The sequence below is a fragment of the Ostrinia furnacalis genome, unplaced genomic scaffold (assembly GCF_004193835.3).
Source record: "Ostrinia furnacalis isolate ACB-3 unplaced genomic scaffold, ASM419383v2 OfSCF4519, whole genome shotgun sequence".
Classification (NCBI taxonomy): domain Eukaryota; kingdom Metazoa; phylum Arthropoda; class Insecta; order Lepidoptera; family Crambidae; genus Ostrinia; species Ostrinia furnacalis.
Window position 1 is genome coordinate 404,403 of NW_021134758.1, and position 125,290 is coordinate 529,692.

General features: G+C 37.6%; 2 protein-coding genes across 2 annotated transcripts; both read right to left on the reverse strand.

The window, feature by feature from the left end:
• Positions 1–20,750: 20,750 nt before the first annotated feature.
• Positions 20,751–60,750, reverse strand: LOC114359625 (uncharacterized). The gene is made up of 2 exons (XM_028314091.1): positions 60,171–60,750; positions 20,751–20,941 (listed from the first exon to the last, which is right to left on the reverse strand). Exons 1-2 carry the CDS (start codon positions 60,451–60,453, stop codon positions 20,751–20,753), a joined length of 474 nt encoding a protein of 157 aa, XP_028169892.1. The 5' UTR covers positions 60,454–60,750.
• Positions 60,751–61,109: 359 nt separating this feature from the next.
• mop (tyrosine-protein phosphatase non-receptor type protein myopic) lies at positions 61,110–81,258 on the reverse strand. Its single transcript, XM_028314095.1, has 24 exons — positions 81,074–81,258; positions 80,792–80,994; positions 80,328–80,650; positions 79,840–80,013; positions 79,390–79,676; positions 79,049–79,239; positions 78,634–78,778; positions 77,892–78,123; positions 77,325–77,524; positions 75,570–75,702; positions 75,171–75,344; positions 73,357–73,500; positions 73,163–73,249; positions 70,864–72,873; positions 70,102–70,595; positions 69,750–69,893; positions 69,310–69,438; positions 68,787–68,968; positions 67,306–67,493; positions 65,774–65,896; positions 64,577–65,609; positions 63,980–64,529; positions 63,140–63,217; positions 61,110–61,266 (listed from the first exon to the last, which is right to left on the reverse strand). Exons 1-21 carry the CDS (start codon positions 81,158–81,160, stop codon positions 65,368–65,370), a joined length of 5,892 nt encoding a protein of 1,963 aa, XP_028169896.1. The 5' UTR covers positions 81,161–81,258; the 3' UTR covers positions 61,110–61,266; positions 63,140–63,217; positions 63,980–64,529; positions 64,577–65,367.
• Positions 81,259–125,290: the final 44,032 nt, after the last annotated feature.

The window sequence follows — 125,290 nt, forward strand, 5'->3', positions numbered from 1 at the left end:
GCCATGTGGTTTTTGCCGTGACAACAAACACGTGTGTTTTATTTTGAAAAGTATTTTTTCATCGTTTTCAAGTAACTTTTGACAATACATGTTTAGTTTGTAATTTTGTTAAATTTAATCACAGGGTGTTTCTAATATATTATTTAGAAGCGTAAATTAGTGTGGATTACAATTATTTGAAACATTTTTCGGTAATTATCAGCTATATTGTTTACCGATTTTTTAAAAGCACTATCACCTAGTCGGCTAAATTGTACCACATCAAGTTGTATGGAACTTTACCAAAGGATTTTGAATTTTTTTTTAGTAAATCATATTTTGAAGTTATAATAGCGTAGTTATGTTTGACTAACAATAAATGAAAGCAAACGACTGGCAAAGTAGATTAGGTACAAGTGTGCGTTACGATAATTGGAATTACAAAACTTGTACTCAAAATCGTGATAACGTGTAAAACAATATCGATTGTCTATGTTATTAACTACTGTTCCTTTTCGTTTCCTAATTTGTTAAGAATGTATCGTATAATATTTTGCCATAGTTTTTTTATAGGCTTGAAATTTATTGAAATCCAATTTAGTAACCCTGTGGTACAAATTATCGAACCGGTTGGCTAAATTGGACCGAAGCTCTGAACTCGTACTTTGTTGATTTGTGCTAAATATACAACAATCATGTTAATTACTACTTATGAAATGGACAATGAAATGGATATACCATGGACATTAGCAAAAACAAAAGAAAACTATGTGTAAAATGGGATTGAAAAAAACTGGTCCAAATTAGCGGACTCTCCCTTATATCGTTCAAGTTCACATATCTCTGTAAACTGAGAAATACGTTTATATTACGAACAATTTTGTATGCCACGGGGCGAATGCAGTGGCACGCAGAGCTGACGTTTTAGGCTCGGAAAATGTAATCTCTTTTTATATATTTTGTCCCAATTTAGCATGGTAATGCACATCCGTGTAGGGTTGGCATTACATTTTTAATTAATTATTTGTTAACCGGCTTATAACTTGCATTCGTGCAATTATGTTACTACTATAAATATCAGGTCGTTTAGTCTCCACTGCAGAAGACACAGAATTTGTCTGCACTCCCTACCCTAGCTAGAGGAGTTAGGAAAACCTGATGTCTGTTTACATTTTGTATTTTAGTCGCTTCTTAAAATATCTTCTGAAACTGTGCTATGGTTTTAGTTCAATCTGCCGGAGCGAGACGTCCTGTCCATTGGTAATCAATAAAGTTACCATTCACTGGAATGGTAACTCAATTGATTTTGAAATGAATATGAGAGTGAAAAGTACTGACTTTTATCAATTTTAATTGCAGAGTATCAAATTTAACCTGAATCACTATAATAAACAGTGACACTTTAATTTATTTATTCTCAGCTGAAAAAGATATTTTTTTGGGACAAAATTACTATTATTATATTTTATGTGACAACCCTACCAAAGCGTCGGGCCATAAGAGCCATTCGGGCACTTAACGTGTGTCTAACGTGCGCAGTCGTGAATTCGTTACGCGAATACATAATTTACGTGCAAAATTGGCAAGATTTACACAAAAATGTTACGCGTAACCTTCCAAAAGATGTGCCAAATTTTGAATAAAGTCGGGATAAAATCTCATGTCAACAATATGTATGTTTAAAATATTTATAAGTCACGACTTGAGCACGCTCAAGATTTTTTGATTTAGTGCCAGAAGCAGTTATGTTGTTTGTCAAACTTATCTGCTATTCTAGTTTAGCAGATGTTCTGGGACAACTATATTCTAGTAGTTTTCTTCTTCCTGTCGTGTCGACAACAAACCTACACAGTGTCAGCCCAAAACTCCGCTACAAGAATGGCGTTATCAGTAGCATTACCAAAAAATGTTGTGAACGAAATGTGGACTGTATTTGTGCGTTTGAATAAAAGATAGAGAGATGCGAGATTGAAAAGAAATATACTATCACGAGCTTATGTTTACTAAACAACAAGACAAAAAGTACCAAGATGACAATCATCATCATCATTTCAGCCGCAGGACGTCCACTGCTGAACATAGGCCTCCCCCAATGACTTCCACATCGCACGGTTGGTAGCGGCCTGCATCCAGCGCATTTCCACTGAGAATTTGGTTTTTACAAATGTATAGACCGAAAGAGTATAAAGGTGGAAGGAGGATCGTTCGCAACATCTACCTGCGTGCAGTTAATTTTATTTTAGGCTTACTGTCTAATATTACCCTCGCCTAAAGCGTTCTTCAAGTTGTAATCGTTTTTGTTGCAAAATCTTACTTGTAACAACGACGAATATGCCTCAGTACTTAGACTGAGTTGTACTACAAGTAATATTATGATAAACTTACCAATGGTTTTACTATGCAGTTTGACATTTGACGTTCTTTGTAGTCAAAGTAATATTATGCAACCCAGTATACGCCCGTATTCCCAAACATTACTATGAAGTCTCACAGAGCGCGTCGACGCACAGGGTGACACACGAACCAATCACAGAGCTCTATTCAACGTTGTGCGTTCGATTTGCTGCTTTGTGCCATCGATTATAACGAAACGAAGAAAAACTGTGCATTTAGACTAAGCAATTATTTAATTTGAAAACAGTTTAAGTACAAAAAAAGAAAACTTTTTAACCAATACTGTTTTTTTAATAGAAAACATGCTTCCTAAAAGACCGTCCATCGTCACTTGACGGTTAATGTACCCCACTTTTAATATTTATGAGCAATAAGCCGGGAACATTAGTAAGGCATTCTGAGGGAGAGTGGAGATATTAATTTAGTAACAGTGAGTAAACATGACAGTATGTCGGTAAATAGACTAAAATATCACATCTATTCGATAGATAAATTAACGTGAATATTAAAAACTAAGTTGACGAATTTTTGACGTTTGTTAAAGTCAAAAAAAGATGGTGCAACTCAGCCCTAGTATAATATTTCTATACTACTTGATAGTTTGTCCTAAATTAAGATGTTTCTCACTTATGTTGTGATTGCTATCTTTAGTTGTTTGCGATTGCTATCATGTTGCACTGTGAGGCCTGCAAAAGTTGTTAGCTAATAAACTAATATTCATTTGCCATTTCAATGCAAGTTTTCTATGGGAATTTATTATGTAAGTACCTAGTCTAAAAAAAAATATTTAACGATCCCTATAAACACACATAAAATATTTGGAAGAGAAACAAAAGACACAGGTATGTAGAAAAGAAGGAAGAAAATGAGAAATACACATGACTCACAGGAACTGATGAATAAGCTCCGTCGGACGCCAGAATCATTGATACACCAAGAGCTGATGGCGCAATCTGTAATAAAAAAAATCTGATTAAATAATGATCTATCAATACACAACTCAAAAACTCCTCAAAACTACTATATGGATACCACTGAAAGATACACAGATAGTTATTTTAACATGAGCATTCACAACGTAATATTTTTTCCAAGAGGATGATCGAGGGTTCACAGTGTGTACGGAAAAACGAATAAAACGCAAGCGAAACTGAGGTAGGAAGACCAAACAAAAAATAATATTATTATACTCTTACGCCCTTATTCAAAAACCTTACTATGAGGTCTCACAGTGCGCGTGGACACACAGGGTGACACACGAACCAATCGCAGAGCTCTATTCAACGCTGTGCGTTCGATTTGCTGCTTAACTTAAGCAAGCATCGTTTGAGAATACGGGCGTTAGTAAACTTGATTACCTATACACAACACTGTAACGTAGTTCCACACACTCAAAAAAATGCACTGTATCCAACTACACACTCGCGAATAACGACACAAACAATAAAAAATAAAATAAAAACAATAGAAGCGCGGCGCGAGCGCAGTCAACCAGCGCAATTTCCAAACTGGTTTCAAATCAATGCGTGTCAATGCACTCCAGTACATTTCACCCAAGAAAGGAATGTGGGCTTTTTTATATCTACCGGCAAAAATAATAATAAATTAAAAGTAGGTGCGTTTGGCGGAAAAAAGCGCTTGGAAGCGCTTTTAAGCAAAATGACAATGAGCGCTGTCACTGCTAAATATTCAATGAAACACGTCCTCGCTGACAACTGTATAGTTTGTTTCTCAGCACTAGCAAGCGCTTCCAAGCGCTTCCAATATTCGCAGTACACAATACTTTGCAAAACATTCCCCTTGCAAAATTTAATTACGACAGAACATAACAAATCCAAAACAAAGGCATCAAGTATAAAATCTTACTATAACCGGAGGGCGCCACCGGGCGACGTAAACATTGGCTCCGTAAAAATAAATTTGTTAAAAATACATTTTCACACCTTTTACCGTAATTGTAGTTTAAATCGTGAAGTTTATATTTGACTATCATGTGTGAGTGTTATCTAGTGTATTGCTGCCAGTAATAAAGTGTTATAACAATACAAACTAAATTTGGACAGAGTGACACCAAGTGACACTAATTAAACTGATAATTGGTTATAGAGAACATTTTTAGTTGCAAGAGCATCAGTGATCTGCGTAATCAGTGTCGTAATAACATCAAGCACCGATATCGCCAAACATTTTCAAGGATTTTGATACATAATTTAAAAACCGTTATTTTGAATGTGTAAACAAACAGTGCTGCAATGATGTTCCATCAAACTGTATTTCGTCACTAAAAGACTAGTAGCGCCATCTGTTAGTGAGTAGTGAAAGTGAAAAGCAACTATCACCGCCATCTAGCGTACAGAAGAATAGGCATTTAAAAGCTATTAAGAATTACCACTAGGCATCGATAGAGGGCGTTACGTACACCAACAACAGAAAAATGGCTTCGACTAAAACGGAAAATTACGGTCCTTGNAATTTGCAATCGACTGTGACGGGTTTATTTGCAATAAGTATTCTCGTTTTAAGAAATCGTGTATCCGTTCTATTAAAATACTAGGATACACGATTTCTTAAAACGAGAATACTTATTGCAAATAAACCCGTCACAGTCGATTGCAAATTGTATTTACTACACTTACTATTTTTATAATCGTTTGTAATTCTGTTTACTCAAATGCTGTAGGAAGTTTATATATTATATCGTTAAAAACATCGATTACGATTCGCCAAAGCGAGAATCGATCGTGAACTAGAGTTAGAAGCGTGGAATCAGTGTCAAGTTCAGGCGAGGCGCGCCCCAGGCGCCGGCGCAACAACGGACGACCGTACGCAATTGCGATATCTTCGTCCAATCGTAAATGCATAGCCGCTAAATTATCCGGGATCACGTGGCCCAACAACAAACAGTGACCCAAATTTGCAACGCGACAGGTTTTGGTGATTAACGGTCACTGATAATAAATTACCCACTTGAATTTATCATTAAACTCACCTACTCGATCAATATAAAGCGATTTGGAGTTCTAACCATAAAGTGTCGTTTAAAGAAAGGGATATTTCACAAGTATTTTCACTTCTCGCTGGTTTAACAACGATAACTACGCGTGACGTGACGCTACGGCTGTAGACGGTAGCCGAGTATCGCTACGACTACGACCGAAGGCGCGCGCGCACGGTCAAGGCTAGCCGCTCGCTTTTTATCACGCGAAAGTTCACCGCTCTCTATGAAAAAGACGCGAGCTTTTTGCTATCGACATCATGCTGCGCTCAATAAAAAATAACCACGTTTTCGGAACATAATTTTAGCTGTAGTTACAGTAGAAATTCATCACCAAGTAGATACTAGCAATACATAACAAACATAAAACGTCGATTAGAAATCATAAAATCTTCTACCAATACAAAGTGTTTAAGCAAATTAATCAAACTGTAATAAAACATTGACTGCTGATGACGCCAAAGATATATTGGTTATAACCATAAAACGAAAGATTCATATTCAATAAACGCGAATAAATGAGAAATTTACTGTTTCTAACGTTAATACTTTGGCTACATGAGAAGCGCGAGATAAATCTAATCTTGTAGTTTCTAAAGCAAAAGCTGGCGGTAAGGAGAAATCTTCAGAAGCCATCAGCGAGGTAGCCGATAATGAGGTGCCTGTTGGGCTCGAAGACGACGTACAATACAGCTGACAGTACATTAATTACGTCCCAGCTAATAAGCCCAGGGTTCCGGGAATTTTATTGGCTACCCAGGACGCAATTAGACTTGTACAGGGACTAAGGGCTGATTTAAAACGCGAAGACAACAGTCTTTCATTAATAAAATCTCCATAACGTTGATTTAAAACATTTAGCACTTTCCTAATTACAAGTAAACATGTTATACGTAAATGGGCACATGCAATTTAAATTGTAAAATGCTGAGAACCATCATGATTTACCATAGAAAACAAATCAAGAGAGTCACGCACAAAACTACTGTGATATTATCAATAACAAACGAACTCAAAAAAAAATCATCAAGATGCCTATCAAAAACCACAAATAATGACAGAAAAATTTGGAACAAGGTCAAGAATTGTCTCAGGGGGCTTTGAAATGGACAATAGAGTACCATTTATAGTCAGAATCGTGGGAGGGATCTTTGAGAATCTTAGACAAAACTTCCAACAATGGGGTACTAAACCACCTCATAGCATTCTTTATTTATAGCTCGTAAAAGATATCCATAAGCTCGAGGCGACTTGTTTAGAAAACTGGAGCAGACACCGCAGTGACAAAGAAAGGCCGAGGCAGTAAATATAAAGCTGCCAGTTTGAAATTAGAAGATGCTAAAAAAGGCGATAGAGTTATTAGCGATCCGTGACAAATGTAACAATCGGATGCTCGCGAACTAAATATTGGTTTTCAATAAGTCGTGCTCTAACAAGACTTACTTTCGTCGCGTTTGAAATGGTTGAAAGTAATTTGAACTTTTCAAATCACTCATAAGTGCACAAAGAAAAATCTTAATTAGGATAATGTAGAAAAGACCCCCCAACAAGTCCTCAGGTCAAACCAGTCTTTACTGCAGTTAGTCTCCGCTGCAGTTCGCTCATTTAGAGTCAACAAAAACAGTGTAACTGTTCGCGTGATTACAAAACATTCCCTAGTGCTGATTAGAAATTTCCTATCAAAGGCTAACGGTCTTACCACTATTACGTTATACTATAGGTAAGCTTATCACAGACCGTACCATTGATACGATTTATGTTTTAGTTTATTTTTTGGATCTTTCTAATAAACATGATGATGTCATCGCGTTACTACGTCTTTCATCAATTCAGCACTCTGCAACAGAGTATAATTTTATTTCGAGAAAATACGATAATTTCGAATCTCATCGCTAATTTAACCTGAATTCTTGTAAGTGAGACTCATTGAATTTAATTGATATAACACAAAATTTCACGGCAATCATCTGACAACAGTCGGCATGTTGCTTCAGATTTTGTTCGGTTTGAAGTCAAATGTCAATCCCACAGACAAGCAATCAACAATTATGTAATCAATTTCTGTCTTTGGTTGACAAATCGCAAGTCTATTAATCAAACACTTATCACTGAACTTATCAAACGATCGCTTTGATCCACTGTTGACAAATCTGAATTGAAAGTACGTACTACTTTGTCTGACCTGACGATCACATGAATTCCTCTATCAGAAGGTGTCAATGTCAGTCTACACTTTTGGGTTCAACTTAGGTCAAAAACACAAAAGGAAAATGAAAGGGATAAATGGAAGGCACTAGATGTCAAAGATTCCTGCATACTACAGGTTTTGTACCTTACTTGACCCATGTGCTAGTAATGAGACATTTCAATTGTCAATTTGATTTCACGCATTTCAATATGTGATTATGATTTCCTTCAAAAACGACGTGTGGTTGAACGAATGCCGCGCCACTGACACAGTGAACTACGACCGAGGGCGTGCGGGCCGCGTACATTTTAGGACTGGCCCTAGAGGTGGCCGGTTCTAGAGTTAATCTCCTACATACCTTGCTACTTGCTCGTGTATGTTATGTAAAGGGTAATTTCCTCACTGCATGCGTATTCCGCGTATGTCAGTAAATTTTGGCGTCGTGGTATGTTGCTTTTAACGTTATCTTAATTTCAGTCTGAAGACAACCACCAATCAGCAAGGATTGTAATTCTGTTTTGACTTAACACTTTCAGAAAATTAAAATAAGACAACAGCTTATCTAACAATCTAAAAAAAGTTTATTGAAGTGGCGGTACAAGCTGCTAGATGATTAAGTTTAAGTGCTACTCGTAAATAAAACTCGCGAGATAAGATAGCGGGAATCTTTTCAACCTGGCTTCAATATAATTACTGGTGGACCTGTTCGGCCGTGGGCATTAAGTTTTAGTTTTATTTGTGCAGTAAATAAAGTGTAAATAAATAGTGCATAAAGGCCGGATAGAGCGCAGGCGCAGGGCGCGGACCGTTAGGGATCTTCGCCTCCGACGCGTGGCCCCGATTCGCGCAGCTCGAGGGCTCGCGATATTCTGAATTATTTACGATTCGATACAAGATTCAATAGTGCCAATGCCTTGTTATTCGTGTTTCATTTAATACAACTTTTTAAACTTTTATAATTAAACCCTAGGATACAGTTTTATGATGCCCATCGGCAGCCCCGTTTTTGTTTTCTTTTTCGTTTGGCATCTTTACTTTCGTTTGTTTATCGACTCTCAAAATAACAAACATCCATCGTTTCAAGGATATTATTTGCAAACATCTTAGTGAAATCGATAATGAATCTTCCGCACTCACAGCTGTGGCTTGATCTGTACAAGAAGATAACCGCAATGTTTCAATATCATGTCACACTTTGACCACATTTCTTGATTCCTTCTCGATTTCCTCATCTACCCAGAAAGTATATAATTTCAATTTTACACCTATTTATTTTGAATGCAGACTTGTTTGATTTGCTACGGTTTTGGACCAACGATTGTGCACTTATCTGTGTTAAGTATCAAATCATGTAGCACAGTTCCACTAGAGCAGCTGCTTTCTTTTTGTTCACGCGTTTCTTAGTAATGTGCTCTAGGAGCTGCATCTTTAATTCGCATACGAACTACATTATTATTCTTAAAACCTACGCGAAGCCGCAATTACTGTGCAAAAAGTCTAAAAAGATTATACGTATTGCGCACCTTTATTACGAGTTACTCGTTTGTAACCACTCATCATTTTAACAACTCTTATTTCCTATCATGTGAGCCATAGATTTGTTTAAAGATACACTTGTATTTAAAGATTTGTTTCGTATGATACAGGATATAAATTAATGTTTAAATATGTTTACAGTAATAGTTTGTATTTTAAACATTAAAAAACTTGACCAGAAAATTCTTATTCGCCATGTTTAGGTTGTGTCCGCGCTAGAGAACTGTATATCACAATTTGCTACTGTTCAGATTTGGAAGAAGAAATATCATAATGATGATTATGATGTTATTATTCCAACTCAATGTGTGTCACACTTGGCATATTAACATTAGCTGTAACAAATATCTTAACATTCTAACCGACTTTTTCTGTATCATCTCTACGCATGACCAATTTAAAATTCTAACTTGTTCCACTTTGGACCCTAACCAGTTCTATCGGATTGAACTTAATAAAGATCGTTAATGCCGCCAAACGTGTTACACCGATGATTTGTGTACGCAATTTTAAAAATCTTTTATCGTTAAAATCGAACGCTCGGACTTGTTAGGGTAAATGATATATTGTGTGATAGTCATATGATTTTGATTTGATCAAAACCGGTTTGACCATTGACCGTTAGCGTATATTTTTGTCGGTGTTAACGTGTACACGATAATTTCGAGTGTATGATCGGTTTTCGCGCGTGTTCGGTAATCAGCAAATATTAGTATTGAGTCATTGTCATTGAGCTCGTTCGTTAGGAGTGCTTTATGATATTACTAGCGGCCGCCCGCGACTTCGTACGCGTGAATCCCGTTTTTCCCGCTTATTCCCGTTCCCGTGGGAATTTCGGTAATTCCTTTCTTAGTGCACCTCTACGGTACCTAAGCTACGTCCCTTCCAAATTTCAAGTGCTTACGTTTAGCCGTTTAGGCTGTGCGTTGATCTGTCAGTCAGTCAGTCAGTTTCTCCTTTTATATATTTAGATTTACATGGTAATTTGATACACTATTGACGTTTACATTGATAACTGTATTGTGCAGGTTCGTTGTCATATTAACGCGGTAAAGTGTTATATTAGTATAATATTATGTAGGTATAGCCTNGTAAAGCGATTTGGAGTTCTAACCATAAAGTGTCGTTTAAAGAAAGGGATATTTCACAAGTATTTTCACTTCTCGCTGGTTTAACAACGATAACGTGGCCGCAGACCGCAAGCTCGTTGAAAGTAAATAAAAGCGACTGAATATCTTCAATCAAATAAGCCGCCATGTTTGGGACGCGGGCGCATCTTTTGCTTTGTAGTGGGAATGTTCAAACGAATTTCAGATGTTATCAAAGACACCCTACGCACAAGCGGTACAACGATACGTGATGTTAATACAAACAGACTATTTCTACCTTATGAAAAAGAAAAACCACGTATGAATGAAAAAGTAGTGTGAAGTAGAGATAGCTTCAATAATCTTGGATTTAGCGCACGAGTGCGCGCGCGCTAACCATTCCTACAAATCAATGTGCTGTTAGTTGGAATGCTGAGAACGTTGTATTGTGATGAGCTCTCGGGGAAGTCATGTTTAATCAACTGCGTGGATCTTTGGAACTTCGCACAGCCAACACACAAATATCTATGCAATCATCTGTGAAAGGCAAACACAAGTTAATAGGTGAATACACAATCATATTCAAATTAACAACAAAACTGTTTTCGTTTGAAGCATGTTTTTTTAATTGAACCAAAATAGGAATTTCCTGATCATAACATGGTCTGCTGTCATAATCTATGATAAGAGTTAATAGAATTGCAGTAATAATTGATGCAATATTAATTCCAATTTATTCAGTCATTCATTAACAATCGTGATTGATTCATCCATTGCAGATGTATGTAACTGAATACGTCTATTAGTTCATAAAATATAACCAGCAATTTATCTAACGATAAAGCATGTATTCATGCTCGCGCATTTCGCTAAGCATATGCACGGAGCATGCGAGAGGCAAATTAACGGGACCATCCCTAAGACGTTGTTCAGTTGTTTGTGTTTCGGCACAATCGGACCGTGGGATGGGACGAAGATGGCAATTATACACTCACGCGGCCTCTTGTCTTCAAGTGAATAATTCTTATTCTCACCAAACTCGGACAGTTGTAACTAAACTATTCACGACCTGATGAACGTAAACTTCGCGAACAGAACAGAACAGCGAGATTATGAATGAAGACTATTGATATGAAAACTCATTCTCTACGCCACTTACTATGAAGATAACGCTGAGCGATATCAATGAGTCAAATAACAGCTATAACGAAAAAATACTATTGTTCAGTAACAATAATGTCAATTTTAACTCTACATCAGGACCGTTCGTCACACAACAATCGCATTTGCAAAAACACAACAAAATTTTCAAAATGACTGCACACATTGTCTGGCAGGAAGCGATTCGAATGAGGAAACAGCCACCGGAACGAGCGTTGATAATGTTACCTCATCTGCCGTCAATCACGACGATTTTCAAAATAAAACAATCAACGCGGCTAATGCGGTCATTATGGCTGGAGCAGTTGAAGGCCAAGTTCGAAATTTGCAATATTATTTTTCGTGCCTGAAACATCTATTATAATTAAACTTCACAGTCCTCATTATTACGAGCATTTGTATTCTTTTGTGTAATAAACATGAAGCTTTTGACGCGCCTGAGCCGAAGGTGCAAACGTAATTGCAAGATGGTAGATACTGAAAGGAAAAGATGAGAACACCCCAACCGGTTCCCAAGCAATTATATCCTTGCACACTTTACAATTGGCAGAACTTGTCGTCTTATCTATGCAAATGGTTGTAGCCAGATTATCTGAAATGCAATTTAATAATATGCAAAGTGGTGGCATGTCCGTGCCAGGGCACATTTACAACGGCGAGGGTGGTCCCTCGCATGGCGCGCGCGCACCGCGCTCATAACTTACACTATCCGAACAGATAAAGTATCGGGAGGACTCGGCTAGAGGCTAAACAAGGAAAGGCATAGCTAAAAAAACAAAGACATACATTTCTAAGATACGTGAACCGTATTTGGTCCCAGCACCATGTAAAGAAACCATTTTCAAATTTATGATTTACGATAAAGTTTGATATGATCAATATAACTCAAGCTGCCAATTAATGGGAACAGTTCATTCGGTTTTTGTTAAAAATAAAAACAAAAGCGAAAAACTACATAAAGATACAAATTACGCTGGAGATACTTCTGCAAATAAATCGTAATCAATGTTGCATTAATAAGCTGCAATCAGCGGCGCTTGACGCGAGTTTAATGAACCGATTAGTTTAGCTCATAAGCTCCTCGTACGCGCCGATAATGATTTGTACCGCGTGGGCACCGGCTAATAAGGCTTCTGTGTCAAACCTAATGCAGAAACCAGTTGCCGACAGTAATCGGCGCGGTAATACACTCACCAAAACCCACTTGATGAATAATAACGGAATAACGCTAGCTATGCATGCTGACTGCTGAGCTTTTAATATTAATTGTGTGAATTCTCAAACCGTAGTACCTCCAGGAAAGTTACAAGACTAATTGCTTCTTTAACGTCGTCACGGAAAGGCTGCCCTAGAAAGAAAATTTCAAAATAATTTAATGACAGCTTTTTCCTCGTCGCGATGGTCTTGTTAGAGAAATTTACGTGGTTTACTATCTAATTATGGGTACATGAGACCGCAATTATAAATGTTAGTCCAAATCAATGCTTCCTAGTTCTTTCTCTCATGAATACTACATGGCTCGTTAAAGAAGTCAGACGTAAAGTCCTATTAGGGTTTGGCGTGCGCCCTATCGAACAGCTTTGCATCAGGCACCGACAAGCAAACAAGTTTAACATGATTTGTGGCATCGGACCCGTTTCTACTGAGGTATTAATTAAGTCAATTGCCTTTGATTATACCGGTGCGATCAATTAAAGATCAAAGATGCTCCTAGTATAGTGAGTCGCAACGCAACTGAGACTACGGTCAAGTTTTTTGATCGTTTTGCAATAAAACTGTGAATCACTCGTGCTATCCACACCATGTCTGATCGCCCTTCTCCGTAACCAATTATGAATTAATTGCGGCTCTGTTATTTTCGTACTAAAACCTACATTCACAGGCTAAACAGATGTAGCATCTGTCATTACATTACAAATAAATAGTTCACGGCCATTTCATTACGAGCGATCTTTCATCTGTTAATATCGCATTAATAAATCTATTCGTCGTTGACGGTGATTAATTCGATATTGATTACAGTTGATGCTTCTCAAATGTTACAAAAACTAGTACTGAAACCCGCTAGCTTGGGAACTCGGTATCGGACGCCCGATAAAGTCATCAATAGAAACTTACGAGCCTGAATTAGCCAGCGATGCGGACATGCGAGTGAAATCTAAATCTCGCTACGACTTTACAGAAGCAGCGAAACTTTTTTTGATATTGCCTTTTGAAGTCTTTATCATTAATCTTGGTGTACGTGAACGATGGCAACAATCGATTCACTTTCGCCCGATTGATTGTTATCGCAAAAAGTAGCCTAGCGACTCGCTTGGACTCCGCTCCTGCTCTTTGATACGCTTGCGGATTCCGGAGCACCCATAGCGCCCAGGACTATATGTGAGAACACGCCTCCCCTGTTTGACTGGATTGTGTTTCATTCACCGAGTGCGATGTGATTGAACCCAGATTGCATGTATCCTTGAGAACTGGTTGCGATTGAATAGTGTTATATAAAGCGATGTGAATTCTTTGCGACGATCGCGGTAACACTTTATTCGCAGAAACGAACGCGGAATGCAATTGCTTTATTGATCCGATTTGATACTCTTGAGCGAGTTTCCGAGTGGGAAGATTCGTTAAGACACCTTCAATTTGAAGAGTCTCAGCCCGGTGTTCGGGTCCTATTTCCAAACTGGGACACACATGATGATATAAAACACTTTGTTCTTCCATCATTGTGATACCCCAGAACTCATCCTGATAGTCCGAATACAGAATCTGAAACTGAGCGATACAAGGAGAGAGAATAATAACCTGTTTAATCCGATACCCGTATTTCTGAAAGGCCTATGCTTCCTCCAAGATAATAAAAACGTTAGAGGATCATCCAAAGCCGTTGCCTCAACCTGTTTTATTTTAATGCGCAGAAGCCAGGCTGAGGAATACGAAGCGGCCATAAATCAGCGCGCGGACATCTCGTATGATCGCCTGCGTCGATCACCGTGATGGATCGGCGCAGGAGACGGTACCGTTGCGAGGTTGTTTTGCAAACAGACCGGGCAACTAGGGAATGGTCCTTTAAAGAACGTAAACACCGCCTTTTCTATTTTTGTCAGATATTTTTTTCTTTTTCTTCAAGGACTAATTATGACCGCAGTCTGGGAAGGAACACGATATGTGGTCGCGATCCTCATCAGTGAGGGACCGAGGAAGAAGACTAATTATTTTAAGACAGCGCGGTTGTGTATTGTTATTATATAACTATGAGCAATAATGAGCATGTGTGTAGTAATAACAACTTACAGTACCACTGATATCATATTAAGTGGCATGGGAAAGCATGTTGTATTATTTATGGCAAGGAAAACAATCATTTATTTTTGCATTGCACCTGCATGAGTCGAAGATCGAGAAACACGTAAAAACTAATGAGACCGATGCTGATCATCTTGGCTGTGACTCGCAACTTCGTATCTAATATAATCTTATATTTTCTAGAACTAGAACATTTCTAGACACTACACATCAAGATGAGCAACCATTTGGAATAATAACACACTCGATAAATACGATATGTAATCAGGAAAGCTAATTTGTTATCTAGCATATAATAAAACTCTATAAGTACACTTTTATTATGACACACATTGTAGGAAAAACATAATAAAAATACAACTTCTGTACACAAAACTTATGTTCTAAATAGAGTAAATTAATTGTTTCATTTAGGACGGTGGATTCTTTCAAAATATGTTTGTATAATACCTATTTGCAGACTGGAAAATCTATTCGGAATTTATAGATTAACCCACTAATCTTGACGCAGTCACAAATCAAATAACAAATCTAGTTTGACTAGTCCACTGTGTAGAAAACAAACTAAGCATACACGCTAACATGTTGATTGTTGATATTTGATCCCATAATACAATCATTGATTTCCCAACAGGTCACCTTTAACGCACCAGCACCGCTGAAACGGAATCGTGTCACGAACACACAAGTCGATATCTTAGCGATTGTGAGAAACGAGATACGCGAACTATACGCGTACGCTTCGTCACTGGTTATTATCTAATTAAATAATTAACGAGCGCTCTTGCAGATCATACGCGGCGTCTATCAGCCATCGGCAGCCATGCTAACCATAGGGTGGGCCGACTATGATTAACTACATGTGTAGCTGGTACTTGCCCTTAGCTAAAGCATGAAGAGACAAATAACATTCGTCATTTTTTTTTAAATGCAGAACAAAGTATTTTAATACGTCGGCCGTTTGGTGTAGTGGTTCAGAGCGGACTACTATGCCGAGAGGTCCCGGGTTCGATACCCGGCCGGGCAGAAATTGAAATGATGAATTTTAATTTCTGTGACGGGTCTGGGTGTTACTATGTATAATATGTATGTATTAAAAAAAAGTATATAAGTAGTATATCCGTTAAGCTAGCACCCATAACACAAGCATTAAGTTGCTTACTTTGGGGCTAGCTGGCGCTGTGTGAAATTGTCCAAAGATTATTTATTTATTATTTACTAGCTTTCCGCCCGCGGCTTCGCCCGCGTGGAATTTAGTCTGTCACAGAAAAACTTTATCGCGCGCGTCCCTGTTTCAAAAACCGGGATAAAAACTATCCTATGTTCTTTCCCGGGACTCAAACTATCTCTATGCCAAATTTCATCAAAATCGGTTGCGAGGTTTAAGCGGGAAAGCGTAACAGACAGACAGACAGACAGACAGACAGACAGAGTTACTTTCGCATTTATAATATTAGTTGGGATTATTTACTGCAATAGCCTATGATGTTATGTGAGATGCAGTCTAGGATAGTAGATACCTGCTAATCTAAGTTATTATAATGGTATTACAATTAGTTGCAAAAATATTGCATAATGTGGCTATTCCCCCTGTAAATTTTTCTTTAATTAAGATTAATGATTACTTTAGAAGACGATAAAATGCATGAACTCTACCAAATTATAATTAAGTCCATTAGTGCAGCTTAGTAAAAATAGTAAACAATGTCAAATACTATTATTATGTCAATTACCTACGCATAGTTTACTTTATGATCCGACAAGATTTGCAATTATCTAATTCAGTGTTTCTTTAACAATCGTAAATAAATGTCACCAAAAGTGTCGTAATCTAAATTTATTGCTGCTTAATTATTAAGGGGGTCCTTAAAATTGTGCTTGATTTTCTAAGGGGTCCGTGGGCAAAAAAGGTCAAGAAACGCTGATCTAATTTATTTTATTCATTTATTCTTTAATGCCTTATAAATCGGTAGCTACATAAGGCGAACTTAATTATTTATGAATAAAAATAGCTAAATACGGAAGAGTTAGTTGAGGTGGCGCCAAAAGTGAAACTAATCGTATCAACGTAGAATACAAATGCAATCCAGCTTTTGTACAGTCAACAGGCTCTACATTTTTATTGAAAAATAGTTTTTAATTTTGAGACGCAGAATGTTAGAAGATTTTGTAGAGCTATAAGAAGAAGAAGATAGTGTGTAAGTAGAAGATTTTAATAATCGTATAGTTCTTGCAACTCACGAAGGCGAGTAAGCTTTACTTGTGTGTGTACGTGTACATGCACATAGCGATAGTGTAATGTCTGTCAAAACTTTTGAAAAAAGAACACATGTAAAGTTCACTCGCCTTCGTGAATTGCAACAACTATTTCCTGAATAAGATACAAAGTGTAGTTTTCTGAATAAAGTAAAATAAAATAAAGCAGTAGTGAAATCACATCATAAATTGTATTATCATAAACACGCAGCGGTATTAATTTTGAACATAGCCTAGCTGATAACTGCTTGTAGACAATGAGACATTAAACCGTCATAGCAAATTACGAGCTATGCGAATGCTAACACAAGTAACCAGGTAAACTCTACCAGGGCTGGCACGTACAAAATCAAAATCAAAAATATTTATTCAGTTTATTTAGACCATAAGTGGCACTTATGAACGTCAAAATATAGTAAATAATAAAAAAAAGACACTATAGTTGTTGCAATTCACGAAGGCGAGTGAGCTTTACATGTGACTCGCTACTGTTCGTTTTTTCAAAAGTTTTGATAGACATTACACTATATCGTTATGTGCATGTACAACGTACACACACAAGTAAAGCTCACTCGCCTTCGTGAGTTGCAAGAACTGTAATTAATTTACATGTTTACTAATTTTCCTGAAGCTAACTTTAAACTGTTTGCGGAATCTGTAGGACTTCGTATGTGAGAAATTGTAATTTATGTTGAAACGCTCGTAGGAAGCCCCTCGTAAAACTATGAAGTGAGGAAACGTGAAGGTAAGCAATAAATATTAATTTACGTAAGTCATTTAATATCTGTGATATTTCACAAAATTATAGGGTGCTAAGTTTAATGCTTGGATATCCAAGGGTGTAGAAGAGAATACGAGTATAATTCCTTAAAAACCCGTATTATGAATGACATTTTTAATTATTATGTGCTTCAATCTTAAGCATAGTTTAATTAATTGGTAAATCAATACTGTTGTTTATTCTGTTTATCTGACCTCAATCAGTCAACAGAGAATTTAAGCTTGGGTTTTAATCTTTGAGATTTCAGTGTTAATTCATAAAACATGCCTTACGCTGGATTTCACCATCTTAGTTTAACTTTGACAAGCGTCAAATATCTGTCAAACTACATACAAAAATCACCGGTTATCGTTATAGTTAGGTAGTGCAACTCAGCCTCATTGTAATCGATTGAATTAAAATCGAGAGGAACCAACCCTAGACCGCCAGGTACACGGATCTTGCCAAGAATGGGTGTGTGGCCGAATCGTAAATTTGGCGCTGCGCAGACTCAAGCAGCGATGGCCGCCGCGCCCTGGTTTATATCGCAGGTGGATCAGATCGCCACTAACTTGTTCCTGCTAACTGGCTTGGACTAGAATGAGTCTACAGATAATAGCAGAGCCCAAATGATACTTCATACTTGGAAACGTTAGATTGGTGGAAGAATAATGGTCGACGGAAAAGGGATATACAAAAAATGCCAATTGCTAGAAGTACACTACGATGAGTATGAGCTTTTGCTGCATTACCTACGACCAATTTAAATTTCTAAAGACGCATAAAATCTGCCAGCTTCACTCATCGATATGCTTTACAGACAAAACTCGCTATCCAACTCCTACTATTAACCTGTAACCTAGACAGTGCACCAAGAAAACTGCAAATAACTATCATCAAGTGTCTATAGATTTTTACGCTCTTCTCATTTATTCCCATATTTTTATCAAAATTCGCTTTCATCTAATGTTCGTGGCAAAATTAAACACTACTGTTAAATATAAAATGGGCGGACTCGGAGCGATGATACGATTGCAGGTGGACGGCCCCTTACGCTCTGGTTCATATTTTATATGCCAATGCGCAGCTGAGATTGGAACTTGTCCGTGCACTTGTTACTTTAAGAGCTTTTTATAAATTTAATTGCATCACATTACGTTACATAATGTGCTCCGCAACAGGTTTTGCACGCTCTCGTTATGATTAAGGGATTGTAAAAAATATATTAACAACTTGCAACATACACCTTTATATGGTAATCCCGTGACTACCTCACAACATTGCATTGCGTTTTACGGCTTGTACCTTACGCTTATTATTACTTATTAGCTGAATATTTTCAACAGAGATTTAACGAACCGAAGCATTCCTCGGTAAGTGCTACTTTATTGCTAATAGTACCGGAAATTAATACACACCCGTTTTGTGCGATGAACATTTATTGTACATAGACCCGGCTGCATAATTAAGTAATAAATAACCGGCCAGGAGCGAGTTGGACTCGCCCACTAAGTTTTTGTACTGCCATTTTACTGTGCTAGAGATTCTGTAATATTCTCCGGGTATCGAAAAAGGGACGTCTGATTATGACATAGGAGGTGCCTTGAAATTTAGGCATTAGGTGCCATAGTAACTCATTCAGATAAATTAATTTTCAGAAAACTCAAAATCAGACGCCAACTGACGGAAACTCGGAAATACATATTAATTTTCCGAAACTTTTATTAGCAAGTATGTTGAAGAAAAACCGGAAGAAATTGTAGCGTTCACGACATTTCTAGATGAAAATTTAGCTGATCATAAATAAGTTTCGACGAAAATGTTTTACAGACTGAACTCCCCTTACAATAGATATTAAGTTTAATTAAAACATCTGGCGGTCGTACCATCCTTTTCTCGAAGCAATTCAGGCCATTTTCGACCGCCTGTAACTTCGTTGTGGATAAAACTAAAAGGCTGAATTTTCATTAGCTATGCAGGCATTGTAAAGACACGGTATATTTCAAATGTCATTCAATTTGAACCAGTAGTTTAAGAATTATAACGGGTCAAAGTTTCTTAATTTTGTCACTCACTGACTGACTGACTGACTCACCGATCATCAAAATTCTAAGGCACTTCTAGCAGACCTAGAAGCTTCAAATTTGGAATATAAGTAGTGTTTGGTGTATGAATCAAGGAAAAACTAAAATATTTGGGGGCACGGTAGTGCAACCGCCAAGTCGAGTAAAATTTTTCAATTTAGGTCCAGTTTTCTAGATACATAACTGCTGTGTACAAAATACAAAAAGAAATGAGATCCCATCAAAAACAATACTTGTCAAAAAAACCAAGTCTCGCAACTGAGTTGCGAGACTTGGTTTTTTTGACAAGTATTGTTTTTGATGGGATATACCTTTTATGGAAGACCCAGCAAACCAAAGTACTGTTACGCATTTCACAGCATGTTACGGAGACTCTACAAAATGTATCGTCTGTTTGTGAATGTGCTACGTTACGCATTACGGTTTCATTCATTACGATTATTTCATATTTTTACACTAGATAATTAATATGCAGATCATCATCCATATTAATGATATAAACTTTAGTTTATTCATACGATATCGCCACCATCCCCTCACCTATTTATGGAAATTGTACTGAATACGTAATTAATAAATTAAATAGTAGCTATTTTTATCATCGTCTAAGGCCAAGGTGCCATGAACTTGACCGTACCTACTTAATGTAGGGTTAATCGTATAAAAACTAAATTAATACTTGTAATATCGCAGATTATATCTCATTAATGGTCTCTTCCATTAATTAATTAAAGGTTTTTTCATCGACCTGTTCTTCAGTTTCACTTCACTAATTGGAGTACCCAATTACGAAGGTAAACACTGCAATCTGAAGTGAGCAACTTTGTTGTTTGTAATCGATAAATCTTTATGATGTAATATCAACTATCTAATATTATGCGAGAACTTCTAGTTTTTTTTTAAAGACATTTCCACTTTTCATAAGTTTATCGGTCGCCAGATAAAAAGTATTACCTACCTACCTAGTAACTTACAATAAAACATTTTTATTGACTCTCAAAATGTATTTTTATGCGTCGAGTTCAATGTCCAATAAAATACATTTCGCATTCTGTAGGATCACGTTTCCGAAACCGATATTTTTAGTCTTTATCTTATTCTTCTTTTTCACATTGACATCTTGAACACCAGCATCAAAAACGAAGAAGTTTGCATTACGTACCTGTTGCTCCGAAGTTACTTCTTCTCTGCTGCTATCATCTGAAACAATAAAACAACATTATATCTCAGTTAAACTCAATCTACGTTACAGTTAATCTAGCAAAAGGAATCAATTACAGTTAAACCAGTCACAGAGTGGTCGGATGGGCTAACTGCATCTAAAGAGCCGAATGCACACAATGCCACAGTCTAGTTCCCAACCAGATCTGAAGATGTCGCCTTAGCGGGGGCAACGACCCCGTGCAATTTCACGCTTGCCTATGTGCTGAGTCAAATGTGACATGACAATAGGCTCCTCCACATACAAGGAAAAAGCGAAATTGGATTAACAGTTACTGGGAGATACACCCCGCTAAGCACGCTACAGTACCTGCTTAAGTTTAAGCAGGAAAAATCTTACGCCCGTATTCACAAACATTACTATGAGGTCTCACAGAGCGCGTGAAGGCACAAGGTGACATACGAACCAATCACAGAGCTTTATTCAACGCTGTGCGTTCGATTTGCTGCTTTACTTAAGCAAGCATCGTTTGTGAATACGGGCGTTAGACTAACTGATCGATCTACAAAATCACACCGATTCTTCAGATGCTACACATATTTTTTTTTAATGCATTTATGTATTTAATTATCCTGCTTTCGCCTCCGAGATTTATTTTACCATGTAGTACCCCTGTACGACAACCCAATCCGCACACAATATTCAGCGTAGTAGTATTAAAAAACAAAAGAGCGGGCAACCCCACCCCTACCACGCTGTGGGCTCGGTGTCCGAGCGGTCTCATTCCTTTGTGCGCACGCGCAACGACCGCACGCAGTATAAGAAAAATGCTTAAGTGACGTCACCAGGACGTTTTTACCGACAAAAAACGTAATTATTTTAAGTTGTGCAGTGTAGTGACGAGAATTAGACCCAACAATTGAATGATCAAACGAACTTACCAAGTGAAGTTCGATCTAAATTATCCTGTTTTCGCCGAAGAGATTTAAGGTCCCTCCCAACCCGAAGATTTCTATATCTTCTTCCCTGGAGGTAAACGTCAATGTCATCTCTTCTCTAAATATAATGAGACCGCTCGGACACCGAGCCCACAGCGTGGTAGGGGTGGGGTTGCCCGCTCTTTTGTTTTTTAATACTACTACGCTGAATATTGTGTGCGGATTGGGTTGTCGTACAGGGGTACTACATGGTAAAATAAATCTCTTCGGCGAAAACAGGATAATTTAGATCGAACTTCACTTGGTAAGTTCGTTTGATCATTCAATTAAAGACAAACCCAAATAAAAATCTTGTCATTCTGTTAGTACCTACCTCCTATTAGCTTGTAACTACATACATTAACATTATTGAACAAACATAATAGTGTTAACGAAAATAGCCTCACTTATTACTTATTAACGACTAATTACAAGGGTAATAAATATCCTGCCGTAAATCATGCTAATGCTGAGGTATATATATATTTGCCATCAGTTAACCAGAGGAGCGCTACATGTAATTTTATAAGCCATAAAATAAAATTGCCTATTACTAATCATCGCTCATCTACTTGGATTTTTGCAATTTTCCACGCTAAATACTATGTATGGCGATTGACCTCATATTTTTATTGGACGCAGTCACGCGTATGCATTTTAGTTAATTTAAACGTATGGTCAATAGCATTGCAAAAATTTGACACTAATTTCGTTCGTTTCTCCTCACCATTTCATTTTAACAGTTCAAATCAATCTGTAACAATATTCGTTAATTGTATTTTAATCCTAGCAGCTTATTTATTTATTGTATTTGACAGTAGAGTCGATCTCATCATTGTTCGTTAAATCATTATCATGGTCTATGTGTAAACGTTTACTTCAACACCAAGAGAAAGTGACAAATAAATCCTCATGTAGGTATATTAATTTATTAATATTAGTGACCTGACCTCGAATTGCAAAGCTTAATATTTTTAGGTAAAGGGTACACAAATACTCACAATACGAGTAAATAATAATATTATGTATGTCACTTGAGTCATTCATTTTACTATCATTCTAAAAATACGTGAAGGCTCAAGCTATCACCACAGCTATCACGCAGTTCATGAATGTAGAATATGTACGTCCATCAGTACAAATATAGCTTCCGATAAGTAATAAAGATACAAAGCGATATTGTTTATGAATATTACTTGTACTAATGAGTCTATTAGATACAAATAACATACTAAAACAGCATTCAATAAAGTAGTTGAGAATATAAATCAAAATTGATGAGAAAATCTTAATGAAGAGTCCTATTTCACTCGCAATGTTACGATATCGGCAGAATCTGCGAACCGTCCCACTTCTTCTGATCCTTGTGAAAACAACTGAAGTATTACCTACTCCAAAAAGATAAAGATGTAGGTAGGCGAATGGCGAGATTTGCTTTGACAGCGCCACATTTGCACAGTGCGTTCACCCCCGGCCGCGCGTGACAAACCCATCTCGGCATAACATTATAACATACATTACACTTTTCCACCTAACCGACCCGAGGAAAACCCACAAGCTCTGTGGCCACATAACAAGACACAAATTCAAACAAACAGATACTTCTGCACCGGACAATAAAAGTTGTAAATTCTTGCCGGGCCTCCAAAGAATCTTCTTCGAATGGGGCCCGTTCCACAATCTGATTTCCTTGATTGTAACAAAAAATTAGGCAAGCATGCTTTATAGCGCTTTGCAAAATGCGGATTCTGTTATCTTGCTAATTTATAGTTCACTACCTTCCTATGAATATTAAAACAACAACTTCGTTCCTTTTTATGTATGTTTCGAGTATTTAAGATTATGAGTAGCCAAACGACTAATGAGAATCATCTTACACAACGCTTTTCAACCGACTTCAAAAAAAAGGAGGAGGTTCTCAATTCGACCCGTATGTTTTTTTTTTCTATGTTTGTTACGCGATAACTCCGCCAATTATGAACCGATTTGAAACAAATCTTTTTTCGGCGTATAGGTAATACCTCAAGGGTGGTCCCATTTAAATTTAATAATAGAAAAAACAACCCCCAAGGGTGGAAAATTGGGGATGAATTTTTTTATACGCAATATCTCCGCCGATTATAAATCAATTTGAACGATTATTTTTTTGTTGAATAGGTATTATCAAAAGGGTGGTTTCATGCGAATTTGAAGAAAATATTTCACCCCCAAGGGTGGAAAATTGGGGATGAACTTTTTTATACGCAATATTTTTAATTTTTAGTTTTTTTTTGTGTTCACGCATTTGAAGTCGGTTTTATTTTTTTAAAAAGTTAATTATAGTACAAAAAGATTCCCATTCAGTGGACACAGCATTAAACTCGAAAAATATAAAGAAATTGTTGTAGATATGAGTATTTTCAAGTATTTTCGTATCTAATAAATTAATGTCACTGTTATGAGTACATCACAATCAAATACCTTAAGTCCTGTTAACACAAAATTAAACCTTAATAACGACAACGATGTAATGTTTATTAAACCATATAAAATTAAATAAAGCCATTATTAATCATGTTCCCAGTGAATATTCTGTGCAGAATGCAAGAGAAACAGTTAATAAATACTCTACGAGCGGTATATTTTCGCGGTAGAGCTAAAGGGCAAAGTTGAGGACTCTCGCCCCGGTAACTAATGTTAAGCTACCTCAACACGCTGATTAAAGATACCAAGTTCAAGGCTGTAAGGCTTTAATGATGTAATAAAAAACAAGCAACATTTTACACGATAAGATTTATGTTCGGACTCATTTGGTATTCGTTGACGACTGTTTTTCTTTTATATTAAGTACGTCAACATTGATAGTGTCGTTACTAGAGTTAAATTTGAATAAATCTTAAACTTCTGGCCATAGCAATTACATAGCAATATTGATAATGATTCTGATCAATAGCATCTGAATTTATCTATTTAGATAAAGAAATAGGGTGCAAAGTAACGTAACGTGCGTGACTAACTGTGATGGAATAGAACATCAGGACTTTAGGCAGTCAGGAAGACCTCTATCTGCCTGAATTTTGTGAAATCTATGAGTTTAGCCTTGGAATACTGCCACGAAAGAAGACTAATGTTCACCACTAAAAGCAGTCTAGGTGCCTCAATAAGAAAAGTCTTAAATATTATTTATCTGGCTAGCTGTAGCGACAAATGAGAGGGCGGCATGCGGCGACAAAAAGCTGTATCGCATCACGTGCGCGCTCGGAGGCACGTCCACGTAATGGCCCTAATCAATTTGTGATCAACCGCGAGACCTCCGAAGGACACAGCTATGTGTCTTCTTAATCGACTGAAACCTTAAGAAGGCTGTGAAGAAATTACATAGAGACTGAATCTTGGAAAGTCCAAAAATAAATAATAGGACGCGAAGTGCATTTAAATAATTTACGAGGAAATTTAAAAGTTTAGAACAGCTAGTTCCCCATTTTGAGGTTATGAGTCTTGGCCAGAAAGCTTCAAAGTTTCTTGCCATGTATTTTTTCTAATCACTAAGAACCTTCTATTCGGTTACCTATATTCGTGACTGTGTAACAATTTGTGGTAAAACAGCAAATCATCCTGAAAAACCTTGGGAACCTAAAGATATAGAGATAATAACGTTGTAAACAATCTCCTGAAATTCCTGTAAAGTTGAACTCAGTTTGGTGTAAATTCCAGATGAATGACTACAGTTTGTTTTTATCAAGTTTTTGTAATAGCTTCGTCACTTGTCCCGCTTATATTTATAAAATATTCTCAGCGAAACGCCTTTCAATCAAAACAACTAATGTTAAGTAAAACAAAATTAAGTAAGAAAAAAAGTTAAAAGCTACGACATTACTTCAACCGCAGGATAATGGATGTAACGAAAAAAGTTAATCCGGCTCTTTACAAAAACGTGATGTGAACTATAATGTTAAGGTTACTTTTTTGGGATATTAACGATGCAGACAATTTTCTAAGACAATCTACATTCCACACTCCTTATGATGATGAGAGCAAAAAAGGTACATTTCAATTTATTTTTAAAATTATGAACGCTCGCTTTACGTCAGTCAGTTAAACGGTGGACTAAAGTTGACTGACTCACAACAATCCAAATTCCAAAGTTTAAATTGTTGTTATGTACAAATGTGTAGGTAAGTAGCCATGATCTTTCCACTTTCAGAGTCAGCTAGGCTTTTGATGACATAAGCGTGTTTATGCAGATTTGCAATGCCAGAATATAAAGCTAGACCTACACTAAGGTAGGCCTGGTGTGATGCTAAAAATTTTAGTGCAACTGTTTATGCATTAACTTGAAGATACGCCGGTGAATCACTAGCACGTCTCGTTGCTTCTCCGCTTGACATAGCTATTATATCCTGCCGTGTAGCTCCAGCCTTACCAAATCCATATCGGCTTTCAATTGTTTTATCAACCGTATGTCCGATACGCGGAATTGTTTGTCTATCCAATGTCGGTTTTTTCAGCCTACGCGTGTGTACCACGCAAAAGATTGATCGTGTGGGCGGCCAATTTCGTAATGTTATTCGCAATTTCATTAAATTGAATTCAATAGCAATAGCGATTGCTATCTTTAACGATCAATGGTTATAAATTTGTTATCACTGCTAACTGTAATTTGCCTCTGTTTGGTCAAACGTTGACTCTCATAAAAAACTCATAAAACTCATTTAATTTTGCAAATAGGCTTTTAAAAAGCTCTTTTACACGTCCCAATATTAACCCTACCACTGCTTCGGGACAATAAATGGGCCAGTGCTGAGAAGAAGCAGCGCAAGAAACTCAGTGACTATTGTCAGCCTCCTTTTCAAGGGTTTACAGTCTTTAAAATATACAAATTATAGTCATAAGTATTGATGCGAGCTAGGTAGTTGAACATTCCAAACATTTTTATCTTTTATATAATCATCAACTTTACAGTAGCCCTTTTTCATTAAGGTGCTTTTGATATGTGCTTTAAATTTATGAATGGGCAATTCTACAACAGTTTGTGGTAATTTATTGAAAAGTTTAATACATTTCCCCATAAATGAATTACCAATCTTATGCAGTCTGAAATTTGGAACGGCAAGTTTATTTTTGTTTCTTGTATTGAACTTGTGTAAATCACTATTTCTAGTAAATTGCTCTATATTTTTGCGAACATATAAAAGGTTTTCATAAATGAACTGTGAAGAAGACTTTTCTAATCCAGTTCCTTGTAAATAAATGGGCTTAATTAATTTATTTAAATTAATTTGTGTTTGTGCAATTTTGTGATATAATGTAATCATCACCAATGACATCACTTTGTTATAATTCACACAATCAGTCATGTACTGGATTACGATTTCGTAATCAAATGTAAAGATATTCTTAGCAAAATTTTGTATTTTACCAGATACCTCAAATTACTTAGCAGATGACGATGCTGTGTCACAGATAAGATAGGTACAGCAATCAGTGTCATAATAGAGCAAAGATCCGATAATTATAGAGTTGAAAAGTAGAACCAAATAATTACGTGTTCCAGTTAAAAAATCCCAAATTACCGCATCTCGCCCAATTGTCTAGCGCCTTATCAGCAGCAGCTGTCTCAGTGCATTCGAATCACCTTGGAGATAAGGTATCAGCTCGAATCCACTGTTTGTTTACATGCGACCGAGTTGCAACACCGGCTTTTGTTCAATTTAATTAAATAACCATTACGGGTGATGAAAGATTAACGGTAATTTTTGATTTATGGCGTTTAATGACAATTAAGCTGTCAGATCTGTAGCATTGCTTGTGTTTACTGTGCAATCTTTGATAGTGGTAGTCTTATACTAATCTTAAAAACGCTGTCAAATATTTTAGGTAGGAATCAAATGGGAAAATAGAAATGCTACAACACTTGACATTGGTTGAATACAGTCAGCTCCATATCACCCGATGGAGTGTAAGCAAAACAAAAAACAAAAGACATAGGAATTAACTCTGTTTATTGTCTGTCCTTAGAGCTGTGTTTTTCGAAAAATATAGACTTACGAATTCGCAGACTTTCTAACAATAAAAAGTTGTCAACTTGTCTAGACGTACGCGGCCGTTTGCAAAAACAAACTTGGCGAATAAACACGGCATTGTTTGTGGTCACGTGACGAAGCCTAGGCGCAGACGCAGAACTAAGCATGTTTGAATTGTTGCCCGTTATTCTTGTTTGAAGTTTCTTTTAATTCAAATATTTGTATTTACTATCATATTTGGAAAGCTCCAAAATAAATAACTTGTGCCTTGATAGAAAGCTCCCAGTAATTTATCCCAAAAACGATAGTCTCTATCATTCTAAATGGTAATCACTTACCATCAGTGCGCTTACCATGAGTTTACGTTAGGTGTGCTCGCTAGCGACTGCGTAAAAAAATGACATTAATTGTATGACATATTGTGCAGCGCCCCTAGTGGCTACTTTCAAGAAACAAAATCTTCATAGAGATTTTTGACGTACTCGCTAGCGAGCACACCTAACGTAAACTCATGGTAGGTACACAGGTGATCCGTTTGCTCGTTTGCCTCCTGTCACATAAAAAAATCTCATCTTCATCTATGGTTGTATATTTATATTCAAATGGCACCGAAATATCATTTGAATGACTAATTGTATTGGTTGATGATACCAAAAATTAAACCGACAATGTAACCTAAAAGAGCATACCAATTAAGAACATCATTCAGGCCACGCTAATCCTGCAAATCAAAATCTAATCCTCTATGAAGAATCCATCGCAAGTAGGGCATGATTTCGTCATCTGACCCAAATGCATGTCCTGAATCACGATAAGATAGGACCAGTGTGCTTTTTTAGATAACATAGCCCAAGGCCGTAGTGGGTGACCCTGGGCAAGCAAATATAACGGAATATGTGAAAAAGGCATTGAAATTGAACTCTGATAAAAACACTCCACTCAAGGATTGAAGCACTCTTGAATTGAGCATGCCTACGGATTTGCTCAGTACCTGAATACTGGTAGAAACTTAATCCTAAATACATTTAATTTTGTGTCTATTATAGTTGCGATTAACTTGCTAATGGCTTGAGCGGTTGGTGGTACCCACATAGAATTAAGTGGCATATTTGACAACCTTGATTGAGGTTCCACTACATAACACACAAAAATTGCAAGCTATAAGCCCACCAAAAAGAACGGGATAAAATGAAGAACAAAACGGACTTTTCAAACATGTCTGGTAGAAGTCTATCAAAGTATTACATTCAGCAGTAAACAGCTGACTGCAGTATCATTTCCAAGTAACTGGTTAAATAATGGGTTGACTTAACCGCAGTGGACGGCAATTAAAAAAGATTATACCGCGCAATGGCCGCAGCAGGGCCAAAACCACACTCGAGTCGGCGACGTAACAGCCGGTACATCCGACACCGTAACCACTCTTCCTATTGTCTTAACTACATCAATGTGTAATGCCTTTACATAGCAAAATTTTTCTATTTCTTACTAGATGGTTGGCCTAATTAATTTTTATTTAACGCGTATTTCCAAATCCGTTTGGCCGCGTAGTAAGTGTAGACCAAATCCTCCATATTTTTCATCTGTTAAATTAGATAGGAAGTCTTTCCCACTTAACGTGGGGACTAATCTACCTGATGATGATGATAAAGCTGTAAAGTCAGATTCACACATAAAAACATATAAAAAGACCGCATCATCTTAAAAACTCAAGTTAATTAGCCAAGTAAAGCGTCATATCCCGATCAGGCTGATCCCGATCTACCATTCGCAGATCGAAAGGCATAAAACTGTATTCCCGCTACACCGGCACCTCGCAATCGCGCCACTTCTTATTATTCGCGACCGTTATCGACTTTACGATATCGTAACCAGGCCTTATCAGCTAATTAACGCTTACCGCTGCCAGATAATGACCCGTCTCGTATCTTTAAGTGTTATGTTAGGACGGCGCTAAAGAAATCCACGCTGAAAAAACGATTCAAACATACTCCTTAAGTCATCCAAATAATTAAACCTAAATTAATCCATCAGGGAGAGATGGCGCTTGCTCGAGCTTCTGCAAACGACGTGGATGCCTTAACGTGACCACGAACGCTATGCCAAGAGCGAAACGACTGAGAAGAAGAATTAAACTACGAGAATTAAAGAACTTATTCTGTCAAAACTAATTACCAAAACGTTATTTGTAAACGGCAATAAGAGCCGTAGAAGAAATAGATATAGCAAAAGCAAATAAGTTTTCTAAGGCTTTTAGATTCGATTGAATTTGATAAACCAGCAATCAGAAGCCGCCATAGTACTAATTTCCGACAGAACAGAAGCGTCGCAAGTTAATTTTAGTGACAGAGCGACCATCAGATATAGGGCGCCCGGGGCGAGCCTTTCTCCCGGCTGAAAGCCGCTTAGCATAAACCGCAGCGTTTGAGATCATCTCGGTTCTAGACCTCCGATAAAAATATACTTGGTGATATCGTGTTGATATAACGGTACGATTTTTTTAGTTATTTTTAAAAGGGTTTGCTCTTGATCGCAATCTCAAGCGAAACATGCTGACTCAAAATTGCCCAGAAAATTCCTTTATCATTCACCAAAATAAAGAACAAGCATCAAATAAAATATATTTTACAAAGTTGCTAAATTGACTATCAAAGTTCATAAATCGAATGATCGGATAGTGATCGAATTTATAAATAAACGTTACTTCACCGATGAAACGTAAGGTTATCAATATTTTTTTTTTATCTCCAGCTTAGCCACAAATTTTCTTATATTTATTTGTTCTTACGAACTAATGGTACACACATTGGATTGTATTGTTCACATTTATCCCCCCCGGCCCACCGAGGCGGTAAGGTATGCCTGCTCAGGGTGAGTCGGGGGGGGTTATCAATATTTACAAACAACGACAGAAGCGGCTTGGACAAATATGCGGAGAGTTACGCAAAGGCGGTAATGCAAAAGGTTGGGCTTAACACAATCGCTGCTGAGCCAACGAGATTCGAAATAAGTCACGAAAAACTAACGCCACGGGCCATCATGGACCCGCCATTTCTCAACTGACCACCGGAGCAAAACCAACAGATAAAACCACTGAAGCTATGGTCCAGCTATTTAAATACATCTTAAAGTTAAAGGTTTGATTTTATTGTTATCAGATCAAAGTGTAAGTGACAAATTAAACTTTTTCAGAAAAGCACTCTTTTGAACGGTAAGTAGCTACTCCAACTCCATTCAGAAGTTGCTGCTTCTGAATATTTCGAAATATTTGTCGCTAATTGGGAGTTGAATTGCAACAATCTTTGCCCTATTGCAAAATGACAAATATTTATGTCTTTACAGATCGTAATCACTTCAATGCGGCCTATTGAGACTTATCAAATGGCATCGCTTTTTTATTTCCAATCGTTCTCGAACTAGATCCACAGTCCTTACCTTATGCTTGCCGACATTTGCGTTAAACAATACATACCTACTTTGTTAGTATTGAGAGGTACATGAGTAAGAATATTTTCTAATTCAACTTTTACACCCATTGTTTGAATGACTTTGAAAAAGCGAACCACCAAATTGACTCGTCAGATCGAGCTGACAGCCATCATTCAAAACCAAGAATGAAAGTGAAATGGAATTCACATCGGTCCAGTTCAGAAGAAGATATAATTTAAGTTTAACGATAAGTATTTGCAGTTTCTGTTCGTTTCGTTTGCAGAAGAGAATTTTCAGACAAAATCGTAAAAGATATTGGACAGGTTATAAATCTAGATCTGGATCAGTTACTTGTACAGGTTGTACTTCTTCCGTCTCGGTCAGGTCCGAACTTGATGCCAAAAAGCGATGTCCGTCTTATCTTGTATTTGTATCATTGTTACCGTGAGAATCGAACCAAGCTGAATCCTAACCCACCCATGCCATAGTCATCGTCGTCATGAACGCCGATGATCTTCCCGCCGGCGGTCAAACGAAATCGAAACCTGAACAATATCGGACCCACTAATAAGGACATATTATCGTGAAAGTGAGTTAGCGCAAAAACCGCGCGTCACGAGCGCCCCGCATTGTAGTCCGTCCGAAAACGCGATGGTCACTCTTAATAACCGTTTAGAAAGTTGTAATTCCGTCATTAGGCGTGATAATTTCCGAACGAAGGTCAAAGGTCCCGGCGGTCTTACGCTCCCGCGCTTCACACGCAAAACAAACAATTTCGCGAATTGTACAATTAGACGATGGCAATTTCATTACGCAATGGAAGTGTTTTGTGTGAATGTGCAAAAACATTGGGAAAACCTAACATAACTTTACTGAATAAAAAATTAATTTCAGTACATTTATTTTTAAACTTGCACATTTATTTGGACTTTCAAAAGTAATTCCATCTGTAACAGCACGCGAACGAATATGACCACGAATAAATTCACTGTCATGAATATCGGTCAGAATGCAGGTGAGAGCACAAAACAATGCGAAGCCTCGGATACATTCACACGTGTTCTCTTTAGAGCATTTGTTCGAATTAAAAACGAAACTGCTGCCTGCGGTTTGTGCTATCTCAGCGGGGCATCGCATCAGCCTCCGCCGCACACCGCGCAAGCGCAATCACACAAATAACCACTTATTGTACTTGATCATAGACTATAGACAACGAGGGTGCTTCAAAAATTTCACCCATTAAGGCGAGACGCGGCTACCGAAGGTCATAATTTCCAATGTGATAAGACCAAACATTCCGTTAGCAATGCGCGAACAATAGATCGTGAATGGAAAAAAATGGGATGTAATTTCGGAGGCAAAGAGCCATTTGTGGGAGCACTCCTATGAAGATGACTTTCGATGGCCGCATGAATGCCGGTTATCGTCGGCGAAATATGAAATTGGAAAAAGAAATAAATCACGCGGCCGTGATGGAGAATGCTGTAGATAAAAATAGAAAGGCAGCAGCGTAGAATGGAAAAACGCTCGTTTATTTTTAAGAGCTACAATACAATATTCTTATCAACGATAATTCTGCTATTGTGAACTCTCGCCGCGGTATTTAATTTTAATACAGTTCGACTTCAATTCATCTTAAAATGGCTGGCTATCCGAGTACGCACTAGTTTTGTGATTACTGTAATTAAACATTTCTCGCTAAGACTGGAGTAATTTATTGTGATGGATGTGTGAAAAGCGCAATTATGGGGTACATATCAGGTATTTCAAATGAAATAGCAACACAGAAAGAGAAATTGTAACTCAAACAAGCAATCGGCTGAAGCAGCCACTGCAAATAGTCTGGTATCAGGAATGAAAGTGGCGGCGTAATGAATAAATATGTAACATAATAAATTGAAATCGACAAGTATCATGTGCGCCGGCGGAGTAAATTACGCCAACAATTTATGGCGGAGCGGTAATCGGAGTACATTTATCACTTAGCATACCGTGAGGCTGACCACTCGGACCAGTGATGTATCTGAATGAAACCTAGCTAGTGCTTATAGATATTTAGACCCCAATCTGGTCTGAATTTGTCTGAAATATTGATTTTCAACAAAACACAGGCTTGGCACTACACAATGGAGTCACTATTAAGCTTTAGTTTGCCAAACGTTGTGAATGTAATTCAGCAACTGACCTTTTTATTTAATCTATCCTCTGTTAATTAATTACAACCAAAGAACCTCATCTTCAAAGCTAACATACGTATAGCTACTGTATATGTTACAAGTGCATTGTTGGTGGCTCTGGTTGAATGGAACTCGAACAAAAAGCTTAATGAAAATTCCAACGCCTGGGAAAGCCTTGATCATTAAAACGTAGCCATTGCCGCCACGTCTGGTACGTCATCGCGAGACAAATGTGTAAAATAATTATGCTATTACAAACGTGTACCACAATAATGCTACTAAAAAACTAAAACAAGACAGGAGAAGAAACTTGAGCTAGAGAATCATCAAATTGAAACTAAAGACTTAAGGTATTGTTACCGATAACCTAAAGAATAAAAGGTGCAATTTTGCAATTAAATGTAGTCTGATGGTCTGCCGACCGTACCTTCAACGAATTTACAAAATATTTTGATGGATGATCTTATTTTGAACATAATTGCTTATATTCGTGAGCACCTTGTCTCGCAAGGGACAACCGCACACGAATTTATTACTCTAGTCTAGGCAATATTTACCAACATTTATATTCGTGCTGACTCGTTCTGAATCATGAATTCATAACAGGCAATCATGTGAAAGCAATAATTAAAATGGACTTGCCAGCATTAACATACCCCTAGAGGTCTAGCTGGTTGTTGCTTGATGTTTATTTATTCATTTATACAATTAACATACATACATTTAATTAATATAATCAAGTTAACACCTCATGATTTTAATGAGATTTACAAAACTCAAATATAGAAATGGGAATTTCATGAAAATTATGATGTTAAAAACAAGTTTGATGATCCAAAATCCAAACTGTTCCTTAATCACTTCAAAAAAGAAATAAATTTTGATACTACCAATTATTTAGGTACTTAATATCTCTGCTATTATTATCAATTGTACAAATTACAACTTTGCCATCAAGATCTTCGGCCTCGCTTTACCATCAATTAAAAAAATGCTAAGTAACCACATCAAAACGATTCGTTTTTTTTGGGCAATAAAAACCTATCAAAATGATGACAAGGAAGCGAGTGCCGCGTTGCAAAAAGTATAAAAGGCAATTTAAAAGATTACTGAAATTGGTGGAGCCGTCAATTGTGTTTCTAAATGGGAAATAATGTTGGAAGTTGGAAATATCTTTATTAACGGTTGGAATATTTGCTAGATACAAGCATGGAGTAGGTAAGTAGGCGGTAATCCGTAGATCATGCACACGAGAACTTTCCTGTCCCTTTGAAGGGAATGCTTTCTACAAACCCGCAATCAGGGCATAAACGGCTTTAACCCCTCAACAATAATACCGTAAACAGAAAACTTTAAAGCTTAAAGCTACTTTGTAGGAGCCAGGCGAAAACTTTACCGGTGGAATTAGCATTTTCACTAATTTGTTAGGCTAAGGGGAGCTAGGTTTAGCTTGTGACTAATTTACCTGGTTCATTCACAGGAAAACCTTTCGTCAATAAATAAGTTGACAGATTTGCGCATTTTTTTAAATTTAATCTACAAATCCTAAGATGAACTCTACAAAACATCATTACATCCAATAAATCAATTAAACCTTTAAAAATAAGGAGTTAGTGAGTACCTTTCAAACGTTCATTTAATAAAAATTACTAGAGGTCAACAACTAGTACACTTTTCTAAATAATTCACATACCAAATACATTTTTCGTTTACAGCCCAAAATAAAAAAAAAACAATATTTACAACGCCATCTGACCGTAAAAACGCAACAATGAGGTCGTAAATAATTCATCCGCGCACAACAATGGCACCTGCCGGGACCTGCGCGCGCGCATCCCATGGGAACGTTCGCAGGCGCGAGCGTTCCGCGCCGCGGGACTGACACTCGCACCACTCATTACCCGGGCGAGCGACCATGAAGGTAAGTTCAGACAGGAAATGAAGTTTCTAAGAATACGATAAAAACACGGGCTTGGACACAATTTTGGGACCCTTCTCGTATTGATCAGACTCTTTTTCCAATTTCACAGTAACAGTAAAAGGTAGTCAATACTGGATGCTTTTGGAAAAGCTTTGCGTCATGATGAATTTATATGCACCTTTTTGTCAGTTGACACAACTATTAGTCAGAGTAAGTATAACAACAATTTTATAGAAAGTCCCGCGAATTTGGACATGTTTCGCTTGTTACAATGCCAACAATGACCCTGAAGACTAGGTACCCGTCGAAATTGTTTCAATTTGATAAAGTAATTTTCTACTTACGTGCCAGACAAAAAAAGCCTTTTTTATAGGGCATAATTGAATAAATGGTCGCTAGTTGGTCGCGTGAGTGTCGGTCGGCCTGACACGCGATGGCATTGCCACGTAAAATTCGTCGCGAAGCGCATGCGCCTACCGAAAGTTTCCGTGATCTACGCCCATTCACTGAAGTAGCATTAGGTATGAAATTTAATTGGTATGTAGGCCGCGGGTCAACTCGCCTTAGCAACGACTTTTCGGAAACTCGTAAAATATCGACACGTTCGCTATATTCGTCGCATTTACGGTTCCTGATGCAATGAAACTACAACTATAAAATCCAAGCAAGTGGTTGTTGCAGCAGCGCTAATTTTCAATGTCGTAATAACCGAAATACAGAAGAATAGAAATGTGTCATAATCCTTAACACACGTTTAATGTATTTACGACACCGAGTACTTAAGCGTTACGCTAGTGCTTGTTCAATATGCAAAAAAATTTGAAAAGTAAATCGTTCAGAGTCAATTTCGCACTTAACAGATGCTGCTGACTAACGAGCATTCGAACGTCCAATCCATGATACGTTTGTGACTTTTCACTTAACGCGAACTGAATTCCGCAAATCTGTGTCAAGACTGCCAAAAGAGCGTGAGAGTCCATCGAACGTCAGCTGTCAGATGTGGGTGCGGACTGCGAACGCGTGAAGCCCCTGGGTGTTGGTTTAGTCGTATGGTAGCAGCACTGGAAAAATAAAGAGCAAGATCATACTCCCACGAGCCCCTGTAGGTGTGATAAAGCTACATAAGCAGTATGAGATACTAAGAGCCTTAGGCAGTTCGATTTTTTCAAGTTATTTATAACTAGCTTTCCGCCCGCGGCTTCGCCCGCGTGGATTTTTGTCTGTCACAGAAAAACTTTATCGCGCGCGTACCTGTTTCAAAAACCGGGATAAAAACTATCCTATGTTCTTTCCCGGGACTCAAACTATCTCTATGCCAAATTTCATCAAAATCGGTTGCGAGATTTAAGCGGGAAAGCGTAACAGACAGACAGACAGACAGACAGACAGACAGACAGACAGACAGACAGACAGACAGAGTTACTTTCGCATTTATAATATTAGTTGGGATTGGGATTTACAATTTAGTTTGAGATGCAACTCTTAACGCAAAAAAATTCAATAACTACGCATGAGATAAACATATTGAGTATTGAGTATTGAGTATTGAGATAATTTTGATATGCTCAATTAACTGTAAAATGTAAATCGTGCAATATGAAGGTACGAACAACTAAGAAATGCTAGAATCGTTCAAGAGAAACATAAAGTAACAAGTCCACAACATTTAATTCAACTACCGTTCGAAAGACACTCCCCAGTCATCTCAATCAAGAAGAACGATTACCCAACGACAAAAGTGTGCCGTCGACAAAAATAGTGGTTTTGCCGCGGACCGGTAAACTTATCTACGACATTGACACTGAAGCGGCTCGTTCGTAACGCCGGTTTCGTAATTATCAGCTGTCCACTACAATCGACAGAATCGATAACTAGCTAGGAAACTTCGCAAACAGATATTTTAAAAATGTATAATACTATTACTAGCCTTTATAGAGCCCAAACCTTTTAGAGCTTTAATTTCGAAAGTCTCTAGCTAGATGAAAAATTCGGAACAAATTCATAAAGGAAGTTTGCAAATTTTAATTTTAACAAAATATTTCAAACTTTATGCTAATGGTGTTCCAGATATGTTTGAAAAAGTTCCAGGTCAGGTCTGCCTGCTTAAAAGCTTTGATAAAAAGGTGCTAATAAACAAAGATAAACTTGAGTTTACACTTGATTTACAATCTGTATCTGGAGTGCGGTTTAAAGAAGTTATCTAAGCTTGCTCTTGAAAAAATAAAGTGTTAATTAAGTTAATTATCAAGCGTTTGAGTGAGAACATACCAAAGGTATCTTACAACTTTCGCGAGATATTTCAAACAGAATCAGAATAAACTTCACTCTTCGAAGCTTAATCTAACTGAATGTTCGAATTAAAGCTCTTAGTAAACTCATAAAGAACTTTTTATATTCATCAAATCGTAAATGGTCAAATCGCGACTTATTAATTTGATAATACCATCAAATGAAAAATGAGTGTACTTTTTACGAGACTTTTCCCACGGCTGCATCTCCTGCGTAGCCAGGATCTACAGATGCGTGTTCTTCTAAACAAGCGATAAAATCATTCAAAAAGTGCTTAAGTATCTGTTACCGCCAGCAAGCAAAAGTGTTAACAACACAATGTCAATCATGCTCCGTCACGGTTACAACTCAGTAATGTGGTTACGCTAAGTTTTTGTCACAGCTATTACACTAACAACTTTATTTACTTTACGCCTGATTCTTAATAGTTATTGACAATTTGTATTTAAAATTCACTTTTTGGTGTTTGATTAATAAGAGAGATTTAAACATTTTAAAACAATAAGATTTGCTTCTGAATATGAGTAATGTAAAATTACATTCGTTACGTGTAAAATTGTTCGACTCGCAAATATTACGCAGATATCACGTGTGCAAGAGATGAGATATGCATTACATTGAATCAGACCTTCTAGGCAAACGAGTTTCGCATTAGACGAAAAATCTGCTACCGCTGGGAGAAAACCTAACGGAAACCTAACAATTTTTAAATTGTAATCTGACGGCTCATCTGTATAATTTTCATCTGTCCCAATTGTCGTGGACCGCTCGTTAGTAAGGGCCGATTCAGACTCATCGCTGAGACAAAGCAGGTTACCGTTAGCCAGTCGCCGCTCGAGAGGAAAGTAACACAAGTGGAACGAGAATTATCACTGGTGTTAATTGAGGCTATCGTCCAAACCAAGATGAAATCTTAATATAAAAAAGACGAAAAGAATCCACTGGTCGATCGCAATGACATCGGTGGCTTTGATCGACGGATATGAAAGCCTTTAGAGATTGAAACACTTATTTGCATAATAAACTTAACGAATTGCCAAAATTCCGTGCCTTAAAAGGATTTTCTACCTGACACATCATTATGTTACGCTTTATCTATCGATTTAAAACCCGTATTCTCATTAACACTTGGCTCTCAACACTATCAATCACCAACACAACCAATTGTAGAAAAAACTGACGAGGCGTTGGTCCTTCTTTTTTATCCTGCCTAATAATAGAGTCAATTTAACACTTCTATTAAGTAATAAAGATCACCATAGGGAACAACATAATGCAGTTAAATAAACAAAAACAGTATTTTAATGATGATCTGAACGCAGACATTCAAACTGTCCTTACAGTAGAATAAAATTATCCACATCTCAGGAAGCTCTGCAATCTGACCTTATATGAAATCGTTACTAAAGTTTCTGCAAAGGGTACTCCTACAAAAGTTTCTTACTAAAAAGCCGCATCTTGGGCACGCTCAAATGCACCAACGCCAACCGTTCACGGCCCATTTGAGCCTGGACCAGCGGCGGCTGCGACTGATGTGGTCAGCGAGGGTTATACCCCAAAACCAAACACAATTTATTACCTTCTGCTGACAGCAACATCAATTGGTTAAGTTTCTTCGACCTTTGTTAAATTAATCAATCAAAATCTCATCTATATTTATCGCTTCATCTCATTTCCGCTCTTAATTTGCTTGATCTTTGCCATTTTAATTAACTAGCAGTCTAAGATTTATTCTCTATCTAGTCATCAAGTGTGGAAATGTCATCTGAAAGTTTATAATAATAGTCTTTAATTTTATCGTTTCTGATCCAAGAAATGCTATAATATTTCTAAAGTGAAATTTGTTCTTTTCTCTTGATTTCTAAATTTTTCTGCTAATTATTTTCTAGAGATCACCTTCGGTGACAAGACAATTTGTTATTACAATATCAGTCAATATCCGTACCATCCTTTTCTCGAAGCAATTCAGGACATTTTCGACCGCCTGTAACTTTCGGTCCAGTTTTCTAGATACATAACTGCTGTCTACAAAATACAAAAAGAAATGAGATCCCATCAAAAACAATACTTGTCAAAAAAACCAAGTCTCGCAACTCAGTTGTTCTACGGTAAAAAGTTGTGAGATCCATGTAATACCAAGTCCAGGCCAGGAAATCTTTAACGTTTTACATAAATATATTGACTTGGCCATCGCATGAAAACACGTGTAAATTAAATTATTTAGTGCGATGGCCAAGTCAATAATTTATGTAAAACGTTAAAGATTTCCTGGCCTGGACTTGGTATTACATGGATCTCACAACTTTTTACCGTAGAACAACTGAGTTGCGAGACTTGGTTTTTTTGACAAGTATTGTTTTTGATGGCATTATCCTGTCTTCTTCAAATCTAACGTGAAATTAATTATGTTTTCAGTGTTCTTCCACACAACAAAATCTCTTAACCAGCTCATTGATGTCAGCCCTATTTTAAGGGACCGAAACGTCACGCAAGAGGGCATAACGCGGGCGACGCAGGCACCACACCAGCGCGCGCGCAGCCTTCGACTCAATGACGTAACGGTCGCCGGCCGTTGGACGCGCGGGCGCAAAAACAGACCGCTCTGCCCACTGACATTGATTTTGAATTAACGAACAAAAAGGCCATTGACTGATAAATGATCATCGTGGCCGGTTAGAAGAGTTAGAAACAAATGAAGCGAGAAAACAAATGAGTCCAAAATTTTAAGATCTATCACCAAAATCTAAGCATTTTTTCTAAATTGTTTGCATGAACGATAGATTGTGTAATCAACACACTTGCTTACCTGAGGAAAGTTTATCGCGTAAACGAACAAACATTTAATTAGATAATCCGGTCGCGACATTGAAGTCATCGTCAAGGTTAAGAAATAACGAGCTCCTGTTACTCAACCCCTAAAAATCGGAGCTGTTCTTATGTCTATGAACGTAAAGTTATATTTCCAACGAAAATCTGCCTAATTTGTATGCTCCCACATAGACGTCACGCATTCATGCAGCTATCTACAAAGAGTTGACATTGACACTACCCGTGATTAGCTCGCTGACGAGATTGACGTATCGTGACGCTTTTGTTTGTGTTGTGCAACCATAATTAGGTTCAATTACTTCAAGTTAGTGATACCCACTCTTGAATCATTTACTTTATCAAAACTAACGAATAGTTTTGCGCTCTCGTAGACTCGTAGTTCTATTCCAACGCTATGAGGTTTCAAGTGCTAATACATAATCTTCGTGTGAGACTGGTGTGCATCAGGCTGTTCATTCTGCTATAGCATTTCTAATTGCGGTTGTTTATGATGACGCACGATGAGCCCTTCGCGTCCTTGCGGTCTCGCGTTGGTGTTGGGTTCCCGCGGCACGCTCGCCGCGCCTGGGAGTGCTTAGTTACCGCAGTATATTGAATCAAAAGGATAGTGTAACAACTTCCATTAATGTTAATGCTTTACAATCCGGAAAGAAATTATCAGAATTATCAGTAAATTTTAAAATAGAAGAAGAATTTTCACTATTGTTATGATACAGACCTGCGTCGTAACACTCAGGAAAAGGCTTTCTGGATGGAAAAGTGTGGAAAATTAGAATTCTCAGAAAAGAAAAACGATAGAGCTAACGATTCTAATGTTCTTTAAAATTCTCTGCGTTGATTTATTTGAGCAAGTTAGTGTCAGAAAATTATGGTCTTACGCAACCGTCTCTACTTTTTCAAGATCACATACCCGGATAAAATATTCGCAAGTGCATGCATGCGATAAGATAAAATAATGCGATAATTAGCACGTAATCCAAAACACAGCAACAACATAAGTGAGAACTTCGCAATGTCATTGCAATAAAAATACTATCGGTATTTGAACCTGAAATGAGCTCCTTTTATAATCCCAAAGTATTTGGTATTTCCACTCGCTTGCTTCTGCACCTATGCAATTAATTTAATATCTAACAAATTGATAACGTTGAGCTTAATTAGAGATTCAATTATCATATCTTCGCCGCATCTTTACGGCGCGTCTGTTAGAATGTGAGAATTCGTGTGTTTATCTATAGAGCTTTTAATTAAGCCTTAGTATGCGAGAGCATGACATTTCTTATTCGGTGCACGCGTATCTGATCGTGGGCCCATACCAGGACGGCAGCATTCGCCAGCATCTCTGGAATTTGATACTTTAGATAAGCCACGGACTCTGCTTTTAGCTGATTAATGAAATTTGTACGAGATATCAACACCTCCATTTTATTTCCTCTGCAATCTTAACCTGCATCTATCCTCAGTCAGAGCTGATTGGCATCGTAACTGTACTTCAAAAAGAACATGTACGTACAACTAGTAGTATTTCAGTAACTGGGCCATGATAACGATGGGAAATCATGTCAATATCATAGCCCGTTCCGATTGGATATGGATGAAGGCTAAATACTTTGCATTTGATCTAATTTAAGAAAATGCGATCGGAACGGATAAGTGTGTTTATGATTATTATCTAGGCCGATAAATTTCTACTTAGAGGTTATTAAAATAAGTGTAAATTCCGATACAGGAACATAAGAAATAATTATTGCAGATTGAGGCCAAGTAATTTTCTTTTTAATTACAGACTACCATACGTATACCTTTAATCAAAATATATCTTCCCAAATTAGCATTAATTGTGATAAAATGTTAAAGTTTGCAATATAAAATGAAATTAAACCAAAGCCAATCTGGAATCTAGCCAATGTCCAAAACATTTTCAAGGAATCCAGTTTCCTTCATGATAGTTTGATACACCATCGCCTATCAGGCTAACGGACTCCAGGCATTTCTCGTAGCAGTACTAGCACGGCATCTCTATTATTATCTACCCCATGGAAACGTTCTTACCCTATGGGGAAAATATTAATGTTCAGTATTACACGAGACGTACTAATCGCATCGCGTAATCTAACTTAACATAATACCGTAAAATCTAAATAATTGCGTACTATCTCCCGCTATTCCAATGAGAATATTAATCATTCGCTTTCCGTACTCGTAACAAACTGCCAAGTTTTTCCAATAAATCCTTGGGTTGCATAAAAACTGGTTTAGTCTTCCTGGGCGATTAACACGTTAAAGAGAAGCGATTGCCCAGGGCTGGGAGGAAAGTAGGGGCAAAATGCCCATGGGTGTTCGTCCGCCACACAGGGCGCAATAGAAACTGTGAAGCGATACGAATCCGATTATTATAATCACGTCAGTGATAGATTACATCTTAACTTGCTGCACTACATTTCCATCGGGACCCCAACCGGTTTGTACTGTTATTTAATAGTACGAGGAAAATGGTCAAGTTTAGAAGAATATTTTCTGTTACCTTCAGTTTTGTGTTTCTTTAATAAATCGTGATAGGTATCAAATTACAGTGTGGCGGTGGATTTATTCTTTGATAGCCGCCAACAGTTTAGAAAGGCAGTCATGGAGACTTTTGAACATGTTTGAATGAGTTGTAAATTGTAATGATTAACAGACTTTTTATTGTTTTCTTTTCTTTCCTTTAAATAATTAGCAAACATTAAATATTATGTAAGCGATGTTTACCTTAATATAGCTATACATTTACATTATTGAATTGTCAAAGTGTCTGTGCAAATATTGATGTAATAGTTGATGGTGAACCTAAATAAATAAATAAATAAATTATGCTGGTGTGATAAAAATCCCAATAAAACTGTATTTATAATATAATTGCAGACAAACAACATCAATCGCTGATTAACAAAGTAACTTTTGTCTTTTTTTAATTAGTTCTTGAAATATTGTACCTAATTCGATGAAAATTTTCGAAACTACACGCGAGTATCCACACCTATTACTGTATGACTCACACTGCTAATTTATTGGTTGTTTAATGCCTAATTGAAATTGTATCATTGATAGATATTTGTTTTTTACCTTTTAGTCCAGTCATTTCGTCCGAAAAAAAGGCAAATAAAAGAAAATGAATTTGCGCTTCTAATTTTTTAATATGTTGTAGGGGATACCTAGAAAAGCTTAACTTGAGATTGTCGACCAAGCTTTCCTAGGAGCTTTCGCCGCCATCTTGGAAAACGCTTAAAATTTGTTTTTCGGCAATAACTCGGCTATCCGATGAGATTCGAAAATTTTTGTAGGACACTTTTTGTAGCTTTCTTTGTGCTCTACAATAACGCCCGAACCATTTTTAGCGTATCATGCATCGTTATCGAGATATCGATCGATAAAGTCAAACATTTTGGACACAATTTTTGTTTTTTTCTTTTTTTTTCTTTGGGTCTTAATAAATATGAAAAATTCCGAAATAATTAAATAATTAATTAAAAAGTAAAAAGTAAAATTTAATTACTTTTAATTACTTTTTAATTACTTTTTTTTAAGTAACGGCAAAGCATTTGTATTAGTTGGTTCTTGTTTTGATCCCTTGTGAGAAACTTCTCCTGGCTAACTTTTGGAGTAGTTGTCTCATCGAATGTGAACTCCGGCGATTGGTTTTTTCTCGAACGTCGTACTCTTTCCGAAGTTTTCGTTCCAGCGAGTGTCATATCAGTCGGATAACCGGCGAATATGATTGCAACCTTTCCTTCGAAGTTATGTTGTACGTATCTGACGTTAATTATTTAATTATTCCGAAATAATTTGTGTCCAAAATTTTTGACTTTATCGATCGATATCTCGATAACGATGCATGATACGCTAAAAATGGTTCGGGCGTTATTGTAGAGCACAAAGAAAGCTACAAAAAGTGTCCTACAAACATTTTCGAGTCTCATCGGATAGCCGAGTTATTGCCGAAAAACAAATTTTACCCCTTTTTTCAACATGGCGGCGAAAGCTCCTAGGAAAGCTTGGTCGACAATCTCAAGTTAAGCTTTTCTAGGTATCCCCTACAACATATTAAAAAATTAGAAGCGCAAATTCATTTTCTTTTTTGAATGTACGTAATGACTGGACTATTTTAAAACATTTCTTTCTATCTAAAGGGCTTAGAAATTGATTGTCGTATCTAATCAATTTTAGCGTTGAACGATAACAACAAGATTTGGGTTTCTTATGACGAAATAAGTCATGTGGATATCAGGAGGAAGAGATTACCGGAAAACTCCTCATTTGTCAAAATATTACAAATTCTAATATAAAGTACGAAACTTTCATTTATCCATTCATATTTCATCATACTGGTAACTTGGAATTCTAATGCATCAAAAATACGTGTCTTGATACAGATATAGCAATAAATCACATATATCAAGGCAAGTATCTAACGCAACAGGTCCACATAACCGGAAAAAATCGGGGTGTTCCTGTTCAATTAGATACTTGGACATATACATCGATCAAGTTCGAATTCGCAACGCAACGCACCAACAAATGTCAACGGAACCGCCCACGAGTGCGCCAAGGTCGCGTCTCCTCCTACGCCCCAGATCGGAGAAAGGTGGATTGAATCACTGCAGCTCATTAGCTATTATTAGCTTGTATTGTCGAATGTAATAGATGCTATGATCGTTTTCTTTCAGTTAGATTCGCCGAAATCATTTCGGGCTTTTTTCGGGAAATACCGGGACCATGTGTTTCGCTGAAGAGTCGAATGCGCATCAGGCATCTGATGATCAGACTATAGCTACATTTACTACACTTGCATTATGCAGGACTCACCACAACTATTGCCTTCTTTCCGCTCTTATACTTAATAACCTGAGTGTGTTTAATGAGACTCAATGGAAAAGTTACTTTATCGAATAAGTGTACCTAGGTACCTACTCCATCGCTCATCATCCCTGAAAAAGTAGCGAAAAATTAGCCTGAAAAAATATGCTGTCCCCAATCAAACACGACATTCAAAAGCTTCTAATGAGCTTCTATAATATTCAGTTTTTATATTAAAACAAATCGCGTGATTAGCCCTATTTTGTGGCTATACAAAATCACGAATTATACACCGCATGCGGGCAACGTGACTGCGATACAATTGCCGAAGGCCGATGCAGGGCATCTGCAGTAGGTAGTTTAATACTGCGGAGAAAATGCCTGACGGAAATTAGGAAAGGCGTTTTTGTAATAAACTTAGATTTCTTAGAAAATAGGATAATTGATTATAATCAAAAAACTCCCAACAAGGCAAATTTTTGTGGATGATTTGAATTTTACTTTTTAACTTATGATAAATTAAAGCAACAGGGAGGCGTGTAGATATACCAAAATCATAACACCAATTCTGAGTTCTGACGTCCTTGATACTTTTAATGTTTCATTTCAGAAGCGCTAAAATCAAGCCTTGGGCCAAAAATATTTACGTCACCTCAGTCTATTCAATTCTAATGCACTCCGCCTGCACCTGGGGTTAAACATGTAAATCGCAGCACCAACTAACCATGACGTAAGTGTCTAGAGTTGTTTGTACAAAATGCCTAGCCTACCTATCTATTTATCTACCATAGATAATTATTTAAAGTCAACAACATTTTTTTCGCACAATACAACCAATAGATACACTCATTATTGATGAACAATGTTGGATTCACATTAATAATAATCGCACCTTTCGTTCCTGCCGCTGCAATTGGAAGTATCAAATGTCAGGGGAAGCCAGGATCTACAGCTTGAACGCTAATAAAAACCCATTGATTATCAAAAGCTAAGTTATATCCAGATAAAATCAGAACAAAATAGAAGTAGCACAATGTAACTGTTTTAAAGTGTTTTATAATATCGATGAGTAAAGGCGTGTTAGATATCAACCGATTGTCTAACTGGTGTACTTGATTGATGCAAAATTGAGGATCATCCAAACAGCGGCACATAATCTCTAGAATATTCATGTAGTCATATTCAAATATACCAATTATAAAAGGCAATAAAGCGAGTATAGGCAATAGACATTATACCTGTCCTGAGGGCATTGCAACATGTGTTATAGCAGGCAGGTGTATCAGTCCTCCAATGCCATCAGGTGAGCCGTGTGCTCGTTCGCCTCAAATAAAAAACAAATGTACCTACCTAAGGCTATTTCCAGACGAGTATGATCCGATATAGAAAGACCCAGTTATATTACTTCCCGCTACACTAAAGAAATGAAATGGATACAGGCGGCGCAAGACCAGTCTTTGTGGAAAACCTTGGGGGAGGCCTTTGTCCAGCAGTGGACGTCTTTTGGCTGAAACGAACGAACACTAAAGAAAAGAGCTTAGGAAGGCAAGCGTGGGACCAACGCTTAATTTTTAAGTTGTCAAGCAAAGGAATAATAAATAAACGGGTTTTCCTTGTCTCTTGATCGAGTCTGATTCAAATCAATTCAGATTGTATCAATGTCGTGTTATCTACGTGACATTGAATTAGTTGCGATAAAAAATCTACGTTAGTCACTTATAATAATAACAATAATATTTTTTCATAACATCACCATAGTGACTAAATGACCGATATATAAATCCTACGTACATAAATAAACGTCCTTGACTGAAAGTAGTTTAAACACTAATGTTCATTACACTTTGTCTCACTGAAATTCGAACCCTCTACCGAAGCTGGCTTAGTAGTCCGGTACGCGAACGACGACACCAAGTGGTTGCCAATTAAATTGTTCCGTAAAATATTAATTTGGTTGTTTCATAAAATTTTCCGGAGGACACCCGTTCGAGTACAATACTCTGCAACCTTTTGTGAACATATTTAATGACCCATAATAATAAAAAGGCTAACATTAATCTCCCTGCCATTGCACCCCATACATAGGAGCACACTGACGCAACTACCAAAATCAGACAGGCCATAATAGAGCGGGACATTAAAAACAATAAAAAGGATGACGACCATAAAACGGTCAGAGGCATTGTCACCCACTCGCATGAGACTTTTGAAACTTTTGCACAACAACTATTATGCAAAAGGAAGCGAGACGATCCACGCTGATTCCTATCGAAAGAAACACAAATGAAGTCCATTTACGACGGCCACTTTCAGAGTTTATCTACGATCGCACTGATTCGTTTTGGCTCGAATTTGCACCTATCGTCTCCTTTCCCACGGTGAGAAGGCGCTTGTTAGGCTATGGTTAGTTGGCATAACTATCGCGTTACTTGTTCTACGGAAAAAAAGATAATACACCACGAAGAAGCGGCGCCTTGCAGCCGGCGAAATGACCGCCGTGATTGCAAGTGTAAAATTATTGCTGCAATTACATTTTTTATTGACTCTTTGGAGGTGCATGCCCTGATTTGTGAATGGATAATAAATAATAAAAACTTCCATGATTATTACAAATAAAAAATACATAAACATAGTGACGATAGTAATTATTTGTAATTTCCTATTCTAACGCACTGTCTTCATTATCTGGAAGGTTTACAGCAAGATCTTTCTCATCTCGTTCTCACAACTACAAACTCATAATTTCTTATTGTCTTAACGAAACATTTTAATAGGTTTTCTGTAATAAATTATCGAATTGAACGCCGACCCGGGGCGGTACCGGAGCTTCACTGATTAAGATACGAAGAAACTCAACCATCTCAACTGTCGAATCAATAACTTACAATGAAAACATCGTTTGTCTGAGTAATTACATGGGGTTTACAAATGAGACTCGCGCTTGGGAGCGGCTGGCATTGCTGGCAAGCGGAGCACGGCGCGCTTGGAGAAATGTCATAGTTATACTTACGAGCATCACTCATTTTAATTCGATTCATATTGAGTAAGAGCCAGGTCGTGGATCATCAATTTATATAAATGCCTCATTACTCGGTAAACACAAAGGCGTTACGTAAGGAGAGGTCCGGTTCAACGCACCGGGTTGCCCAACGTCAAGTGCGGGGTGTAATTTTTTAAAATCGATGCACGAGGCACATACGCATGTTAGGCAATGCACCTGGTCACGTTCGGACAATTAAAATTTTGAGAATCTATAACTAGTTGAGATTAGGATCTCAGCTTACGACACATGTCGTTTATTTATGTTTTACGTTCACACAGATAACATTCTGAATCGTCTTATTATTTTCACGAAAATCTCAATCTGAATTTTCTTTTTCCAACTAGTTTGGCGAAATCTCTTGAGACATATTTCCATTTTCTCTATTCGCATTAAATTCGTTATTTATTACATGATTTCCCAAGATGAAAAGCTCACAGTTTTCAATCAGTATCCTTACAAAGGTCTTACAATATATATTTTCAGAAACTTCCGCAGAAACTGAGACTGAAGCTGTGCTGAAGATCTGTTGCAAGAATGCATAATGGAGGATATTTTTCACCACTAACGTAACAATTGCTTGTATTGTCAGAAATATATACGTACAGAGTACACACAGTAGGTATATTGCGTATTAAGTAATCCGTATTTCAACCGACCGGCCGAAAGAAAGCTGCTCATTGTTATACTTTTAAAATCGTTTCTGCTTTTACGGCAGTTACATAATGTGAACTTTTGAAAAACATACACCTGAACGTAACTTTATTAGTCTTTAGCCCGCATTCTAGCACAGGATCGCAATTATCTTGGACATTATCGAAAGTGAGTCAATTCGCACCGCAAAACCACGGAAGAAATTACCAGCATTTTGTAGTTTAAGTTTGCTTAATACAAATTCATTACGTTGGTAGGTATTGCTTTCCGTGCGTGGCGAGTGTATTGCGAAGTATGTCATAAAAGACCTTAAACAAGATTTAATTAGGTAAGAACATTCATTAATAAGTAAGTATTGGAAAGGGAAAATAAGGTTAATAATCCAGACGATGGTGACAAAACCTTTGATCATAAAACAAAAAGAAAAATATGAATGAGTTGGTAAATAATGTATGAAGAAGACCTCACCAGCAGGTGAAGCCACATCTATCTAAATATATAAAAGGAGAAACTGACTGACTGACTGACAGATCAACGCACAGCCTAAACGGCTAAACGTAGGCACTTGAAATTTGGAAGGGACGTAGCTTAGGTACCGTAGAGGTGCACTAAGAAAGGAATTCCCGAAATTCCCACGGGAACGGGAATTAGCGGGAAAAACGGGATTCACGCGTACGAAGTCGCGGGCGGCCGCTAGTCTGCTTATAAATAAAATCGTCTCGAATCGAAAGTTGTTCCGAAGAACTGCGGAATTCGCAATTCACTTGGTTGGGTAGAAAGAAACTTAGCAGCTTTAGCTGTAAAAAGTTAATGCTATTATAAACTCTTATTGGTCTTAAACTGCACTTTACCATTAGTTTTATTTAACTAACAGTTAATTTATAAAATACTTGAAATTCTAACGTTAAATACTTGTTTATAGGAAACTATCTTCTATCTGCGGCAACCGCGCAGATTAACTGACTTTTTTTACTTATTCAAGATTTTTCTCCTGAAAATTTGATTTCTAACAAAACGTAGGTAGCTCTCAATAAAAATTATCAGAATTAGCTCCGCGGGTAAGTGTTATATCGTCGTAACAAACATCAAAATAGGAATTTAAAAAGAATAATTAATTTTCTTTTTACAATTAAAATTAACAAGAAATCTCCTATCGTTATAAATTACAATCTATATCTTGGGTATCTACTTGTATATTCGGACGTTTGGTGTTGTGGTTCTAAACGGACTACTATTCCGGAGGTAGCGGGTTCGATTTCCGTAAAATACAAACATTTGTGTGCATGAACAATTATTTGTTTGTATTGGCCTGGGTGTTTTCTATGTATAATAAGTATGTATTTACAAAAAAAAAAGTATTTAAGTATGTTTATATCCGTTGTCTAGTACCCATAGTACAAGCTTTGCTTAGTTTGGGACTAGAAGCGCAGTGTAAATGTCCAAGGATATTATTTATTTATATTCTGTCACCTGAGCTTCAACGTGACTTTGACTGTTTAAAAAACAATATGCTTCAAAAGACTGCTTGGCGGATGACCAGCAGCGTGGGAAGGCCAAATCCTCCATCAAAAGCAGGTAAATTAGAAAGGCCATGCTCCTGCAGTGAAAAGTATTTATGGTATTTATTAGTAATAATAATTATGCATAGTGTCCCAATCAAGTAATTCAGTTGATACCAAACACAAGATAAGTCCGACTTACACAAAAATACAATTAAACTCGCCCGTTCTCGTAGAAAGGCGATAACAGCGATAACATCACTGATAAGTGCGTATCAAAGGTTTATAACTTCTGTAATCAACGAAAACTAACTTCTGTGGGAAATAAAAAAGTACGTGTGACAGTTTTTTTACTCTTGGCAGCAGTTCGTTCGTTCGTTTCAGCTGAATGACGCCCACTGCTGGATTAATACCTCCCCCAAGGATTTCCACAAGCATCCAGGCATCTCCCGCGACTTTCACCAGATCGTCGGTCCACCTAGTGGGAGGCCTGCCCACACTACGTCTTCCGGCTCGTGGTCGCCACTGGAGACAATTTGGCAACAAGATTTAAACTTTTTCATTATAATAATCAGCCAAGTTAGTCAAGAGAAACAATGGATGTGTAAATATTAGCCGTAACGGTATCGTAGTGTACTTCCGTATTTAATTACGTTTATCCATCTAATACACTTATCTAAATGCAACAATTTCTCTTCCTCTTCTCGTTATTTTACATTTTTATATTTTTTATATTAATTAAAGGAGCGCTTTGTAATTCTTGCAAGTAGGTACCTTTTTGTTTACAAAAGTAAATCAATGAGTAATAAAGCAGTGAACATTATCTCTTATTTGGTTAATTAGTTATGTATCGAAAGCAAAAATACCGTTTTCCTTATCAAGTCAGTGAGCCAATCAAGTGGGTCAAAATACTTTTTAAAATGTGCAAGTGGGACTAGGTTGCGCGGGCGCAGCGAAAAGCGCGGGTCAGCCGGGGCGCCAGTGCTGTAATGTGTTGTTTCGCGTACAGTGACGGCACATTATGGTAAAGACACAAAAACATTGGTGCTTACGTAGTTGTAATTATTAGTGCTACTTTGCAGCAACAATGTTTAGTTTGTTGTTCTGTCAACTGTAGGCACTGTATAGGTATCGGACAGCGATACGAACAACATAAAGCTCTTTTCTCTAGCATCTTATATGCATGCAACATGCCCTCATAGTTTTGATAGCTGTGCATAATTAATACATGTGTTAGTTCACTAGCTTTGTAGAAGCACATCAGTTATAACCTGCAAGTGATTCAAATTCAAATGTAATTTAAATTTACAGATCCGTACTCCGTACACTGTATTTTAATTAATGTCTAGCGTAGGTATAGTTAATATACAACTTTCATGATATCGCCAAGTAGGTCAAATGAATGGAGATATTTAATAACGAATGTTTTTCTCAGAGAAGTCTTGCTTCTGTCCAATTAATGAAATTACGGAAGAATTGACATGGCAAAAATTGCTCACATAATCTACTGTTGTAACTTGAGTACTTGATATAACATGAAGTGCGACAGGTTAGCGAACACTTCACATTTACGATGGATTAGGCCATCGACGTAATCCCTGTTGACCCGGCCCTATCAGCTGAACCCTGGCTTTATTCCTTCCTCAATGCTGTGACATTAAACACGGCCAACAGAACATAGGAAACTCAGTTTATAGCCTCACACCTGTTAGGTTTTATAATGCACCTACTACAATCACTAGCACGTAATTCAAAATTTTTTTGAAAGATAGAAGTTAAAGGTAAAGTTTTCTGAACAAAACAAAATAAAATACTAAAACAACGTAAAATGCCTAATTTATGCGATGCATTCAGTATTTTTCCTATTAAGCCTTTGTTCGTACATTTACATTTTCATGCTTCGAAAGATTTTTTCAGTCTCTTTAATTAAGTTCTATGTTATAACCTTCTTTGGTCAAGAAATATCAAATTCAGATGTTCCTGGTATTTCGCAACAGGTAAAATGGCCATGGTGCTATTTTGAAGAATTTCGATCAATATGGCTTGCCCACCACACGCTACTTTACTATGGTCTGACCGGTAAAGCTGCAGCTACACTTCAACATTTTGATTTAAATAAACTGTAATTTTAACCGTTAAACTAACTTTACTAACGATCAACAAAAATAGTGGAAGAAAAATCGGTCTCAGGAGTCACCAATCTAGACTGCAGTTCGGGCGGCGCTTTTCAGTTGTCTTTTCCTTTTTTTTCCTGCATCTTTGTTTCTAGACACCTTCTTTGTTTTTATTATTATTAATTTATGAAATGTACTTACAGTACTGTACTAATTTTTTCTATCTTTCATTCAGTGTGCAGTAACCTTGCAGTAATCCTATTTGAAAGACGACGCTCACGTGCCGCCGGTCATGCTGATCCAGACGTAGGAAGGATTATTGTTATGGTGACAGCTTGAGAGCATCGTTGCTACTGTTACTTTAAAGTGCTTGTTGATAAATGTTATGCTGATAAGGACTTAGTTCATGTTTAAGAGAATCTAAATCGTTTTCAATAGTAGAGCACTAACGTTCACGATGTAGTTACTTTTCAATTCTAAAATTGCACTAATTCCAACTAGGTCCTTAGACAATTTCTAGTATCTACCGGTACACTTAATCATAATTTCTAGATTAATAAGTAGGTCAGTACACTGAACCATTTCATGTAGATGGACAAAATACGCCTGAAGGAAAACCGGATGCTGCACGAGTGTTACTACACTCGCATGCATATGCCTGAATAGGTACCTACTAACCGAGCGCAGCCGCAGGCAGGATAGGTTTAGCACTGACCGAGATTTAAAATAAAAGAAGTCATTTACTTGGTCCTTGACGTTCATATCTAATTTTAGGGTGCACCACAAGTCGCTGTCATTCATAAAGACACAGTCGTCATGAAAAAGTTACAAAAGGTTATCTAAACTTATCTATTCAGTACCATTTTTTGTTAAGACTGTCAGCTAAACGATCATATTTGCATTATCATGGAGTAACAACACCCATGCATGAATGATGCATGATTAAAACTGATAAGAGCCCTGGATTTTACACTAGGTACCTACTACGGTAACGAAAACACAATTTTGTATTTTTTAAACCCGGGTTCAATCAATTTTGATAGAACGCATCCAATAACTAAAACTGTGTTCTGTTTAATTTATATGAGGAAAGTAATGAGTTAAAAAAATAACCAAATTGTACTTCATTTCTATTTTAAGGCATTTGAAATCCCCGAAGCGTAGCGACAAGTTGAGGTCAGAGGTTTCAGTCGAACTGAAAATCAAAACAATCGCTCCGCAAAGTGCTGTAAAAATACTGGTATTTTTAATCATGACGGAGTGAATCATTATCGTATTTTTCTGGTGTTATCTCTGGCCTTGGTGTCGACGAGCCAACATTGAACTGTACCTAAATTAATGACACTTGATTATTTGTATCCAATTTCCAATTTAAATCAATTTGCCAAACCACTGGGCAATAAGGTTTCTTTGGGGACAATTCTATTTTTATTACATTTACGTAAAAAGCAAACATTAGCCTGTAATGTAGGTATTTCACTCTTTTCAGTAACATCACTCATGCATATTGCATACTGCTATTGTTCTTTGCTTCTCGCGTCATTATAGCATTACCTAAAATGCAAAATATGCAAAAATAACCGACCTAACTTTGAAGTCGAATGTGTTTTTTCCTCAATAAAAACTTCAGTCAGGAAAATTCCTTCGAATAAAGTAAAATTAACTTGGACCTAATTTTACAACATAAATTCTTCACGTATAAACCCTTCGCAACATGTACCTTCCAATGCAAAACCGTGCTATATTTATTATTTGAAGGGTAAACCTTCCTTAAGCTACCTTTGTCACAAATTACTATTCACCCCACAACCCACGTAGTATCAGTACATAGCTGGTACTATATGCATATAGGGTTGTCAATGTAACTAGGGATTTCCCCGACTGTATGTGACTTATTCGAAAAACTAATGATTAAGGACTACCTACTTGCAAAAGAAAGAAAAACAAGTCGAATCGCTCAATGTTTTTTTCACGGTCACGGTCACTCCAGTCGATCGTAATGGTCTACATTTTTGTCACTACTCATTTTTCTGTTAAAAAAACGATAGCGAATCTTGGGCTTTTCTCTGATGCCAGCATCTTAATGTAAAATATCACACCAGGGATGTCACAACACAACCCATATAGGATAGGTACAGGAGAAATAGGGGTAGAAAGATAGTCACTCATAATGAATGATCAACAAGAGGAAGCAGAATTAAGCAGCGTGGTACAACAAGCAAACCATTTTAAAATCGTCTCCGAAAACAAAGCATTAGATCAGGTATAATACTACCGCGCAAGTCTGGATCTACTCGTACCATCAAATGTGATTACTGTAAGAAGAAATAAGACTGTGCTATAAAGAAGAAACAATATGAAAATACTTTTGCAAACCACAATCGCTGGTGACCCTGAGTCCATGGCGCATGGCTCACAAATAACCCTGGGAAGTTTCCCGCGACGTCACGCTGACGTCACCGCATCGATCGACCTTGGGGCGCAAGGGCGTGACGCCCTACGCTGCAGCTGCGAGGGCGTGACACTTGGACGGCATTTCCTCGGTCATGTTGCTTGGTAGGCATTTACCAAAACTATTCTTAGCATTCAATTATCTATCCATCCCTGGATACCAACTGGATACCTAAAAACTATTATTATCAGTTACCACGATTTAAGGATTAGGTTTTTTTTTTCAAGGAAGATGGACTTTTTGCTTCAGGAATGCATAATTGCAGTCGGAAGAGAATAACTGAGTCTTGGGCTAAATGGCATTGGGGTTTATCAACAACAAAATTTTAACAACTATAATACGTTACATCTCCAATAGGATTTATCTAAGATTCAAATACCATCCATCCTAAATAATTTAAATGAGAGGGCAATGAAATGCAGGTGACAACATAGTAAAAGCTGAAAACGTAGATTATGCCAAAGGCTACAATTCAGTAGAATGATACTGGACACTGCTGTACACTTTATCAGAAAGCTCGTAATTGTAATGTATTTTCATAAATTCCAAGCTGACCAACACATAATAAATTGAAACCGGTAATTGCTTACACTTACTTAATTGGATGTTTATCTGAATCGCCATTAAGTTTACAGTTGTACATCGAGGGGGCGTGGTAGAATGCAGGATATTTTTAGTTCTTAAGTTCTTGACGAAGGAGTTAAGAAGAGAGAGATACCTTGAGTAGCCAACTAAAAGAAAATCAAGGGTAAAAGTAGGTCAGCAGTGCTCACCTACTTTACCCTTGTCTCAGTATAGTACATATACTTTCATTCAACATACTTCGACGATAGTAAAGTAACAGACAATTTATTGAATTCATGCACAGCATATACAAAGTATATGACGAAAATCGTGTTCACGTCCGCAATCAAAAACTCCTGCTGTTTTATTTGTTAATGTTTGATTGTATTGTTTTACATATTGTCTGAAACAATCCTCCTCCATTTCGGGTCGTGCGCACGCGTCGTGACAAACGCATCGCTCCGTCGTCGTGCTGCGACAATGTCTTCGCATTCACCTTTTACTGTTTGTTTATTGAATAATGCTAGCAGCCGTAACTGCGGTCAATATTGACTTTGTGAAGGGCTCTTCACATTATCCTCATCTCTGACTTCTATGTGGATTCATAGTGATACTGTTTTATAAGGCGTTCTAAGTATAAATAGGCTAATTTCAAAATTAAATTGTAATTGGTTGGTTGTCGATTGCCTTTATCAAAGTAAAGTGTATTGTTGATCAGAGACTTTGGTGCAGATTCGTCGCATTATTTAAAAAAAACTGTCCATTTACGCACACTCATTAGAACTGAAAATGAAGTTTGAAAACAAAGTTTTCATTTAAATATTAGCATTTCGCATTTTCAGCGAGCAAAATGTGTTGCCGCAACAGGCTACCTATCTCACTGCAGAATTATGAGTCATTGTTATGTCCAGCCTGTCATATCAGCCAGATATTTCGCCATCCAGTATCAACACTCAGCCTCGTCCATACAAAATGTTTATTTTGCTCCGGTAAATTATTTATTTTCAGCTTATTGGAAGAGACAAGTAAACACTGAGGTGTCACTCGCCCACACTGCTGCCTACCTGCAGGCCTCCGTTCTGGGAACGTGACGACTGACAGGCCGACTACAAAAAACACCGCAGTCTCAACCCAGAGGAATAGACTTCACAGTAAAAAAGCGCCGCAAAAAAACTAAAAGGTTCTCATGCTCTATTGTTGTGATTTCAGTTTTTTCCGCAGATCGGAAGCGTTTCTGTGAAGCCGATATATTGACAGCAGTAAGATTCCTATGTAAATTGGTTTTATACGCAAAGAAGCCGCCGAATATTTTCGCGACGGATTCCGTCGTTCATCAATGAGCGATCATTATAAATCATAGGAATGGTAACAATGGATCCAATGTCTGTATTGTAATAGCTTTGTTTCCGAAGTTGACGTAAACAGCATTAGTGAATTGTGATGGAATTAATGAGATAGTAATCCAAAACAACCCGATTTTAATTAGTAGCGAAAGAGCTGCGCAGGTGCGACAGGTTTAATTAATTAGCGCATTAAATTAAACTTGTAGGTATTAGGTAACTAAGAATTGATACAGTTCAAATAGATATAGGCGCGACAAACGATAGTCAGTCAATCATATACCCACCAGGCAAACGGTGCTTGTGCGGTCGCACGAACAAAAAAGAAAATCCTGACAAATTAGAACCGGTAATGATGATAATCGCGGGACAAAAAGCGCGGCGTACGATAGCACAGTACAGATATACAATTTCTCTGGTGTATTACTTGTAAAACAAAAAATCATTCCGGGACTGAGGCCTCTTTCCCACGGGGTGAAACCTGACAGAACAATAACATCTCGCATACATATTGCGGATTACCGAGCAAAAAATGTACGCCGCGTATATTTCAATTAAAACTTGAGGCTGATGCGATCGCCAATAAAGCCGCTTACTTGTGAACCTATTAAATTGTAACTGTACTTACTAATAACAAGTTTATTTTTCATAGTAATTGTATTAACGATGAAGATAGACCCGCGTTAACCAATTTATTAGTAGCTAGTATTGTTAAGTGTTGATTTATAAGCTGAGAATAATTGGAAACATACAACTTACGATAATTCTTTTAACGCAAAAGTAAACTAAGCTCAAATGGTAATGGGCCCGTAAATGTGGCGATAAAACAAATTTTACTGAACGGTGCATAATTTCAAAAGTTTGCGTGAGCGAGGTTGCGATGAATAGAACTTGATTGAAATGAGGTTGTTGCCCTTATTGTTTAATAATAAAATCAGTAGTTTATGTAACTTAGACCGTCGTTAAAATCGGCTTCGTTAAGGCTGCAAGGAATATCCAGTTGTGAGTTGCATAATAATACCTTACGGGAATAGTAAATTGTGTGCTTTATGCATGAAACTATTTGATATCACATTAAATTTAATTCCTATAAAGAACGATGCTTACGTTTTGCTTGATTCTACTCTTAGAAGACGAGTTATTACACAGTTTTCGTACCCACAAAATTTTTTAATGTTAATTTGTCGATTGTCGTATTTGGAAATTTTTAAAAAAGAAAAATATGGTTGTAATTTTAATTATTTTGCAGGAATTACTTCCTGAAAGGTACATCTTTGGTCGTTCGAAAGCATAAATAACCTAGTAAATAATTAAATAGACATGATAAAGCTAAGCCCAAGGAAATGGCATTGAATAGATGTTGTTACGTTACCTTTAAGCGGTTCAGTCAATGACTTAACATTACCGAAAGAAGTCTGCCTAATCAGCCTTGAGTTTACGAGGCCTACACAATTTCTATTGTCGACCTGTTTATTGAGAAAAGACGTTGTGGGAGAAATGGCATCCCTGCACAATAGGCGATACACAATGTAGTGCAATTCTTCGCTGTTGCGTAGGCAGTGTAAAACTATTAGGACTACCTTTGTGTACGAACATCTATATAACATGATTACTAGTTAAAGAGAGTCGTTTAACTGTTTCTTTGGATATCGTCAAATCCAAGCTTTAAGTCGTTCGTATTTAAAATAAATTAGCATAATTTCACAAAGCAGTTCATTGAATTAGGTCAATTGCTTCTTTAAAAACGAATAATCTTGAAACAACTTGGAATATCGACTTCGACAAAACCGAAGTGTCGGGCGAAAGAAACCGGCGTCATACATTAGCCTAGATGCATGGAAATGGTCATATAATACCTATCATTGGCGTAGAATGTGCAATGCATCTATGCATAGAATGCACGCAAGTAATGGGAACGACGAAAGGATTGTATTGCACATAGCGATGATTTGGATTAATAAAAAGACTAATTTTGGGTTTGGGTTTATGGATAACAAGCTGAATTGTTTTCGTTAAGAATAACTTGATAATGGATTCGTATTCGATTTCGCGAATTGGAATTCGAATAATAAATATTTCTTTTTTAAACTGACCAGAGACAAGTCGCTAGTAGTGGCGAAATTTTTTGGCGCCAAGAATTTAGCTTCTTTGAGAGATCGGAGACATTCTTCTGCGAGGACAGAATCATTCTGAATCTTCAATTAGAAATGCTTATCAGTTGCAGTGTTAGCATGTTCCTTTTGAAATAATGTCTTTACTATAGTTCAGTGTAGTATTCAACATAGTATTCCACGCAGAACTTTGTTTATTTACTAGAGAAATGCAGCAACGTAAAATAGGTAAACATGACGTTGTTTCTAGGAAATGGATAAACATAAAACAAGGAATTCGTATAAACTTTTAACGGCGACTAGAGAAACTATAGAGAAAATAATGATGTAGGACCTAAAACTAGGTCCTAGGTAAAATTGTTGAAAACCGTTTTGAAAAAAAAAACGAAAAGTAAGATATTTTTTTATAAAAAAAATATGCAAAAATCTTTATGCTTTAATTTTAAATGAGAGCTAAACTTGTTTAGATGGGTACGAAACAATTTTCAAAGCCAATTTATTGAGTCTACATAACCAAGTTTCATAAACCAAGGAATCACTGAAGTTTTTAACTTTATCTTTTTGACTAGATGATACCTTTCCATTCTTATCAGCTTCCAATTTACCAATACGGCAGCAAGCACGTGTTGGACACTGTTCAGTAATAGGCAAGTAAGTAGGTAAGTAGTGTTGACGTATCACATGTAGGTACAAAATTTGATAAGAGATAAAAATGAAATTGATTTCATAACAGGTTCGTTTCATTTGCGTGCTTTTCTGATTGCGAAATTATAAATACGTAAAATAATCTTTTTCAGATCCAAATGTATCCTTAATTTTACTATAGGTAGCCTACAAAGTTTCAAAAGGTTTCAAAATAATATTTTTGTGTGCAATTTTTTTTTATTACCTCATGATTATCTTTATCAATACAGTCTTAATACGGTAGGCTGATGCGTGGACGGATCACTCTTCGACTTGAGATCATAAATGTATCATTACATATTGGAGAAACTTATTCAATGCTTGATTATGGTAAGCATGATAGGAGACTTACCTCCTGGATGCAGCAGCGTGCTCGGGTGGACGCTGCCGTCCTTGTGCAGCACGACGTGGCGCGGCTCCGTGGCCGCGTAACAGGTGGCGCCCTCGGACAGGCACTTCTGGAAGCAGCGCGCCGCCTGGTGGAACAGCGCCCAGGCGTGCTCCTCGCTGATGGTGGAGTTGAAGGCCTGCAGGATCTGCTGCAGGCTCATGCAGTCCGCGGCGTCCAGCGCCAGCTCCGGCCCGCCGGCCGCGCCAGTCTTGCGCATCATCGCGCTAACCACCCGACAGACCATCCATACTTCCGATCACACTGCACTGAACACGATCGATCGTCACACGAATCCTCCGTTTTTATCACAACACTGAAATTTTTTACAAACAAATATTTTCGATCACAACATTCGCGTCTGTCACCGGTTCCCCCCGAAACGTCACTGTCACTTTTCGTCTGTAAAGCGGGTGGTGCGATTTTTGTAATGTTTTGCTGGGTGGTTCGCGATCGTCGCACGGCGCGTGCGCGAGGCGTGCGAGCGCGTAGCGTGCGGTCTACTCGTGCGGAGGCCGCGGCCCGACTGAGACCTGAGACAGCGCGCGCCCGCCAGCCGCCTCTTGCGGAGATGCGCTAGCCCCGGAACCACTTCCTATCTCCCCAGTACCAGTACCTTAACCACCCTTTCTCCTGCAACTGTCTCAAGGGCAAACTCATTATAGGAAAGCCACCTACTTGCCCGCACAGCTTTCCCATAATCAAGCTATTAACTAACGTTAATGGATTTTCTCACACTAGAAAGAAAACAAATTAGCACTTGACACTTGTCCGTACGTTTCAGCTACTATCAGTCACATTGATTAGCTAATAATTCATTATTATCTCTGAAATTATTTTTAGCAAATATTTATCAAAGCACGTCAGAAGCAGCGGTGATAAGATTGAAGTGAAACAGCAATGTTCAGTCAGTTGCTTTATTGAGTACCTTGTAAAATGTCACTAAACTACACAATAGTATTCAATGTTCTACTCATAGTAATTAAATAAGTACATATTCCACGACTGTTTTACAAGGGTCTTCATTCATAAGCACCAATCATGTTTCGGACATCCATTACTTAAGGCAATTAGTGTCCTCAATCCGCGCCAAATGGGCATTTTGTAAAGCCTACTCCTCTTTTACTGCTGGATAGAAATAGTTGAAAAAAATATATGTTATACAACAGTTCAAGGACTACATTTGTGACGTTTGAATTTTCGCTACGTCTCTTTGTTTTGGATTAAAAAAATAAATACGGGACATCGATTTTTTACTTAAATTCCCTACTCCTCCAAAACGGCTATGTTAATTTAAAAGATTTTTGCACGAATAGATTAGAAATTCTTTAATTCGTTTGCCTCCTGTCACATTAAAAAAAATTAAGATAAAGTGGTATTGAATTGTTCTATAGAGCTTATTAAAAAATTTGGATACTGATTACAAAATTAGCCATTTTCGGAGTCGGTGGCAGCCTACCTTTTGGTGAGTCGTTTTGGAGTTGGTTTTAATTTTTAGTGAAATTAATCTATTTCATGCCTTTAGTAGACTATAGGTACTCAGTAGACCTTGTTGTTGCCACTGAAGGTGCATAGGTACACAGTACATTGATACCATATTTTTCATGTTAAGTGCAAATAAACTTCCCTAAATTACCTAACCATGAAACGTACCTATATTATTAAAAAGTTTCGCAGATAATAACTGAAATCCTCTTATAAGGTGATGAATTTTAAGAGCATGTCATGAAACCAAAATTATTAGAATACAAGAGCTTGTTTTTAAAAAAATATTTTTATTTAGGTATGATGGGGAATTTACTGCGGCGTAGTAGCAGAGATTTTCCGTTTGTAGATCGTAATAATTTCGAAGAATAGGGATGTTTCGTGGATAAAGCAAGAAAGTAGCAAGAGTTTGAATTAGTCCGTCGCGATCGGTGAACTTACCAAAAACAAACTCTAAATGTATTTTTCACATTTTTAAACTTATGAAAATTTAAAGAGATGAAGCGCAACAAAGTTCAGAAGATGAGGCACATGACATGTCAAGGCATGCTTAAAAATGTGGCGATTTGTGTCGTCACGCGGAATTTCATCATATCTTCGTAATTACTTGTTTAATTGACAAATAAAAATATCCTGTGTCCAATATTTTTTGATAATGTAAAATTGACGGACCAAAAGTCTTTTTTTAAGAAACTAGCCTATTCTTATGGCCACATTCCAGCCCCATCATCAGACCCTGCAGTTTACCTTAGAAAATTGAAGACTCATGATTTTCAAAGTAGCGTACTTACTTAACATTAGGCACTTGCTTATACAGGGTGTCCCAAAAACAATGGATAACCCTTCAACCATCGATAGGCCTCGCCATGGTCTCCCTAACGTCCAATTTTGACCCCAGTAAAAATATCACCGTTTTCAAGATTTTTCAGTTTTTGTGCATTTTTAGAAAATTGTAATGAAATTATTTAGGTATAATAATAAAAAATACAAATCAAACGANCATTTTCAGTTTATTCTTCTTAAGTGACACAGAGAGAATGACAATAGACAAAAGCAGAAACATTTGCTTTTTTAGGCCATAGATAATACTAGGTACTAATGCGTTCCAATAGGTTTGTTCAAATTTCGAGAACGATTGAACCGACAAAAGCATTGGAAAATTTACGAAAAATAAAATAAAATTTTATCCTGTACAAAATGTTCATGGATTTTGTTATTTTTATTAAATACCTTTACGCCTGAGTTAATTAATGACACCGACATCAAGGTTCATCAATTTAAGTTTAAAATAATAGGCATTAATGTATGAAGAAAGAGCTTCTATTCTGTATCTACCTATGCCCGTGTATTTTTGATCGGTGTCAAATCGGAGTTTTTGGTGCGGGGTACGCGGGTGTTGCTCGCGGCGTGAAGGTCAAACGCCCAAGGTCATTGAGGACTCTAATCGCCTTAATTAAATCCCGGTATCTTTACAGCAGCTTGTTAAGCGAGACCCTTGACCACTTATAAAACAGTAGCGGAATATACAGGGTGTTTGGCGCATCGTGTGCCAAAATGATTTGGCGGATAGAATGGGTCATTTCCTATACTTTCAACCCCCATAACACGTTCCATGCCAGGCGGCTACTTTTATATTATTTTTTAGTAATTTCACCAAAATACCCAAATCGCATCATTTAATTTCAATTAAAAAAAGAACTACTAGGCGTAGCCTTAAAGTAAATATTTTGTGAAGTTTTTACCTGCTTTGAACTTATTGTAAAGTAAAAAAAAAGGCTCAAAATTCAAAATTTGAATATCAGTCCGAGTTGAGTCAATGCACTAATTTAAGGAATTTGTGAAGTTGTTGTTATTATTTAAACAAGATTAGTATACCGTTTGAATGGGGATAGACTAGAGAAGTTTCGATAAAATCTGAAGATCGCTATCTCTTTTAATTTTTTTATTATAGCCATGTAAACTTAATTGTTCAGTCCATTTTTAACTTTTCGGAAAACTTCAAAGCTGAATTTAAAAAAAACTAGATGATATTTGCCAGTAAATTTAGATTTGATGCAACCCTACATCAATGCACGTCAAAACAAAATATTTACTTTGAGGCTACGCCTAGTAGTTTTTTTTAAATCGAAATTAAATGATGCGATTTGGGTATTTTGGTGAAATTACTAAAAAAATTCATATAAAAGTAGCCGCCTGGCATGAAACGTGTTATGGGGGCTGAAAATATAGGAAATGACCCATTTTATCCGCCAAATAATTTTGGCACACGATGCGCCAAACACCCTGTATTTTAGCCTAATTTTATCATCTATTACACACTAAAATACAATTTTATGAGATAAATAATAATATGACAGGTATACACATAAAGTAAAATTTGTGATTGGTTATTATATTTTATACCTTATAAATCTAGAAATACCGCACTATTATAGAAAATTAAATAGGAATGTGACTAATTTAATTCATTGATCGATTTATAAAATACCTCAACATTACTATGCTAGAACTTACAATACTTATGCTCAGTCACCCAATAACATCAATTTTAAAAATTACCTTTTTAAGTAACAAAATCATAAAATAATACTTTTTATAATGTTGATCACAGTAGTATTAAAAAACTTTAATATTTTCAATAATGACAGTAATTTTTGATAAATGCATTTAAAAGAGGATGGCAATTTTTCCAAATTAATTTAAACAAATTTTGTAATTCAAGTCAAACTGCAAACCAGTCGCTTTAAAATACTAAAAAGTCAGCTCAAACAACAAATCGAAGTCACGGAAAGCGATTTGGTGCCATTGACCTTAGATTATCTAGACACAAAGTTCAATTTCAAAAAAAAAAAAAAAAAAAAAAAAAAAAAAAAAAAAAAAAAAATTTGTATGACAAACTTGTGGAGCCTCGCATAGTCAAAACTAGTTAGTTTAATTCCTTACAAATTCAGTGATGTATGAATTATGATTATCGTGAAACAATAGTAGCGAAGCCACACCATGCGTTTTGGACAACAAGCAAGTTGCAACAATGAAGACGCAAGACGCCTTCGTAACGCACTATGTGGTCTAATCCTTGTATAAAAAACAACGCAACGGTATCGCTTTAACATCGCAATGCAAACGCACGCCTAGTGTGCCAGAACACCCAAATAAATCTGTGAAAGAGATTGACGATGCATAATATCTTATATCAGACTTAACCTATGTATTTGTTTAATATCTTGTTAATTAATATAATCGAAATGTTTAAGAAACAATTACAATAATGTTATGAACATGTATACCTCAATATAATTTAAAAAAATGTTTCCAAGTTGCATAGGTATGCTGTGTGGGTAGGTGTGAATATGCGATTACAGTTCAACAACTATTTGTTTACGCGATACAAGTTATAAAATTGACTACAGTGTCAATGAACTACCTAATTTAGTTAACGTACTGCATAATGTTCTTGCCAAAATGGAATATCAAAAGTACAACATTATATCATTAGGATCGAGTCAATCAGTGGTTCTCAAACTCATCAAACGCCTACCATAGTATCTCCACACGATTTACAACCTTATTGCACAGTTAATAAGATCACACATCAAGCCTATCAAAGTTCGAAAACCACTATTGATTGACCGAAAGTTTATCGCCTTTTGCCGCAAAGCACATGCGGCTGTGTATGTCACTTTTTCTTCAAACTCCAGAGCGGGTCCAGGAAATTGAGGGGGTCCTTCATGTCGCCAGTTTTGAGGCCTGGGGACTGCTTCATCTCCTCGAAGGATTCCCGGGAGGATTTCGGCTTGTGGCTAGATTTTGTGGGCTGGCTGGGAGTGGTGGTGGGAACGCTGGGGTTAGGCGTCAGTAGCGGCAGAATCGGCGCCCCGGCCGGCACTGAGACCGTCTCACCGTTGAACATTGTCGTACCTGTTAATTTACGGAGAATAATCTCTAAGATCTTTTCGGGAAGGTATCTAATTTTGGGGAATAAAAATTGATATTTTGAATATAACAAAAGTTTGCTAATGCAAATTCAAAGGATGCGCAAATCTTCAGAGAATGGAGACGTTTTTGAATAAACAAAGTCTTACCAGAGCACAGGACTCCTTGCACGTAGAAAAGCGCCGTCTTGTAGGCGTCCACCAGGAACGTCTGCTCTTGCAGGGCGTTCGTTCTGTGTTTGTACAGGCTCACGCAGCCAGTTTCAAGCATGTCTGTCAATAAAAACAATTTTATGAGTTATATTGGTCAATGTGTTTCATCATCATCCGCACTTATTACATGTCTTGCAAATGGTACTTCCTGAAATAAATATGAGTTCTTCCGCCACTTCTTCTCAGCACTAGTCGACATGTTGTCCCAAATTTATTTGTTATTTGTAAGTGCCATAAAAAGGGCCTTCATACTAATAAAGAATTTGAATTTAGGTCATTTAATTTTAGTCTCTTTTGCAGGAGTACTTCTACGAGGCACAGGTCTATGCTAATGCCTTTGGAGTCGTGTATCGTGTGCTAAGCCTTTGCTGTCATAGGTTTAGCACAGCTAGTCTTACTAACCTACTGTGCGAATGCGACGCGCCAGCTAGAACTAGAATGGGTCTCCTGCGGTCGGCTTATCCGACACTATAGTCTGGTCCGTGAGCACGTAGAATTTTGTCCAATGACCCCAAGCTACCCATCCTTATCGCTCGCGCGTAATTATGTTGCTGTCACGCTTGCACACTCACTGCGAGCGCCCGTCCCACAGTCGCGACAGCAATATAATTACAGCAATATATGGACAAAATTCTACGTGCTCCCCGACCAGACTATAGAAGATTATAGGTTCCTCTCACCCAAGAACTTGCAGATGAGGGGGGACAAAGAAGTATAAAAGATCCCAATGGGTCGAATTGCACTGCGCCCATGCGCGGCCCTAAATAAGATAAAATAGAACAGCTGGTCGCTCGGCCGACGCTCGCAGGCCGGCGGTCGTCCGTCCAGCGGGCAACCCACCACCACCCATGGCTATGCCAACCTTCCGGTTATAACTGGCCGAATCGCGGGAGATGCGCGCGTAACTGCGTCTGCCGTAGCAGGTTGCACTCTGCCGCGCGTCCTGCAGCCCGCGCCGCACAGCCGGTCGTCCGTCCATCGGGTCACTCACCGCTGAGCTCCGGCTGGCCGGCGCGCACCTGGCACATGGCCATCAGCAGCAGCGCCAGCACGGCGCAGCGTCCTGCAGCCCGCGCCGCACAGCCGGTCGTCCGTCCATCGGGTCACTCACCGCTGAGCTCCGGCTGGCCGGCGCGCACCTGGCACATGGCCATCAGTAGCAGCGCCAGCACGGCGCAGCGTCCTGCAGCCCGCGCCGCACAGCCGGTCGTCCGTCCATCGGGTCACTCACCGCCGCGCGTCCTGCAGCCCGCGCCGCACAGCCGGTCGTCCGTCCAGCGGGTCACTCACCGCCGCGCGTCCTGCAGCCCGCGCCGCGCAGCCGGTCGTCCGTCCATCGGGTCACTCACCGCTGAGCTCCGGCTGGCCGGCGCGCACCTGGCACATGGCCATCAGTAGCAGCGCCAGCACGGCGCAGCGTCCTGCAGCCCGCGCCGCACAGCCGGTCGTCCGTCCACCGGGCCACTCACCGCTGAGCTCCGGCTGGCCGGCGCGCACCTGGCACATGGCCATCAGCAGCAGCGCCAGCACGGCGCAGCGCCCGCCGCCGCGCGCGTCCTGTAACCACGCGCCGCACAGCTGGTTGCTGAGACGGCTCTCGTAGGTCTGGTACAGGATCCGATCCGCCAGAAGTACCAGCGGCGCGCACGCGATCCGGCTGCAGAAGAAACAGCTTTTATATTAAATGGCAATGCCAGATTTTGTATGGAAGGTGGCGTCTTTTATTTTCGCGCGGCCATCGAATAAACTTTGTTTTTTGATTACATAACATCAAGGTAATAATTAGTTAACTAAAAAGCAAGAAATAAGTAAAATTTTATAAAAAAAATAAAACCGACTCCAAAAAACCTACACTAAAACGTAGAAAAATAATTACTAATTACCTACTTATTTATTAGGACGAATTATTAATATTTATGTAGGTATACCATGATTGATACTTCTGGAGTCGGTGCCTCCTCCTTTTTTTGAAGTCGGTTGAAAATAGTGTCATAAACCAAACTTACTATAACATGTATACCTCTAAACTCAGTCTGAACTGAGTTACGAGCGTTAGAAGTTTGATGATTTACATACTAGATTTGCTTTTTGCGCGCCAGTTTTGTAAGAAATTGCAACAAAATATTGCGCTATTTTTTTATTGCGCTGATTCTGCTCCACACTGATGTCTGGGGCCTTTAATGAATGGTATTGTTTGTTTACACATACAATGTCACTATTTTGTTGCAATTTCTTACAAAACTTGCGCGCAAAAAGCAAATCTAGTATGTAAATCATCAAACTTCTAACGCTCGTAACTCAGTTCAGACTGAGTTTAGAAGTATACATGTCATAGTAAGTTTGGTTTATTACACTATTTTGTAATCAAAAAACAAGGTTTGGTCGATGGCCGCGCGAAAAAAAAAAGACGCCAATTTCCGGCATTGTCTTTTCTGTTCAGTAAACCATAAGAGCGCTCTAAGCGCGTCTTCAAATTAAGAGGCATCAAGAAGCGCTGCATACACATATCACGGTAGTGGCGCTGCGACTGCGCTTCTTGATTTTGTCAACTAGTGGCGCCACTTCAGCGCCTCCCTAAACTCCTAATTTGAAGGCACCCTAAATGTAGACATAGAAATGTAACATTTATGTCCAACAAATTTTGATTTCATTCCAGTCTAGCACCAAAGTTAAAGTTATGAGAGCTACAGCGCGCACTTGACGTCGTCCAGCGGAACCTTCAAATAGCCTCTTGCTCTAACGCGTTGCATTTAGGCTGGTTTTAGAGTCACGCTGACAGCCGAAATGTATGAAGCGTCGGCACCGAGCGATCAGCGTCACTCAGGAACGTTCCCTTCAATTGCATACATTGCACAGATCAATATCTGTCAGCGCCGACGATCAGCGAGCGGTCAGCACGATTCTAAAACCAGCCTTACACAAAGCAGTTGTATCTGGCTCATATACTCACTTGACGGGAAACACGTTGACCTGGAAGTGAGACACGTAGACGACGCTCTTCTGGCTTGATACTGTGAGCTTGCGCTCGGTCCAGTGCACACCGCACTTTACGTCGTCCAAAGACACCTTCACGTCGCCCTCTAACTCTAATGCTTGACCCTTGTTCGTTGGCCAGTAGAAGTTGCCTTGCATCTAGCGGGAGAAAAATTTTTTGTATGTTTTGTTATACTTATAAGATCTATAAATAGTTGCAATAACAATAATTATTAGCGGTGAGACGTCGAAGAAGATAACATTCGCCAATAAAAAGAAAACATTTTGCCAAAATACTGCATACATTTTACTAAAACATTTGTAAGCAATATGCAACAACTTGAAGGAATAAAATGTGTCATGATCATGACTAAAACAACAACATTCAATTTTGTCAATATCAATCAATCATACATTTCAGATTATATTATTGATGAGGCATTTATCTGCCGGCTGAACATACGTGAACAGATAACTGAATATTTTCTATGACTACGTACCTCAATTTCACTTTGCAAACATACGACGCAGGTGATTTTGTTCTCTATGACAGCCTTCCAGAAGATACTGTGCTTATCCTCGGGAGGATTGCTTGAGATTACCAATGGAATGCACCAGGATGCCAGCCGCTAAAAAAAAGTAATTTATAATAGTGAAATTCAAAAATAAAAAAAGTGAAATAATAAAAGAACCTTCCTTGAACTCTTTGCATAATAGAGGCCTTAATTGTCATGTAATGAGGGTTTTCGCAATTGAAAAATCCACGCGACTCGCGATTGAAGAATCCACCAATCATGCAGCATTTGGACCTCGCGTCTACGTATTGCCATCTGGCGGATTTTTCAATCGCGAAAACCCTCATTATGATATCACATTACTGTGGAAAGAGAAAAGTATACCAAAAGTTTGTGTACACAATAAATATTCGATTTATGATTACCTTAAAAAAGGAGGCGTTGATGTACGCATCCGGATTAGATTTCAGAATCAGTCTCGAGTCATCGAAAGGCACCACATCCTCGGGGTCATTGCCCTCACCATGCTCCAATGCTACCGACTTTGATTTATACATGATGTTTTGGTTCTGAAAAAAAAAATAACAGCATAAGGCAGACAGTACTTATCAATCTATAAACCCTTATTTCAAAACCTAACCCAAAATATAACTAATAATCCTAACCCAAAAGATCATTCAGATTCCCTTCTCCCTCTTTCATTTGCATTCAAGCGAGAAGGACAAGACAATATAACCGACATTAATATCGACTTGACGATAACCCTTAAATACTTACTTGGCTATCCATAAGACTCTTCCACTTCAAATCCAAGATCTCTCTAGTGGAATTCGTACTGGACGTCTTGTCCAACATTTTATGGAGCGCCTTGACCTCTTGCGTAAACTGGTTCAAGAGCATCGGGTCCGAGATGAGGTCCATCTTAGCAGGTCTTTCCACCACCTCCTCTTTTGGCACCGGCTTCGGTTGAGGCTCCACTTTAGGCACCACCAAAGGCTTTTTAATCGCACTCTCAGATATCGGAGGCACCTTTATCTCAGGCATCAACGGTTTCTGCTCAACAGTAAAGTCAATATCCGATAAGAGATCGAACACAGACGGTTCAGGTTTTTCTTCAGACTTTATTTTGACCGGTTTTTTCTCCACCGGTTTTTCAACCGGTTTTTCGACCTGCTCAACTGTTTCAACAGGAGCTTGGACTGTCTGATTATTCACTTCACTAGCATTTTGGTTATAGTTAGGTTCGGGAATTTCCTCTTTCGGAGAAGACACTGAAAAGGAATAAAGTGTAAAATAAATAAAATGCAGTGAAATTTTTAAATGTGTTTATTGAAAAGATTAAACTTAAGCTATTGTGTTAGTTACAGGATAAAATAAAAAATAGCATAGAATAATATCGAGTAGAACATAATAAAAAGTTGTTTAGTAAAGTAACAAAAATAATGTTTATAAGTTATCCATCCCAAATAAAAATATTTTAAGTAGCGTAAAATAAAAATACATGACAATGTGCATAAAAGCTCTTTCATGAAGTCTTACCTTGGTTATTCATAAAAGTAACACTAGTGTTCTGCGCATGACCCGACTGCATATAGGTCGACTGATTCATACTGGCGCCATAGTTGGTCGACTCTGGTTGAGTGGCAGGGAGAGTATCATTTGGCTGTATGGTTTGGTATCCATACGGCGCGTTATAATAAGTCTGGTTACTTGTCTGATCTGTGGACTGTGGTACCATATTTTGCGGCTGATCAGACGGAGACTGCACGGTATCGCATGCACCAGCGCTGGTGTATTGTCCACTCCAATTTTGATTTTTGGGTTCAGCATTCGATTGTCCCATTGTATAATTCACATAGGAATTTTGAGATCCATAAGCATAATCATAGCCACCTGTGGCATTGTTGTAGCCGTATCCGGGATGATTTTGGAAAGTCTGAACGTAGTTGACGTTCGCGTCGTTTGAGTAAGGGTTAGTGTTGTTCGGTTGAAAACTTTGGTCTTGTGGTTGTGGATTAGTGAAATTAGTTTGGGCGTTTTGGTCATAGTTTTGGTAGCTGGGTTGGAAGTTTATGTTCGAAGATAGAGCTTCGCCGGTTACGTGAGATTTTATGGGTTTGTCAAATGCGTCTATGTTGGCCATCATAGCGGAATTGGCCATGTTAGAATCGGGTTCAGCTGGGTAGCCGTAGGGTTGGCTAGCGGTGACTGGCACATTGGTCAAGCTTGTCGTTGACGTCACAGCGCTTTCCGTATTGGTGTAAATAGGGTACGTTTCGGATACGGTCGCGAACCCGCTGGTCGCATAGTTATATTCTGCGCTGCTGTACGCGGTGGATGCGTTAGGGTTCAAAGGTTGAATATAACCAGCCGACGCGCTAACATTGACTGGTTGACTGTAACCCGCAGAAGCGTTAGGATTGACTGGTTGAGTGTAACCAGCAGATACATTTTGGGTCGCAGGTTGACTGTAACTAGCAGCTACATTCTGGTGCACAGGTTGACTGTAACCGGCAGGTACATTTTGGGTCGCAGGTTGACTGTAAGCAGCAGAAACATTTTGGTTCACTGGTTGAGTGTAACCAGCAGCTGCATTTGGATTAATTGATTGATTATAACCAGTAGGTACATTTTGGTTTACAGATTGATTGTAACCGGCTGTCGCGTTGGGATCTACTGGCGGAATGTAACCAGTGTTGAGGTTTTGTTGGTTGTATGAAGCTACATTGGGGTCAGGTTGGCCGTACCCTGTAGAAGCATTGGGATTTATCGGTTGAGTGTAAGTGGTGTTAGGGTTAGGTTGAATGGGGCCAGCGTTGGGATTCACTTGCTGCATGATAGTAGCTTGTTGTGTGTACTGTGAATCTCCCGTGTAAGGGTAGTTCAGGGCAGAGTAATCTGTAGGTATCTGCGATGGAGTCACGCTTGTATTGGCATGGTGAGGGGCGTGGCTGTATGTGGACATACTGGGCGTAGCCGCTTGCGGATACTGTACGCTGTAGTACGTCTGCGAGTAGTCCGACCCGTAGCCCATATTTGGCTGACCCGCCTCCGATTTCGGGCCAGAAATTTGCATCTGCGCAAAGTTCACATTCATGTCCGTATTGTTCGGATTCTGATTGTTGTAAGACGACATCGAAGAGGTCTCTGGCACCGCTGGTAGTTGACTTTGCACCCCATAGGGATCGGTATATGGGTTGTATTGGCTTGTACTCGGGAGGACGCTAGCTTGGCTTACGTTGTTGTACGGATTCGGGTTTGATGAGTCAGTTACAACAGTAGAACTGTTATGAGTCGCTGTATAATAGGGGTTATTGTAAGTCTGCGGATCGGGTATTTGGCTCGAGTATTGCGACGGTGTGTAGGGTGTAGAGTATCCGTAGTTCATATCCTCTGGTTTATCATAGTTCGGCTTGCTTGCCAGCGGATAGGCGTAGTTAGACTGAACGGCGTAAGGGTCGGAGTCGCTTGGCGCGTAAGGAGACCCGTATCGGTAAGGATTTGGCATTACCACACCGTCAGGAACTTTCATTTGTGATTGATCTGTGGCTGTAATAATAAAAATAATAGATATAATACAATAGGTGACATGATTCGTCTGGGCTAAAGCCTGGTCCGTGAGCACGTAGAATTTTGTCCAATGACCCCAAGCTACCCATCCTTATCGCTCGCGCGTAATTATGTTGCTGTCGCGCTCGCACACTCACTGCGGGCGCCCGTCGCACAGTCGCGACAGCAATATAATTACGCGCGAGCTATAAGGAAGGAAGCTTGGGGTCATTGGACAAAATTCTACGTGCTCACGGACCAGGCTTTAGATATTCCTTGATTTACTTACCTTCAGAGCCAACAGGTGTGGGTCTCACTGATGTAGGATAAATTGATTCAGGATAGTAAGTGTCTGGTGGCATAGAATCCACTTGAGCTGAAAAAGTGAACGACATCACTTACGGACTCTCAACTGTAGTCATTGTTATTCAGTTTAGAAGAAAACATATAAAATGAATACAATAAACCCTCGAAAAAATTTACCTTGAGGTGTAATACTTCTCGGAGCTACATTCCTGTTCTTCATGTAAGGCAGGTAGTCCTTCAGTTTGCGTCCGCCGCCGCTAAGTGGCGGGGGTACCGCGTCGATAGCCCTCGCGATCGGCGGAGTGGTAGATGGGGTGGATGCTGCAAAGAGGACTTGGGTTCGGTTCAATGTTTTTGATGGACGGTCAACTTACTTTAAATACAAAAAAAAATAAAAATGTCTATAGCATGAAACTGACGACCATGTCACTGCAAACATAACCGGTAGAAAAGAGTAGTTTTTTTAAAGGTGACTTCACTAAGATGGCCCAAAAAAAAGAGACATATAGCTAGACAACAACTGGGTAAAAAAAGCACAATCACGATTTGTGGCGTGTTGGTGTAAGTTTGCGTCTAGCAGGCCTTCCATGGGCTCAATAATGATGATGACAACAGGCTGAATGATGATTATAAGGCGTCCTTTAGCTGAAAATAATGATGATGATGACCCTCGCTCACCTCTCAGTCTGCTTGGACAGCTGCTGCCCCTTGCGACTTACTAAGTATGATGATGAACAATGATGATGATGATGACGCTCGCTCACTTCTGACAGTCTGCTTGGACAGCTGCTGCGCCTTGCGACTTGCCTAGGAGGTCCTAATATTAACAATGATGATGATGATGATGATGATGACGCTCGCTCACCTCTGACAGTCTGCTTGGACAGCTGCTGCACCTTGCGACTTGCCTAGGAGCTCCTAATATTAGCAATGATGATGATGATGACGCTCGCTCACCTCTGACAGTCTGCTTGGACAGCTGCTGCCCCTTTGAGACTTAGTAAGGAGCTCCTCGTATTGACAATGATGATGATGATGATGACACTCGCTCACCTCTGACAGTATGCTTGGACAGCTGCTGCTCCTTGCGACTTACTAAGGAGCTCCTCGTATTGACAATGATGATGATGATGATGATGACACTCGCTCACCTCTGACAGTCTGCTTGGACAGCTGCTGCCCCTTGCGACTTACTAAGGAGCTCCTAATATTAACAATGATGATGATGATGATGACCCTCGCTCACCTCTGACAGTCTGCTTGGACAGCTGCTGCCCCTTGCGACTTACTAAGGCGCTCCTAATATGATGATGAACAATGATGATGATGATGACGCTCGCTCACCTCTGACAGTCTGCTTGGACAGCTGCTGCCCCTTGCGACTTACTAAGGCGCTCCTAATATGATGATGAACAATGATGATGATGATGATGACGCTCGCTCACCTCTCAGTCTGCTTGGACAGCTGCTGCCCCTTGCGACTTACTAAGTATGATGATGAACAATGATGATGATGATGACGCTCGCTCACCTCTGACAGTCTGCTTGGACAGCTGCTGTGCGCGCTCCTCCTCCTGCACTTGGCAGGTGCTCCTCAAGCGAGCCAGGAGCTGGTTGACGTTGTGCGACAGCTTCTTGTAGACTTCTGTCCCTTCTGACTTACTAAGGAGCTCCTCGTATTGACAATGATGATGATGATGACGCTCGCTCACCTCTCAGTCTGCTTGGACAGCTGCTGCCCCTTGCGACTTACTAAGTATGATGATGAACAATGATGATGATGATGACGCTCGCTCACCTCTGACAGTCTGCTTGGACAGCTGCTGCGCCTTGCGACTTGCCTAGGAGCTCCTAATATTAACAATGATGATGATGATGACACTCGCTCACCTCTGACAGTCTGCTTGGACAGCTGCTGCCCCTTGCGACTTACTAAGGCGCTCCTAATATGATGATGAACAATGATGATGATGATGATGACGCTCGCTCACCTCTGACAGTCTGCTTGGACAGCTGCTGTGCGCGCTCCTCCTCCTGCACTTGGCAGGTGCTCCTCAAGCGAGCCAGGAGCTGGTTGACGTTGTGCGACAGCTTCTTGTAAAACTCCTGCCCCTTCTGAGACTTGCCGAGCAGTTCTTCGTATGTGTCGTACGAGGTTATCAGGGCTGCAAGGAAATTAAACGTTTAAAGATAGCAGTTCACGAACGATCATGGGTGGAATTTAGTTATCTCAGAAGAACTAAAACACAACTAGACATCATAGTACTACACGTCCAAGACTCGTACTCATCACACTTAATATTTGTCCTCAACGAGACTGTCACTGATCAATACGAAAAACAACAACGCAAGAAGTAAGTAAAAGAGTTTGTATGAATAGTAATTCTCACCGTTTATCAATCCCTCCCGCTTCCTCAGAACCTCGGCGAGCATTCGGCGCGAGTCCCCGTACGAGGCGTACAAAGACGTCAGCTTGTTGATTATGTTCTCCTGGGCCGCGAGGTTCTGCTCGATTATCTTAGACTGGAAACAAACACGAAGCGTATCGTATTGGCGACTGCATTATTTCGACTGCATTGTTTATGACGACACATTTTCACCTAAACATTGACCAACTATTAATAGATTTCAAATTAATTAGAAATGTAGTTTTAATTTTAATTAATTGATTAATTAATAACCGGTTTCATTTTGGAACCAAATATGTAATGTTGTATTTGATAAACTGTTGATTAGTTATGATGATGAGGTACTTAGGCCTCAGCCTCGAATTTAGCGGGCAGCGGCGCGGGAGCGGCGGCGGCGCGGAAGCGGGGCGGGCAACGCAGACCCGTTCTCGAAACAAGCGGGCAGCTCGCGCGGCACTTTAGCGGCGAAGTGTTGTGTTCGGGGTTGTGTTGTCGAGATATTTGTTTTTATTCGCAAACGAAATGTCTGAACAACGGCGACAATTTTATTTCGATTCTTTATTCCTAACGCTCGATTTATTGTGGACAAAAGAAGGAGTGCGCTGCCCGCTCGTTGCCCGCTCCCGCGCCGCTGTCCACTCGTTGCCCGCTCCCGCGCCGCTGTTTTCGAGAACCGGTCTATTTGATTTTACGCATAAGATCCTGCCGTTCCCGCGCCGCTACCGCCGCCGCCCCGCTGCCCACTAAATTCGAGGCTGAGGCCTTATTCCATGTGCCGCATCTTACACTATCTGCTGCTAGTGCGCCGCGCTGCGCCTGCATCTCGCCGCATCTCACGCTAGCTCGCACTGACCTTGGGCGCGTGCTTCTCCAGCTCCTGGCGGAAGATCTCGTCGGCGGGCTCGTTGGGGCGCGCCAGCATCTCGCCGCATCTCACGCTAGCTCGCACTGACCTTGGGCGCGTGCTTCTCCAGCTCCTGGCGGAAGATCTCGTCGGCGGGCTCGTTGGGGCGCGCCAGCATCTCGCCGCATCTCACGCTAGCTCGCACTGACCTTGGGCGCGTGCTTCTCCAGCTCCTGGCGGAAGATCTCGTCGGCGGGCTCGTTGGGGCGCGCCAGCAGCTTGGCGGTGATGTCGTCGGCCGTCACCGCGTCGCGCAGCTGTTGCACTAGTGCGCCGCGCTGCGCCTGCATCTCGCCGCATCTCACCTATCTCGCACTGACCTTGGGCGCGTGCTTCTCCAGCTCCTGGCGGAAGATCTCGTCGGCGGGCTCGTTGGGGCGCGCCAGCAGCTTGGCGGTGATGTCGTCGGCCGTCACCGCGTCGCGCAGCTGTTGCACTAGTGCGCCGCGCTGCGCCTGCATCTCGCCGCATCTCACCTATCTCGCACTGACCTTGGGCGCGTGCTTCTCCAGCTCCTGGCGGAAGATCTCGTCGGCGGGCTCGTTGGGGCGCGCCAGCAGCTTGGCGGTGATGTCGTCGGCCGTCACCGCGTCGCGCAGCTGTTGCACTAGTGCGCCGCGCTGCGCCTGCATCTCGCCGCATCTCACCTATCTCGCACTGACCTTGGGCGCGTGCTTCTCCAGCTCCTGGCGGAAGATCTCGTCGGCGGGCTCGTTGGGGCGCGCCAGCAGCTTGGCGGTGATGTCGTCGGCCGTCACCGCGTCGCGCAGCTGTTGCACTAGTGCGCCGCGCTGCGCCTGCATCTCGCCGCATCTCACCTATCTCGCACTGACCTTGGGCGCGTGCTTCTCCAGCTCCTGGCGGAAGATCTCGTCGGCGGGCTCGTTGGGGCGCGCCAGCAGCTTGGCGGTGATGTCGTCGGCCGTCACCGCGTCGCGCAGCTGTTGCACTAGTGCGCCGCGCTGCGCCTGCATCTCGCCGGCCTTGCCTACCACGCGACGCATCTCGGCCATGGTCTCGCGGTCGAGGCCCTCTGCGGGATGAGATAGAGTTTAGTTGAGTCAGAATTAGTGGGTCATATTTAGTACTAAGATAAAAACCAATTGGAACATTGGTCCGCGGTCGAGGCTCTCTGTTGAATAAGACCACCCCTATACTCCCTTATTATTTGTAGACCGACTTTTTTCGGTCGACTTAAAGATCGGGCGTCGTGCACAGAAGTGAATATTGTGTAAACTGCGAAGAGGGTCAACTTCCTCCTGAAGCAGAATGACGGAGGGACTGTGGATGAATGCTTGGCCTTGGCCTAAACTGGAAGATATAGTTTATAGAGGGTAAAATTCCTCAATAAGAAGGTTGAGTGTACAAAATAACTCCTAGAGACTCCTCCATAGACTCACCAATATTCTCGATGCTGGGTATCTTCTCCTGCAGCGCGTCCAGCGGCTGAGCAAGCAGACGCAAGTTGGCGATGTGTAGCGTCATCGCTTTATGCAGCACTTGATTACTCTCCGAAGTGCGCGCGTGCGCATCTTGATACTTGTGGAATTCCCGCGATAGTTCCGTCTGCACAATGGACGGCGGACGAGGGCCCATGACTTTTTGGAACTCCTTCTCTTTGCTTGTTTCCTCCTAAAACAGTGCAGTTTGCTTCAGTGTCTCGATTTATACAAAGCAGACGCCATTTTGGCACGAACTACCTATATTTTCTACCTTTTGTATTTTTTGAAAAAATTATAGTGTAGTCCAAGGCTTCCTAGACTTTTTTTTGCTGTGACGCACTTGGGAATTTGCTATTTTTATACAACTAGCTGACCCGGCGAACTTTGTTCCGCCTTAATGGCAATAAATAAGCAGACTTTTTTTTTATTTTCGAGCGGGATAAAAAGTATCCTATGTCCTTCTCCTGGCTCTAAACTACCTCCCTGACAATTTTCAGCTAAATCGGTTCAGCCGTTCTTGAGTTATAAGCGAAGTAACTAACACGACTTTCTTTTATATATATAGATTTTGAATTAAATCTCTCAACAGGATTGTTTGAAGTTATTGAAGAACAATCAACTATTTGCTAATGTATTTTATTGTTATGATAAAATGATTATGATTATAAGAAAAATAATATTGTCTTATTTAAATTCTTACTTGTATAAGGTTCTTGATTTCTGCCAAAGAGTGTTCAACGTCACTGATGATCTCAGCCAGGTTGTTCATGGAGTCCACCAGTGTCTGTATAATCTCTGTCTTTGCGTTCATTGCTGCACATCTGTCTACTATTTCTTGAGGAATCCTGAAAGAAAATGATCATTTTCATACATGCTTTCTTTTTCCCATCCCTAAATATAAAGGTTATTATAAAAAATCCCAGAGAAGTGAGTAATAATGAAGGTGGAAGCAAGTCACGAGTAACAAATACTTGTTTAAAAATGGAAAGACAAATTGTATAACCATCTTTGTGACTCATGCAGTGTCTGATAATAAGTGGCGCCTTATCAGTCAAACAGTTTTAAATAAGTAAACATCTAATCTGTGATTGAAAGAAGAAAATACGGTTACATACTTTTGGTCTGAATCCAGTACATCAAGTTGATCAAGCTGCAAAGAGGACATGAACTCAGTCAGCTCCGTATTCTTGGCCTCCACTTGAGTGACAATGTGACGGAGGAGCTTTGCTTTCTCTTCGGAGTACATAGAAGCCGCTTCATGAGCCACCATAGGGACTAGGCGAGCGAAAATGTCTGGGCCTGATATCTAGAAAAATAATGGACATTATACAAGACCCAAATATAGCTTAGTTATAGTTGGTGGTTCAAAATAATGTACTATTCAAATTCAAAACATTTATTGCATGTCACATTACAATTTATATGTAAATAAAGGTATACATGTGACTATTCTTACCTCAGGATCATTCAAGTTGATTGGAATGGCTTTGACCAGACATACAGGCTTCAAATCCAACAGCAGGTCTTTGTCTGGTACCTCCTCATGGTAGATGAACTCATTCTCATTCTTGGCAGCCTTTTTCTTGCCTTCCACTACATCATTGGTGAACGTGAGGGCTTCTTGGGTTATTTGTGTTGGTTCAATGTACTTGGCAAGTTTCCTGGCATCTGCCAGTTTGTCAGCAGCTTGCTGGTAGTAAGCAACTCTCTCTCCCATCTTCTGTTGCTCCTCGGCATTCATACCTGAATAATGAATTCAGTTGAAACATAAGATAGAAAAGACTGATAAAAAAAGTCAAAGAATTTAAGTTTCTGTACAACTGCCAGGATATTAGCAAGTGGTTCTCATTTCTCAATGACTCAGGTAATGTGATTTGATTAGTCACCTTAGTCGTACTTTATTTACCTTGATACAAACAAACTATGCACCCAATGTAGCCCACTTTGAAAGACAAATATCTATGCCAATAGTTGTACAGCTTGGTCCCAATAATTTCGTGGATGTTGTCTGTCCCAGTGGATGGGCCAAGTAGGGCTAAGGCATTCTTGTAGAAGAACAAAACCTGAATAGCAACAGCCCCTGTAAAATAAACAAAATGTATCTACAGTCACTTAATTTTTAATTAAAAACATTTTACAGACATACACCTTGTACAAACTAAAACAGAACACTTAGAAAGAAATAAATAAACTTATTAAAAACTTTTGATGATATTTATAATTTGCCTTTTTAATTGGATTTTTAATTTTAATTGGCCTTACTTTAATTATAAACGTTACTTAATGTAACACTTAGCTGTAAGTTTTCCAAAAAATTGTAAAATAAAATAAAATAAATAAATAAAATTTTATCAACAAACAGACTCAAATCTTGCTGTGATGACTCATACACACCTACAACACTGGGTTTCTTTGTGTCCTGGATGCTTTTATCTAAGATACACTCCTGTGCCTGTGCAAAACATATCTCTTGCAACAGCCTCATGATTTCAGATGACACATCCACTCCAGATGGCTGTGTATATTGTTCTCGAAGGAAAAGGAATGCCCAAGCAGCATTTTGATACTTCGTGCATGAAGCCTTAAGGCTGTCGGCAGATGTACGAGGCTCAGATGCTGCAAGCTGGGTGTATAGGGCTCCAATATTGTACAAAATACAGGCCATTTCAAAGCGAATGTCAGCTAAAGAACAACTCATGTTGGCATATAAATCTTTCCTGCAAATTAAATAACAAACCATGTTTTTACTGTCAAAGTGTGTTCATCTTGTAGCCAATATAATATTACACCATATTATTGTCGAAAATTTACAAAGTGCATGAAAGTATGAAGAAGGTAGTTAATCTAATTAGACTTACCAAGCGAAAGAACACGCCACGGGTTGACCTTTTACCATTGGAAATCGACTCTGTAATGCTCGTAATTGGCAGAAATATCTAACCAGAGCACTGAGGCCCGCGGAGTCCAAACTAGGTCGAACGGCTGCGGAGCGCAAGCCCTCCAACTGGTGGATCTCATTGCTGTAACTTTCCGGGTCTTCCCGATATGCTTCCGCTATGTACTAAAAAGGAACAAGCATTGTAACGACAAAGAAATGCCTATTATGTATTTTATCTAGAAAGATTAGAGGACCTATTTACCTGTTTCAACTTGGGTCCAAAGTGTGTATTTTCTGGGCTCACTTTCAATTCGAAACTTATTAAAGGTAATTTTGGAACTGCCTCCATATTTATGCTGCAATTTTTTCAGCCGAAATCGTACAAACAACGTAAATTAATTTCATCACAAAATGTTATTCGTCGACTGTCATTTTTATTTTTTTAATCAGTGTTGCCAGTCGGGTCTAGTCAGAAATTACCAGAAATATAAAAAAAAGTAACCTTTTTGAACAAAAAGTAACCTTTATACGGGGGGGGGGGGTGCTGAGCGATGATTGTGTAAGGTTGGTCATGGATGGAAAATGAATACAATTGATCATTTTAAATTGTCACTATTAATATTTTTTACTGAATAACCAGAGCCCCGATTACGGTAACTTTTATAACGTCTACAATCCAGCCGCGTTTCTGATTCTGCGATACGATTGGTCAAAACAGCTGACGTACGCTGTTGAACGACCAATCGTATCGCAGAATCGAGAAGCGTGTCTGGATTGTTGACGTTAAAAATTACCGTAATCGGGGCTCTGTAAAGTTAATTCTACAATTTCTGAAAAATCACCTAAAAGTAACCTTTTCATTAGTGTAACCTAAAAGTAACCACAGTAGTTCAAAAGTAACCAAAAAGGTTACAAAAGTAACCTTCTGGCAACACTGTTTTTAATGTCATACCACAGACTATAGAGTATTTTGTGTCACACCACCCGCCACCGCACAAAAAATGAACCATAAATGTAACTTATCTTTTTAATGGCAATATTTTCTAACCCTCCTTCTGGCGCAGTGGGGTGAAAAAGGACAGAGCCCCGATTACGCTAATTTTAACGTCTCCAATACAGACGCGCTTCTGGGTATTTCGCCGAAACAGTAAATTTTCCGTGTCCAGGCAGGCGAACACATGTTTTTTTTATATCTATACGTATAAAACTATTTTTATGGGAAAGTTCATCAAAAGTTTTATTTGTTTTTGCTATTACAATAGCAGATACTACAAATAATAGCGTAGAAAAACTTAATCAAAAGTAGTTGTTCTAATTTTCTTGTTATGTCCATTACTGTTGTTTGCCAAAATGAAGGCACACTATAACAAATTGAAGCGTAATTTCATTTTATTAGCACTCTGTTTATATTTGAGAAACGTTTGGCTATCGGGAAATAAAAAGATTAAATGTCAAATACTTAAAGGAAGGAAATAAAGTGAAGTTAACTTCTTGTCCGAGTCAAAAGTATAATTTCCCTGGGTCTTCATTTCGACCATTGTAGTACTGCACCGTTACACTCGGCCATTTCGTCCCAAAAGGCCATCGAGGCAGGACAGTACTGCGTTGACCAGTTTCGCGACAAATCGCATAAGTAGGTCCCTCCTTGGGTTTTTGTTTACTAAAAAGTCAATTTCTTTGGACGGTTTTTGCAACTAAACAATGGATTAATTTTATTGTTTATTTACAGATGTAGTGTCTGTAGGGGTAAACCCATGATTAAAATAGTCAATGCATAGGGTAAATAGGTTTTTGTCTGTGGTGTCTTTTAGGCATAAATCTAATTTCTGTGGCCCTAATTTCCTTGTTTTCCGTTGCATGAAATGGCCTAGGAAATTATAAAAGACCATTTTTAATTCGGCGTTAAGTAAAATTTTGAGTATTTTTTATTGGAATAAGTTTAAAATTGTCATTTTAAGAAATGGGTATCAGAATAGATATAGAACAACTTGTTTTTATAGTTCCAAAATACTGGACTGTCCTGTCGATGACATTGACAGTGGGGCGCCACCGTCAATACCGAATCGCTGGTTCAGATTTTTGCCATGTTGGAAACCATATAGTTGAACGATGGTAGCGCCCCCCTGTCATTGAGTTTGGCGGGACAGTTCAGCGTGGGTCATCTATAACTCTAAACTCAATCTACTGCATTTATCTTCCTTATTTGTGTAAAAAGGTATAATGATACAATATTTATTGCTATGTTGGCTTGCGAAGGTACACAAAAATGGGTCGAACAAAAAAAAGCGAATCACAGAAGAAAACTTAGAGAAAAAAACATTTATAATAATTTCCTTGGCTACCAATAGTTCATGACCTTATAACTTTGTTTCTAAAACGAATTATGACACCCCTTTTAGATATATTAACTTAGTTTTTGCTACTTAATGCAATGGGATACTAAAAATAGTTAAAAACAAAAAAATATTTCGTACCAAGGAAATTAGGCAAAATTGACCATTTTTGGCGAAATACCCTTCTTCGATTCTGCGATACGATTGGTCAAAACAGCTGACGTCCAAAATTACCATAATCGGGGGGGCTCAGGATTTTATAGGCATGTTTGTATCGTTTTTGGAAAGTTATTAAATATACAGGGTGTTTCTTGTAAGATGTCAAGCCGAAGGCAGGTGATAGGTGAGGACTAGACCTATCGATTTCACCCCCATGTATGTTCTACGATTTTTCGTAGTTTAGAAGTTATTGTTAATTTTGTGATTTTTTCAAATTTTTTAACCTAGTAAGCTTTAATTTTTTTTATGCTTTTTTTGGGTTAACTTTTCTCAGATTTCTTTTTTTTGACAGATTCCCTATTAATTGCAGATGTTTGAAAAAAATAATCACGTTCCTATCTTTGATGCAAGATACAAAATTTTTGCTAGAAACATAAAAAATAATTATGCTTTTAGCAGAACATTCTAAAATTTTTAACTTAAAAGTTTGAAAAAAAAAAAAGAACTTCCATAGGTCCAAAATAATTTTAAAAACTGCGCAGTTTTCTGAACTTTCATAATAACACAAAAAAACATGTACTTAATAGGCCATTATTTTCTGTAATCGCTTCGCTAAAGTGGTAAGTCGGAGATTCCGTTACATGTTTTTGACTTTCTTAGGACTAGGTAACTAATGTTTGGAATCCCCTAAGTTTACGTTAAGTAGAACACATTTAGAGACAATATCTCAACAGAACATTTTTTTATCCACAACGAGGAAGCTCTTGCCCTTCATCTGGTATACAACAGGGAATATGAAAATATTGATGAACTGCGGACAAACCTGACTGAAGCACAAAACCACATTAGAATGCAAGAAGCTTTTGTAAATTTACGAAAAAATTTTTTGCGTCGTTGTCGAATGTGCATTCAGGTCAACGGCGGACATAAACACACACACACACACACACACACACACACTAATAGGCAGGTATAACAAAGTTTATCGTAAAGTAACAATCACCACTGTGGTCTAGTGGTAAGACCACCTATTTAGGACAGCTAATTCCTCGGTTTAGGATTCCGGGTGAAGCTCGCTGATCATCCGTCAGTTTCCATCAGGTCAGATGAAGGGCAAGAACTTCCTCGTTGTGGATAAAAAAATGTTCTGTTCAGTTATTGTCTCTAAATGTGTTCTACGTAACGTAAAATTAGGAGATTGCAAACATTGGTTATAGTTAGTCCTAAGAAAGTCAAAAACATGTAACGGAATCTCCGACTTACCACTTTAGTGGAGCGATTACAGAAAATAATGGTCCCTTATGTACATGTTTTTTTGTGTCATTATGAAAGTTCAGAGAACTGCGCAGTTTTTTAAATTATTTTGGACCTATGGAAGTTCTTTTTTTTTTAAACTTTTAAGTTGAAAATTTTAGAATGTTCTGCTAAAAGCATATTTTTTATGTTTCTAGCAAAAATTTTGTATCTTGTATCAAAGATAGGAAGGTGATTATTTTTTTCAAATATCTGCAATTATTAGGGAATCTGTCGAAAAAAAGAAATCTTAGAAAAGTCAACCCAAAAAAAAGATAAAAAAAATTAAAGCCTACTAGGTCATAAAATTTGAAAATATCACAAAATTAACGATCACTTCTAAACTACGAAAAATCGTAGAACATAGGTACATGGGGATGAAATCGATAGGTTTAGTCCTTACCTATCACCTGCCTTCGGCTTGACACCTTACAAGAAACACCATGTATATCGCTCAATGAAAGTTGAGGCGAACATAATATGTACACACTGATGTAATATTATTTGAATAACACCATATCGCACCCTTAATAATGAATGGGCACAACTCCAAAATTCAGTTTTTTGGGAAAAGCCAAAAAACCAATCGGCGGATCGCGGTTTTTTACATAATTGGCTCTAAAATCTTTATTTTATCAGCCACAACTTTCAAATTAAGCATACTTCATCACTGGTATCTGTTATATAATTTGACATGAGACATTTTTGAAAATATTGATTATGAGTATGTAAAAAAATTGTTTAAAAAAATATTTCAAAGTTAGGCCTTTATTTTACTATTTCTGTTGTTGTGATTTTGGGTATTACTTGTACTTGTGCCCATCTAATCCTTAGGCTGAATTGTTTTATATGGCATATTCCCTAATATTGCTCTCTACTATTTAAAAATAAGTGTATTATTCGATTTTGATATTGATTTACGCCCAATAACATTGGGGACAGTTATTGTGCGGTATAGTAGCTTATAGCCAATTCAGTATAAGAGTAGGGTGCTGAATACTAGAAAATTATTAGATATGTCGNTTGAGAACCTCCTCCTTTTTTTTGAAGTCTATTGAAAAGACAAATACATTTTCAGTTTATTCTTCATATGTGACACAGAGAGAATGACAATAGACAAAAGCAGAAACATTTGCTTTTTTAGGCCATAGATAATACTAGGTACTAATGCGTTCCAATAGGTTTGTTCAAATTTCGAGAACGACTGAACCGACAAAAGCATTAGAAAATTTACGAAAAATAAAATAAAATTTTATCCCGTACAAAATGTTCATGGATTTTGTTATTTTTATTATAGCCTGACCAGGAACATAAAAACCCTGGCATAGAGGCGCGTCAATTGCATTTGATAGTGCAACACTGAGTACAGTCGTACCTGTGTTAAATTAATAGGCTAACTTTATGTATCAGGATTCAAGACTACGTGCTAATTTGATATTTTCATAAATTAACGAAAAAATATTATTTTAAGTAACCTGATTTAAANTGCCCCTATATTATTAAGGGTGCGATATGAAGTCTTAGTAAAGCACCACAACTTTACTGAGACTCAAGGGTTGTCATTTATCATCCTTCGACCCTCATTGCATCATTCTTAGATTAATAATCTAAGGCATCATTTAATTAACCCAAGTCCCATCCCCCCACTTGGTCCCACTTTATTTATTTATTTAAACTTTAATGCCAAAATAAATTTGTAGATAAGGCGAACTTAATGCACTAAAGCATTCTCAACTTAAACTTTAACTCGTCTCCATTAGATTCTATAGGCTCGTCTCACATGAAACACGGCACACACTTGCACACACAAACACAACACAACACAATGCGTGTATTGCCAACATCAAAAAAGAAGAAGTAACAAAACATTTTTTTTTATCTGTCACAATGACATATTGACAGCGTTTTTGGTTCTGTGTACCATAGAGAAAAGTAATACATAGGAAATAGAGAACCCTCTCTGTCAAATTTTTGAGCCTACTAATTGATAGCCTGGTGTTAAATTCCCTGTACTTAACCTACGTACGTAACGCTCACATACATACATAGTACACGCACACATACATACATAAAGTCCACGCACACATACACACAGTTCACGCACACATAGGCCCTCATAACCTTCAAAGAATTATTGTTTTTATGATGTACAATGTAGAATTTTTTCAAATCCATTATTTTGAAAATATTTATGTTTATGGTGTACGTATTTTCAAAACAATGTATTTGGAAAAATTCTACATTGCACATGGAAATGCAAATAAGTAAACAAAAACTTTTGAATTTAATAATTTTACTTTATTTATGAACACGCGGCGTTAGGGCTAGGTCCAGCCTTAGCCTTGTCAGAGGAGAGCCTGGGGCTCCTTTCGCTGTCCGTCCTACCTTTGGCTGGGGTCCGGATGGTAGCCATCTTGTAGGGGAAAGCTACGTCTATTTGGTAAAAGTCAAAAAGATACTTAAAGCTAAATACGTGTGTCAAATAAACTACACGTATTGCTGTCTAGGGACAAGTCGTTAAAAATAAGATAAAAACAAAATGTATATTTATTAGTCTAATAAAAACTTTTTTATTTTCCAGGTCAGGCGCAGTCACCAGCAGGAGTTCCACCGGGAGCAGTCAGGCGAGTTCAATCCCACGGCTGAGGTAAGTCCTACTGTAATAAGAGCTCGTCAAAAACGCAAAAAATGCGAAAAAGTAAATTTTTTATGTGCTCTACCTACTTATTTCAACTAATAGAGTCCGTAAAATTGGCTCTCTTGTCCCTATACTATATAACCTAACACAGTAAAATATAAAAATACAAAATAAAAATAAAATCTTAAAAATAATATACAAAATAGAGCTATGCTCTATGTAGAGTCTACCCCTCTACCTTGGTCGAAAGTCCTTTCCGGGGGCTTACTAACGGTCCAAACCCCGACTCTCTACGACCACCAGGAGCGAAGATGCAAGGCTTCAAAGTTTTCCAATATGGCGGCCAAAATGGCGGCTTGGAACTTCAAAACCTCACAGCTCCCGAACGGCTTGTCGCAGAAGGTCGAGCGACGGCTCCCCTGATTGCCCCTCGCGAGCTCTACACGAATCCGTGGGTGTCTCTACAAAAAGTAGAGTCGCGTCAAAATCGCTCCTAAGCACGTGGATTCGGTAGAGTAAACCACGCCAATGTTGCCACTCGAAACCCCGTCCTCCTACGACACTCCTGTCCAAAGTTATGGCGTGTTTTGTAAAAACAAAATGGCGGCCCAAGATGGCTGCCGGATTTTAAAGTGCCCGTAACTTTGGAGTCCGAGGTCGCAGGAAGTCGTGCGAGGGCTCGTTCTTCTCGCCCCGTCGAGCTCTACACGCCCGTACGCTTCTCCAAAATAGGTAGAGTCCCGATTTGGGTGCTCTATATTTTGGTAGAGTCAGTGTCCTTTAGTGATGCTAGGACAAGTGGCAGATGTTATTTAGCCTGATGCGTACCCGGATTGTAGAGCCCTTAATGCTAACTTTCTCCCGGCTCTACCTAGAGTCTAAAGTTGTTAATAAAAAATGTAGCCCTCGGATAGCTAACCAATTTGCAAAAAACCCCGTTAAGATAGACCGAATAGTTTCCGAGATATCGAATTTTAAAAATTTGACCTACTTTTAATTTACGTAATTACAATCCAAAAATGACCCCCCCTAATTTTGAATTTAGAATTTTGAAAACAATACTGTATGTTGAACCGGGAGAAAAAATAGCATTCACGGTGGAAAAACCTGAAAAAACCCCCTAATTTAGATTTTACAACCCTTTGAAAATTTTGAATTTTTGGTTTGTTTACCTTTTTTGAATTTGATTACGCGCGAAAATTACAAACCAAAAATTCTGGATTTCGACCTCTTTTTGCCAAATTTCGTACTCTATATTTTAACACTTTGAAATTCTCAAAAAACGCCGACCTTCAGGGTTTTCAGGCTTTGTTCTTAAAAAATGGGATGTTTTACCTGTTTGCTTACTGAAAAATGTTCCTATTGATGATTTTACAATTTTAAAAACGGACTAATAAAAAGATGGACTGTTCTAAGGTTTACCAAGTGAGATTTTAATTTTTAAATTAATTTTAAACTATTTAATTTAACTTCTTAATTTTTGCTAAAATTTAAAAAGTACCTCGTATTTTTATTTAACAATTTATCAATAAGTTTGACCTAAAATCTTAATCTACGTAAAAATGAAGTTTTTTCTGCCGGAAAGAATTTTGAAAAAATTAACCCTTTAACCCTGAAAAAATTTTTTGAAAATTCCAAGTCTCAAATTTAAAAAATTTTTGAAATCAAAACCATTGACTTGACCCCTAGTTACACTTAAAAATATAAAAAATGTGAAATATCTAATAGTTTTTATTTTATAGCAATTTTAACACAGTGACCTGGTGATTCCCAACTTATTGGTGCAGATTTTGGGCGAGTTCACTTTTTATTCCAGGCCCAAAATATTCCCCGATGTTGGTGACGCCCGGGATTTGATGGTGTCGTTGGATAGGGTGTAAAAGGCTCTATCGAACGACACTTTAATCAAAATTTTTGGACCACCCCTTCTAATATATTTTTGATTTACAAAATTTTGTTTACGTAAAATCTAACCGCAAATAAGTTGGTAATCCTTATTTTTAATATGTTATATAACTAAATTTAAAATCTAAAAATGTAAATATGCTAAATTACCCTTCTATTTTAAGCTATAAAAATTTTGCTGCTGTAGGGGGTGGTTTTCACCCTTAAACAATTTTTTCTAATTTTAAAATCTAAATAACTATTAAACCACTTATTATTTTTACACCAAATTTTGAAAACTTATAAAACTAAAACTTATCTTTAATGTCCAATTTTTTGTTTCAGGGTTGTCACCGCAGCGTCGACTCCAGGGCTGCCTCAAAGTTTACAACGCCGGTTTGGGGTTGTTCTGCCGTTGCAACCCCCACGTGTTGGGTATCGTTGAGAAGGTCTTGACAAGGCCGATGTGATGGTGGTCTTCTTTTGAGCCAAAAGACTCAAAAAGACGGACCACGTGCCACGTGGTTTGTATTTTTCTATTTCTCCCACCCCGAGGGTTCGCCAAAAAATTTTTTGGGGGGTCTCGAGGGGTAGGGGACGTCGAGATGCACAGGATGAGCAATTAAAAGTCACAGGTCACCGCTGAAGATTTCGAGCTGGAGCCGCTGAAAGTTTTGAAAACGGTTTTTAGTCCACAACTCGCTGAAACGTGATCCGATTTTCAAAAACTTTTCAGCATTGGCACGGGCTCAACGAGACGCTTCTTCTGATATGTCGCACTTGTGGTAACAAACCGGTTTTAGGTGACTTTCTAATACACTGACTGTTTGTGAGGTTAGAAATACAGTTTTTCACCTATAACTTTCACACACTTTCACCGATTTCAGAAATTTTTTCACCACAATGTTCGTCTCGGCAGCGCGCTTCTTCTGATATGCCACTCGATGTGATTCGTGCGAAAAAACCCGCAACTTCAAATTTTTGTACTGGGAGCTCGTCAAAAGCGTGACGCTCGGCTCGAGGGGCGCGGGGGGACTGGGTTAGGTTAGGTTAGGTTAGGTTAGGTTAGGTTAGGTTAGGTTAGGTTAGGTTAGGTTAGGTTAGGTTAGGTTAGGTTAGGTTAGGTTAGGTTAGGTTAGGTTAGGTTAGGTTAGGCTGCGCGGATTGCAAAAAAAAAAAAAAAAAAAAAAAAAAAAAAAAAAAAAAAAAAAAAAAAAAAAAATGTTGCAATTTCTTACAAAACTTGCGCGCAAAAAGCAAATCTAGTATGAAAATCATCAAACTTTTAATGCTCGTAACTCAGTTCAGACTGAGTTTAGAGGTATACATGTCATAGTAAGTTTGGTTTATTACACTATTTTGTAATCAATATAGTATGATAAGATGTTTAAAATATTAAGTTACCTTTTTCTAAGAAAAAGTTGTAAAATCATTAATGACAGCTTCATAAAAAGTGAAAACAATTTTGCTGACAAAAGTAAAAAAGCACAGCAACAAAGTATTGAAAAGTAATTTTGAGGCTGAGGTTCGATCAGCTGATAAGAAAATTAAAGATGTTTATAAATAAAAATCCTATTTTTTCTTAGAAAAAGTTGTGAAAATAAAAGTTTACAAAATTATCATTTCTGTACTTTGTTATAATTTTCAATAATTCCTCATGCCTACAACTGCTATGTCATGTTCAATACTTATTGTAATATACCTATTTCATTTCGAAATAAATAATTTACGTTACAAAACTTCGTTTTACTTACACATAGTATAAAATAAAAATTATAGTAATCATTAAAATATTGAAGGTTCCTATACTAGATATCGATATGCAATTACAACCCTAGCAAAGTATCGATAATCGATAAGTTATTACGAACGTCACTGGGTATTTCGCCAAAAATGGTCAATTTTGCCTAATTTCCTTGGTACGAAATATATTTTTGATTTTGACTATTTTTAGTTTCCCATTGTATTAAGTAGCAAAAACTAAGCTAATATATCTAAAAGGGGTGTCATAATTCGTTTTAGAAACAAAGTTATAAGGTCATGAATTTTTGGTAGCCAAGGAAATTATTATAAATATTTTTTTCTCTAAGTTTTCTTCTGTGGATTGCTTTTTTTTTTTTGTTCGACCCATTTCTGTGTACCTTCGCAAGCAAACATACCAATGAATATTGTATCATTACGAGCTTTTTACACAACTAAGGAAGATAAATTCAGTAGATTGAGTTAAGAGTTAAAAACAAGTTGTTCTATATCTATTCTGATACCCATTTCTTAAAATGTAAATTTTAAACTTATTCCAATAAAGGAATACTCAAAATTTGACTTTACGCCGAATTAAAAATGGTCTTTTATAATTTCCTAGGCCATTTTATGCCACGGAAAACAAGGAAATTAGGGCCAAAGAAATTAGATTTATGCCTAAAAGACACCACAGACTTTAGGTTCAAATTCGACTGCTCTAGTGGACGCACGGAACGGCAACGTCGCAGTCGACCCATATTATTTGAATTATTTGGCGGGAAAATAGTTTTTGGCTTTTAATTCTGAAACTAAGAGGCCTAGAGATTTGAAATTATGTCTCGTGTGTACTTCAATTATAACGAATTATTTGATCTTTAAAACGCAACTCTAACTTATACGGTTTTAATAATCCACCGTGTGTTACGTGTCACCAGCTTACACATACGTATCGGTTCGTAGTTCGAAAACGGTTCGAAATAAAGCTTTGAAAGAATTGAAGTCGGGTTTTTTTATTCGACTTTAATTTATGAGATATAAAACATTGATGTAGCTTAAATATTTACGAAGATACAGATGTGTAAGCTGGAGACACGGTACTCCAGCTCGCACATAGTTTTTTGATCGTGGTTTTAACAGTATTTGAGCTAAAGTCTTGAAAAGTGGAAAGCCTACTATTTGGATTCGACTGTAATTTTTGAGGTATAATACATTATCGTAGCATAAATATTTACGAAGATACAGATGTGTCAGCTGGAGACACGTGTCCTCAGCTTACACATAGAAAACAACTCATAGTTATGAAGTTCTAATGGCTCTAATTGAATGACTGAGAGGTTTGATGACTCTAATTAGGCTTTTATTGATGGTATACTTGGAATTGCTCTAGGGCCAATGAGGAAGTTGGAGACATTCAGGTCATATCTGACGCATCCCAACAATATCACCGTCATGAAACGGCCGCCTCAACATTATCGAAAACCTATAAAAGTGCCATAAAAATGAAACAGAGTCCATCGTTTTATTGTTAGCAACATGACAGTAAAACTACATCCCGTTAATGTGTGTTGCGAAAAAACGATAGTGGGCAGTTATGAAGCAACTAACCACTGAATCCTTAAGAAAAACGATTAAGTCGACCGTAAAAATTGTAATGCTTTTCTTATGTTCTACTAACGTGAAGGTATACTGTATCATCATGATACAAGTATTGTGTTGACTCGGTTATCTAGACACGCGGCAGTGTGTCAAGCCAAGTTCAAGCAAAGGAACTGGCTAGCCAGCGCCGATAATTCCCTTAACCAGAAGAGTGTAGATAGGCTAAGTACAATCAAGCAAACCGGCCCAAAATAAAATATGTTTAGTCTCAGATAGAAATTATATTTTCAGTGACTAAGCCCACTTATAGCTTGACAAGGCCCAAGTTGCTGATTTGAATTTTTAAATAATTTATCTTCATGTAACTTGGCCCACATTCAATGTTATTAATAAATTAAACATCAAATCAACAAAAATCTACACTAGAATCTTAGAGTGGACCTAGTCACTGGAAGAAAAAATATTTAAAAATTCTATCTAGTTACTTGATCCGTGGGCCAAACTAAAACTGGAAGACTCGTAGAAATCCCTTCGGTTTATAAGAATATGGGAATAGGTACTGACATAATTATATCGGCAGGGACTCTACGCCCTGGCTGTGTGAGTGTAGTATGAAAGAAGTGGCAAAGGGGTTGATGTGTGCGTTGACCACTTTAGCTATAGCTTACATGAGGAAGTTGCCTTGAAGAGGGTTTACATAGACATTCTAATTAATACTGATTATGATGATGGAGGGCCCAAAAGAGGTCCTTATACAAGTTATTACAAGGGTTCTAAATTGACTCCAAACGTGTGCTGCTCGCCAGTACCTACAATTTTCTCGAACTTGGCTCGATTCCGCGTGTCAAGATCACACAAATTTTTTTTCTGTCACAGAACTAAATTACGCAAGCCAAGCCGCGTACAGAACTAGTTTTAAACTTTTATGGTCACTAACATAATTATTATTACTGACGAGATTGCTACCATGTTTTACCCACCTTAATTTTGAGTTTCCGATATTTCGGCACTGTTGCAAGCGCCATGGTCATGGAGTACTTAACTCCGTGATAGAACTAGTTTTGTATAAAAAGTATCCTCAAAACCCGAAACTCGAGTGCATTTACTTTAAAAGCTTATTGACCCTAGACAAAAGTAGCTTAGTGTTTATAAGAACTTTTCCCTGGTCTGTTCCGCCCACATTCCCGGGGAGAAAGTCCTCTAAACTATAATGAGGCAAATAATCCTGAGAACGGCTTCATCCGCCCAAAATGGTTGTTGGGTAAATAAAGGCGTCACTAGTTAACGGAAAACATAGAAGTAACGATTTTTGTAGTAGCTAGAAGTTGTAGTCTCTCTTGGCCAGCTGGTAATAAACGTATCTTATTCTAAAACTTGATAAAAAATCAGAAATCACCCTTTAAGTTTCTAGTTCAATCCTTTTTTTTTCATCTGAAAACCACTCGCTTTTGTCTGAAAATGGGTACTTCTCATTTACACTCAAATTTGATGGTCACACAGTAATAGTTCATAAACGGTATAAGTTAGAACAATAACTTTGAAATCAGATGATAAAATATCTATTTAGCTACATACAAAATAAATTTTATCGTAATAGAAGCAAAAATAATACGAAAAAATCACATGAAACGATACAAAACGGGGTCATTTTTCGCGTTCTCATCGTGTCACACCTTCGGTTGCAATGAAACATTTGGTTACTGCATTCACAATTTTCATTCAATTTGTGTGTATCATATACTAAAATCATCGTAATTAAATATACTTTCCACACAACAGTCAAAAAAATATCTTCTTATAATTATTTTGAATTGAGAAAGCGAAATACGTTGGTCACACGATTTTAGGTACCTAAAATTTTGAGTAATAATACAAAATTGCCGTTAAACCGAACACTAGCAACCAATCACAGCATTCTATTCGGTTAACGTCAGTCGCGCTTCGACCATTGGGGAGGTGAGATAGGTCGATCGTCGCTCCGCGAAAAAAATACGTAACTTTTTGTGATTATCCATAGACATACCGTCGCTTGCTTGAACAATATTTTCTACCTCTAAAATTTAAACAATTTAATTGAAACTTTGCCATTGAAAACTCAACATGTTAGACTTATTTGTGTAGTATTCAACTTGAACCGTTAAATTCAAATTTAAGGATAATTCATAAAAAACTAAAATTTTCGTCACCTTCGTGGCATCACCTTCGTGGTGTTTTATACACGAAGGTGATTTTAGGCCACGAAAGTGATTTCTTGCTTTGGTTTATTTTAAAATATAGTGACTGGTGTTTATGTTTTTACAATATTTTAATAACTAATAAATTATACGTGGTTGGTAGAGATCAGTACATCAATAAATAAATAAGGGCCTCGTATTTTTGTTGTCTGTCTGTATGTATGTCTGTATATGTGACTGTGTAGGTATCTGTTTGTAAGATAAATTTAATCTGAAGTTTGAGTTATAAAAGATTGGAATAAAAATTATTTTTGAAAAACAAGCTTTTAATGCGCTAAAAAGAATAAAATAAAATATAAATTGTTTCAAACCCATCAACTTATTACTTTACTCAATTTATATGACTAAAAGCTAATCGCGAGATTTACTTGTGCAAATGAGGAGAGAGCAACCCACAGGTTGAAAAACACTGATCTAGGCCAACGTACTCTTTAAGACGAATTAAATGAGCCCAAAGTCAACGGGGCTGTGTCGCTTTATTGCGGAGTTCCTATGGCCACCTTCCACTCCATCATCAGACTGGTTAACATATAAGTAGGATTGAAGTCATACTCGATGAGGTAGTGTCGCTTTAGTGCGGAGAATTCGTATGCCCACCTTTCAGCTCCATCATCAGACCCTAGTTATCATATGTGATTGAAGTGCTCGTCAATACGAATTACCAATCTTGACGAAGTTGTGTTGTTTTATTACGTAGTTATTATGGCTACCTTCCAGCTCCATCATTAGACCCTAGTTATCATTATAGGATTGAAGTTCTCGTCAATACGAACCAAATGAGCCCAAACTCGATGAGGTTGTGTCGTTTCAGTGCGGATTTCCTATGGCCACCTTCCGGCTTCATCATCAGACCCCGGTTACCATATAGGATGGAAGTTCTTATCAATACAAATCAAATGAGCCCAAACTCTATGGGGTTATGTCGTTTTATTGCAGAGCTCCTATGGCTACCTTCTAGCTCCATGTCATCATAATATTGCATTGTCATCCGACTTACACATGCATGAAAAATTTCAGCTCAATGGGAAACCGAGAAGTTGGTCAATTTTAAGTTACAAGATTTGCCTACACCAGACCTGTGAAAGTAAATAAAAGCTTGCAATAATAATAAAATACGAGGCCCTCTGGCCAAAATAAAAAATATATTTTTGTTGAGGGACTGATAATCAGTAAGAGTTCTTTTTTATTGAGGTTCTAAATCCGTTTTTTGCTTCTTTAGCATTTCAGAATGCCACCAGTGTCACCCTTAAAACCAATTGCGTAGAATCTTGTAACTTAGTAGATGAGTTAATCGGTAAAATTGTATCTTGTATTTAAGTAGGTACCTATTTATAGTATGTTATTGCTATTTATCTATGAAAATAAGACAAAATATGTGTTATATAAACACTTAAGAGTCATTTACAGTAGTAAAGTTTGAAAAAATAATTGCTGTGAAATACAGAATCACTTTCGTGGCATCAAAAAATTCAAAACGTTAAAGCTTCCAAACGAGACTCACTATTTGACTGATTTACTGAGAATACAATCTTCACATCAAACGCTACAATTTTTGTTTGCAAAAAGTTCAAATAAGTTAGAAATAAAATTTGCCACGAAGGTGACGATGAGAACCGTGGCGATGAGAAATACCCAAATATGTAAGTAATTATGATCTCCTTCTTCGAAGAGCAACGAGCGTGTTATTCTAATTAATTCACGTCAGAATCTTATGGGATCTAGTAAAGTCTGACATCAAAGGGTTTAGTTTTTAAAGACCACATTTTTTACTATTTTTGTTTTATTATATTTCTGCCAAGTTATTGGTCCAAGAAAAGGTTCAGTGATTTGTAGTAGATATGTACTACTACTACTACTGTTTTTTTAAGTATTAAGAGTTGCTTCTGCGCTTTTCCTCGACCCGTATCAGGCCCAAAGCCCCTGAATCTCGTGAAAAATGCACGAATTACAACGCTTGGACAAATTGTGCTCGCATTTCTTTGAATTCCAGCGGGGGTTAATCTTTTTTGCAATCTTTCTCGTCAAAACCTGGAGGCATTTTGGGGAAAACACTGTTGTTTACTGAAACTTGACGGCACGGAATTTGGATTGCTAAATTTGTTAGCTCGGTTCTAGGGCTAGGTTGGAATTTGATACCTTGCCTAGTGTTTTGTTTTGGGAAGTTTTATTAAGTCAGTGCATAGGGTATGTGAGCGACATTGAACCCCTTTTGTGACCTCAAACGTCAGTCAGACTTCAGATGTGCTTTAGGCTTGTGTTCACTCTTGTATGCTCTGTCACGTCATATTATATTTACAATGTCACCTCTCCCTTGCCACGTCCATATCTCAGACACTGACTAACAGACTCGCCATGGTACACACTTGATTGTCATCTGTCATCCGATAGAGAAATTCTAGATCCTATTGATTGTACTCGTATAGCATAAAGCCTTCCTCGATAAAGGGGCTATTTAGCTCAAAAATATTTTTTTTAAATTGCACAAGTTTGTATGGTTGAACGTGAAACTAGAGAAACAAACTCTTCAGCTTTTTAATAACTTTTAGTATGTGAGTAGATGACGTCAGAGTATGCTTCATGTAATTAAACAATACTTTCAGTGGGAAAATATTTCCCCACGTCGCGGAATGATTGTTCATTAACGCCGGTTCCGATCGCGCACTTGACATTTTGTACTGATAGCAAAATTAATTTGTTATTTTCTAATTAATTACTGCGAAGTTGGATATTAGTTTTGAATTGAGTATATTCCAATTGAATATAATGTATAAAATAATAAGGGTGTAGTCAGTCATACAACTAAAATATCGATGACATAAAAATATAAGCCATACATTTTTCCACTGTCATGGCACCTACCTACTCGTATCAGCAGTATAAAAAAATAGAGATAAGGGAAATAGGAAAATTTGCAGTAATAGTGCTAGCTATTTTATAATTCAAGTGAAACAAAAAACTGGCTGTAAATTGCTAACCCTCATCAACATTCTTCATTCTATTAACACTGTTACACTTTTTTATACAAAAAAACTTTGCAACAGCTGCATCAGACTCGTAATTCTTGATTGATCATTCCATTACAACATTAATCTCTTTACAGTGTACAAGAAAAATATATGCAAAATAAAATAATTTCCGAGGTGAAGCGCCCACGACAACGGAACCAACTATAAATCATATAAACGCGCACATTATCCAAAAATATCGCCCCACTTGCGCACTTTGAAGTAATCGATGTGCGTTTGTTGGCTTGACTGTGACAAAAGTCTTGTAAGATTTCTGTTTGTCCAGGAATAAAGCTGATTTAAATGGGAAAGACCAACAATAATAAATGACTGTGTTCTAAGTGTCGTTAGTGACAATTTTATTGATGTGACAACCCTGGTCTAATTTACAAGCCAGCATAGGAGAACCACTGACATTATTTGTTAATTTGAGCGACAGTTTAATGTGTTAATTGAAATCTACAATATCATAAATTAAAGGAAACATAAGCAAGTGATTTATCAATGGAAATTCAACCGGAATATTATATTTCGAGTGGTCATCATGTGACCAAATAATAATATCTAACCATGAAATAAATATACTACCTACTTACGCTGACGTAAATAACAGAAAAATAACAAAGAAAAGGAATGTTTCTTTCTGATAAAAACAAATGAAAGTCGAAAAACATGACGCGAAGAACATAAAACAAAAGAAAAAGGGGTTGTCAGTTCGCGCATTCGAAATTTATTTTCGCGGGCTCACAAATCACATGCACAGCAAAAACGTTATCTTTTCTTGTGACGGTACTCGTAGTACGTACTACGGTGACAACATGAAAATTTACGAGTAGGGTCAGGGAGGCAACAGTGACTCACTTTTTTTTCGAAGCTTAATAAAAATAGATATCGCTTTAATATTGGCCTAAAATTTGCTCACATTTTAGATACACTATTGAACTGTAACTGAGCACTAATAATTCTACATTATTTACTACTTATGTCAAAGTAGGAACCTAAAACAAAAAAATGATAATTGAGCCACTGTGGACTACTAGGTGTACACACTGACTCACTACCGTGGTACACAGTATTAACGTGGTACGGCAGTATTTATATGAAAAGAAAATGCCCATTCCGCATAGTTTTTTATTAGAAATAATAACAAAACTGCACAAGCTATTCTTATTATAATCAACAATTCAACACGACTCTTAGTACTTTTATTGCTACCTATAAGATCTTAAGTCATCTCAATCTCTTCGTTATTTATTTCTTCCCTATTTTTCTGTCGGTTTTTTNTAAGTCATCTCAATCTCTTCGTTATTTATTTCTTACCTATTTTTCTGTCGGTTTTTTTCTGTGGCATTCTGTAAATAAAAAACAAAATTCGATTTAAAGTTATAAAAATATTGAATTCGTATAAAGTATTAATATTGAGTCACTGTGTACTTCTACGCCATTTTGTAAATATTTGATCAAAAAAACCAAGATGTAAAACAAATTAGTCAAAATTCGGATTAAAGACAATTGATACAAGACCTACTATCCGATAAATATAACGGCTATTACCTATAGCAACAAACAAAGATATGAAAACAATCGAAACTCACCTTAGAATGTAATTTAGTGGGCGCGAAAACAAAAAACATTCCCTCACCCTTCCGCACGGCACTTGACCGGCGAGCAAACTGGTTTAAACGTGTTCGGGTACCAAGACCTTTCAATCGGTAAAAGAGATAAATATATATTCCTATGCCTTCAGGTCGAAACATGACTGAGCCACTGTAGCCGACCGAGTCACTGTTGCCTCCTTGACCCTACAAACCTTAATTAAGGTTTTGAAACCACACGCAATAATGTACTTCGCTGCAGGCTCATTACGGGACTCTTACAGGCACTCTATTAGTAACTAGAACGACAATTAAAATTATGAATAACATTGTCAAAGAAATGAAAAAGTTAGTTTTTAAAATTTTTAACGTTAAGAGTTAGTTGCTGATGTTGGAGTCGGAGTTGTTAATGTTTTTAATAACAAAAAAAATATGGCTGCTTATACAGTCTTTTAGCTTGTTTTTCAATTTTTAAATGGCCGATAGTTGGGCCCGATTTTAATTTGCATGAAGAATCGGCCAATAGCAAATCAGTGTAATGTGCGCACTTGCATAGGTATGTCCATACTGATTAATAGCCCCATACAACTTCGGCCAACTAAAAATGGGTGGTCTGCGCCTAGGTTTAAGGTTAATTAAATAAGCTAAACAAAAAACAATACATCATGTAATTCTAAAGGAGCGATTATTGTTGAGTGTTTTGTTTAATTTTCTGGTTAGCTGGAAGAGAATGCCACATGGCATTAAGCTCGCCTGTTGTACCACTGTATTTTTATGTGTGCAATAAAGATTTTAAATAAATAAATAAATTATGCGACAAAATGTCCTAGCGACTTCGTTATTTAAGTTGAAAATCCAACACCATTACTTCCTATGTGACCTGAATCCTTCCAACAATGGAGCCAAACAATTTTATCGAGCAACTTTATTTTACGACCGGCAAATATATAAAGCTATAATTTGGACTGAGTTTTACTGCTGGCTCCCTCAATGATAACACTACAGCTCCAGATTACATAATGCTGAGTTCCTGGTTAAAATAGATAAACATTTCCTGTTATAAGGTAAATTGGATTAAATTTTAGTTGGATAATTACAACACTAACTATTTAGTCCCAAACAAACCAGTAGATACTATGACTACTACGTTATGACGTAAATTGTTTTTCTTTTTGGAAATGTTTTCAAAATATTTTTATTTCGGTAATCTGTTTCTATACTGTACGTAGTACGGTAGTACCTACTATGTAGTCATCCTGGTGCAAAGGCTATTTAATTGTTTAAATTGTTTTCTACCTGTGAGATAGTGGTTTACCTGAGTTGCCTAACTTGTTTTCATTACACACTGTAAAACCCTGGTTTTCTTTCCTAAATAAATAAATGTATGTTTATCACACTAATATTATGAAAGTCAAACCATATAGCCACGATAGCCGAACGGTGAATGGGTCGGAGTGGCCGACTCGAGATCCGAGGAACGCGGGTTCGAATCCCACCGCTCGACTATTGTGGTGAGCCCACTCGTAACACAAGCTTATTTAGCTTACCACGAGGGGCTAACGGGACTATTAGTAATTTGTGCAATACAAATTGCTAATAATCTTTAAAAAAAAAAAAAAACCCACAACCACATAGTGACGTGCGCCATGTATATTAAATTGTATAATGGTATGAATTAAGTTTTAATAAAGTCGTTTTAAATGCCATAATAGCCATAAAGGATATAAAAGAGTAATCGGTCAAAGAGTTGGGATTTCTCTTCATCAATTGCAAAAATATATTTCGCATTTACTAGCCAAGCAACTCTCAATAATAATAATTCATGCAAATCCAGGAAAATACGACACGATTTTCTTTGACTAAATCTATGCTGTCTGTTTAGTGAGATCCGGGAATGAAAAATATTTCTATAGAATTTTTCAAGGTTTCTTGAAGATATCTAAGAATCTTATAGATGATCTCATTCGTCTTAGTTTTCATTGAATTTCTAGTTATTTGTTCGAATTTTTGTCTGCGTCAAACTTTGTATTTATTTGCTTCTTCAATATTTTTTTTCATACAGGGCGTCAGAAATTGCTTGTATAAAAATGTGCATTGTTCACATAAACTAATTCACATAAATTTAATATTATTTTTAACTATTAAACAATAAAATTGTAAGACAATAAAACTGTGAACGTCCCTGAACGCCATTTAGCAACTTGTCTGTGAGATAACTACATCTTAGGTAGGTATCAGATAAACAAAATCGGGAAGCAAGTAGTTATCATTACTTGTAACGGAGCGGTATATGACATACTTAACTTTATCAGTGTTATATACGCGAATAGGGGATATGTTTAGTGAAAGGCCGGTTAGAGCGCACTGAGGTTTATTGGATAAAGCACATAATAAATATGCCGGTGATAGCAGCCACGCGGCGCATACCCAACAATCAGGATCTCTGACCTTTATTGTTTTTGCCATATCCTTATCTCTTACACCCTGTATTATCTAACGAGAACCTCTAATGGCGGGCAGAGGAGAGGGGGGCATACTCGTAAATAACTGAATAACACTTAACCGCTGGTATTCCAGCGTTTAAGGGCTAGGCCCTATACGAGCAATTAAGGGTGTCCCATACTGCGGTCGAGTTGTCCCCACTTTTATAGAGGACAGTAACGCTAATGGCGCGTCAGAAGTTAAAGAATTCAGGAGACGGTTGATTACTGTTTAATTGTTTTACGAACGTTTTGTGTGTTTCGCATGTCCCTTGTACGCTTCATGAGTGAACTAGAACTACTGTGCCCGCAACTTCGTAGAGTCAGCTTCAAATATGTAGTTCGTGACACCCAAAATAGCAGAGTGCGAGTGGAAAGCTTTTTTCAGTAAGCGTCAGTTTTCACGATAACTTCGTTATATTGAGTCCAATTAAGAAGGTAGAAACTTAGTATATTTTATGGGCCTTTGAGTTAAGATTAAGTTAGGGATTAAGTTACATATTTATCACATTTGATATATTTATTTATCAAAGTAAAAGGAAACAAAGCTTTTTCTAGATTTTTAAGTGTAGTGATCCCATTCATAGATAGATATGTAGATAAGTACATAGAAGTAGGTAGACGGTAAGTAGGGCGAAAAATATCATAATTTCAGACACATTTGGTGTGTTTTGATGTGTTTTACATGTAAATAGGGGTATAAGGTGCGATATGTTTTTGAAAACTAACCTTTTATGTGCTTCTGCAACAGCACCGAAGCTCAACGCACCATGAAAAGCGCTTCCTTAGTTATAATCACATTACACTTTCATAACTTAACTCTAACTTTGAAACTTTTCCACCACTATGTCGCAATTGCCTCGCCGTCAACCATAAAATTGGTCCTCCATCTTCCTTGCAATGCTTTTAGACAAAACAGCCACTCTTTAGTCTTTTAACGTCTTTACAAACCAGAAGCGCGGCTTAGCCGTGTAATTAATCAAAAGGAACTTGCCTTATCAACGTAGCACAGTTTTTCCGAGCGAGCTGAGCGAGCGAAGCGAAACTGAAAGCCAATTAGAAGCATGCTTGCGCTTGAACGCTGGCTTGCAATACTTAACTATTTTGAGTATAGCAAAGGCTTAAAAGAATGACGGTCTCGGAAAATATCGAGCATTTTTGTGCTGATGTATTATTTGAAAATACTCAATTTGTTAAAGTTTTTTAGCTGGAAATTCGTTTTTCACTTATTTTTGTTAATCACAGTTAGGAGGATATTACAGGCCTATAGCTAAATATCCAATATTTAGCGTGTCAGTCGATGAAGCACATGATGTCGTGCCCTGCGTACCCAAAAAACTGCATGCAGGAAGATTTAATGAATGCTGCTGACAACGCCACTCTTATAGCGGAGTTTTGGGTTGACTGTGTAGGTTTGTTGTCGACACGACAAGAAGAAGAAGCGTGTCTTTAGTTTAATAAATGCGTGCAACCCAAGAAACGATTGCAAACCTACATAGGAAAATTCCTACTTAAAACAATATTTAGAATATTCGAAGTAAATAAAACGGAGAAACTTGACCCTTGACGTCAAGCCATAACGAGTATCAAATCTTCAAAGGAACAGATGATTATTGTCCCCAATTTTAATCTGAAATCCAAAAGAGATCACATTTAAATGCGATTAAGGTTATCCAGATGTCACTCGCAGTTTAACACTAGAAAGGCCGCCGTCCCATTTTTGTCCCACTCGCGAGTTTGATCGTCTCTAACTTTTTTATTTTTCAACGAAAGTCCATGAAACTTTTTGACTTTTCCTGATTTATTGAATTTTATCGTTTTTTAATGTTTTTGATAATATAACATTATTAGAAAAAAAATTAAAATCGGTTTTACCTAGAAGCGCCACTGGGTCATTTTTGTCCCACCTTGGTATTTTCAACAGTAATTCGATGAAGAGTCCTTGTTTCGAGTAAATACGAGAATAGGGAGGTGAGGAACGTTTAGGTGACTCGTCACAATGCAGAAATGTAAATATATTGTACTAGTTTTGCCTGTGACTTCACCTAGTGAGAAATTAAGTTTATCATAGAAAGACCAAATTTCTTGACACTTATCGTTGTTATTTGACCAAATAACTGGATATTATTGTTAATTATAGACTATGTTATGTTATTCTGAAATATTAACAATAAAACTGCAAAGTTTTATTAAGATCGGCTTAGTATTTTTTGCGTAAAAGAGTGAAAAAACAACAATCGATCTAACCATGAATCCACACTCACTTAGTTCAAGTTCAAGGCTTATATCCACCCATTCATCCTTCCTATCCGTTCATCGGTTCATCCATCCATCAATTCATCAATCTTTATTAACTTTTACATTTATAATATTAGTAGGAAGGTGATTTCAAGACATGGGCCACTTCATACATTGTATGATTTGATACATTTTTAAAATGTGTGACTTTTTTTTTTTTTAATTAAACGTACATACTTTTCATTGTAACTGGTAAAAAACTTCACTGTGTGTGTACGGATATAAGAAAAATAACCATACCTATAGAAGTTCCTAAACACATAGTAGACCAGAGAGACAAAAAAACCATACAAAAAAACTTTGTGCAAAATGTGCACTATTATTTGTAAGATATTTATTATTTCTTCAAAAAGAATAATGAATAGTTCAATTAGTAATTTCATAATTTTAATACAGTATAACACCATGTAATATGTGACTATTTTTATATGAAACCAAAAATATCTGTCTTTTAATAATTCAAAATTAAAATTGAATATATTTATATTTTTAAAGACATAAGTACATATTGATTTAACTGTATAGATAAACCATTTTTTAAGGATACTACAAATAGTTTTAATCATAATGTTCATGCCTGAATCTAAAAAATGTTACAAAATATATGCTGGGACAAAATTGACCCAGCGGCGCTTTTAGGGGGGTCGTAATCTTCGGCACTTCTAGTGTTAAAGTTGACGGGGACTTTAAAAGGATTGTATTAATCGGTGACTGAGACGAATTATAAATTTTCCGTGGATTTTTGTGAGGTTTCTGCTTCAAATGTTGATCTCAAAAAGGATAGCTCGAAATTCAAAATAGAGTAAATTTTTTTGAGTAATACTGTCACTGGCAGTCTTGAGTGATTACTGAATAATAAATATAAATGGAAGACATCTTCTTGAATCACGAGTATAAAGATGATTGATCTCATGAGATTATTTGTCAACAAAAAAATAACTATTTAAACTAAAGAAATAAAAGAAAATACACAGAGAGACACGAACCATCAAAGAGCTTTATTCAACGCTGTGCGTTCGATTTGCTGCTTCACTTATGCAAGCATTGTTTGTGAATACGGGCGTAATTACCTAACTCATATCGCGTTGCCGTGTTTCTTTATTTCATTAAATGGAACGCGAAAGTTTAAAATCTCTATTTTAGGATTAAACGCGTGGTTATGAAACTATGAGTTTATCTGTAAATCACTTAAAAATAGAATCTTTCTTCCTTGTTTACTGGACACATGTGTCACATTTATCCTATTTATCTCTAAAAGAGAAAAATGAAATGTTTCCGACGTAGAACGCCGTATGTTTTACACAAGCGTTTTTCTTATCCCGGTTATAGATGATGTGGCTCAGATGCGCTCGGTTGATCGGCCTTCTGGAATATACTGTGGTCGTTATCTGTTGCTTTTATATTTTATATTTTGCTCATCTAAAAAGGCACTAACTAGACATAGAGACTTTTAAAAGTTACGAGTAAAAAATCTGATCAACTAATAGCTGTAAACAACTCAGTTTTGGTGTGTTGACTACATTTTCAGGAATACATTGATATTAGTGTGACTACAATTGCTTATTCTTGCCGAGTTGTGCTTATACACCTAATTACTTATAAAATAACGATTACTTTATCTCATAATTTGTCAAAATACAGTCTTTTAAATACAAATCGAGAAAATAAATAAACATTTTGTGGATCTCTAATCATCAAACATTTACTGACTAAGGCCGTGTTGCACCATCTTACTTTAACTTTGACAAACGTCAAAAATCTGTCAAACTCCATAAAAAAAACACGGTTATCGTTGGTGCATCTCAGCCTAAGTAATGTTGAGTTGACTAATACTTATTAGTGCAAATCAAATCAAAATCAAATAAAATAAGTTTATTTGCAATATTCAGATCGTGTTAGAGCTTATGTTTTAATGGAAAGTGCCCCCACCAAGTCGAGCAAAAAAGCGGCACGGCCGTACCATCCTTTTCTCGAAGCAATTCAGGCCATTTTCGACCGCCTGTAACTTCGTTGTGGATAAAACTAGAAGGCTGAATTTTCATTAGCTATGCAGGCATTGTAAAGACACGGTATATTTAAAATTTCATTCAATTTGAACCAGTAGTTTAAGAATTATAACGGGTCAAAGTTACTTAATTTTGTCACTCACTGACTGACTCACTGACTCACTGACTCACTCACTGACTCACCGATCATCAAAACTCTAAGGCACTTCTAGCAGACCTAGAAGCTTCAAATTTGGAATATAAGTAGTGTTTGGTGTATGAATCAAGGAAAAACTAAAATATTTGGGGGCACGGTAGTGCAACCGCCAAGTCGAGTAAAATTTTTCAATTTCGGTCCAGTTTTCTAGATACATAACTGCTGTCTACAAAATACAAAAAGAAATGAGATCCCATCAAAAACAATACTTGTCAAAAAAACCAAGTCTCGCAACTCAGTTGTTCTACGGTAAAAAGTTGTGAGATCCATGTAATACCAAGTCCAGGCCAGGAAATCTTTAACGTTTTACATAAATATATTGACTTGGTCATCGCATGAAAACACGTGTAAATAAAATTATTTAGTGCGATGGCCAAGTCAATAATTTATGTAAAACGTTAAAGATTTCCTGGCCTGGACTTGGTATTACATGGATCTCACAACTTTTTACCGTAGAACAACTGAGTTGCGAGACTTGGTTTTTTTGACAAGTATTGTTTTTGATGGGTCATTTATTCTAATAATGGATCTGTCTGTTTGTCTTCATTGCTCGTAATTCACACACCATTCAAGCGACATAATTAGTGCACGAATCATATCATGTTTATTTTAGGAATTGTCTCAACAGTTACTATGTCATAGTTATTATTTAGACTAAATAGGTTGATGAACTGTTTTATCTTAAGCAACGTTCAAACAAACATACATTTATATATTTATAACTAAGACTTTTCCCTTTTCTCAAAAGAAAAATGAGTGCTTGCAGTTATAATTCTAACCTAATCCAATCTAAATAAGACCAACGTTTTTCCGCAATGATAAAAGTTCTGAAATGGTAACCCTAAAGGAAAAATAACAGAAGGGCTATCACCAAGACAATTAGATATCCTTGTAGGTTTTGTGAAAATCGTTAGGGTTGACAAAATTATTTTTAGAAAGAAAATTTTACCGAATGGTTTCAAAATGTACATCAGAATAGACATCTTTGTGGCAAGATAGCCTTTATCATAAGGGCATCGGACGCCTTTGCCTTACGATACGCAGTCTGAAGCGCAGAATGTATAGTCGCCAGTACGTCAGCTTGCGCAAATGCAATACGAATGTTGTAAAATCACACGTTCACAACGATATAAAATGATTTTCACAATAAAAAATCCTGCGCTGCTTACATCCAGGTGCTTCCCGCGACCTTCATCAGGCCCACACTCAAGCAGTAATGCACAACATTTGACTGAAACGAACACACGAAAGTGGCTCTGTATCCATACATACCTAGTAGCAGGCATTCTCAGTCGACAGCCCTAAGTGCGGTTCATTAATATTAATAACCGAAATGACAGCACAGGGCCCTCGGCCTGGCCTGATCTTTTTTAATTATGTTTTTATTAGAACTGATTAATGCCGGAGTGGCAGGTGCTCTGCCCAATGGCGGTGAAGAGGACCCTTCCTTATTGCTAAGTAAACAAACGAACCCTTCCCGCAAGCTTTATTAAAAATATTGGGAATTGGACATCAAACATCCGAAATTAGTGATGGGAAAGACTTAGCTTTCATTAATGGTTATTAATTAGCAAAAAACGTGTATTTTTAGAATTCTACTTCACACGTCTTTCTTTTTTTTTTTTTTTTTTTTTTTTTGTCATAGGAGGCAAACGAGCAGACGGATCACCTGATCATTTCTGTTCTTACGTTTATCTATTAGCGACTTTTTCATGAGCATGAGCTCAAAAGTGTCCTAAGATAATACTAAAATCCTTCAGGGGAAAACATTTCGAAAACAATGCAACAGTTGTAGGTACTTGAATCACAGAATCAGCGCTTCAAGAGAAATCAAAATCTAATTATGAATATTGCGGTTGGTCAGTAAAAATTTTAAAGCGATAAGAAGAAGCGCAGCGTCAGACGTCCACCCACCACACACACCACAAGGTAGACCAACGACATTATAAAGGTAGCAGGAAGGCACTAGACGCAGGCCGCTACCAACCGGGCAACATGGAAAGCATTGGGGGAGGCCTATGTTCAGCAGTGGACGTCCTATGGCTGAGATGACGATGATAATGATGATGATATGAAGAAGATAAATCTGGTTAGCATAGACGAAAAAACGGGATGAAAGCTCAATCTGAATTCATCTCAGAATAAATTCCCTAGAAAAGGCCGGCATGTCAACGAGGTGCTTATAACTCTTGTTTATGGCGCATAAAACACTCTAAGCTAATACACTTTGCTCTGGAATAGCACTATTACGGTCATAATATTAAATAGGTAAGTAGCCGACGACCGAAATAATTTGCTTGTGGACGGTATTTGAAGCTGAACAAACGAAAATGACCGTTGCTTTGTAGACAAAACTGCACATTAGACGGTTGTGGTCAAGTATGAAATGTATTTAGAAGTAAGCAAGGAACAGTCAGCGTCAAATAGTTCGGACACTCAAAGTGGCCAATCAGTTGATATCACAGCTTTATTTCAATAATAATTGTAACAAAGACAGTCATGTTGCAAACTTATTGGCTACTTTGGGTGTCACTAACTATTTGACGCTGCCTGTACCACTATGAGCGTAAACAAAATCGTACCTCTTCGAACTTAAACAAAATCCTCCATTTGCCTTTAGTAAATTCGAGAGGGTCGTTTTCTTGCAGTGGAGACTAAATGACCTGGCGATGATGATGATGATGACATGCTTAATACTTTTGATTGTAATTATATCACTATTGCATCGTCTTCTAAAGTAAGAAAAACAGTAAATAAGATTGTTTCACCAAATAAGCCCGGAAAGGTCAGCGTGTCAACGAGATATAACTACAGTTTATGGGGCATAAAACACGCTTAAGCTGATATACTTTGCGCGGGAAATAGCACTATTAAGGCTGCTAGAGACCCGCCTGAAAGACTACAATTGCTTTTGGTGGTATTAGGTGTCAGTTAATTCTAAATGGTCAGTTTGCTTGATTTGTCGGGACGTGCTTAAGAAATAATATCTTCTAGCTAGACAAGTTAGCAATCATCCTAGATAAATTTTGTGGGCGTGGACTAAAGTAAATTAGCCTTTCAACATGAAATAACCGGGACAAACTTGACCTTCACTGGTTGGGTTTTTATTGGCGGTTAAGCTGTAGATCCTGGCTACACAGGAGTTGTAGTGGTGGGAACGAGAGGTGGGAATAGTCCCGTTTCAACATGAAATTAGAGGAATAGCGGAATGTGATTCGTTGGGTTAGCCTAAAATCCTAAATGTAAACCTTTTCTTGCGATGGTAATCTAGTAGATTGCGATTGTTAAATCCTTTATTTAGTGTCGATCTAAAACCCATAAGTGTATTAAAATTCAGAATAAGTTTAGACTAGACAACAGTTTCAAGCTATTTCAATCACGTAGATTGGTTCATCTCAAATTTATTATGTACAAGCAGCACATAAAACTGTACATTTTTGTTGGAAAATAACACCTATTACATGCACCTAGGATGTCAGTGTTTAACTTGATGGCTGTCGCCTGTACCTACATCTTATTATTCTTCCCACAGTACCGAGCGTGGGTTTCGGTATTCTCAGAAAGATAGGATCGTGCAATATAAACTATCGAAAACATACTCTTCATTTATCACAAAAGGCATACAAATAATATGGGCAAATCCTTAACTTAAGTATACCTACTTAACTGTACGGGCCTTTTCAAGGCGAGAGTGAATAGGCACTTACAGGGCAGATATGTACCATCCTAGACTGCATCCCACTTAACACCAGGTGCGATTGTGGTCAAATACCTGCCTTTTAAGCATAAAAAAAAAAGATTTCTCCGTCTACATTTTTTTGGGATATAATCTATATCTATATATATAAAAATGAAACCCGTTTCGCGTTGTCACGGCATCACGTGTGAACGGCTGAACCGATTTCGATAATTCTTTTTTTTAAATGTTTGTGGAAGTCCAAGGATGGTTCTTACGGAAAAAAATATTAAGAAAATCTCTACGCTAAGGCGGTACGAAGTTCGCCGGGTCAGCTAGTTTAGCATAATTTAACCAGTCATCATTGACTTCTATGACGTCCTATGGCTGAAATGATGATGATAATTTAGCCTAAATACTTATTTCTTTTCAAACGTGCAAACTAATACTCATTATAAAAAATCGAGCTTTGTGAAAACAGATTATTTAGTAGAGTCTACTGTCTAGTTTCTACGTTTTAAATAATTATCTCTACTGCGTAGAGACATTTCGAAACTAAAAGAATAGTTCTAGGTAATTAATAAATAAACTGACTAAGCAACTGAATAAACATTTCTTTGTTCTTTCTAATTAATTAACGTTCTTAATTTGCTGTCTAGATTTTCGTCTTTTAATTTATATTTATGTTAAAAGTATAATAACAAGTTAAAACAAACATCAGCTATTAATACGAAATGTTTTAATGAAAAAGTTTAAAGAGGGACTAATATCTCTATAAGCAATAATAAATTTAATTTGCGTTGCTTTCAATTCCAATTTCCAATGAAATTCCAATTATATTATTCAATAGTATCTAATTTACGTTATGGTATTATACCTGGTTCTATTTGAATACGTCATAAATTATCTCAATTATACATTTAAACAAATATACATACTTATAACACTGAATACATTACGTTTGAATAGGGTAATCTAGGATATCTTCTCAATATATTATGGGCAATGCTGATTACATGTCGTCAACTTTTGAAATTATTAACCAATTTATAAAGCAAGGTACCAAATTAAAAAAAAAATGGTGGTACCTCAATGTAAAGTGTATCGACCCCTTTGCTTTGGACCACTATTCACGCCACACCCTGTATGTAGTTGAACGATTCTGAAACGTCAAATGGCAAAGATCGGAAATTGTAACCCGGCATTGACGGCAGCGCTCTCCTGAAAATGACATTTCAGTGTTTTCCAACGTGGCAAAAATCGGAACCAGTAATCCGGTATTAACGGTGGCACTCCCCTGTCAATGTCACGGGTAAGACGATTCAGTGTAGTTCATCTATAACCTTGTTGAACTTCCGTTATTCCTTCATTTCAACCACCACACTGTCAGTAACTGGCCCGATATACAATACCCATTTTTTGTGCATCGAAACCGAAACAGAACAAATCTAAAGGATGAGCTGTTCTGCCAACAGCAGTTATATTTATTTACCATCCATTTCGGTCGTGTTACATAAATCTTTAGGATTCTAACGTCACTGAGCATCCTCGCTTATTTATTGCTTAGGATAAGCCCCCATCTTTATTTTGTTCTCTTGACCTTGGTTCGGCTTTTGTTTTAGTAATAGCGTCCGCCTTATAAACGACACTATTGAGAAACAAACAGTGGGTCTAGACAAAGTGCAAATTATAATCGCAAACCAGTCGAAAAGTGGTCGAAAAGCCCCTTTTTTGTATGGAGTTTTGACGGATTCGATTTTCGATTCGATCAAAAAGTGCGTTTTGTCTAGGGGGGCAGTAGGCTTCCGCATAGCGATTTTGCGAATCGAGAAAACCAAGTTAGGGTATTTTAACCCGGCGGCAAGCTTAAATGACAATGGTTAATGCTTAAATTTTTATTTCCTTATTAAAATTTCTTATTTACTCTGTGCCTCAGATTTCACAGATACAAAGTTTTAAGTGCCTTTTATCTCGTGCAGTCACTCATTTGCTTTTTAAACTTAAAATTAATTGTGGTTGTCGTATGATACTATTGTCGACTGTAGGTACTAATACCTGTATCTATTCCTACCTACTTAGTAGTAATTCGACTTACAATAAAATAAAATCTGGATATACTAGGAGCATCCGTCACTACCTAAGATACCAAATTAATATTTTAGATGTTAAAGTTAAATAAGTGGACGAAGACTACTGTAGTTAGTCACATTACACAACAGCCTTACAATGTACTAATAAAGTACTATGGTAAAGTGCCAAGTTTTTTGAACAGGGCAAGATGCCCATCGCTTAGCAGTCTCAGAGAAGTTAAACAGAAAGGAAGATTTATTAGTTTGCTGACTAGTGCTAATGGACATAATTTTGGTGAGATATTCCTATTAGATTATTCTGAGAAAGTTTCTATTGTAAGTGTGAAAATGAATCTTCAGGCACTTGGATTATTTTGTCATTTAACAGAGACCATGGGTAGCAAATAGCTGAACTGATGATGATGACAATATTAGCGTTATCAGATTCAAACAGTTAATACTTACTTAGTATTTTTGCTACCATTCTCTCGCCGGAATACGTGGATACCTAAGGCTGAGTTGCATTATCTTATTTTGGCTTTAACACACGTCAAAAATCAGTCAAACTCCATACAAAAAGAACCGGTTATTGTTTAAGTTACGGTCAAAGTAAGTTGGTGCAACTCAGTCTCATGAATGTTAAGATAATATAGGTATCACAACCATTAATTTTCTACTGTTTCTTTTCTACCCAATTTATTCTAAATAGGATTTTGCTGTTATGATCAAACAATAAACATTGTTTATTCATAGATTAGTAGTAGTTACTTAGTAGGTATTTTACCTACTTCTAAGTCAATACAAAGTCTGTTAAAAGTTACAAGTTTACTTGCTGGTAACAGAAGTTTGATTTTATTATCATACTACAATACGAAGCATTACTTACAACATGAAATAATTCTTAACTCACATTAGAATATCAAAACAAAGTCCACATGTTTCTTTATGGGCATTACCGATTCCATCCTGTTATATTCGTTCGGTATTCGCAAACTAGAGATTGTCGAAAATCGATTCGCTCAATGCCTAGCGCGGGTCATATCAAATTCAGTGTAACGATTGAGCATAGGGATGTGCGATGTGGATCTGATTCAAACGCCCGTATTCACAAACGATGCTTGCTTAAATGAAGCAGCAAATCGAACGCACAGCATCGAATAGAGCTCTGTGATTGGTTCGTGTCACCCTGTGCGTCCACGCGCAATGTAAAGCTAAGCGTCCACATGTCGGTATCGTACGCATCGGACGTATCGCACGCAACGGATCGTAGTATTATTAAATAATACGAATATAAATTTTATATGGAAACTCATTTAAGTGCGTCCACCTGTCCGCATCGTACGCATCGCACATTCGATACGCTGTGTTTCGTACGATGCGTCCGTTGCGTACGACACCGACAAGTGGACGCTTAGCTTTACATTGCGCGTGGACGCACAAGGTTTAGAATCGTCTCGGTACTTCGATATTCGCAGAATCGATAGGATTTGTCGATAAATCGCACTGAACTGTTGCAGCCCTAACGGGAATATCAGCGGGGCCCAGATGCGGCGAGTGCGCGTTTATAAATCCACTTTGCTATGGGAAATACTCAAGAATGGGAAACGTGGGAAAACGATCTGTTTTTATTTGAACTACCACTAGCATATCTGTGAATTCGGACGAATGGGCGTGTGGCGCATACAGGCAATTCCAGTGCCTACGGCTTTTCTTTTACTCTTCTAAGGAATATAACAATATTAATGTTATGTTTTGTTTCAATTTTGCAGAAAAGTAAATGAGTACCTATGTAGGTACTTCTGTAAATTATTAGGTAATTCAGCGATATTATGGCGATGAGTAATATAAAAAATCTGGGAACAAAATGCATTAGGAAAAGATCTCAACTTGAAGCACATAATATAACGTCGAATAGTTACGATATTTCCGCGAATGGAAATTATACATTCATATTTTATACTCTCGTATGATACTACTCATAAATAAATTTTACCCGAAATAAAACTTCACAGATGTTCTCACAGAGCGTAAAAGAATAAAAAATCATAAAGAATTCACTTCCAAAGCCTTGCAACCCCACATGGGAGCATCACGCTAACAAACTTCACCTCATTTACTATTAACGTAAAATTTTATAGCGCAACCCTTTTTTCGGGGAAATTTACCAAAAACTGGTAACCCCACCGGATAGAGTACAAGTCGCCCTTAATATTTTCTTCTACGAGGCCACTGGGTCCCGTTTGGTAGAAAACTCCAGAAAGGTTATCTTTTTGATTAAATTCGACCATTATATTTAGGGTACAGTGTACGGAGTGGAACACCTGCCTGTAATCTGTAAGGAAACCCTGAAATATTGATAATCAATCCACTTTGGTAAGCAGATACTGGAGGCACGTCAGAATCCTTCAGCTTGATATTAGTAATGTCAATTTGTGTTAGAAATTCAGTCAGTCTAAGCCTAAGCGCAGACCACCGACTTTTAGTTGGCCGACAAGTTGGACCCGATTTTATTTGTATGAAGAATCAGCCGATACCAAATCGGTGTAATGTGCGCACTTTCATACCTACAAATTCAATGTCCATACTGATTAACAGCCCGACCCAACTATCGGCCAACTAAAAGTTGGTGGTCTGCGCCGAGGCTTAGGCGGTATATTAAGCTTATAATAACTACTACGAGTACATTGTATTTCTGATAAGTTACCTAGAAAGTAATATAAATCTATACATATGCAGACCGGCTGTGCTTAACTTTATAACAAAATGGCCAAGTGTGAACCACTTGATTTCATACGAAGTTCTTTCTCTCTAGAACTTGATAATTCAATGCAAAGCACGAATATAAAGTAAATTATTCTGTGCATCCGAATAATATAAAATATGAATATAAATTTAACATTTTTAAGTCATGAAACATTGGAACAGTTGATTAAGTCCACCATCACTTATAACTAACCTTCGAGAACATTATCACCGCGATCTAAATTGACACAGTGCCATCTCTTATCTATATTTGGTACTAATTTTCAAAAAGAGAATGTTCGCAAATTTTATTGCTGGCCCATAAAAACGGACGCAAACAAGATGCTACCTCGGATTTAATTTAATTTCCATAATCCGGGTAATCAAGACACGCCCAGGGATGGGAGAGAAAATATTTTAGCTCTCGAACCGTATACATTTACAGACGTATCGTGTTTCGTGTAATACATTAATCTTATCGTCCTTGAATGAAATCTAGCACAAAGCGGTTAATTACTAGGATCATTACAAGTATGCTTTTATGTTATTTTTATGAAGTAACATAAAAATAATAGGTCTTTCACAAGCCTAAGAGTTTCCACTGCTAATTTAAAATTGAAAAGACAGATTCACAATACTAACAGCTAACTTAAACATTTAAAACCCTGCGCAAAACGTATTTATAAGGTAGGTAACTTGCTTACTAGATCTGATGAAACTTTTTTCTTGTGGGGCTTAACAACCTTGTTGATCCTTGGATATTAAGATAGAAATAAGGAATAAAATTATATGCTTAATAAGTACTTACCGTGAAAAATTTAATATGTAGTACGCGTCTGCCATAAGTTGATCGAACAATCGGCTTGGATGCTTGCTGGAGCTAACTTTTATGAAAATCAGGTTGAGTAAGTCCTAAGCAATCATACAAAGTCATTAATTTTCAATTCATGCTCCTTCTGGGAAATTAATCCATAGATTACAAGCTGTTTACAATCGACCACGGAAATTAATAGATTAGGTAGGTTTCATTAAATTTAAATGGTTTCTAAAGTCACTGAAGATTTTTCGGTCCAGTTGCTAAATTTGACTATAAATCCTTGATTGCCATTTTTTGGTTTTCAAAAACGCACTACTTACAATGAATGTTAAAAAACTTTACTTAAAAACTTTCAAAACTTGTTTACTTTGCAACATTGTTGAAATCGACAACCCTACCACGAAAACAGTTCAATTACTTTATTTTCAATCGACTTCGCCCTCGATTTAGTGAGTCTTTTAAACTGAGCATTGGTGCTATGCTCTAAAATGAATGTGGCACTCTTAATTATTACTTCACGTTAGAGAAAATATGACGTCAGCTTTCCTCGATAATGTTATCATACCGTAAAAATGTGAAAAATATGAGGTCACATTTTCAGTGGAAAATAAGAGGAAAGTTTGGTCACACTTCAGTGATTTCTTGTTCAAGAGCTGTAGATAACAATTTTATGAAGTTTGCCAATGTCCACAATTTAGGAGCTGGCGTTAGTGTGTTGTTTCATCTTCGAATATTTTTGAGTGTGTAATATTAGGGGAGAGGGGGGCATAGTGGAAGGGGTGGGCAAAGCGAAAAATTTGATTTTACCAACACTCTTTCACCCAACGGCACTCGTGCTTCACGTAAGCCAAGCACAGGGCCGACCAAGGTCATTGACCAAAAACAGTCCGGCTAGCGCCACCGAGCAGGCTACATGACTGCGCGATGTAGATCGAGTGAGTTTCTTACGAAATTCAAGGATTTTGGAGACTGGATATTATTGTGAAAACTGAGTAGTGATGGTATTTTTATTATTTAAATCTAATATCTGTTTATCACAGATTCCTTTGACATTTTGTAGATTGAACAAATTTTAATACTTTTTTTGTTATCAATTGAAATCTGTAATTATATAAAAAAGGCAAAGTGGAAAAAATTACAAGGGGGCAAAGTGGAATGATTCCCACATAGAAATATTTAATTTGTTTTTTCAGATGGTTCATAATTATTACAAAAGTAAAACGAACCAAGGCTCATGGAGAGAAGATCAAATGAGAAGAGCGATGGAGGAAGCGAGTCTTACTACGATTAGTTCGGCATCACAAAATATGGTATCCTAATTGGAACTCTTCATTGTCATTTGAAATCTGGTGATGCATCGAAGAAGATTGATAGGTTTCGTCCAGTATTTAAAAAAAAAAAAAACTGGAGCAAAAAATATATAATCTTGCAGTAGTAAGGGACAAGGTTTTTTATGGCCTAAAACAGTTCCTAATTACTAAATAAGTTGTTTATGTTATTTCATTTAATTGACCTCATTAGCAAAATGCTCAAATACAGGAGATAAACGCTTAATAAGTGCCTTTTCCACTTTGCCCAATGTGCAATTCCACTTTACCCTTGTGATAAGGGCAAAGCGGAAAATTATAGACCATAAAAAAAACTTATTTTATGCCAAAATAGTTAATAATTCGTAATTTTTTTTAGAGTTGTCTATAATATAATAGTATCATTTCGATTAAAACTAGTCTTCGTAACTTATCTGGTTCTTTTTATTTTTTCGATTGAGTACTCCACTATGCCCCCCCTTCCCCTAAACATGATGATAAATGGTTGAACTTAGGTAAGTGTAATAGATAGGCATTACGGTTTTTGAAAACAGCTTGATTAAAGTAACATACGTGAAGTTTCTTGCGCCAATTCAAGAACTTTGTGCAACTCAAAAAATATACATTCTAACGATGCCTGCTTAAGTGAAGCAGCAAATCGAACGCACAGCGTTGAATAGAGCTCTGTGATTGGTTCGTGTGTCACCCTGTACTTCCACGCGCACTGTGAAACCTCATAGTAATGTTTGTGAATACGGGCTTAAGCAGTGAAATCAGTGAGCCTGCTTGTGTACCTACCAAGCGCTACCAATGTTGATTCGTGGCTAGTTTAGAAAACTTCGAACGTCTTGAAATGTTTTAATATACACAATTTACCTATGTCATTATAACTCACTTTTGGCTAAACATGAATTAATTTAATTTCGGCAGAGACATCTCCATAACAGCCTATTACGACAAACAAACAACATTATTAAGACAAAATGCTTCTAATCGCGCGATCTCCTAACGAATGCACGAAGTCATGTATAAATTACGCTGCGTAGGTAACCCTTAAGTAATCTGCATAAACTCGTAAAACACACCCCACTTCCCCCCACATACAGGCTTTTTAGAACTAGTGACGTGTCAATCGATTAGTTGAACTCGATTCTGTTTTATCAAATCGTTCGCTCAACCGTTAAATACTGCTCACTGCTCAATTTCAATAAAGCATAAAAGCTAATGTAAAACATCATGGCATATCTACATCTAAGTAAACCCTAAGAATTATACTAAACTAGCTTTTTCCTGCGGCTTCACCCGCGTTAAATTTAGTTTGTCACAGATCGTCATACATTTTAGCCTATAATGCTATTATGGGTTATAAACCATAATACTGTAAAGTTTCATCAAAATCCGTTTAGTAGTTTTTGCGTGAAAGAGTAACAAACATCCAGAAATCCATACAAACTTTCGCATTTATAATATTAGTAGGATTGCGGTTAATTACTACTTTTAATTTAAATTATTTTAGGAAACTTATTTAACTACACACATTCAAAATTCTTTTAAAACAGCATTTATTCGAGAGATCAAGAATAATCAAAAATTGATTGTTCAGCTCTCGATTTTGACTTCAAACATCACTAGTGTTGTCTGTACTGAGTTACAACTTTTTTAATGTGTGCCTCCAAAATATTATGTCGTCGTTACACGATATAATCTGCCGTTCACTCAAACGCCCGTTTAGCAAAATGGCGGCATGAAGTAGTGCTTCCTCCATTTTTAAACAACATGTGTAGGAAAATTTTTTCGGGCATTTTTAAGCGTAAATGTAATTAAGGCTACTGGGAGTGTAATTGGTGTTTTCAGCCGTACTTGGCTGGGTTATGAGTGACGAAAATAATGTACAATTTTACGTGTCATTTGCCTTTTTTTTGTTACAAATGTTTAAGACTGGGTTGCACCATCTTACTTTAACTTTAATAAACGTCGAAGGTCTGTCAAGCTCCAAAAGCACCAGTTATGGTTATAGTTACGGGTAAGGTAAGGTGGTACAGTTCAGCCTAAGTAAAATACTTGTCATTTTAGTCTTGACAGAGTGGTCATGGTCGTCATAGGTCGTGATTGGTTGTAGGTTGATATGGTAGTAGGTGGATATCCAGTCATAATTCCCAGTTGGGGGTATTTTTTACTACTTATTATTTAGAAATAACGTAACATATTTTTAAGCATAATACAAACGAGGATGATGAGCTAAGCTCGCAAGCAATTTGTCAGGACTCAAGGTTTAATATCATTAGTTATTGATATTTTTTTCTTGTTTTCATGAAACTGAACGAAACACAACCTCAATTACTCGAAAACTAATTCTTATTCACGTCATAAAAATGCATCATGGAAGCGAAAATCCGGTGGCATATTAAAATTTATTCCACATGAGCACCGGTGCGCCTGGGCGCAAGGTTGCCAGTAGTTAAAATTCTTTTGCACTTTTAAAATTATAATAATTTTCGATATTTTCTTATGAACATTATATTATTTTGTTTTACTGACTTACTTACTTGACTTTAGTAGATAACGTACTGTACCAAATAAATACTTTTAAATGTCTTGGATCTTGATGTCTTGTAAGTTCGAAAAATCGAGCGGTTTTCATTTATAAATCTTCCTTTTGCAATTTCCTCAAAATATTGGTAATTCATCGAATCTGGCAACCCTGCACCGCTGTAAACACCTCAGACCATCATATATCCTTTTTATGAAGACGTAAAATATCCTTACGGGCCATGCTGGGACACTTGAAAATATTACCCGTTAACTTGGGGTTACCTACACCATATCGAATTACAAATGATCGAAAATCAAAATATCGAACACGTTTCATCGAACGATCAAAATATCGAACGTTCAGAATATCAAATTTACAAAAGCCTCTATATAGACTTTCATTAAATGTCATAATATGATTAATGTAAATAAAACATTAATTCTTAAACACATTTTTTTATTTCCTACTTTTGGGTACCATAATCAACAAGGAACCCTTACCTCCATCATTCTATTATACTTACTATGCAACGTAAGATCGAATTTCGATATTTTGATCATTCGATATTTTGATCGTTCGATCATTTGTAAATTCGATATTTTGAACGTTCGATATTTTGAGCATTCGATATTTTGATCGTTCGATATTTTGATCGTTCGATGAAACGTGTTCGATATTTTGATTTTCGATCATTTGTAATTCGATATGGTGTAGGTAACCCGTTAACTTGCACGCATGGCCGGTACAAATACAGATTTAGGTAGATCTTACATCACTATCTGTAAGAAAAATAGGATGTGGTCAGTTTTGCAATTCTTGGACTCAAATAGGATAAGATTATTTTATTTTATGATTAAGACTAATATAGTCCGATTTAAAGAATGACAGTTAGCCACTTTCTAAAATGCAGTCTACCAAATTAAGGGTAAAAAAAATTCTGCCATACTACTCTTATGCTCGTTTTCACGATCAATCCCTAATTTTTATGTGACCCATATGAAAACTAAATTCCTGTTATGTTTCTGTATCTGTTAAGTATTAGAGGTCACTTAAAAACTAGGAATTGATGGTGGAAACAGGCATTAGTCTTACATATTTGCTAGATCGCTTTCATTTCATTCACAGAAGATTTTTCTTCAGATATACTTTCTAGCAATGGTGAAATGACTCGGAAAATCCGCAAAACGCCGACAACAAAATCGCTTTATCCCGAACGAAACGAAACCATTAGCTCACGGTCACTTTATGAAACGGCGCACAGCATCCTGTACGAGAAAATTCGACGAAACAACCTGTATAACTGTATAACAGGAGAAAATCCATTTAGCCGATTTTTACGGATCACTAACGACCCAAAGCGAGAATCGTCGACCGCTCTCCAGCCAAGATGTCTGACCGGTCGACCGGGAATTCGTAAGTTATGATATTTTTTGGATTAAACCTTTTAATGCTACATTCGTATGAGTACGTCTACATAAGGTTCAATTTTGGAGAACTGTGGCAAGAAAGTTTTTGCGATAAAATTAGATTATGGTCTAGAGTATACCCTAAAAAACTTTAATATTGGTCTGAAATATTAATCTCTCAAAAAATCTACCGCAACGCGGCAACGTAAAATTAGGTTGATAAGTTTCTATGAGTAAAAAAGACAGAGAATAAGGCACCCTCACAATGATTCCATTCATCGGGGTTCGATAATAAAACCATTTAAATTTTCATCGTGAAAATGAAACATGATTTTTCGACCATTCACATTTACAATCTGGTGCTTTCCAGTGAAAACTGGACGAAACCGAGCATAATACGCAACGTTTGGATTCCTGGATTGTTTATCAAAGCGTTTTGAAAAATCAAACAAAAGAACCATTGAACTCGACGCCAATCCCATAAATAATTCAGCATCGGAATATTATCTTTCCGATAAAAAACGAAGGGAAATCCAATTTGTTACATTCCTGGCCCGGTTACGCATTTATGTTGATTGCGGTACTTACCCTTTTCAATCAAAGTAATGTTGACACTTGTAATCTTTCTTCGTGCGAACGAATGGATCTACCACTTGATCCGGAATAAGGAAGAAAATGTAATCTAAGTTGTGGTTGAAAAAGTGCCTGTATTTGGAGAACGGATATCAAGCACATAGAAATATTTAAGGACTTGTGATAGGATGACAGAATATTTCAACTAATAGTTTTGAGTTGCTTGTCTTATTTTACTCTAATTATACATATTTACATTATTCTAAACTCATCTCTAAATACATAATTATAATTATAATCGCCATAATTGGATCGGCTTTTCTTTGATCAGTAGATTATTAGTGACGCATGACCCTTCTTATTTCTTAATTCTAACTAGGATTAATGTTACTTGGCTTTTACCATCTACCAAACGTCGTCTTAACAAAAGCCTTTACTATATGTTTCATATAATCCCACACATACACTTTAACACTAATTACAAAAAAAAAGAAAACTAATTCCTTTTTTCGTTTCCCGCGCAAAATTCCTGTGACCATTCTACACGTTTGGCCCACTGCCACTTGCCCACAAAGAGTACGAAGGAATCTTTGCCTCACCAGATGTCGCTTTTTCGCGTGGAATGCCTTTTTTTATTCGTTTCTTATGGAGGCAAAGGCATAAAACCATGCTGCTCGAATTTCCGCGCGAAAGCATCTGTCATAATACATCATCGAAAAAAAAACAGTCTAGTTTATGTAGAAACAAAATGGCACCATTATTTAAGGCAAGAAAAACTAAATCCACAAAAACGTGCCTGTGTTAAAATAGTTATAATTAATTCACTACCGTCTGTTTCTTTTGGGGTACCGTCGGTATCTGTTTTTCTGGTTTGATTAATGAAACTATGCCTTTCGCGAGGAAAAGGAATGCTGACTAGGGTCGTCTGGCAGGGATTCCAGGATATCAACTTATCATTTGGAATTTCTATAGCCCTTGAATAGTTACTTCACGAAGATATTGATATTCCCTTATCAAGGCGAGAGTGAAAGGCATTTACAGGGCAGATGCAGAATAAGGCAGATATTAAACCGCAATCAAACCTGATGTCAAATGATACAGTCTAGGATGTGTACCATTCTCGAAATGTAGTCTAGGATGTGTACCATCCTCAAGATGCGGTCTAGGATGTGTATCATCTCCGAAATGCGGTATAGGATGTGTACCATCCTCCAAATGTACTATATGAAGTGTACCATCCTAGACTGCATCTCACTTAACATCAGGTGTGATTGCCTGCCTTGTTCTGCATTAAAAAAACGTCAATGTTACAATTCGGGTGAATTAGGTATTATTAGGTTAGAAAACTGGCAACCCTGAGCTTAATTATAATTATGGTCGATTAATGTCTGACGGGTCTTAAAATAATGTTATTGTTGTAGGTCAAGACAACAACACCACTGGTTATTCGGTTGTTCATAATTAAGACTGAAATGTTTTGAAAACTCTATTTTTCAGACATTTTTGTCTCTGGTATCTTGTACCAAACTGTTTTATTTCGAGGCCATGAAAATGATTAATGTGTTTTCCGACTACTATTCATATTTTTGTAGTTAATTGGTTTTGTGTGTTACAAATGACTAGAGCGATGTCAATGTCGTGAGGCATTCAAGAATTTAGAACAATTATTTACATTATTAATGGATGATTCTAGATTTATAAAATACCTACACTTGTTCTTATGTACAGTTTGTACAGTCAACAGCACATCATAATATACATGTTTGTTGCAAAATACCAGTTATTTCAACGATGCCACAGCGTTAAGCATAATGTAACTTATGGTACCTTTTTATGCAAAAAAGCAGGTATTTACCTGTAATCACATCTGACGTTAATATAGGGTGATATGCTTTATCCACTTTTATAAAAAATAAATCATGTTAACTGAAATCCGCAATGCTGATATAATTTTGCCCGGTCTTGCATGTCACCGGTACTTTTTGGTTTCCGCATCGGTTTTGTAATCGCTGCCATATTTCATAATAATATTCTTAGAGCTAAAATCCGAAAATACTCAATAGTCCTGGCCTGTGTCCAGAGACCACTGCCAGACACTAAGTGTGCATTCAATTTTCACCCTTATCAAACTAATCCACTTAAAGGATCTTCGCAATCGAAGAACTGTATAATTTCTCTCGACCATGGAGATGGTTCCGTTCATAAATTTTTTTAGCCATAGTATTATTTAGCAAATTGTTGAAATACATATAAAATGCTTTAATATTTAAATGACAACGTATAGATACTTATTCAGTTCAAAAAAGTTCGTTGCAAAGTCGATCTTATGTTAACTTGCACTATTCATGTTCACATGCGTTGGATTCTTAGCTTTACTCTGTCCCAAAAATTTTACAAGTACCTAGATTATTATCAATGTAAGTATAGTTTCGTGTAGCTCCAAACTTTTTTATTTCTTATCGCTACATTTTCTCATAAATCTTATTATTAATCCATAGTTTCACGAGCAAACTTTTCACTCTCTTATTTACAGGTCACAAAATGTTAAAGAGGCAACCGTCTTGTTTATAACATTAACAAGAAGAAATCATAAATTCTCCGCGACACGACAATGAAAGTACAAAAAATGTGTCAACAAATTAGTCCTTGTAGGGTTCCCAACAGAGCCTTATTACAGCAAATATTTCAGGGAAAACAAGAGAAATAATTTATCAAGACAGACTGTGTGTGTCTACTTGTAAATAAAAAAGCTTTATTAACTTTTGTTTTACTGAAACTTGGTCTGAAATTCACGAACAAAGATAAATACTTAATTTGTTTTGTTTTTGATGTAGTAGGTACGGGCCTACAATTCGAAATGCGTTGCGATACTGATTACATAAAAATTACTTAAGATTTTAATGTCCGTTTCCACCATCAATCCCTATTTTAAGTGACCCCTGTGAAAACAAAATTCCTGTTATATGTTACCATAGGGGTCACTTAAAAATTAGGGATTGATGGTGAAAACGGGCGTAAGTAAATTAAAAAAAATTTAACCAAGGAAAAAAAATAGTATAAAAGTGTCAGATCATTTTGTTACTTACACTTACGATCTTAGTTGTTACGATCCTCGCGATTGGATGAAAGGATCGATATTGATTTAACTTAACCTAATAATAGAATCAAAATAGAAACTAATATTGTTCAAAAGAATCACTACAGAACTTGATTATCTCCGATCAGATCCAGTTCCTCAAATTCAATTAAGACCGCCACCATCAAAGTCCGTCAGTATTCTTCCATCAATAAAGCGCGGTCAAGCCTTTGTTTAATTTCCTGTCCGTATAATTGTCGAGAACTTGCGGGTAGTCGTAAAATGTGGGATCGGATTCAAGCGAGTACAATTGAGGGCGGAATGAGGGTTGCTATGAGGGACGAGGGATTCTGTAAACATGAGTCGCTAAATGCGGTGCAGAAGGTTTAATTCTTAATAGACACTGAAAAAAAAAAAGAAAAAAAAAACACGATAAAAACCCATGAAAAAGTTTTGTCCTTCCAATATTTCTCAAAAAAATATCCCTTTGACACCAGTGTCAGGTATTTTGTTTGCTATGAAGTTTGCCACTTTTTATTTTTAGTAAAAATTGCAACATTATAGGGCACTGAAAAAAAAATTACGCGAGTCCTACAAAAAGATTCAGTCTTCCAATATTCTTCAAAAATTTTACTATGTACTATTATCAGATTCATGCGCTACAAAGTCTGTCTTAAAGAGTTATCATGAAGATGCAATGTAAAAGCAGGGAGGCTAGGCTCAAAATTAGCACAGAGAATTATAAATCACTTCGTTAATAGTTACATTAAAGCAAAAATGTTTGTGACATGCTCATTGGTCTTGAGGAAGTAAAAATAGAAGA

Bases quoted from the DNA above. Each gene is read 5' to 3' on its own strand.
- LOC114359625 (XM_028314091.1), bottom strand. From the start codon at position 60,453: ATGGTCTGTCGGGTGGTTAGCGCGATGATGCGCAAGACTGGCGCGGCC. The intron at 20,942-60,170 runs GTAAGTCTCCTA...TTATTGTTTCAG, and splicing joins CACGCTGCTGCATCCAGGAG to ATGATAGCAGCAGAGAAGAA.
- mop (XM_028314095.1), bottom strand. From the start codon at position 81,160: ATGGAGGCAGTTCCAAAATTACCTTTAATAAGTTTCGAATTGAAAGTG. The intron at 79,677-79,839 runs GTAAATAAAGTA...TTCATTATTCAG, and splicing joins CATAGTTTGTTTGTATCAAG to GTATGAATGCCGAGGAGCAA. The intron at 65,610-65,773 runs GTAAGACTTTGT...GTAAATTAACAG, and splicing joins GCAAGGAGTCCTGTGCTCTG to GTACGACAATGTTCAACGGT.